The sequence below is a fragment of the Felis catus genome, chromosome E2, assembly GCF_018350175.1.
Source record: "Felis catus isolate Fca126 chromosome E2, F.catus_Fca126_mat1.0, whole genome shotgun sequence".
Taxonomy (NCBI): Eukaryota; Metazoa; Chordata; class Mammalia; order Carnivora; family Felidae; genus Felis; species Felis catus.
This window is the reverse complement of record NC_058382.1, coordinates 13,716,265-13,858,694: the sequence shown is the minus strand read 5'-3', so window position 1 is coordinate 13,858,694 and position 142,430 is coordinate 13,716,265. Positions and strand designations below refer to the sequence as shown.

Genomic DNA, 142,430 nt, shown 5'->3' with positions numbered 1-142,430 from the left:
TGATTCAAATTCATAGCTAATTAAAACTGAACATGACTTTATGTGAGTACGGTACCCTTGTTGAATCATTTTTTAGTGCTGCATAAATTAACCTAAGCTGACTGACACATTGTATTTATGGTTCTAGTTTTTAAAGAAGAGGAAACTCTTTCCCCAATGGCTCAAGCAAAAGTTTCAGAAAGAAATCTGAGTGGTCATGTGGCCATCTCTGATGAAATCATTGTGGTGGCAGGAAAGGTGTACTGTGATTGCTCATGCCTGCATCATGATCCCACTCCTACCTTCTCCATCCCAAACCACATGAATTTGAGCAAGTTTCCAATGGAATGGGGGAAGCACTGTTCTCAAAAGAAGAGATACTGCCTAAGGGATGAAGTGTGTCCAGTGCAGAGCTCTTCCCCAGTGCAGAGCTGGTCGCTGGGTTAGAGTGAGGTAAATTTGCCCAGGGATCAAGGTACCTGCAAGGACACTCTAACCTTCCCCCTTTTGAAGTTCCTTTTTCTTAGAACTCCTTTCATAGATTGGGATGCATCTGGCTCAAGTCTGATGCCATAAAAAGACTCCAAGAACCCCAGAGGGAATCTCACTTTGAGGGCAGAAGAGATCTGTAGTAGATAACCTTGCATGCATGTTGATGGAAAAGGACTGGTCCAGGCAGAGTGCAAGATGGAGGCTGGAAGAGCCTTCAACCCCAGTCATTATGATTTGGGAAAACATCTGAACATGTGACATGAAGTAGAAGAGCCATAATCCTAGAAGCCCAAACATGAAGGGCCATTATTGCTTGTCAAGAGAGGCAACATAGGGGCCCCGTGGCTGGATCAGTTGGTTAAACATCTGACTTCGGTTCAGGTCATGATCTCATGGTTTGTGAGTTCAAGCCCTATATTGGGTTCGCTGCTGTCAGAGCAGGCCCACTTCAGATCCTTTGTCCCCCTTTCCATCTGCCTCTCTCCCTGCTCACACTCTCTCTCCCCCAAATAAATAAATATTAAAAAAAAAAAAAGAAAGAGTCAGCATAACACCATAGTTAAGTGCACAACTCTGAGATCAAGCTGGCCTGGGTCAGAGCAAGGGTCTACCTCTTGCTCTCTGCTGTCTCCTTTTGTCTCTGCTCTCTCTTAGGGCAATGACTAGGCCTTGATGTGATGCAGTTTAATTATCTGTGAGATGGACATGATAATGGTATCTACCTCAAATGGTTACTTAAAGGATTAAGTGAGTCACCAAATGTGAAGCACTTCAAATAGAAACTAAAGACAATTAGAACACTGTGACTATTACTTGAGATTATGTCAACTGGTTTCTCTGGGGCTTGTGGCCCAATCATTCCTCTTTCCTTCATTTGGAAACAGACACACCCTCTGCTCAGGTTTGTGAAATTACTCTGTTTGAACAAGTAACACATTCACTTGATTCCAAATTCAAAAACTATAAATGGATATAAAGTGAAATCGGTTTTCTCCAACCTATCCTGCTAACTTTAATGTCCCTCAGCCAAAGGAAACTACCTTAAAAAAATAATTTCCTCCTTCCTTCCTTCCTCCCTTCCTTCCTTCCTTCTTCCCTCCCTCCTCCCTCCTTCCCTTCCTTCCTTCCTTCCTTCCTTCATTCCTTCCTTCCTTCCTTCTTCCCTCCCTCCTCCCTCCTTCCCTTCTTTCCTTCCTTCTTCCTTCCTTCATTCTTCCCTTCCTTCCTTCCTTCCTTCCTTCCTTCCTTCCTTCCTTCTTCCCTTCCTCCCTCCCTCCCTCCTCCCTTCCTTCCTTCCTTCCTTCCTTCCTTCCTTCCTTCCTTCCTTCCTTCCTTCTTCCCTCCCTCTTCCTTCCTTCCTTCCTTCCTTCCTTCCTTCCTTCCTTCCTTCCTTCCTTCCTCCCCTCCTTCCCTCCATGAGAGAAGGGGTGGGAAGGGGTAGAGGGAGACAGAGAATTGCAAGCAGTCTCCATGCTTGGAGGCTGACATGGGGCGTTATCCCACGATCGTGACCTGAGCCAAAATCAAGAGTCAGACTGATTCAACTGACTGAGCCACCCAGGTACCCCAGCAGCTTGTTCTTTTTTAAACTACTATGCAGAATATCATTGTGTGAATAGGCTATTACTTATTTACCTACTCTACAGTTGATGGACAGTTGAGTTATTTCCACTGTTTGGCTATTTTGACTAACTCTCTGTAAACATCCTAGTAGTTACATGTGCCCTCATCACATTTGGGTATGTACCAAGGTTTTGCTTCCTCACTGGTTAGGCATATGTTTAATTTCAGTAAACGGCCAGTTTCCTAAAGAGACAGTGCTACTGTACAACTCCAAGAACAAGGTGTGAAACTTCTTATTGTTCCACATCAATGGCAATCCTTGGATGTGCCTGGTCTTTCTATTTTAGCTTTTCTGTGGCTGTGAAGTGGCATATTTTCCTGCAGTAAACCCATCTGGCTTTGAACATTATTCCATCTATGTATTTCAGTACTTGATTTAATATATTGTTATAGATTTTCTTGGCACCTATTCTCATGACAAATATTCAGTTGAAATTTCCTTTTCTTGTAAGCTTTTGCAAGTTTTTGTCAATAAGTTGAGAAGCCTTGGTTCTTTTTGTATTTTCTGTAAGCGTATTCTGCCCCCCTCAATTGTTCTTATATATTTCTTAAATGTTTGGACAAATTATTATTCTTATTTATTTTTAAATTCCAGTATCATGAACATACAGTGTTATATTAGCTTCAGGTGTACAATATAGTGATTCAGCAATTCTATACATTCCTCAGTGCTCATCATGGTAAGTGTACTCTCGATCCCCTTCACCTGTTTCATCCATCCCCCCACCCACCTCCCTTCTGGTGACCATCAATTTGTTCTCTATAGTTAGGAGTCTGTTTTTGGGTTTGCTCTTTTTTCTTTGTTCATTTGTTTTGTTTCTCAAATTCCACATTTGAGTGAAATTATGGCATTTGTCTTTCTTTGACTGACTTATTTCACTTAGCGTAATACTCCCTAGCTCCATCCACATTGTTGCAAATGGAAAGATTTCATTCTTTTTTTATGGATGAGTAAAATTCCATTGTACATATACATACCACATCTTCTTTATCCATTCATCAGTCAATGGACACTTGGGATGCTTCCAAATCTTGGCTATTGTAAATAACACTGCAATAAACATAGGGGTGTATATATCTTTTCTTCCTTTCTTTTTTTCCTTCTTTCTTTCTTTAAAACAATTTTTTTGGGGGGTGCCTGGGTGGCTCAGTTGGTTGAGTGTCTGACTTTGGCTCAGGTCATGATCTCACGGTTCATGGGTTCAAGCCCCACATCGGGCTCTGTGCTGATAGCTCGGAGCCTGGAGCCTGCTTCGGATTCTGTGTCTCTACCTCTTTCTTCCCCTCCTCCTTTCTCACTCTGTCTCTCTCTCAAAAATAAATAAGCTTTAAAAAAGTGTTTTTAAGTGGCAATAAGACTGCTTTGCTTTCTTATCATTCATATGTTCACTGGGGTAGCACTTTTAATTTCCTTCAAAACTTTTCCTTTGCCTTAACAACTTGGCTAACTGTTTGGCACAAGAGGCTGAGCTTTTGGACTATGCTGGCTTTTGACGTGCCTTCCTCACTGAGCTTAATTATTTCTAGCTTTTGATTTGAAGTGAGAGATGTGTGACTTTTTCCTTCACTTGAGCACTTAGAAGCCATTGTAATTTATTAGCCTAATTAAAAAAATTTTTTTATGTTGACTTATTTTTGAGAGAGAGAGAGAGAGAGAGAGAGAGAGAGACCAAGAGTGAATGGGGGAGGGGCAGAGAGAGAGGGAGACACAGAATCTGAGGCAGGCTCCAGGCTCTGAGCTGACAATACAGAGCCTGATGTGGATCTCGAACCCATGAACTGCTAGATCATGACCTGAGCCGAAGTTGGATACTTAACCGACTGAGCCACCCAGGTGCCCCTTAATTGGCCTAATTTCAATATTTTGTCTCAGCGAATAGGGAGGCCCAGGGGTGGGAGACAGACAGGGAAACAACCTGTCAGTGGAGCACTCAGGACACACACATAACATGTATCAATTAAGTTTGCTGTCTTATATGGGCACAGTTTGTGGCCCCCTGAAACAGTTAAAATAGTATCAGCAAAGGTCACTAATCTCAGGTCAACGGAGCAAATATAACAATAATAAACGGTCTTGAAATATTGTGAGAGTTATCAAAATGTGACACAGAGATACAAAATAAGCTCATGCTATTGGAAAAATGGCACAATAGACTTATTCAGACAGGATTGCCATGAACCTTCAGTTTGGAAAATATGCTGTATCTGGGAAGTGCAACAAAACATGGTATGCATGTATATAGAATGTGGGGGTCCCCCCCCCCGACTCTAGATCTTTCCTTTCTGAGATCCTATCACTGCTACCACCAGGCTCTATAATCATCCTGCGTTCTGTCCTCTGGTCCTTCAACTCAGAAAACTTAATAAAGCTTCTGCCTGGGTTTCAGCCATCCTCAAGGCATGGTCCCCACCTGCCTTCAGACCAAAAGCTTTAATAATAGGACATTCCCTTCTTATGACCCCATTCAGTATCTGCCTGCTTTGATTCCCTCTCCAGTGATGTCAGGGAATCGTATTTATTTATTTATTTATTTATTTATTTATTTATTTATTTTTAAAATTTACATCCAAATTAGTTAGCATATAGAGCAACAATGATTTCAGGAGTAGATTCCTTAGTGCCCCTTACCCATTTAGCCCATCCCCCCCTCCCACAACCCCTCCAGGAACCCTCTGTTCTCCATATTTAAGAGTCTCTTATGTTTTGTCCCCCTCCCTGTTTTTATATTTTTTTGGTTCCCTTCCCTTATGTTCATCTTTTTTGTCTCTTAAAGTCCTCATATGAGTGAAGTCATATGATATTTGTCTTTCTCTGACTAAGTTTGCTTAGTATAATACCCTCCAGGTCCACCCAAGTAGTTGCAAATGGCAAGATTTCATTCTCTCTGATTGCCGAGTAATACTCAATTGTATATATATACCACATCTTCTTTTTTTTTTATGGACTAGTTTGATATTTATTTTTCACTGTTATAAGCATTCCTGATATTGATTAGTTTATTTTCATTGATTCTCAGTGTTCTTTTTTTTTCTTTTCTTTTCTTTTTTTTTTTTAATTTATTTTTGGGACAGAGAGAGACAGAGCATGAACGGGGGAGGGGCAGAGAGAGAGGGAGACACAGAATCGGAAGCAGGCTCCAGGCTCTGAGCCATCAGCCCAGAGCCTGACGCGGGGCTCGAACTCAGGGACCGCGAGATCGTGACCTGGCTGAAGTCGGACGCTTAACCGACTGTGCCACCCAGGCGCTCCTCTTTTTTTTTCAATATATGAAATTTATTGTCAAATTGGTTTCCATACAACACCCAGTGCTCATCCCAAAAGGTGTCCTCCTCAATACCCATCACCCATCCTCCCCTCCCTCCCACCCCCCATCAACCTTCAGTTTGTTCTCAGTTTTTAAGAGTCTCTTATGCTTTGGCTCTCTCCCACTCTAACCTCTTTTTTTTTTTCCTTCCCCTCCTCCATGGGTTTCTGTTAAGTTTCTCAGGATCCACATAAGAGTGAAAACATATGGTATCTTTCTCTGTATGGCTTATTTCACTTAACATAGCACTCTCCAGTTCCATCCACGTTGCTACAAAGGGCCATATTTCATTCTTTCTCATTGCCACGTAGTACTCCATTGTGTATATAAACCACAATTTCTTTATCCATTCATCAGTTGATGGACATTTAGGCTCTTTCCATAATTTGGCTATTGTTGAGAGTGCTGCTATAAACATTGGAGTACAAGTGCATCAGTACTATGCATCAGTACTCCTGTATCCCTTGGATAAATTCCTAGCAGTGCTCCCTCTGGGTCATAGGGTAGGTCTATTTTTAATTTTTTGAGGAACCTCCACACTGTTTTCCAGAGTGGCTGCACCAATTTGCATTCCTACCAACAGTGCAAGAGGGTTTCCGTTTCTCCACATCCTCTCCAGCATCTATAGTCTCCCGATTTGTTCATTTTGGCCACTGTGACTGGCATGAGGTGATATCTGAGTGTGGTTTTGATTTGTATTTCCCTGATGAGGAGCGACATTGAGCATCTTTTCATGTGCCTGTTGGCCATCCGGATGTCTTCTTTAGAGAAGTGTCTATTCATGTTTTCTGCCCATTTCTTCACTGGATTATTTTTTTTCGGGTGTGGAGTTTGGTGAGCTCTTTATAGATTTTGGATACTAGCCCTTTGTCCAATATGTCATTTGCAAATATCTTTTCCCATTCCGTTAGTTGCCTTTTAGTTTTGTTGATTGTTTCCTTTGCTGTGTAGAAGCTTTTTATCTTCATGAGGTCCCAGTAGTTCATTTTTGCTTTTAATTCCCTTGCCTTTGGGGATGTGTCAGGTAAGAAATTGCTATGGCTGAGGTCAGAGAGGTCTTTTCCTGCTTTCTCCTCTAGGGTTTTGATGGTTTCCTGTCTCACAATCAGGTCCTTTATCCATTTTGAGTTTATTTTTGTGAATGGTTATACCACATCTTCTTTATCCATTTATCCATCGATGGACATTTGGTTTCTTTCCATACTTTAGCTATTGTTGATAGTGCTGCTATAAACACTGGGGTGCATGTGTCCCTTCGAAACAGCACACCTGTATCCCTTGGATAAATGCCTAGTCGTGCAATTGCTGGGTCGTAGGGTAGTTCTATTTTTAGTTTTTTGAGGAACCTCCATACTGTTTCCAGAGTGGCTGCACAGGGAGTTGTTGTTGTTGTTTCTTTTCATTTGTTTTTAAACATTTTATTCTGAGTTGGTGGCTGTTATTTTCAGGATGCTTGATCCAGTAGGTGCTACTCAACCATGACCAGAGTCAGAAACTCCCCACAGCACCTCTAGAGTATAGCCCTCCACCCTCTTAGGAAAACCCTTCCCTTTTTTTGAATCTGTCTCCTTTGGCCCTGTCTTCTCTCAAACTTTCTCCCTCTCTCTCCTCCAAGAGCAGCCCTGCTCCTGCAAGAAGGCATGAGAGTGGCCTTTGGCAAGAGCTGAGTCAGCAACCAGACAGAAAGCACCTTGACTTTCTCCTTCTCCTTGGCCTTCCCTTGATGCCATTTCAGCCACACTCCCGCAGCCCACCCTGATCCTGGCCGCCATCTGAAACCTGAACACAAACACTTCAGTCTCTGATCAAACACCTTGTTCTACTCATTCTCCCCTTCACTGTGTGACACTGGTTACCCAGTCTTTGGTTAATGTCCCAAAGAATGCAAACACAACTGAAGGTCAAGCCTCCCTCCTATTGAAAGACCGGTTTTACTTTTATTAGCTTAACATTTGGATTCTTTGGTTTTAGGCCTACAGGGAAGTTTTTCAAGAACCACAGGATTATCAGCAAGAGTTTGCTGATGTCTCATAAAGAAAAAAGGCGGGGCTTGGCAGCCCAGAGTGGTGGTTAAGAGCATGAAATCTAGAGTCAACACAAGGCCAGGCCCAGGCTCTACCATGATCAGCCGTGGAGCCCAAAACAACTCATTTCCACTTCTTTGGGCCTTACTTAACTCATCTGCAAACTGGGCATGATAAACCCAACCTCACAGGCTTGCAGTGAGGACTTGAATAAGATGCCCATAGAGAGCTTCACAGGGTCAGATCATAGGCTCACGGAATGCTATCATTGTCAGCAGTACTAGCATTTAGATTTAAACCTAGAAGGGGCACCTGGGTGTCTCAGTCGGTTAAGCATCCAGCTTCAGCTCAGGTCATGATCTCTTGGTTCATGAGTTCAAGCCCCGCGTCAGGCTCTGGGCTAACAGTTCGGGGCCTGGAGTTTGCTTCGGATTCTGTGTCTCCCTCTCTCTCTGCACCACCCCCCCATGCTCTGTCTCTCTCTCTCTCCCTCAAAAAATAAACATTAAAAAAAGAACATTAAAAAATAAATTTAAACCAAGAAGGCTTACCTAAGATTTTCACTTGGAAATGTTTTGGAAGTAGTGAGAGGTGGTTCATTTCTCACCTCTGTGAATGTAGTAAATTGTAGTAAATGCTATGAACTGTTTTCATTAAAAGGGTTAATTTTTTAGATAAGTATTTTCTTGATTTATTTACTTACATATATGCATATACATATATACATGTACATATATACACATACATATAAATGTATATACGCATGTATGTATATGTATCAATGTATATATACATATAAACTTTACACCCAGTGTGGGGCTTGAAATCACAACCCCAAGATCAAGAGCCATACGCTCTACTGACTGAAAGAGCCAAGGTGCCCCTTTACTTCAATTAAACAAAAAATCTCATTTGGGAGAGGGTCATAGATTTCAGGCACACTTGTGACCATGAGCCAGCTTTTTCTGGAGTTTGGGTCAGGCTGGGGGTAGAGGACAGAAAGTTGATTGATGAGGATGGCAGAGGGAGCAGGGGGTGTAGCGGTCACAGATGTCTGCTCTGTCCCACCATCTCACATGGCCAAGCCTGGCTTGTGAGGCTCTCTCTGCCCTGCCCTCCTCTCCTCCCCCACCTGTGAGCTCATCCTGCAAGACCCAGTTCAAACGACACCGCCTCTAGGAAGCACTCCCAATCCTCAACCCCAAGTAGTAAATGATCACAAATAATTCTTAATGAATACTAATGGGATCATTGAAGATTTTGGTTTATCCGGATCTGCTCTCTCACCAGTCTAAGAAATCCCTAGAAGCAGGGATTGTGCCCGGTTCCCCAACATGTCTCCTGCCTCAAACCGGCTCCTGATCTGTGTCCCCAAACCCATACATGGCACTCCCACCTACCCCCACACTGGGCTCTACCCCACCTTACCCCACACAACCACCGCATAACCAAGGAAGAATTCGTTTGTCCTTCCATATCTTTCTCCAGCCCATGCCTCCTCCCCATGCCCATGGCCCTGTCCTCTGTCACCTGGAGCCTATAGAAGCTACTTCTATGTCTCTCCATCTGTAGTCTCAGCTTCTCCAACAATCTGAACAATCCCTCTGAAACACAAATGTAACCATCTTCTTCCCCTGCCTACACCCCTTCTGGGGCTCCCCATCATCTTAGGACACGGTCCAGCTCCCCACCAAGTCACATAAGGTCCAGCAGGTCTGACCCCTGCTGATGGCTACAGCCTCATCAGTGCGCAGGGCCCCAGATCCTTCCACCCTAACAGCACCCGACCATGCTCCACTGCCTTGGCACTTGGATTCCTCTGCCCAGAATTCTCCCTCCCTACTCTCCCTATCCTGCCCTGAAAACCCCCTACTTTGCCCTCAGGTGACTCAGCCTGAGTTGACAAGGTTGAAACAGGTACCACTTCTGGGCCCCTACAGACACCTGTGCCACCCAATCCTGCCCTGACCCCTCTGTCTGTCTCCCCCAACCTTGCCCTGACTCCTCTGTCTCCCCCATCACCACCATGACTCCTCTGTCTGTGACTTCTCACCCCAGCCCTGTGTGTTCTGAGCTTCACTGACTTGTAGCTGCTCTGTCTCCCTTGTGGCATGACAGCTTCATGAGGGTGGGGCACAGTCTGTCTTGGTCACCTTAGTGTCCTCAGCATCCCTCAGCACAGGCGTCATGGAGTGGTGGGTTGACTGAGCACTGGTTGGATGACTGTCTGGAAATATTTTAATATGTTTTTAAAATGTTTATTCAATTTTGAGAGAGAGAGAGAGAGAGAGAGAACGAGTGGGGGAGGAGCAGAGAGAGGGGGAGACACAGAATGGGAAGCAGGCTCCAGGCTCTGAGCTGTCAGCAGAGTCCGACATGAGGCTGGAACCCACGAACAGCGAGAACATGAACTGAGACCAAGTCGGACACTTAACCGACTGAGCCACGCAAGCACCCCTGGATGACTGTCTTAAAAGTGTTGAATGGCTCAGGAGCCTGGGGGAGACTATGGGAGAGAATTTTCTGAGTGGATATTTGAGTTCATGCAATAGGAGTTGACCCACCTCAGAATGCTCTCAGGACACATGCGTCCGATGCAGGCTTTTTCTGCTGAGTGTAACCCTTGAAAACTGAGCGAGGCAACACCCTGAAAAATAAGGGAATCAGCTGATGTTTAGAGAAGGGAGACAGAGCCGGGTCAGCGTTGTTTGAATGCAAACACAGATAGGCACAAGCAGATCTCAGACATGTGTACACAACGTGACCCACGTGCCTACACACTGTGCCTGAACACACACACACGTGTCCATCCACGTGCCCATACCCAGTCATCAGTAGTATGTGCACATACACCATTAACACACAGTCAGACATGAGGGTGCACACACAGATATATGTGTAGACATCCCTTAACAGGCATACCCCAAAGCATGTACTCGGTTACCCATAGACAGACAAGGGCTGGTGTGCATTCAGGCACACTGGTCTGCACACACACCCAAGGTCAATGTCATATTATCAGCCCCAGGGGGGAAGGCTCAGCTGTGCCAAGGAAGGAAAGGCAGGCAGGTTCCCACAAGGCTTTCTCTCCCTTCCTCTTTTCCCAAAGAAGAAGTATTCAGAACTTTAGACCAGAAAAGATCAAATCCAGAAGGGGATTTAGAGAACCCCTTACTCATGTCCTTCCTCCTGTGGAGTAATAGGAACAGCTACCATTCGTTGGCACTTACTGCCATGTACTTCACACGCATGAACCCATGACTCCTCTGAAAATAGGCTAAGAGGTGGGTCCTGTCATTGGCCCCATGAGACTCAGAGAGGTGAGGTGACCTGTTCAAGGTCCCACAACAAAGAAGGGACAAGGGATTCCAATCCATGCCTTAACCATGCTCTTAACTGCTGTGCTATTGCCTAGAAAGGGAAACTGAGTCTCAGCAAGGGAAAGGGATTTTCCTGGGCACACCACTACCTCACTGTGGAAGCTGATACCGGGACCCCTGCTCACTGGTGTGGCACACTCCTGCCTCTAGGGGAGAAGGCATGTGATGACAGATGCTGGCCTTGCTCCGAGTTCCAGTGTGACCAACAAGGTCAATCTCACTTGACCTCTCTCTCCTGATGTACTTCTGCCTGTCATGCACCTGATTCTCTGCCCTGCTCATGACAGGCCGTCTGAACACTCAGTGCCCTAACTGGTGCCAACCTCACTGTGAAACAAACTCTCAAAATTCTACCTCCCTCCTTGCCAAGAAAAAGTGGGAAAGTGGCAGGGGTGGGGGGGGCAGGCTTGCAGTCTGGCCAGGTGGAGACTGGTGGTTGGGATTGGGGGATTCACACTTGCCAAGCTTCTGCTAATCCTCTTTCCCTCCTGTGCTCCCTTTAGAGCCAACAAACAACATTCCTCTTTCTGCTTTGTTCTCTGCCCCTTGTTCCCTCCCCCATAGGACTCTGGCTCAGGGACCTAGAGCAACAAACCAGTACTGAGAGTGCCAACCTCATGCACCTGCACTCCTCTAAGGTTAGGGCTGGCATCTGAGCAGGGGGTCCAGCTATCAGATGCTGCCTGTGCCCATCGGGGTCCCTCTCAGGCCCACTGAAGACCAGTCCAGCACCCACATGGTGCTCATGTCAGAGTCTGCTGGGACCAACCCCAGAGCTGCGTGATGCCACCCTGAAGCCACCCCGATGGCCACCTGGGCCTGCTCTCAGACCCTCCTGGCACCAGACATGGCTCTGTTAACGATCTCCTGATATCAAGTTCAGGGCCAACCTGTTTCCAATCCTAGACACTAGGATTGAAAACAGAGCCTGCCACTGTATCTCTGCGTCCAACACTGATGCTAGTCTCCACACCACCCATTGCTAAACTTGGTCTCCACTTGGCCTTCAGGGTGGGCTAGGTCAGTCAATGGAGGAAGGAATGGACAGGGTTCAAATCCCAGATCCCTACCTGCCACCTGTGTGACTTCCAGCAGGTGGCTGTAGGGAGGCTTGTTCTTCTGAACAGCAAAATGAAGATGCTATGACGGAACCCCACTGCCAGAAGGATTCCATGAGATCACAGTTTGCACCCTGCCTCTTCATAGTTAGTGCTCACCAAAGGGGAGCACCCTCTTGTTAAGGAAGAAGGTCACCGGGGAGAGGACAGCAGGACCACCATCTGTCCTCACACCCACTTTCAGCATCCAGGGCCCCGCTATCTCCTAAACAAACATGGAAATGATGAACCTAGCAAGCTCCCCCAGGGACCTGGGTAGGGCCAGTGTGGCTTTCTGTAAATCACACCCTTTGAGACAGCTGGGCTTTTTGGCACCATATTGGTGGATGTCATTACTATTTTCAAGTTCTGCCCAGTCTCTCTGCCACTGAGGCCATGAGTTAGTCTTTTTTTTTTGTTAAGAAAAAATTTTAAACGTGTATTTATTTTTGAGAGAGAGAGAGAGAGAGAAGGAGACAGATGCAGGGGCAAGACCATGAGTTTCTCTTCTTTTCTAAGGAAAGTTCCACTTGAATGTGGCTCTGGACTTCTACCCGTTTCCCAACCACAGATGGGCCGTGATACTGATCCTGACCTTTCTCTGAGGCCTCAGTGAGGATTCTGGGTACCAGAGGTGACACTGTGTCCAAAGCAAAGGCAGGTCAAAGTTTGGGTCAAGTGCTCATTCCCTGATCGTGCTGGATTCCCATATACTTCTCCCAGGAACCCTCATCACAGCCAGGGGTCCTCCCTTGCCCCAACACCCTCGAATTGACTCCCTGGAATCTCATCCTCAAACCCAGATATTGGTTTCTTCACTCTGGAGACCTCAAAACCTACATGTTGGGGTCTGTTCTCACTCTGAGATCCCAAATCCAAAGCTCAGGGGGCTCCCCATGCAAACATTATAAACTCTTCAGTTCTGGAATCTGTCTCACCAAGTCTGCAGCCCTGGGGTGGACTCCCTTGAGGGGTGACACATTCTGTCTTGGGGCCCTCCCCCTGTTAATCTCCTTGGGGTTCCCTCCTCCTGCCTTGCTGGCTGTGTCTCAAGTTCTGTGGTGAGCCCAGGAGGATGTAGCTGGAGGTGAAATGACACAATTACATAATTAGAATCAAAGTCCGCCCTTCTTGCTCAAGTGGTATAAAGGCAAACCATCCCAGCAATCTAACTGTCACTCCCACTGCCATCATGCTGGCAGCAGGGCTCCTTCTGGTGGCTTTGCTCACCTGCCTGACAATAATGGTCTTGATGTCTGCCTGGAGGCAGAGGAAGCTCTGGGGGAAGCTCCCTCCAGGACCCACCCCATTGCCCTTCATCGGGAATTACCTGCAGCTGAACACACAGCAAATGTACAACTCTCTCATGAAGGTACCTTGAGGCAGGGGAAGGTGGAAGGGGGTGGGGCTGGGGGCCTGCCTAATTGAGCTGGGGCATTGTGGCAGGGGGCAGGCAAGGTTGGATGGGAGTCTTAGGAAAGTGGAATTATGGGGCGCCTGGGTGGCGCAGTCGGTTAAGCGTCCGACTTCAGCCAGGTCACGATCTCGCGGTCTGTGAGTTCGAGCCCCGCGTCAGGCTCTGGGCTGATGGCTCAGAGCCTGGAGCCTGCTTCCGATTCTGTGTCTCCCTCTCTCTCTGCCCCTCCCCCGTTCATGCTGTGTCTCTCTCTGTCCCAAAAATAAACGTTGAAAAAAAAATTAAAAAAAAAAAAAAAAGGAAAGTGGAATTGTGCAGTTGGGGCAGCAGGGTCCTAGGCAGGGAAGAGCAGATCCTGGGATACCAGCCCCTTGAGTGCCAGACCCTGGGGGGAATGCATGCAATGGATGAGGTCTGGGCACAGGGCCAGTTCCCAGTGGGGCCGCTCCCTCTAAGCACTCTCACTTTGGTCAGATCAGCGAGCGCTATGGCCCCGTGTTCACGGTCCACCTGGGGCCACGGCGCATTGTGGTGCTGTGTGGACACGAGGCCGTGAAGGAGGCGCTGGTGGACCAGGCTGAGGAATTCAGTGGGCGAGGAGAGCAGGCCACCTTCGACTGGCTCTTCAAAGGCTATGGTGAGGGGCTCGGGATGGGGGCATGTGGTCAGGAACACTCGATGGCCTCAGTTTCCCCACTGTTCTCTTGACTCACCCTCCCACCCAAGGCTGAGGCCGAGTTCTCCCCCTGCTCCCCTCTGTCCCTGTCCCTGCTAATTGTCCCTTCTCCCTGGTCTTCTCTAACTTGACCCTGAATGCCTGCGTCTCTATTTCCCCTGCTTCTTGGCCCCATGTCCCTGTTCTCTCTCAGATATGCCTCTTCTTTCTGTGTGTCTTTGAGGAGCTCTTGGGATTTCTGACTCAGAACCGTGGTCAGTCCACCTCCACGTCCTTGTCTTTTTCTCCCTCTAAGCTTCTGTGCTTCCCCTCCCTTCATCCTCCCTCTACTCTTTTCCTCTTCTGTGTGAGAATCTCACCCTGTTTCTGCTTCACACCCCATGCCTCTGTCTCTGGAAACAGTCTTTCCTCTCTCCCGACCTTCTTTGTTCTCTCTCCCTATTTTCTTCTTTCCCCAGCTCAGTGTTAGGATCCTTCAGGATTTTTATTGCCACCTCTCAGATATCCACAGATGTCACCTCCCTCTGGCCCTCCCTTACTTCTTTCTCTGTCTTTATGTGTCTCCAAATCTCTGTTTCTCTGGGCATCTGACTTGCCTCTCTCCTTCCGATTCTTTTCTTCCAACTAGGTCGCCATCTCTTTCAGTATGTCTCTGACCTTGAGTTGAATCTCTTTCTGTCTCCCACAGTTGCCCCCCTCTCCCCCCCTCCTCCCCAGGTGTGGCGTTCAGCAATGGCGAGCGAGCCAAGCAGCTCCGGCGCTTCTCCATCACCACGCTGCGGGACTTTGGTGTGGGCAAGCGCAGCATCGAGGAGCGCATCCAGGAGGAAGTGGGCTTCCTCATCGAGGCCCTCCGGGGCACGCATGGTGAGCCAGGAGGGAATGAGGGAGAAGGAGCAGGAGCATTCACGTGGATATGTATGCTTTCTGGTCCTGGAAGGGGACTGACTGGACTGGGGGAAGGAGTCCAGGCTCCTGGCTCTAAGGCCTTGTGCTGGGAGCTTGTCTCATCACCCTGGTGCTTTTCTCCAATTCTTGACCTGGTGTCAGACTGCCTAGTGGATGCTCCCCCAGATCCCTGTTTCTCCTCAACCCCATCCCATTCCCTAGGTGCCTTCATCGATCCCACCTTCTTCCTGAGCCGGACAGTGTCCAATGTCATCAGCTCCATTGTCTTTGGGGACCGCTTTGACTATGAGAACAAAGAGTTCCTGTCACTGCTGCGTATGATGCTGGGAAGCTTCCAGTTCACAGCTACATCTATGGGTCAGGTAACCCGTCCCAGTCTGTCTCTACAACACCCTACTACAACCCTCCAGTTGCTTCCTCACATAAGACAGGTGCCCCAAACTCCCTTCCTCTCCCATAGGGTTCCATCAAAACCACTCTTGGACAATGGAACAGCTACACCAGAATACCCCATTTCCAAGGACACCTGAATATCTCAACAGATGTTTCTCCCACCAAAAAACCCAAAACCCAAACCAAACATACAAAAAGCAGCCTGCAGGCACGACAGCTGTTATAAGCCCAGCCTTCCTCCTTGGCATGTGCCCCCACCCTACCTATCTTAATATCTAGAACTGGCTCCCTGTCAAGACATTCCATCTTTTCATCTTAATATCTTAACAGCTGAACAAGTGACCACCTCCATCCATGTCCTGAATACATGAACACCTGGTGCTATAAAATACAGTCTGCCAAAATCATTTGAGATTTATACAGGTGTCCCAAACTAGCCTACTGGGCTACCTAGATAAGTACTTCTTCATAGCCCACTGAAATATCTGAACATCTGGACAGATATGCCAACCAAGAAGGCCTCTAAACATGTAAACATCTGGATAGATGGTTCCCCAAACACCCAAATTATGTTCCTCAATGCAGCTCACTCAAACACTTACAGCAGTGCTCCCCTCCAGCCCAGTGTGAATATTTGAAACACATGAACAGGTATTTCCCCCACCTCAACACTTGCATACCTGCCACACTTTAATACCTCAATACCTGCATAGAAATCACTATTCCATAGCCTCTAAATATCTGGATAGTTGTCTCCAACTGAGCCTACTTGATATCTAGAGACCGAAACAGGTACCTACCTCCCCCTCATATCAGTCAGAAATAAATAGGTAAACATCTGGACAGGAGTTTCCCAATGCAACCTCACCTGAATATCTGGATGTGTCCCAAACCATCTCACCAACATGCTGGGATAGGGGTTCTCACACTTAACTCATGTGAAAACTTAGATATCTCCTCCCATCAGTCCCATATAAATCCTTAACATCTGGATGGGGGCCTTTAATTCAGTGCTTTCCTTGCCATGAGAAAGGTTCCACTCCTATCAAGACCTGCCTGTTGACAGCTGTCCTTCCCGTCCTTTCTTCTCTCCCCATCCTCAGCTCTATGAGATGTTTTATCCCGTGATGAAATACCTGCCAGGACCACAGCAACAGGCATTTAAAGATCTGAAAGGTCTGGAGGACTTCATAACCAAGAAGGTGGAGCAGAACCAACGCACGCTAGATCCCAACTCCCCGCGGGACTTCATCGACTCCTTCCTCATCCGCATGCAGGAGGTACACCCCAACAGCCAGTGCAGAGAGCTGCAGAGCCAGGCAGAGGGAAACCAGGCTGGCATGGGGAGAACAGAGGCTCGTTCAAACCATTCCCCTCATAACATCCTCACAATCCCAAGTATAATAACTATGGCTGCTCCCTCTACTGAGCCCCTGCCCATGGGCAGGACCTGTGTGTGCCAACCATAATAGCAAGCAATTCCGTACCATGCACTCACTGACTCTATTCCTCTCCTTCTCAATATCCCCACCATAAAAAAGTGTTCTTGAAGAGTAAAGGACAGATAGGCAGGTGGGTAAGGAGTGTGGGAAGGGCATTTTGGGCAGAGCCAGCAGCCTGAACAAAGAGCTAGTAGAACCAAGTCCCTCCTCCCACCTCTGGTCTGGATCTAAGAGAGAGGGGTCCAAAGAGAAAGACCCCAGAAGGGCCCTGAGAGCCCTGAGGGGAGTGGGCTTGGCCTGAAGCCCTCTCTCCCTCTAGGAGCAGAACAACCCCAACACAGAGTTCTACTTGAAGAACCTGGTGCTGACCACACTGAACCTCTTCTTTGCGGGCACTGAGACAGTCAGCACGACCCTGCGGTATGGCTTCCTGCTGCTCATGAAGCACCCAGATGTGGAGGGTAAGGCTGCAGGGTGGGGGGCAACGAAGTGGCAGCCACAGGCCCTCAAACTTCCTCTGAGCCCACTGCAACATCCCCACCTTCCCCAGATCCCTGAAGCCTCAGACATACCCTGTTATCCGGAGACTAGGTGATATTCTGCTGGTGAGCACCAGCCAAGTTTCACTAGGTGTTTAAGTATTGAAAATATCTGAGCGGATTGGTAAATAGCTTCCATGCTGGGTCAAATGTACATCCACTGCCTGCTCTCCAAACCATTCCCCAAACTCCTCCCTTATGCCTACTCATCATTCTGGCACGACCGGTGAACAGGATGCTGCACCAACAATGCGTATGGCCAACATCTGTTTTGAATGGTCTAAGTCCATGGCACACATGGGTGTACGTATTTGGACTATCATCACTGCCCCGAGACCCCAGATACCTAAATACCTTCCCCCTCCTCCCACAGCCAAAATCCACGAGGAGATTGACCAGGTGATTGGCAAGAACCGGCAGCCCAAGTTTGAGGACAGGGCCAAGATGCCCTACACAGAGGCGGTGATCCATGAGATCCAAAGATTTGGAGACATGATCCCCATGGGATTGGCCCGCAGAGTCACCAAGGACACCAAGTTTCGGGAGTTCTTCCTCCCCAAGGTATCTTCCTGTCCCACCTTGGGGGACCTCCAACCTGCTCCCTGTGACCCAGCAATCCATTCCCTTAGAAGCTTCCCAGCCCCTGTCCCATTGCTTCAATCAAACATCATGTCCCTTCAATCCCCTCAGAGATTCCTGAATCCCGTGTCTCCCCCAGAGCTCTTTCCACAAGGAATATGAACCCCATACCCCCAAACTTCCTCTCTCAAGAGACATGAACTTCATGTCTAGACCTCCTCCCTCAAGGACATGGATCTCATGTCCCCCAAACATCCTGCCTAGAGAAACACAAACCTGATGTCTCTCAATCCCAGTCCCAGAGAGCATGAACTCCCATGTCCTCTCAACCTCCTGCCTTGAGAGACATGAACTGTGGGTCCCCCACACTTTCTGTCCTAAGAGACACAGAACCTGTGCTCCTCAAACTTCCCTTCTCAGGAAACATGAACCCCCATGTCTGCCAAGATTCCTGGCTCAGAGACCTGAGTCTCATGTCCCCAGGGGACGCACACTCCCCCGCCTCCCATTTCTTATCACTCAGGGCACCCGCATTGTCCCACGTGCTTTCAGCACACCCTGTCCCCACTCCACCTTATCAAATGCCCCTCTCCTCCTCACCAGGGCACTGAAGTGTTCCCTATGCTGGGCTCTGTGCTGAGAGACCCCAAGTTCTTTTCCCACCCCCGAGACTTCCACCCCCAGCACTTCCTGGATGAGAAGGGCCAGTTTAAGAAGAGTGATGCTTTTGTGCCCTTCTCCATCGGTAAGAGACCCCAGTCTGCTTGCTGCTAAGCCACTGCTCCCACCAACGGGGCCTCCTTCATCCCACATCCCGTCTCTAAGCTGTAGCCTGGGGTCTGTGTCCAGCTTGAAAGTCCCTCTACGATCTACTCTAGAGCCAACCAGCTGCAAACCCCATGACTACAAGTACCTGTGTCCAGGCAACTGGAAAGGGATGATTGTATCCATTTCACAGATGGGGAAAATCAAAGCCTTTAGTGAGTCAGGTATTTGTCCAAAGTCATTTAGATTCTTGAGATTCCTTGGGAGGAGATGAGAGCCCGGCAGCCATATCTGAGTGTGTGCTTGGAAGGAAGGGGCACCTAAATTTCCCATTGCTACAGCTTGGGATAGCTCACCCCTATCCCATGTACAAGAGAAACTGATGCTCAGAGAGGGTTAGAGATGTCTCTGAAAGTTTCTCAGTCCCTGCTCTCTGGGAGAATGCAGTTGGGGGTGGGTAGTGGGGAAGGGAGCAGTGAGAGCAGGCCTCACCTCCAGCCCTCCCATTCTGTCTCTTCAGGAAAGCGGTACTGTTTCGGAGAAGGTCTGGCTAGAATGGAGCTCTTTCTCTTCCTCACCACCATCTTGCAGAACTTCTGCCTCAAGTCCCCTCAGCTGCCCCAAGACATTGACGTGTCCCCCAAAGTTGTGGGCTTTGCCACTATCCCACGAAATTACACCATGAGCTTCCAGCCCCGCTGAGCAAAGGCTGTGCTGGGGGGCGCGGGGAGGGCTGCGGGAGGAGTGGGCGGGGCAGAGGCGGGGCTATCAGGAAGGCGGGTTAGTGGAGGGCGGAGCTAGCAAGAGGGAGGTGACTTAGGGAAATCTGAGGGGCAAGGTGACAGGAGAGGAAGAGGAAAGGAATGGACTCTGTTCACCTTGCTAGAGATAGATGCTTCAGAGGTGGGATAAGAGGAAGGGAAACCTTACACTATACTGTTAATAATAATAATAACACCTATTATTTGTTGAATCTTTGTATCAGTTCTGGGCTAAAAACATTATGCACTTACTGCACTTAATTCTCACAAATCTATGTGACAGGGCACAGTGCACATGCCCGTTTTAGAAAACTTAACTGATTCCCAAGGGAGCTACAAGGACAAATCCTTTTAATAAGTTTAGAAATGGCACTAAACATACAAAAGTCTTTTCCTGTTTTTTTTTTCTATATACTTTAGGAAATCAAAATTAAAAGCACAATAACTCTTGTAGTCACTGAAATAAATGAAATACTTAAGTAGAATCTGAAATACATGCACAGAGCCTGTATGGTGAAAGCTGCAAAATACCAATAAAAGTAATAATATATATATATATATATACACACACACACACACACACACACACACATATATATGTTTATTTATTTATTTTGAGAGAGAGAGAGAGCATGTGCAAGTGGGGGAGGAGCAGAGAGGCAGGGAGGGGGAGAGAGAATCCCAAGCAGAATCCCACACACCGTGAGACCATGGCCTGAGCTGAAGTCTGTCTCTTCAGGTGTCGGCCACTCAGGTGTCCCAGAAATCAGATATTTTTTTAAATAAGGAGAGACATACCATGTTCATGGATTGGAAGATCAGTACAGTAAAGCCAACTCTCCCCAAATTGATGTATAGGCTTAACACATTACTATAGAAATGACAGCAAGATTTTTTTGAATGGATTTAGATATTTATTTGAAAATTTATATGGAAAGGCAAAGGAAGAGCTAAAACAATTTTAAAGAAGGAAAAAGAGTGAAAAATCACATTTTCCTATTTATTCCCTTGGGATTCAGCAAAAACTCTGCTTAGAGATAAGTTTGTAGCCTTACATTTTCATATTGGAGAGGAAGGAAGTCTACAAAATTAATGTGCTAAGTGTCCATTTTTAAAAGTTAGAAAAAGGGGTGCCTGGGTAGCTCAGTCAGTTAGGCATCTCACTTTGGCTCAGGTCATGATCTCGTGGTTATGTGAGTTTGAGCCCCACATCAGGCTTTCTGCTGTCAGCTCAGAGCCTGCTTTGGATCCTCCATACCCCCCTCTCGCTGTCCCCCTGTGCTTGTGCTTTCTCTCTCTTTCAAAAATGAATAACATTAAAAAAAATAAAATAAAAGTTAGAAAAAAACAGCCCAGAACATTTAAAGATAGTGTAAAGGAGGAGACAATAAACATTAATTCAGAAATTAATGGAAAAAACTTTTAAGTTGCTATGAAGATTGTAGATTCAATATCTTTGTCAACTTGGCTACACTCTGGATTCTCTTCTTTTTATTTTGAGATAGTTATAGTTTCACAAGAAGTTAAAAAAAAAGTAGAGAAGTTCTGTGTATTCTTTATCCAGTTTCCTCCAGTGGTAACATTTTAATTTTTTTTTTTAACGTTTTATTTTTATTTTTGGGACAAAGAGAGACAGAGCATGAATGGGGGAGGGGCAGAGAGAGAGGGAGACACAGAATCAGAAGCAGGCTCCAGGCTCTGAGTCATCAGCCCAGAGCCCGATGCGAGGATCGAACTCACGGACCGCGAGATCGTGACCTGAGCCGAAGTCGGAGGCTTAACTGACTGAGCCACCCAGGCACCCCTCCAGTGGTAACATTTTATTTTTTATTTATTTTTATTTTTTTTGATTTTTTTTTTCAACGTTTATTTATTTTTTAGGACAGAGAGAGACAGAGCATGAACGGGGGAGGGGCAGAGAGAGAGGGAGACACAGAATCAGAAACAGGCTCCAGGCTCTGAGCCATCAGCCCAGAGCCCGACGCGGGGCTCAAACTCACAGACCGCGAGATCGTGACCTGGCTGAAGTTGGACGCTTAACCGACTGCGCCACCCAGGCGCCCCATCCAGTGGTAACCTTTTAGATGACTATAGCACAATATCAAAAGCCAGGAAATTCATGTTGGTACAAACTACAGAACTTGTTCAGATTTCACAAGTTTTACAGGCACGTGTGTGTGTGTGTGTGTGTGTGTGTGTGTTTCAATGCAATTTTATCACACCTGTAGATTCAGGTAACCAGCACCCATATATCAAACAAAGGACTTATATACAGAGTATGTAAATAACCCTCAAACCTCAACATAAGAAAACAAACAACCCAATTAAAAAATGGGCTAAATTTTTGGGCATGCACTTAACTAAAAAAGATATGTGAATGACAAACAAGCTCATGAATCAATGCTCAACACCATAGTCATTAGGGAAATGCAAATTAAAACCCAATGAGATACCCCATACACTATTAGAATGACAAAATAAAAAAATATTAACAACACTTAGTGCTGGCAAAGATGTGGAGCAACAGGAATTCTTATATTTTGCTGATGGAAATACAAAATACTACATAACAATTTGGTGGTTTCTGTAAAAGCTAAATGTACATTCAACTAGAGGACCCAGAATCCCATTTCCAGGTATTTATTCTCAGAAATTAAAATTTATACTTGGACAAAACCTGTGCATGAATACTTAGAGCAACTTTATTGATCATCCTCATAAACTGGAAACAACCCAAATGTTCTTCAGAGTTGAATGGATGAACAAATTGTGTCACATCCATGCAACGAAACTACTCAGCAATAAAACCAACAACTGTTAATACACACAACTTGGATGAATTGCAAATGTATTGTGCTAAGTGAAAGAATCCAGTGTCAAAAGGTTATATGCTGCATTATTCCATTTATATGAAATCCTGGAAAAGGCAAAAATATTGATACATAGGACACACCCATGGTTGCCAGGAAGTAGAGGTGGGGTAAGGATATGAATACAAAATATAACACCCGATAACTCTTTGGGGTGTTGGAATTATTCAGTAACCTGTCTGTGGTGGTGATGATAAGAGTTTACGCATTTTTTTAAAATTTTTTTTTCCCAACGTTTTTATTTATTTTTGGGACAGAGAGAGACAGAGCATGAATGGGGGAGGGGCAGAGAGAGAGGGAGACACAGAATCGGAAACAGGCTCCAGGCTCTGAGCCATCAGCCCAGAGCCTGACGCGGGGCTCGAACTCCCGGACCGCGAGATCGTGACCTGGCTGAAGTCGGAAGCTTAACCTACTGCGCCACCCAGGCGCCCCAAGAGTTTACGCATTTGTAGAGGTGCCTGGGTGGCTCAGTTAAGTGTCCAACTTCGGCGCAGGTCATGATCACTCAGTTCGTGAGTTCGAGCTCTGTGTTGGGCTTTGTGCTGACAGCTCGGAGCCTGGAGCCTGCTTCAGAGTCTGTGTCTCCCTGTCTCTATTCCTCCCCGGCTTGCACTCTGTCTCTCTCTCTCTCAAAAATAAAGATTTTTTAAAAATTAAAAAAAAGAGTTTATGCATTTGTAAAACCTCATTGTAAAATATAAGTTTTACTGTATGTAAAAACAGTGTTTTGTAAAGAGTAACTAGGAATTTTTTAAGTGAGCCAAATCTGTAGGCAGATTATGAGGGAAAAAAATCTTAGCTGCAGATGATCTAAAATTTCCCGTTAGTTTGAGGTCACTGTGAACAGTCATGTGGCATTTAATAATCCTATCTATAAAGGCCTTGACCACAGAACCTCATGAAACTGTAATACAACAGACACTGGAAATTGAAAGGGCTTTCTCCAAAGCTCACTTCTGTAGAGCTTATGGAAGCCAAAGTTTAGGCTTTGGTGACATGCCTTGTTTGGTGTCTATTGAAAAAGGTTTTGCCTTCCAAAGGGTTAAAAATTGTATTGGAAAAATGCATAAAAAAACATGAAACAAATCCAAACTGATGTCTGGACAATTTCCAAAACAATTATTGTATGCTATTCAAAATATCAAGGTTAAGAAAGACAAAAGTTGAGAATCTATTCTAGATTAAAGAAGACCAAAGACATTACAACTAAATATAATGTATGGTCACAGATTGGATCCTGAAGTGGGGAAATATTTTGGATATTAACTCCTTATCAGGTATATGGTTTGCACATATTTTCTCCCATTCTGGAGGTTGCTTTCTCATTTTGTTGATTATTTGTTTGCTGTGCAGAAACTTTTTAGTGATGTACTTCCACTTGTTTATTTTTCCTTTACAAATCAGTGAACAGATGAAGAAAATGTGATATACACACACACACACACACACACACACACATATATACACACCATGCATTGTCATTCAGCCTCTCTCACAACTTGATAGCCAAACAAAATAAAACAAAAACAACAAACAACAACAACAACAACAAAAACATCCCAAAACAAAAGATACCCACCAGATTAAAAATTGGACAAAGGACATGAATAGACATTATTCCAGAAAAGACATACAAATGGCCAACAGATATGTGAAAAGGTGTTCAATATCACTAATCATAAAAGAAAGGCAAATCCAAACCACAATGAGATATTTCATACTTGTTAGGATGGCTATCACAGAGATAAGCAATAACAAATACTGGCGATGATGTGGATTAGAACCCTTGTGCACCATCCATGTGAGTGTAAATTGATGCCGCCATGATGGAAACAGAATGGCAGTTCCTCAAAATATCAAAAACAGAAGTACCGTACAATCCAGAAATCCCACTTCTGGGTATGTATAAAAAGGAAATGAAACCATTATCTCCAAGAGATATCTGCATTCTTAGGTTCATTGCCGTGTAAATCACATTAGTCAAGATATGAACACAGTCTAGATGTCCATTGACAGATGAATGGATAGAGAACCATGGCAGTGATTACTTAATAATGCTTAAGTCAGGTTTGAATTAACCTCTTCACTGTGCTGAGCATGGCACTGGATGTTTTCCCCTACAACCCTGAGGATTAGAAACTCTTGCTGTAACAGAGGCATAGGCAGCAGCAGCATGGGAACTTAAGGGTTCTGGTGAGCAGTCCATGTTTAGGAGTGTGGACCTCAGCATGTCACCTACAGTTGCTTATTTCCTCTTCTCTCCTTTTTTTTTGTGGGGTGGGGGAGAGAAAGAGCATAACATGTGAGCTAGGGAGAGAGAGAGAGAGAGAGAGAGAGAGAGAGAGAGAGAGAGAGAGAATCTTAAGCAGGCTCCATGCTTAGTGAGGAGCCTGATGTGGGACTTGATCCCACAACGTTGGGATCATGACCTGAGCCGAAATCAAGATTTGGATGCTCAACCGAGCCACCCAGGAGCCCCTCTCCCTCTCTTTTTTTTTAGCTCCCTAGAGATGGCTCTTTCATGAGCCAATGGATCCATTTATCACAGGATATAGTCCTTCCTTTGAGTGCTCTATATCTGGGGCCAAAGCCTGGTTGGGACACACACAGCTAATCAGTTATGGGTATAGTCTTTTCCCTGAGCCTAGCATGAGTCACAGCTTCATTCTAAGGCATACAAATAAACCAGGCCAAGATGCTCAGTCCATGGCCACATTAAGGAGGACCCTGTTACTCACAGTCCTGTCCCAGAATGCCAATTAGTTAGGCTCCAACAACCACAGTCCCTGAGGTGAACCGAGAAACAACTACTAGAACTGAGACAATGGGTTTCTGACATTTATGCCACTCAGATGTGGTACTTAGTACCCACAGCCCTAGCAAGCCAATACACCCAGCATGATGCCAGGTACACTGACTCAGTAGGAGGCACCCAGGACCTCCTGCCCCCATCATCAAAGGCCTTGATAAGACCTGGGAGCAGATGATGGTGGTGATTCAAGAAAATAAAGGACCTGGTAACTGCTGTGTGGCTCTCAGTCTTTCTCCTCCTCACCTTCTAACCATTTCCTCGTCAGCCCTGCAGCCAAGCACTTTGTAAGAACTATCATGGGTATGCATGTAGAGAACCTGTTGAAATACCCAAAGAAGGTGGTAGGGAAGCCAGGGACAAGGAGGAGAATGTGGGCACCTGCTTTTCTCCCTCTTTCTCCAAGCTGTCAGGATAGCACGGAAAAAGTAGATGAGGGACTTAGCAGTGGGAGTTCTGGTCTTAAACAGGAGATGACAGTGCAAAGGTACAAAGGGTATGTCATAGAGACGTGGACCTTAGCCCACCTCTGCCACTGATGTTTTGTGTGGAAATTCACAGTCCAAAAAAATGGACAAAATTCTTGTCTTCATGGAGCTTACATTCTAGAAGATTGAGGAGACTACAAACCTAAAGTCTCACAATTCTAAAATTGATTGGATCTAAAGGTAAATGTTTCCAGGATTTTGTCTGTTACCCAAAAAATAGTCATGATGTACTATACTGAGTTACCAACATTCTCACTCACCATGTCTACCACACAGGAGGCCAGGGGCCATGAAGAGGAAAGGGACAACCCCTGGGTCTCCTAATTCCGCATCTCCCAACTCAGCCATTAGGGGAGCCAAAAACTCCCTGTTGCCCAGGAGATGGTCAGAACAGCTCTGGGACTTTCTCCCACTGCCCTACCCCATTCCATGCACAAAAACCGTGAGGCACCCGTTGAACAACTTAGAGGCACCAACCAGTGTCAGATGGGAAGCATGAAAAAGATGTAGAAATGTGGAAAAATGGGGACAGACACAGGGAAAAGGAGACAGAGAGAGGGAGGGAAAAAGAAGGGGAGAAAGGGAAAGAAGGAGAGAGGTGACCTCTCTCTTTCTCTCTCTCCGATGTCTCTCGGGGTCTGATCTGAGGTCTGTCTCTTTCTTGCACTGCCTCTGTCTCTGCCTCTCTATCCCGTGTAAGTCATTCCCTGTCAAGCTCTTTCTATCCTTTTCCCTGTTTCTGTCTTTCTTTTTATTTATTTATTTATTTATTTATTTATTAAAAAAATTTTTTTTAACGTTTTTAATTTATTTTTGAGACAGAGAGAGACAGAGCATGAACGGGGGAGGGGCAGAGAGAGAGGGAGACACAGAATCGGAAGCAGGCTCCAGGCTCCGAGCCATCAGCCCAGAGCCCGACGCAGGGCTCGAACTCACGGACCTCGAGATCGTGACCTGAGCCGAAGTCGGACGCTTAATCGACTGAGCCACCCAGGCGCCCCTCTTTTTTTTTATTATTATCATTTCTTTTAATGTTTATTTCTGAGACAGAGCATGAGTGGGGGAGGGGCAGAGAGAGAGGGAGACACAGAATCGGAACCAGGCTCCAGGCTCTGAGCTATCAGCACAGAGCCCGACGCGGGGCTCGAACTTACAGTCTGCGAGATCATGACCTGAGCCGAAGCCGGACGCTCAACCGACTGAGCCACCCAGGCGCCCCTTCTCTGTCTTTCTTGAGGTCTGTCTGGTTTCCTTTTTGTCTCTCTGCCTACCTCTTTCTTAATGTTTCTCCTTCTGTCACTGCCTCTTTATGCCTCTGCTACTCTTTCTCTCCCTCCCGTTCACCTTCCAGCCCTTTTTCTCTCCAGACTGATTGCCTGTCTTTATTCCTCTCTATTTCTTTTCCTCTCCTTATCTTCCCCTGTATCTGGGGCCTGGGGAAGGCATGTTCCAGATGGAGATGAGAGATGCAGGGATCCCCTGCCCAGTCACAACCTCTCCCACTTTTCCTTTCAGTGACTGTCTGCAACATGCCTTCACCATAGACATTTTGAGTATAGCCATCTTACTTCTGCCCCTGGCTCTTATCTGTCTATTCCTGACCCTCAGCTTAGGGTGCAAGGACTAACTTCCCCCAGGGCCCAGACCCCTCCCACTCCTGGAAAAACCGCTTCCAAAACATGCTGATGTCTCTGATGTCGCTCAGAGAGTTGCAGGGCCCCTCAACTTAGGAAGGAAGAATAAAAGAGCCAATGTAAGCTCGGTCTTGCTGCCTGTAGCTGAGTAAGGAGTATGGCCCCATAAACACCTTGTATCCAGGATCCAAGTCACTGGTGGTCCTTAGGGGGTACCAAGCTGTGAAGGAGGCCCTTGTGGACCATGATAAGGAATTCATTGACCCGAATGACTTCCTCTTGTTTTCCAACTTCAACAGGGAAAATGGTAGGCCTGTTCCCCCTCTCCTCCATCCCAGAAAACACTTTCCTCATTATTGAAACATGAAAGAGGGAGATGGTTCTCCCATGTTGGTGTCCCCCAGGGTCATTGATCTTGCTAGTGACATCAGACGACACGGAAGCTGCAAAGTCAATGACTTGGCATAAAGTTGTCCAAACTTCACCTCCCCCAAATACAGCAACTATCTTAAATTGTACTTTGTTCCAATTCCCCTTTCCATTTTTAAGCTCAAATCATTCTCATCCCAACCTTTATTTTAACATCATCCTCATTACCAACTTTCATCTCAACTGACAGGTCAGATTAGCCAGAGCCAGTTCTGACGATATACCTAAACCTCAACTCAACTCCCTTTACACATTTCTGTAATCAGGGGGACCTGGGTGGCTCATTCAGTTAAGCTGCCAACTCTTGATTTCAGCTCAGGTCATGCTCTCACGGTTCGTCAGTTAGACCCCTGCCCTGGGCTCTGCACTACAGTGCAGAGCCTGCTTGTATTTTCTCTCCCTCTCTCTCTCTGCACCTCCTTGCTTCTCTCTTTCTCTCTCAAAATAAATAAATAAAGTAAAAAAAAAATTCTGGGGGTGCCTGGGTGCTTCACTTGGTTAAGTGTCTAAATTTGGCTCAGGTCATGATCTCATAGTTCGTGAGTTCAAGTCCCGCGTAGGGCTCTGTGCTGACAGCTCAGAGCCTGGAGACTGCTTTGGATTTTGTCTCCCTCTCAGCCCCTCCCCCACTCATGCTCTGTCTCTTTCTCACAAAAATAAACATTTAAAACAAATAAATTTCTGTAAACAATCCCATCCCAATTCTATTGGTCAAAATGAATGCATGATTTTCTCCCAACTTCCAGCTCCATCTTTTATCCCAAATACTGCCAAATTTGGCCATTCTCCAATACTTATTCTGCATCTAAATTCTATAAATCCAATCACCAAATCCAACACATCATGTAACAACCCAACCTGAGACCAAACCAAAATTCAGCTTCAATGCCGATATACCAAACCCATCCCCATATCCCAATCTCATTTGAAAAAGTGAAAACCTAACAGGGAAGATGAAATCAGCTTGGCCTCAATAAGAAATCCAGCCTGGTCATTAATCAGGCTGGAGTGATAGACACAGAGAAAGCTGGTTGCAAATTTAGCAGAAAGCACCATTCCTCTCAACATCATGCAGGAGTTGTAAAATACCATACCCCCGTCTTTTGAGTGACTACTGATTTTTTTTAAACTAATGATCCCCCTGTACTATTCTAATCTCAAAAGTGACAACCCAGATCTTTTGACTATTCTATAGATCAACCTGGATACAATACAGGGAGGAACAACCACACAAGGTCATAAATACCAGAAAGTGGGGGCCACTGGGAATCATTCTGAAGACTGCTACTGATGACTCCTTCCCTTGTATGGCTGAGTAATATTCCATTGTATGTATTTACCATATTTTCTTTATCCATTCATCTGTCTATGGAGATTTAATTGTCTGTCTATTTAAAAGTGATTTGATTTCTTTCTTCAGTAGTTTGCAGCTTCCAGCATATAAGTTCTGCGCATCTGTTGTTAGATTCGTACGTAAGTATTTCATTTTTTTGAGTGACTGTAAGTGGTATAGTGTTTTTAATTTTGGTTTCCTAGGATTCATTGCTAGAAAACAACAGGGGCGCCTGGGTGGCTCAGTTGGTTAAGTATCCGACCTCCACTCAGGTCATGATCTTGTGGTTTGTGAGTTTGAGCCCCAAGTCTGGCTCTTTGCTGACAGCTCGGAGCCTGGAGCCTGCTTCAGATTCTGTCTCTCTCTCTGTGCCCCTCTGCTGCTTGCGCTCTGTCTCTCTCAAATATAAATAAACATTAAAAAATTTTTTTAAAAAGAAAAGAACAACAATAACAAAAGATTTTAGTATGTTTAGTGACAGTAAAAAATTCATTTACTGGGAAGGTTTTTGTCGTTGTTATAGATTACTTGGGAATCAATTAAGAATTTGTCACTTGTAAAATGGGCATGAACACTGTTCTCTGTTGCATAGAACTGTGGGCATTAGGTGAGGTGGACGTGCTAAGGTTTTTACCATGGAGCTGACGCAGAATATTTACTCAATAAATATGTTCCCTTCCTTCATCCCACTTCTGAAGGAGTTATTTCTACCAGGGGAACAGACAGGGCCCATTCCTTTCGTCTTCTATCCATCTTGTCCCCTCAGATTTCCCTAAGTCACCTCCCTCCTGATAGCCCCGCCCCTGCCCCGCCCACTGCTTTGCTCCACCCCCATCCTTCCCCTCCCCCACCAAGCACGGCCCTTGCTCAGCGGGGCTGGAAGCTCATGGTGTAATTTCGTGGGATAGTGGCTAAGCCCACAAGTTTGGGGGACACGTCAATATCTTGGGGCAGCTGAGGGGACTTGAGGCAGAAGTTCTGCAAGATGGTGGTGAGGAAGAGAAAGAGCTCCATTCTAGCCAGACCTTCTCCGAAACAGTACCGCTTTCCTGAAGAGACAGAATGGGAGGGCTGGAGGTGAGGCCTGCTCTCACTGCTCCCTTCCCCACTACCCACCCCCAACTGCATTCTCCCAGAGAGCAGGGACTGAGAAACTTTCAGAGACATCTCTAACCCTCTCTGAGCATCAGTTTCTCTTGTACATGGGATAGGGGTGAGCTATCCCAAGCTGTAGCAATGGGAAATTTAGGTGCCCCTTCCTTCCAAGCACACACTCAGATATGGCTGCCGGGCTCTCATCTCCTCCCAAGGAATCTCAAGAATCTAAATGACTTTGGACAAATACCTGACTCACTAAGGGCTTTGATTTTCCCCATCTGTGAAATGGATACAATCGTCCCTTTCCAGTTGCCTGGACACAGGTACTTGTAGTCATGGGGTTTGCAGCTGGTTGGCTCTAGAGTAGATCGTAGAGGGACTTTCAAGCTGGACACAGACCCCAGGCTACAGCTTAGAGACAGGATGTGGGATGAAGGAGGCCCCGTTGGTGGGAACAGTGGCTTAGCAGCAAGCAGACTGGGGTCTCTTACCGATGGAGAAGGGCACAAAAGCATCACTCTTCTTAAACTGGCCCTTCTCATCCAGGAAGTGCTGGGGGTGGAAGTCTCGGGGGTGGGAAAAGAACTTGGGGTCTCTCAGCACAGAGCCCAGCATAGGGAACACTTCAGTGCCCTGGTGAGGAGGAGAGGGGCATTTGATAAGGTGGAGTGGGGACAGGGTGTGCTGAAAGCACGTGGAGGTTGATGGGACAATGCGGGTGCCCTGAGTGATAAGAAATGGGAGGCGGGGGAGTGTGGGTCCCCTGGGGACATGAGACTCAGGTCTCTGAGCCAGGAATCTTGGCAGACATGGGGGTTCATGTCTCCTGAGAAGGGAAGTTTGAGGAGCACAGGTTCTGTGTCTCTTAGGACAGAAGGTGTGGGGGACCCACAGTTCATGTCTCTCAAGGCAGGAGGTTGAGAGGACATGGGGGTTCATGCTCTCTGGGACTGGGATTGAGAGACATCAGGTTTGTGTTTCTCTAGGCAGGATGTTTGGGGGACATGAGATCCGTGTCCTTGAGGGAGGAGGTCTAGACATGAAGTTCATGTCTCTTGAGAGAGGAAGTTTGGGGGTATGGGGTTCATATTCCTTGTGGAAAGAGCTCTGGGGGAGACACGGGATTCAGGAATCTCTGAGGGGATTGAAGGGACATGATGTTTGATTGAAGCAATGGGACAGGGGCTGGGAAGCTTCTAAGGGAATGGATTGCTGGGTTACAGGGAGCAGGTTGGAGGTCCCCCAAGGTGGGACAGGAAGATACCTTGGGGAGGAAGAACTCCCGAAACTTGGTGTCCTTGGTGACTCTGCGGGCCAGGCTCAGGGGGATTATGTCTCCAAATCTTTGGATCTCATGGATCACCGCCTCTGTGTAGGGCATCTTGGCCCTGTCCTCAAACTTGGGCTGCCGGTTCTTGCCAATCACCTGGTCAATCTCCTCGTGGATTTTGGCTGTGGGAGGAGGGGGAAGGTATTTAGGTATCTGGGGTCTCGGGGCAGTGATGATAGTCCAAATACGTACACCCATGTGTGCCATGGACTTAGACCATTCAAAACAGATGTTGGCCATACGCATTGTTGGTGCAGCATCCTGTTCACCCGGTCGTGCCAGAATCATGAGTAGGCATAAGGGAGGAGTTTGGGGAATGGTTTGGAGAGCAGGCAGTGGATGTACATTTGACCCAGCATGGAAGCTATTTACCAATCCGCTCAGATATTTTCAATACTTAAACACCTAGTGAAACTTGGCTGGTGCTCACCAGCAGAATATCACCTAGTCTCCGGATAACAGGGTATGTCTGAGGCTTCAGGGATCTGGGGAAGGTGGGGATGTTGCAGTGGGCTCAGAGGAAGTTTGAGGGCCTGTGGCTGCCACTTCGTTGCCCCCCACCCTGCAGCCTTACCCTCCACATCTGGGTGCTTCATGAGCAGCAGGAAGCCATACCGCAGGGTCGTGCTGACTGTCTCAGTGCCCGCAAAGAAGAGGTTCAGTGTGGTCAGCACCAGGTTCTTCAAGTAGAACTCTGTGTTGGGGTTGTTCTGCTCCTATAGGGAGAGAGGGCTTCAGGCCAAGCCCACTCCCCTCAGGGCTCTCAGGGCCCTTCTGGGGTCTTTCTCTTTGAACCCCTCTCTCTTAGATCCAGACCAGAGGTGGGAGGAGGGACTTGGTTCTACTAGCTCTTTGTTCAGGCTGCTGGCTCTGCCCAAAATGCCCTTCCCACACTCCTTACCCACCTGCCTATCTGTCCTTTACTCTTCAAGAACACTTTTTTATGGTGGGGATATTGAGAAGGAGAGGAATAGAGTCAGTGAGTGCATGGTACGGAATTGCTTGCTATTATGGTTGGCACACACAGGTCCTGCCCATGGGCAGGGGCTCAGTAGAGGGAGCAGCCATAGTTATTATACTTGGGATTGTGAGGATGTTATGAGGGGAATGGTTTGAACGAGCCTCTGTTCTCCCCATGCCAGCCTGGTTTCCCTCTGCCTGGCTCTGCAGCTCTCTGCACTGGCTGTTGGGGTGTACCTCCTGCATGCGGATGAGGAAGGAGTCGATGAAGTCCCGCGGGGAGTTGGGATCTAGCGTGCGTTGGTTCTGCTCCACCTTCTTGGTTATGAAGTCCTCCAGACCTTTCAGATACTTAAATGCCTGTTGCTGTGGTCCTGGCAGGTGTTTCATGACTGATGGGAACATTTCACAGAGCTGGGGTTGGGGAAAGAAGAAGGGATGGGAAAGATGGCTGTCAGCAGGCAGGTCTTGATGGGAGTGGGACCTTTCTTGGGGCAAGGTAGGCACTGGGTTAAAGGCACCTCTCAGGTATTTAAGATTTACATGGAGCTGATGGGAGGAGATATCTAAGTTTTTACATGACTTAAGTGTGAGGGCTCCTTTCCCAGCATATCGTTGAGATGGATTGGGACCCATAACCAGGTTTCAGGTGTTCAAGTGAGGCTGGATTAGCGAACACATGTAGGTGTTCAGATAGTCAGGTTGGGTTTTGTTGGGAGACACATGTCTAGGTGTTTAGGCATTCATGTGGTCTCACAATTTTGAGGTAATTGTCCATATATTTAAGGGATTTGAATTGGGGGCTTTTTTCTAGGTATTCCAGTTAATTTGGGCTGGTGTGCAGGTGTTAAAGTGGGGGACACACCTGTTCATGTGTTTCAGTTATTCACATGGGCTGATAGGGGCACATCTGTATGTGTTTGAGTGAGCTGGGTTGGGGGACACTTATTTCATGGTTTGGGGAATGAAATGGTTTGGTCTTCAGGTATTCAAGAGGTGGGCTGAGGTGACTTCTTGTACAGATGTTAGGATATTCATGGAAAGATGGAATATTTTAATAGGGAGCAACTGTTAGATATTAAGGTAAGTAGGGATGGGAGTACCTGCCTGAGGAAGAGACAGCTGGTTTGAGGGTGTGTTTCTTATCTATAGGCTCTGGCTTTTTCCTTCTCCTTCTCCCCTCCTTCTTCTGCTCTCCCATCCCCTTCCTCCTCTTCTTTCTCCTCTTTCCTCTCCTCTTTCTTTTTCTATTCCTCTTCCTCTCCCACCTACTTCTCTTCCTTCCCCTCTTCCTGGCCCTCTTCTTTCTTCTTTCTTCTTCTCCTCCTCCTCCTCCTCCTCCTCCTCCTCCTCCTTCTCCTTCTCCTTCCTTTTTGTTGAGGAGCTACTGTCGATATGCAGGTGTCTCTGGAAACTGGGTATTGGGTACCTGTCCTGAGTTCTGGTGCAGCTGCTAGTTGTCCAAAGATGGAGGTTGATTTTGAAGGTACCCTACCAGAAGAAGATGGTATTTGGGGCACCTGTCTCCATGTGGGAAAGAAATTGGAGGGTTGTAGTAGGGGTGTTTTAGAGACAGACTGGGATGGGTTACCTGACCCATAGATGTAGCTGTGAACTGGAAGCTTCCCAGCATCATACGCAGCAGTGACAGGAACTCTTTGTCCTCATAGTCAAAGCGGTCCCCAAAGACAATGGAGCTGATGACATTGGACACTGTCCGGCTCAGGAAGAAGGTGGGATCGATGAAGGTGCCTGGGGAATGGGATGGGGTTGAGGAGAGACAGGGATCTGGGGGAGCATCCACTGGGCAGTCTGACACCAGCCTGAGAAGTGGAGGAGGGCACCGGAATGATGAGCCAAGCTCTCAGCACAAGAACTCAGAGCCGGGAGCCTAGATGCCTTCCCCCAGACCAGCCCCCTTCCAGGACCAGAAAGCTCTTGCATCCTCGTGGGTACTCTCCTCCTTCTTGCCCACGCCCATCTGGCTCACCTTGCGTGCCCTGGAAAGCCTCGATGAGGAAGCCTGCCTCCTCCTGGATCCGCTCCTCGATGCCACGCTTGCCCACACCAAAGTCCCGCAGCGTGGTGATGGAGAAGCGCCGGAGCTGCTTGGCTCGCTCGCCATTGCTGAACGTCACCCCTGGGGAGGGAGGATACAGTTGGGGGAGGATGGGAGGGGTGGGGGCAGAGGTGGAGGGAGGTGAGCAGAGAGCAGGAGTGGGGGAAGGAAGGGTTCAGAGGAGACGGAGATACAACTCAAGAGTCAGAGAAATATTGATAGAGATAGAAACCGAGTTGGAAGAAAAGAATCAGGAGAGAGACAAGGACGTGGAGATGAACTGACCACGGTTCTGAGTCAGAAATCCCAAGAGCTCCTCAAAGACACACAGAAAGAAGAGGCATATCTGAGAGAGAACAGGGACATGGGGCCAAGAAGCAGGGGAAATAGAGATGCAGGCACTCAGGGTCAAGTTAGAGAAGACCAGGGAGAAGGGACAATAATCAGGGACAGGGACAGAGGGGAGCAAGGGGAGAACTCGGCCTCAGCCTTGGGTGGGAGGGTGAGTCAAGAGAACAGTGGGGAAACTGAGGCCATCGAGTGTTCCTGACCACATGCCCCCATCCCGAGCCCCTCACCATAGCCTTTGAAGAGTAAGTCGAAGGTGGCCTGCCCGCCTCGCCCACTGAATTCCTCAGCCTGGTCCACCAGCGCCTCCTTCACGGCCTCGTGTCCACACAGCACCACAATGCGCCGTGGCCCCAGGTGGACCGTGAACACGGGGCCATAGCGCTCACTGATCTAACCAAAGTGAGAGTGCTTAGAGGGAGCGGCCCCACTGGGAACTGGCCCTGTGCCCAGACCTCATCCATTGCATGCATTTCCCCCAGGGTCTGGCACTCAAGGGGCTGGTATCCCAGGATCTGCTCTTCCCTGCCTAGGACCCTGCTGCCCCAACTGCACAATTCCACTTTCCTAAGACTCCCATCCAACCTTGCCTGCCCCCTGCCACAATGCCCCAGCTCAATTAGGCAGGCCCCCAGCCCCACCCCCTTCCACCATCCCCTGCCTCATGGCACCTTCATGAAGGAATCCGACAGCTGCTTTGTGTTCAGCTGCAGGTAGTTCCCAATGAGGGGCAATGGGGTGGGTCCTGGAGGGAGCTTCCCCCAGAGCTTCCTCTGCCTCCAGGCAGACATCAAGACCATCATTGTCAGGCAGGTGAGCAAAGCCACCAGAAGGAGCTCTGAGGCCAGCATGGTGGCAGTGGGAGTGACAGATGGCTGGGGTGGTTTGCCTTTATACCACCTAGGAGAGAAGGGTGGACTTTGGTTCTGTTTGTTAATTGTGCCATTTCACTTACCAGCTATAATGCCTTCCCCCACCCCCTCCTGCCCCGGGCTCACCGCTGAGCTTGGGACAAGCCAGCAAGGCAGGAAGAAGTGACCCCAGGGAGATCAAAAGGGAGGGGCCCCTAAGGCAGAATGTTGTTGCCCCTCAGGAGGGGCCACCCCAGAGCTGTAGACTTGGGTAGAGCAGTAGAAAAATTAGGAACCTCCGGATTTTGGAATATTTGGTTTCAGATTCTGAAGCTTTGGATTTGAGGTCAGAGTGAGAAGTGACCCAAAAGTTATGGGTTAGGGCATCTTGGGAGAAAATAATCCAAGATCTGGGTTTAAGGGTGTTGCAGTGAGACAGAATGTGTGGCTGAAGATTTGGGGTTTCTTGCTGAGGAGGGATGTATGATGAAAAGTCTTTCTCAGGAGGGGAAATTCCAGGGAGTGAATTTGGGGGTCTTGGAGTGACCCCTGGCTGTGATGGAGGTTCCTGGGAGAAGTATACAGGAATCCAGAGGGATCAAGAGCAAGCACCTGCCCCAGGCTTTGACCTGCTTTTGCTTTGGACACAGTGTCACCTCTGGTGCCCAGAATCCTCACTGGGACCTCAGAGCAAGGTCAGAATCAGTGTCATGGCCTGTCTGTGGTTGGGAAAGGGGTAGAAGTCCAGAGCCACATTCAAGTAGAACTTTCCTTAGGAAAGAAGAGTAACTCATGGTCTCAGTGGCAGATGGACTGGGCAGGACTTGGAAATAAGTAATGACATCCACCAGTATGTTGTCAAAAAAGTCCCAACTGTCTCAAGGGGTGTAATTTACAGAGAGCCACACCTGTCCTACCCAGTCCCTAGGGGAGCTCGCTAGGTTCATCATTTCCATGGTTGTTGGTACTAGTAGCAGTACTGATGTTTCCCATTTCGTAAGTGAGAAGACTGAGGACAGACAACAGAGGGTGGGCAAGGGCTCCTGTGTCTCTGAACTGTACGCTTACGCCCCCTTTCTGGAGCTGGGATTCCCTGTCAGTAGAAGGGGAGCACTTGAGAAGAGAAGGTGGGGGATGAGAGAGTGTGTGAGGTACCCTAGGGGTGATTGGGGATTGGGCAGGGTGGTCGGCAGCAGGCAAAGGGAATGACAGCAGGAGAACTTTGGGAAAACTCCTGAGTCAGGAGATAGCGGGGCCCTGGATGCTGAAAGTGGGTGTGAGGACAGATGGTGGCCCTGCTGTCCTCTCCTTGGTGACCTTCTTCCTTAACAAGAGGGTGCTCCCCTTTGGTGAGCACTAACTATGAAGAGGCAGGGTGCAAACTGTGATCTCATGGAATCCTTCTGGCAGTGGGGTTCCGTCATAGCATCTTCATTTTGCTGTTCAGAAGAACAAGCCTCCCTACAGCCACCTGCTGGAAGTCACACAGGTGGCAGGTAGGGATCTGGGATTTGAACCCTGTCCATTCCTTCCTCCATTGACTGACCTAGCCCACCCTGAAGGCCAAGTGGAGACCAAGTTTAGCAATGGGTGGTGTGGAGACTAGCATCAGTGTTGGACGCAGAGATACAGTGGCAGGCTCTGTTTTCAATCCTAGTGTCTAGGATTGGAAACAGGTTGGCCCTGAACTTGATATCAGGAGATCGTTAACAGAGCCATGTCTGGTGCCAGGAAGGTCTGAGAGCAGGCCCAGGTGGCCATCGGGGTGGCTTCAGGGTGGCATCACGCAGCTCTGGGGTTGGTCCCAGCAGACTCTGACATGAGCACCATGTGGGTGCTGGACTGGTCTTCAGTGGGCCTGAGAGGGGCCCCGATGGGCACAAGGCAGCATCTGATAGCTGGACCCCCTGCTCAGATGCCAGCCCTAACCTTAGAGGAGTGCAGGTGCATGAGGTTGGCACTCTAAGTACTGGTTTGTTGCTCTAGGTCCCTGAGCCAGAGTCCTATGGGGGAGGGAACAAGGGGCAGAGAACAAAGCAGAAAGAGGAATGTTGTTTGTTGAGTTGTGCTTTTTTTGTTGGTTTGTTTTATTGTATGTGTGTGTGTGCCTTGGCAGGGAATGTTTTTGGTTTTAATGAAGGGAGGGGTATTAGTACAGGCTTGGCAGGTATCAGTTTCCCTAAAGCCAACCAAGCCTATATTAACAATTAAGAGTATGATTAAGCTCTGGATTGGAATCCCTTGTCCCTTCTTTGTTGTGGGACCTTGAACAGGTCACCTCACCTCTCTGAGTCTCATGGGGCCAATGACAGGACCCACCTCTTAGCCTATTTTCAGAGGAGTCATGGGTTCATGCGTGTGAAGTACATGGCAGTAAGTGCCAACGAATGGTAGCTGTTCCTATTACTCCACAGGAGGAAGGACATGAGTAAGGGGTTCTCTAAATCCCCTTCTGGATTTGATCTTTTCTGGTCTAAAGTTCTGAATACTTCTTCTTTGGGAAAAGAGGAAGGGAGAGAAAGCCTTGTGGGAACCTGCCTGCCTTTCCTTCCTTGGCACAGCTGAGCCTTCCCCCCTGGGGCTGATAATATGACATTGACCTTGGGTGTGTGTGCAGACCAGTGTGCCTGAATGCACACCAGCCCTTGTCTGTCTATGGGTAACCGAGTACATGCTTTGGGGTATGCCTGTTAAGGGATGTCTACACATATATCTGTGTGTGCACCCTCATGTCTGACTGTGTGTTAATGGTGTATGTGCACATACTACTGATGACTGGGTATGGGCACGTGGATGGACACGTGTGTGTGTGTTCAGGCACAGTGTGTAGGCACGTGGGTCACGTTGTGTACACATGTCTGAGATCTGCTTGTGCCTATCTGTGTTTGCATTCAAACAATGCTGACCCGGCTCTGTCTCCCTTCTCTAAACATCAGCTGATTCCCTTATTTTTCAGGGTGTTGCCTCGCTCAGTTTTCAAGGGTTACACTCAGCAGAAAAAGCCTGCATCGGACGCATGTGTCCTGAGAGCATTCTGAGGTGGGTCAACTCCTATTGCATGAACTCAAATATCCACTCAGAAAATTCTCTCCCATAGTCTCCCCCAGGCTCCTGAGCCATTCAACACTTTTAAGACAGTCATCCAGGGGTGCTTGCGTGGCTCAGTCGGTTAAGTGTCCGACTTGGTCTCAGTTCATGTTCTCGCTGTTCGTGGGTTCCAGCCTCATGTCGGACTCTGCTGACAGCTCAGAGCCTGGAGCCTGCTTCCCATTCTGTGTCTCCCCCTCTCTCTGCTCCTCCCCCACTCGTTCTCTCTCTCTCTCTCTCTCTCTCTCAAAATTGAATAAACATTTTAAAAACATATTAAAATATTTCCAGACAGTCATCCAACCAGTGCTCAGTCAACCCACCACTCCATGACGCCTGTGCTGAGGGATGCTGAGGACACTAAGGTGACCAAGACAGACTGTGCCCCACCCTCATGAAGCTGTCATGCCACAAGGGAGACAGAGCAGCTACAAGTCAGTGAAGCTCAGAACACACAGGGCTGGGGTGAGAAGTCACAGACAGAGGAGTCATGGTGGTGATGGGGGAGACAGAGGAGTCAGGGCAAGGTTGGGGGAGACAGACAGAGGGGTCAGGGCAGGATTGGGTGGCACAGGTGTCTGTAGGGGCCCAGAAGTGGTACCTGTTTCAACCTTGTCAACTCAGGCTGAGTCACCTGAGGGCAAAGTAGGGGGTTTTCAGGGCAGGATAGGGAGAGTAGGGAGGGAGAATTCTGGGCAGAGGAATCCAAGTGCCAAGGCAGTGGAGCATGGTCGGGTGCTGTTAGGGTGGAAGGATCTGGGGCCCTGCGCACTGATGAGGCTGTAGCCATCAGCAGGGGTCAGACCTGCTGGACCTTATGTGACTTGGTGGGGAGCTGGACCGTGTCCTAAGATGATGGGGAGCCCCAGAAGGGGTGTAGGCAGGGGAAGAAGATGGTTACATTTGTGTTTCAGAGGGATTGTTCAGATTGTTGGAGAAGCTGAGACTACAGATGGAGAGACATAGAAGTAGCTTCTATAGGCTCCAGGTGACAGAGGACAGGGCCATGGGCATGGGGAGGAGGCATGGGCTGGAGAAAGATATGGAAGGACAAACGAATTCTTCCTTGGTTATGCGGTGGTTGTGTGGGGTAAGGTGGGGTAGAGCCCAGTGTGGGGGTAGGTGGGAGTGCCATGTATGGGTTTGGGGACACAGATCAGGAGCCGGTTTGAGGCAGGAGACATGTTGGGGAACCGGGCACAATCCCTGCTTCTAGGGATTTCTTAGACTGGTGAGAGAGCAGATCCGGATAAACCAAAATCTTCAATGATCCCATTAGTATTCATTAAGAATTATTTGTGATCATTTACTACTTGGGGTTGAGGATTGGGAGTGCTTCCTAGAGGCGGTGTCGTTTGAACTGGGTCTTGCAGGATGAGCTCACAGGTGGGGGAGGAGAGGAGGGCAGGGCAGAGAGAGCCTCACAAGCCAGGCTTGGCCATGTGAGATGGTGGGACAGAGCAGACATCTGTGACCGCTACACCCCCTGCTCCCTCTGCCATCCTCATCAATCAACTTTCTGTCCTCTACCCCCAGCCTGACCCAAACTCCAGAAAAAGCTGGCTCATGGTCACAAGTGTGCCTGAAATCTATGACCCTCTCCCAAATGAGATTTTTTGTTTAATTGAAGTAAAGGGGCACCTTGGCTCTTTCAGTCAGTAGAGCGTATGGCTCTTGATCTTGGAGTTGTGATTTCAAGCCCCACACTGGGTGTAAAGTTTATATGTATATATACATTGATACATATACATACATGCGTATATACATTTATATGTATGTGTATATATGTACATGTATATATGTATATGCATATATGTAAGTAAATAAATCAAGAAAATACTTATCTAAAAAATTAACCCTTTTAATGAAAACAGTTCATAGCATTTACTACAATTTACTACATTCACAGAGGTGAGAAATGAACCACCTCTCACTAGTTTCAAAGCATTTCCAAATGAGAATTTTAGGTAAGCCTTCTTGGTTTAAATTTATCTTTTTAATGTTTGTTTTTGAGAGACAGAGAGAAAGACAGAGCATGAGGTATGTGTCTGGGGGTTGGGGGGCGGCAAACAGAGAGGGAGACACAGAATCCGAAGCAGGCTCTAGGGTTGAGCTGTCAGCACAGAGCCCAACATGGAATTCAAATTCATGAACTGAGAGATCATGTCCTGAGCCAAAGTCAGACACTTAACAGATTGAGCCACCAGGTGCCCCTTCTAGGTTTAAATCTAAATGCTAGTACTGCTGACAATGATAGCATTCCGTGAGCCTATGATCTGACCCTGTGAAGCTCTCTATGGGCATCTTATTCAAGTCCTCACTGCAAGCCTGTGAGGTTGGGTTTATCATGCCCAGTTTGCAGATGAGTTAAGTAAGGCCCAAAGAAGTGGAAATGAGTTGTTTTGGGCTCCACGGCTGATCATGGTAGAGCCTGGGCCTGGCCTTGTGTTGACTCTAGATTTCATGCTCTTAACCACCACTCTGGGCTGCCAAGCCCCGCCTTTTTTCTTTATGAGACATCAGCAAACTCTTGCTGATAATCCTGTGGTTCTTGAAAAACTTCCCTGTAGGCCTAAAACCAAAGAATCCAAATGTTAAGCTAATAAAAGTAAAACCGGTCTTTCAATAGGAGGGAGGCTTGACCTCCAGTTGTGTTTGCATTCTTTGGGACATTAACCAAAGACTGGGTAACCAGTGTCACACAGTGAAGGGGAGAATGAGTAGAACAAGGTGTTTGATCAGAGACTGAAGTGTTTGTGTTCAGGTTTCAGATGGCGGCCAGGATCAGGGTGGGCTGCGGGAGTGTGGCTGAAATGGCATCAAGGGAAGGCCAAGGAGAAGGAGAAAGTCAAGGTGCTTTCTGTCTGGTTGCTGACTCAGCTCTTGCCAAAGGCCACTCTCATGCCTTCTTGCAGGAGCAGGGCTGCTCTTGGAGGAGAGAGAGGGAGAAAGTTTGAGAGAAGACAGGGCCAAAGGAGACAGATTCAAAAAAAAGGAAGGGTTTTCCTAAGAGGGTGGAGGGCTATACTCCAGAGGTGCTGTGGGGAGTTTCTGACTCTGGTCATGGTTGAGTAGCACCTACTGGATCAAGCATCCTGAAAATAACAGCCACCAACTCAGAATAAAATGTTAAGAACAGCAGCAGCAGCAGCAGCAGCAACAGCAACAACAACAACAACAACAAATGATTCCCTGACATCACTGGAGAGTGGATCAAAGCAGGCAGATAATGAATGGGGTCAAAAGAAAGGAATTTCCAGTGATTAAAGCTTTTGGCCTGAGGCAGGTGGGGACAGTGCCGTGAGGATGGCTGGAACCCAGGCAGAAGCTTTGTTAAGTTTTCTGAGTTGAAGGATTAGAGGACAGCATGCAGAGTGACTACAGAGCCTGGTGGCAGCGGTGATAGGGTCTCCAAAAGGTGACAGCTGGAGTTGGGGAGCCCCAAATCTGTAAAAACTCTGCCCACATGTCTGACTGTTTGTTGAAGTGCTTAGGTGCTCGGAAACTCCCCGAGGTGGCAGGTGAGGTTAAAAGAACTTAAAAGAGATTTCAGAGCTGTGCATTTGAGTTCAGTCAAGTTAACTGCTCCCTAAAACAAAACGAAAGAGATTAATATTCTTCCGTAGAACGTTAGAGAATCCAGAGTCTTTATAGTATATTACTTGCCATATCCAGGATAAAATCCAAAATATATGGGCATAGGAAGATACAGGAATATATGACCATACTCGAGAGAAAAGGCAATTGATGGAGATTCAGCCTGGCATGTTCATAATGTTGGAATTTATCTGAGGAGATTTAGAAGCACCTATTATGTCCATGTTCAAAGATGTCTGTGGTTTTGAGAAGCAAGAGGTATTGACCTACCTTCTGACCGTGAGACTCATCAGAGGTGGTCAAATGTGTCACCTTCATTGGAGAGAGTGTTAGGGAAAGCTGTGCTCTTGAGAGGAGAGCCTGTTTTGAATAAGATTGGGAAATGGACAGAAAATTTGGACAAGCAGTTTATGTATGAAGCAAACATTAATAGGACACCGACTATGTGCCAGGCGCTGTTTCAGTGGTTGAGGATATAGCAGTCAAGCAAACGGTCCAGCCTCTGACCCTGTGTGGTTACATTCTAAATGTGTCCAGGAATTTAGGTCAAAGACATTCTGCTCAGAAACCCACTTGGGGAAAGGGTCATGGAAGCAGGAAGGAAATAAATGGTGTTATAACAAGCCAGCAGATAATAATAATGGCCGTATTTATTACTATAGCTAATGATTATCAAATGCCATGCGAGAACTATGCTAAGTGAGATTTTAGCAACAGCTCTGTGAGATAGGGTATGTTACTCTTTTTTAAATTTTTTAATGTTTATTTATTTTTGAGACACACACACACAGAGCATGAGCAGGGGAGGGGCAGAGAGAGAGGGAGACAGGATCCAAAGCAGGCTCCAGGCTCTGAGTTGTTAGCATAGAGCCCAACGTAGGGCTTGAACTCACAAGCCGTGAGATCATGACCTGAGCTGAAGTCAGATGCTTAACTGAGCCACCCGGGTGCCCCTGGTTATGTTATTCTTTACAGCTTTCAAGTGAAGAAGCTGAGATCACCAACTCAGAAGTTGCAGAGCTAAGGAATCAAGTCTGCCTGTTCAAAGGGCTCCATCTTTTAATCACTAGACCATATGGTATCTACCAGGCAGGCGTTGGAAATAGTAAGAGGAACAACAACAGACTGGTTTGAGTGAAATCAGTTCACATACAGCTTCAATAGCTAGTGATACATACACTTTAACCCTTACATGAAGTTCGCACTCGGTTTTGAGAGCATGGCATTGGGCTCTTTTAAGGAGTTTGGTCTTTTGGGACACCTTTCGGAGTTGGCCTGCATTTGAGAATTTCCACAATTTCTGACCAGATTTCAACTCTGAGTCAGCCTTGCTGTTAAGGTAAGTCAGAGAGAGGAGATTTTAAAATCTTGGGGAAATGCACACAAAGTAGTTTGCACTTCCTGTAATTTCAGAATTAGCAAGGTCAACATTTTTTAAAGTTTATTTATTTACATTGAAAGAGAGAGAGAAAGAGAGAGAGCATGTGCAAGTGGGGGAGGGGCAGAGAGTGAGGGAGAGAGAGAATCCCAAGCAGGCTCCATGCTGTCAGCACAGAGCTTAACTCAGGGCTCAATCTCATGAATCGTGAGATCATGACCTGAGCTGAAATCAAGAGTGAGACACTTAATTGACTGAGTTACCCAGGTGCCCCATAAGGTCAACATTTTATCCCTCTCTGCATTATGGCTTTTTCTGCTAATCCCAAGGAGATGGGCAGAAAGATGTCAAGGGCCAGAGAGAAACACTGGAAGTTTAAAATGAAAAAAAAAATTTTTTTTTAATGTTTATTTATTTTTGAGAGACAGAGAGATACAGAGTGCAAGCAGGGGAGGGGCAGAGAGAGGGAGACACAGAATCCGAAGCAGGCTCCAGGCTGTGAGCTGTCAGCACAGAGCCTGACGTGGGGCTCAAACTTACGAACTACAAGATCATGACCTGAGCCGAAGTCGGACGTTTAACTGACTGAGCCACCCTATCTTTCCATGTTTAAGCTCAGTGAGTACCCCTTTGTTCTGCTTAAGCATGTGTATCATATAGCACCTGACCAATGCCAGTGCTATGTCTGTTCCCATGGGATGGGGACAAGGTCCTTCCATGTGGCAAAAGAGAGGTGCACTAGAGCTGAATTGCCCTGTATCACTGCTAGAAAAGACTATGGGGGATGAATAGGCACTATTAAAGCTGATCTTGCCATCTCTTCTCAATGTCAATTCATCATTGTTCCATCCAGTACTTGACTATGCTGTATATTCCTTGGCAACTCTGATACCAAGATGCGGTGGGCAAAAGTGTTTGGATTTCTATTTCTGGTGGTTGTCATGGTGATGATTTTTCCTACCCTCCACGTAGTTGGTGTCCTCTCCTGGGATTGGTAACCAGTGCATGGTGGTTCTGCTCTCTTGGGATTGATAACCAATGCATGCTGCTCTGCTAGACAATGCACATGTGGATTATTTATCTTATTTTTGTCTTTCTAAACACAGTTGAAATAAACATCCCTGTGTTTCCATCTCTGCATGCTTTCCTGAAGTATAATTGTTGGGTCGAAAGGTATGTACAGAGAAGACGTTTCTTTTTTTGAAAAATTTTTATTAGTTTATTTATTTTTTGAGAGAGAGAGAGAGAGAGAGAGCAGAGGAAGGGCAGAGAATGAGAGGGATAGAGAGAATCCCAAGCAGGTTCCACGATCAGTGCACAGAGCCTGATGTTGCGAGATCATGACCTGAGCTGAAATCAAGAGTCAGGCACTTAACTGACTGAGTCACCCAGGTGCTCCAATGAGAAGATGTTTCTAAAACTAGAGATAATTAGACAAATCACAAAAAATAGAAAGAATTTGACTTCATAAGTAATAAATTATTTAAGAAATCTGAATTCAAGGGAAAACGCATCATGAAAATCTCTTTACCCAAAACTCAAATTCTGAATATAAAGTAGGTACATGGGTCAGAGATAGAAACTGATAACTCAGAAAAGTAGAAATGCAAGGATGAACACACAAAAGTCCTGTCTCATTACTAATCAAAGAAACAAAAACCTAAACTCATAGCATGTTGCCTTTACTTGATCATTAAATTGGCAAATTTTGAAAAGAATGACAATATATGTGTCTCATGAGGGAGCAGTGTGGGAAATTTTGGTAAAGAAATGATAAAAACCAAACATGAAGGTGTTAAGGACAATGATGGATATGGATAGAGAGGGCTTTTCACACACTACAGAGTTAACGTCTCAAGAGCTTCTGGACAATCCATAAAGAATTCATTTGCTTTTATTGATGACCCATCTAACTGCTCAAGGGCAGAACTAGCCTCTGATAGTGGCCAGCTCATCAGCAGCCCATTCAAGAAAAGGAAAATGAAGTCCACATTCCCCTAATGCCTAGCTTTTCCTTCTGTGTCTATCATCTTTCTGTTATATAACTCTGGTTCTGGTCTTTGTTAGATGAAACCCATATATTACTGGTCTTCCTTGATACCAGTAATTAATGTGCTGGACTATGAGCCATGTGGTCTGTGACTGACTCTATCCTGGTCACCTTAGTGTCAGCAGATTCCAACCGTGTGCAGGACTGAGGACAGGAATGTGTCTGGTTTTTTTTTTTTTTTTTTTAGTTTACTTATTTATTTTTGAGAGAGACAGAGACAGAGACAGAGAGAGGAGATAGAGAATCCCAAGCAGCCTCTACACTGTAGTGCTTAACTGATTGAGCCACCCAAGTGCCCCTCGATGTACTTTTTTTGATGGAATGAGACTCTGTCAGTTTTGTGTGGCAATCTGGGTCTCTTCCTGCCCAATTTTTTTCATACATTCTTTTTCATTCGCAGGTGTCACATCAACACCTGGATTTGAAGACCTTCCTGACCCATTCTGTTTCTTCTCTCTCTAATCATTCACAGGCATTACCCCTCTGTGAAATGCTTACCCATCCTCTGCTTCCCAGAACACCCAATGGACATATTGTGTACATAAGAATGACGTTTGTTGTTTCTGGCTCACCCCCATCTCAAAATCCCTTCCAGTTTTTGGAAAATTCCCTATTCTGAAATTCTTGGTGAGGAGCAAGGTTTTGCCATCCATCACAGCAGATGGAAGAGCCATTTATTCTTCCTCACCAAACCCTGAGCTCCAAAGCTTTAACATGTGACTTACTGGATAGTCCTTCCTGGAACTCTGAATCGTGAGGAAGTAACACAAAATCACAAATACCATCAGGAAGTTGTCCACAGTGGTGCCAATGGGTCAAGAGTCCCATGGCAGTGGTGCAGTGCCAGGGTTGCAGGTGTCATTGGGGGGACAATGGAGGCAGCAGCCCCTGGCTGTTAACTCTTTTTTTTTTTCCTACTCACAGTTTGAGCCTGTGTCTCCAGAATTCAGAAAATAATATGCACTTATTGATAAACTTACAGCAGCCAGCAGCCCTATATACTTAAGTAGCCAAAATCTGTTCATGTTCCCTAAAATTACAAAGCCAACTATTATGGGGACTCATGTGCCTGGGACACATGAGGTTAAGAGAGAGATTCCAAAGAATGAGGTCTCATCCCTGACCCTCTATGTCTCCCACCCTGCATCCAATTAATCAGCAAACCCTGCCAGTTCTATCTTCATAGCAGATTCCAAATCCACCTACTTTTCCCCGCTTGCACAACTGGTATTTCTGCTATCCCTCCCTCAATCTATTCTTCATGCATCAGCTAGAGTTTGCTTTTAAAATAAGTCAGTGTATGGGGGCGCCTGGGTAGCTCAGTCGGTTGAGCATTTGACTTCAGCTCAGGTCATGATCTTGCGGTTTGGGTTTGAGCCCTGCGTCGGGCTCTGTGCTGACAGCTTGGAGCCTGGAGCCCGCTTTGGATTCTGTGTCTCCCTCTCTCTCTGCCCCTCTCTTGCTCGCACTCTCTCTCTTTCTCTCAAAAATAAATAAACATTTTTAAAAATTACCAAAAAAAAGTCAGTGTATGCCACCCTATGCTCACCAGGAACCATTATCTCACTCAGACTAAAAGCCCAGGTCCTTATTGAGGTCCATGAGGCTCCACACAATCTGGCCTTTTCATGCCCTGCCCTCTTCCCATTTACCCCTACTCCCTCCCTCCCTCCTCCACTCCAACTACAATCTCTTTGCGGATTCTAGAACACACATGCACAGCCTCCCACCTTACCACTCTGCTGTTTTTAATCTCCTTACCAGAAACACTTATTCCCAGATACCTGCATAACTTGCTCCTCCAACACCTTGTGAGACCTACCCTGGCCTGATTATAATCCAAAACTTGGAATCTGTGCTGTTCTAACATGCTGTATCATTTACTCATTGGTTATGTTTATTCTTCATTGTCTACCTCTCCCACTAGAATGAAACTCCACCAGGACAGGAGTTTGGGTGTGTTTTGTTCACTGATGGATCCCAAGTACCTGAAGAAGGTACTGGCACATGTTGGGTATTCCATAAACATTGGTTGAGTAAAATGAAATATGAGGGAAAGCTTTCATCCAGCAAGCATGTTGATGGAGTTTGGAAATAGAATAATAGAAGTCAGGGTGTCTGAACTATTCATCAAAATGGAATGAGGAGAATTTGGAACTGGGACTTGTGAAAGAAGTTCCTTCTAGACCAGGAAGGCAGGTTTAGAGGGAGAGAAGATTGATGGAGGTGGGGGTCAAGGAGCCAGCAAGACGGTTGAATATGGAGTATTAAGGGGATGGACCATCAAGTGGGAAATCCCTGGTGGTTGACTGCTAGGAAGGATAATTAGTAACAGGGATGTCTTGAGGGCCCCTGGGTGGCTCAATCAGTTAAGCCTCCAACTCTTGATTTCAGCTCAGGTCATGATCTCACTGTTGGATCAAGCCCCGGGTCCGGCTCTGCAATGGCAGTGCGGATCTTGCTTGGGATCCTCTCTCTCCCTCTCTCTTTGCCTCCTCTCCCTCTCTCTACCTCGCCTGCCTCTCAAAAATAAAGAAATAAATATTAAAAGAATAATAGGGATGTATAAAATGTCATTTTAAGTTGTTTTCGAAGTCCTACAGTGATAGCACACACAACACACAAGAAGCCTGCTACACACAACAGTCTTGATACTCTGGCTGCATTTATTTTAATTTAATTTAATTTAATTTAATTTAATTTAATTTTATTTTATTTTATTTTATTTTATTTTATTTTATTTTATTTTATGTGGGAGATGATAATCAGGGAGAAGATTGGTGAACTACATTTGGGTCACTATCAGTGCACACCTACACATGAAGACATAGAATCTACAGCAAGAATTTGGTGGAGATGGGAAATGCGGGTGGAGGGGAACGTGAGAACGCAAATACTTCAGGTTGTTGCTGAAATCTGGGACAGCGCATTGCTTTTCTACTGGATGCAGCCGATACACAGCTCAATATTTGCAGGTGGCCCTCACTGACCCGCAGAGCCATGACAGTAGGAATAGTACCTTCTCTTAGAGCTGTTGGGAGAATTTAGAGATGAGGTGGTGCACCTGTACCGGTGGAAAGAGCTGTGTTCTCCCACGGTTCCTTTCTTGCCCAATAGGGGGCGCTCAGCGGGCTTTGAGGCAGAGCTCATAGGTCGGAGGGATGTTGCCAAAGCCTGAGACCCTGGGTGTGATATCTATGTCATCGGGCGGCACCAGCGGGTGTAAAGAGAAGTTCTGAAGGATGGAGGTGAAGTAGAGAAAGAGTTCCATGCGGGCCATGGCCTCGCCCAGGCAGATGCGCTTTCCTGTGGGCACAGGGGAGGGCGAGAAGTCGGCTCATATCTGCACTGGGATGATAAGGGTGTGGGGAGCTTTCTGGCCCCATCACCCTTCTGACCCTGCTCAGCATCCCTGGGGTCATGATAATACCTACTTTCTGGGGTTATTATAAAGACTCTTACAGAGAGTGCTCAGCTTGGATTTGCCATTTATAGGGGGCCCAACATGTGGCAGCTACTTCTCTGATGGTTTGATTCCACCAGATCCCAAGGTGGAATGGTTCTAAAAAATCCTTGAATTTGAAGATTCTGTGCATTTCAATTTCTCAAAGCTTTATCAAATGCCTACTAGGTGCCAGATACTAGTGAGGAAAAAAAATTTTGAAAAGAAAGCTCACACTTAAAGAGTGCTTACTACTTGTTGGTCACTCTTCCAATAGTTTGGAGAAATGAATCTCCATTTTAAAGATTTTTCTTTTTAATTTTTGAGAGAGAAAGAGAGCACGTGCAAGTGAGCGGGGGAGGGGGAGAGAGAGAGGGAGGCACAGAATCCCAAGCAGGCTCCAGGCTCTGAGCTGTCAGCACAGAGCCCAGTGTGGGGCTTGAACTCACGAACTATGAGATTATGAGAACTATGAGATTATTTTTTTTTTTAGGGAGAGAACACAACCATAAGCTGGGGAAAGGTAGAGGGGAGAGCGGGGTGGGGGGGGGGCTCTTAAGCAGGCTCTACCTTCAGTGCAGAGCCAGTGGCTGGGCTATATCCCAAGACCCTGGGATCATGACCTGAGCCAAAATCCAGAGTCGGAAGCTCAACCAACTGAACCACCCAGGTGCCCTATGATTCTACCATTTGTAAATGATGGGGTGGGGTCCTCTTTCCTAACCACAGCACTGACTCCAGGTTCAATGTGGTTTATACTTAAAATACTATTCTAAGCTAGTATGTCATGGGTCACAAGCTACTGTTCATTAGGCAAAACCACCTGCTGCCTATTTTTGTACTGCCTGTAAACTATTAAAAAGAAAACCACAGGCCCAAAATGGAATCACTTATGTTAGGCCAAGTCATCAAACCAGGCTCAATATCTAACCTAATGGCAGTTTCAACCTCCCCTCCCGAAATGGAGTCTTAACCAGTTAGGAATTGTTTGATCAACTCCAATGAGGTGAGCTGTCACATGTACCCTCTCCATCCCCCAAAGGAAAATGAGGTAATTCATCTAATAAGGCCTCCTGCTTTTCCCCTAGGGGAAGGTGACCTTGCCTGAAACAATCCTTTCTTTTCCTTTGCTAATAACTTCTTGGCCACCCTCCTTCCTATAAAGACCTTCCATTTCTACAAATCACTTAATAAATCCAATTATATATTCAAATTAACTCAACTGAATATTTGTTCTTTAAGAAAACTAAGAATGCAGGGGCACCTGGGTGGCTCAGTCGGTTAAGCGTCTGACTTTGGCTCAGGTCATGATCTTGCAGCTCGTGAGTTCGAGCCCTGCATCAGGCTCTGTGCTGACAGCTCAGAGTCTGGAGCCTGCTTTGGATTCTGTGTGTCCCTCTCTCCCTGCCCCACCCATGCTCATGCTCTGTCACTCTCTGTCTCTCAAAAATAAATAAACATTAAAAAATTTAAAAATTATACTTTAAGAAAATTAAGAATGATTTTCACATTTTAAATGGTTGAAAACAATCAAAAGAAAGGTAACATTCTGTGGCATGTGAATTCAATGAAATTTAAATTTCTATGCCTATTCAAATTTCATAAATAAAGGTTTTTGGCATCACAGACTTTCTCATGCATTTTTGTACTGTCTGTGATCACTTCTGCAGGACAGTGGGGCAGTTGAGTAGTTCAGACTGTATAGTTCAGACAGATACAATATGGCTGGTAAAAACTAAAATATTTTCTATTCCATCCTTAACAAAAAGAGTTTGCTGACCTCTGTTTAGTGCTACTCCTTTTCTAATTATCAGAGTCAATGCTTCTAATATCCTATGATTCCAAGATTCTGGGATTCTGGGAAATAGCATTCAACTTCCATTCAGACTTGAATGTCAAATACAGACCAATGGTTGGGGGGGCACATCTAGCATGTTCCTGGGGGTGAACTCAGGCCATAGAAACCTACCAGAGGAAAAAGGTACAAAGGCTTCATTCTTCTTGAAGCGGCCCTGCTCATCCAGGAAGTGTTGGGGATAGAAGGCATCTGGGTTGCGGAAGTATTTGGGGTCTTTGAGGACAGAGCCAAGTAGAGGGAACACATCGGTGCCCTGGGATGAAAATGGGAAGTTATGAGAAATCAGTGTTGGAGGATGGGAGCAGGGTACCAGGGGGAGAGACGGGTGGGGTAGAGGAAGAAAGGGTAACAATGAACCCAACTCCACCTTGGGCAGAAGGTAGCCTCGGAAATGAGTGTCCCGGATGACATTATGGGGGACACCCATGGGTACGATATCTGTCAGTCTCTGTATCTCATGGATCACAGCGTCTGTGTAGGGCATCTTGGCTCGGTCATCTACACTTGGGATTCGGTGTGGTCCAATCACCTGGTCAATCTCTTCATGGATCTTGGCTAGAAGGGGCCAGAAAACAAAGCAGACAAGGACACAGGGCGTGTTTCTAAAAGCCAAGGCTAGGCTATGGGTTTGTATCTTTAATACCTGTGGACCCTGAGGGAGCCAACCATGCGTGTTTGCATTGCCCCTTTATTCTTAACACCTGACACATTGGTGGGGTTAATAAATACTCGTCAGACCATTGGGAGGCACACAGCCTGGAGACTTGAGTGCCCACTGGGATGTTTGGTATTTATCTTGAAAGCACGAATGAGCAGGGCAGTGTCCCCATCCCAGATAGGCTTTCATACACAGACTTTTGACAGACTGGGAAAAAAGTACAATACATAACGAGGATAAGATGGAAGCAAGTGACAGCAATTATGTAACAGGAATTAAGAACACTATTGGTGCAGTTACCCCTCCCTGCACCTCCTGGATGAGTGACCTTGAGGCAAATGGCTTTACCTTCTGAGCCTGTTTCTTCATCTTCCAAATGGGTGTGATGGTCCAAGTTCACAGAGTTGTAAAATTTACATAAAATCCAGTATGCAAGTAACTAGAACAGCACCTAGCACATAGCAGGTGTCCATTAAATATGTGATTATTTAGATTAGCAAAACATGACTAGGACAATGGAGGAGAGACTAGAAAAGTTTGGGTGGAATCAAGTTAATCTCTCCCATCATCTATAATGAGGAAAAAAATTTTTTGGCTTGTTTTGAACTGCATTAGAAGGGAGACAGGCCAAAATTAGGGGTTTTCCTTAAGCAAGGAATAAGGTCCTCATCGCTAGAGTTACCCAACCAGACCAGATTGCAATTTGTTGGAGATGGAGTCTGTCTGATTCTGGCACTATAGTCAGCTAAATAATGTCCATCAAATATATCTACCTCCTAATCCCTGGAACCCATGCATGTTACCACATAGGACAAAAAAGACTTTGAAGACATCATTAAGTTAAGGATCTTGAGATGTGGTGATTATCCTGGATTATTCAGGTTGGCCCTAAATATAATCACAAGTGTCCGTATAAGAGGGAAGCAGAAGGGTCAGAGTCAGAGAAGAAGATAGGACAACTGAGGCAGAGAGATCTGAAGATGCTATGCTACTGACTTTGAAGATGGAGGAAGGGTCATGAGCCCAGGAATGCAAGAAATACAGCTCTCAGAGCTGAAAAAAGCAAGGAATCTGATTCTACCTTGGTTTGGCCCAGTGAAAACCTGTGTGAACTTCTGAACTCCAGCACTGTAAGATAATAGGTTTTGTTAATTTATTATGACAGCCATAGGAAACTAACATAGGCACCAAGTAGAAGATTCAATTAAATGGCCTTCCAAGCCAGAGATTGTGAGATTCCATATCCTGAGATTCTGAAGTGTGAAGAGTGTAAAGCTATGGGGTTATAAAGTATTGAGTGTACGTCTTCTTCTCTGTTGGGAGTGGGAGTCACCAGGTAGGCAGTTCAAGTGGACCCTCACCTTCCACCTCAGGATGCTTCATCATTAGCAGCAATCCATAACGTAGTGTAGAGCTCACAGTCTCTGTGCCCGCAAAGAAGAGGTTGAGAGTGGTGAGGACCAAGTTCTTAAGATTGAACTCCGTGTGGGGATTATTTTTATCCTGAAAACGAGAGGGATAGGAAATCGAATTACCTTCTGTCTTTATCTTCTTCTTTTCTCCCTTTGTGAAAACACAACTGATGGGTAAACTAAGTGGGTATCTGGGAGAGGAAATAGCCAAAGCAAAGTTCCTGGGGCAAGAGGGCGCCTGGTGTGTTAGAGAAATAACAAGGAGGAGGCCAGTGCAGTTGGAGTGGACAGTGAGGGGAACAGGAGGAGAAAAAAGTAGAGATTTGAAAGTTCTAGGACATTAAGCTATATAATTGTAAACTTCCAAGTGCTGAGGTTTGTATAATAAAAAATATATATGTTTCTAAAATTCTAAGACTCTGTGATACTGAAGTTAAATTTCTACATATTGAAGACTTTTAAGTTTAAACTCATGCTTAAAGACTTAAAAGTCTAAGCTTCTCAAATTCTAAGACTGTAAAGACTGGTTTTCTATATTTGTAAGTCTCTGGTAGTTGTAATCATAAATGATTTAAAAGGGATCAGGTTTTAAGTTTCATTGCTCCTAAAATTTTTAGATTCAAAGTTTATTTTAAAGGTGTAAGAGTTTATGTATGCTTTTACAGTTTCTATATCTCATCCATAAATAAAAGTCAACCATGTGAAACAATACTTTCTCTTTTGTCTATAACACGTTTATAGGTTAAAGTTGCAGTTTATAGGCTAAAGATAATGAGAGGAAATGATTGGGGAAAAGAGAAGAAGTACCTGGTGCATCTTGATGAGGAAGCAGTCAATGAAGTCCCGAGGGTTTTGTGGGTCAAGAGATACTTCGTTGATCTTGACCCTTGAGGCAATGAAGTCCTTGAGCTCCTCTATCAAGTAGTAGATGCGATTGTGTCTTCCTGGCAAATATTGCATGACTCCAGAATACATGTCATATAGCTGTGGGGAATAGGCAAAGAGGGTTTGTCAACAATGGGCACCTGGGGTCAGCATAGGCTGATTCTGGAGCCAGATAGTCAGGCTGAACATCCAGCACTGGGTCTGAGGATTGGGTGAGTCCATTTGCTTCTTGGAGACTCAGGGCATATTGATACTTGCCTCCCTGGGCTGTGGGGAGGATTAAGCGAGGTATAGGCAGATGCTTAGTTAACTGAGATTGGGGGTGGGCAGGGAGGTGGCTGGTGGGCACCTGGGCCCAGGGTGTGCTCATCTCAATGAAACTCTCATTGATCATCTGCAGCAGCTTCAGGAACTGCTTGTCTTCATAGTCAAAGCGGCTTCCAAAGACGACAGAACTGATGACATTTGAGACAGTGCGGCTCAGGAAGAAGGTGGGTTCGATGGGGGAACCTGGGTGATAGAAATTGTCTATGTTAGAGGCAATGATTAGGAGCATGGGATGGGGAATCATTCAGTCACAGATATGAGTCCTGACTCCACTGGTTCATAGCACGTGTTAGTTACTTCATTTGTTTTGTTTTGTTTTGTTTTTTTGTATTTTGAGTCTAGATTTCCCAGTCTGCAAATTGGTTTAGTAACCACTAAACCTGAGGCTTCAATATAATTATCGATGTGAAATGCTTAGCACAGTCCCTGCATGTAGTAAGTACTCAGAAAATGCTAGTGGAGTTTAATCATCACCTTTTGGCATTAGTATTTAATTAATTGTGTTTGTGCTGTAGAGTCACAGATTTGGGAAAGAAGGTGTGGTATGGGACACATTAGGGGAAAAAAGGATGGCTGAATTCCGTGTATCTCTATCAATGACTCCATTTGAGCTATTAAGAAAAATTTTCCCTTGGCCTCAGCTGCACCATTTAAAATAGGATTCTGGGGGTGCCTGGGTGGCTCAGTCAAACATCAGACTTCAGCTCAGGTCACGATCTCACTGCTCGTGGGTTTGAGTTCCACATCGGGCTCTGTGCTGACAGCTCAAAGCCTGGAGCCTGCTTCTGATTCTGTGTCTCCCTCTCTGTCTGCCCCTCCCCTGTTCATACTCTCTCTCTTTCTCTCAAAAATAAATAAACATTAAAAAATAATTTAAAAAAATTAAAAAATAAAACAGGATGCTGGATTGGGGGACAATTTCTCCAACACAACGCTTCATAGTCACAAATACACAATTTTGCAAATAATTTCTGGGGGTACATGAATGTTCAAAGCCTTTATGTAGACTGTTTAGCATCCACGAGACCCAGAAGAAAAATCTCTGATTTTGAGAAATTTATCTATCTCTTATCTATTCATCTCTGTAGTTCTTAGCTTCCATGTCTTTTCTTCTCCAAATCCCATTGGTTTCAGACCTTATTTTGGGGCAGTGATCAGACTCCTTAAAAAATATAATCAAATGGGCTTAAGAGTTTCAGATCTGCAAGATGAAAAAATTCTAAAGATCTGTTTCACAACAATGTAAATATACTCAACACTGAAAAGTACACTTAGGAATGGTTAGGATGGTAAAAATTTATGTTATGTTTTTATAATAATTGTATGTATGTGTTATATGTATACAGATATATGTAATTAAATTTGATCCTGTCACCAGAAAAAGGTACTAATTTACACATTGTAAAAGTCTACATATGATTTCAGGAGCTCATAAAATTCTTGAGATCCACTGATTAAAGCTTCTGCACAAGTGGTCTTGAAGGGTCTTTCATGTTAACTTTTAACATGGAACCTGGCTGGAAATCTTAGTGAACCCTTAGTCTTTTTCATCATTTCCCATTCTAGAGCTTTCTCCCACCAAGGCCCATCTTCTCACGACTGAGCTCTCTATAACCATTCAGTCATCTTGTAGCCCTGCCCCTTGTGACCTCCATACCCTTGGTCTTCCGTAATTCTTCTAGTAAGAAGCCAGCCTCCTCCTGGATCCGCTCCTCAATGCTCCGTTTTCCCATCCCGAAGTCCCGAAGAATGGTCAGGGAGAAGCGTCGGAGAATCCTCCATCGTTCTCCATTAGCCAGAGCTACACCTGCCAGAATCTCAATGTCAGCCTCCTGCCTCCCCTCCCCTTCCTGTGTCCAACTCTGTGATACACGAGGATTGGGATAAATTATGAAAGCTCTAGACTCTGCTCTCAAGGAAGCCCCTCCCAACTTCCTAGGCTTGATGGAGAGACTGTGGTTCCCTCCCTACAGGACCTCAAAAACAGTCTAGGATTGAGATGGAGGGAAAGGAAATTAGGCTGGCAATGATTGGGGGAGATGAAGGAGAGTTTCTTACAGGATAAAAACCCAGAACAGGATAAATAACTGGATGGATGCATAGGAATGTGGAGGGAGGTACAGATAGAATGCCATACACAATATCCTGGAATAGGGGACTACTTCTATTTTCTCATACCATTTGGATTCTCTAGACATAAGCATGCACATACACAGAAGCTTACACCTGTACATCAATATACCTACACAAAAGGAATTCCCTTCTAGTAAGAAACATTTAGAAATTACTAGATGTGCATGGATTGATGAATTAATGTTTGGAAACTTAATGAATTATTTCAGTGGATTAATGAATGGAAGGAAGAGCTTTTGACTGGAATGACTGATGAACGGAGAAAGACTCAATGGATGAATAAAGAGTTAATAATAGATAGTTTGAGATAAGAGTATAATTGGTTGGAAAGATATAAGGATGGAAAGATTAATAGATGAGTGAATGATGGAAAGATTAATGAATGAATGGATGAATGATGGATAGAGGGGTAAATGGAAAGTTAATTCATAGATGTCTAGATAAATTGGATAGAAAGATATTTGTATAGATGCTTGGGTGGCTTAGTTGGTTGAGCATCTGACTCTTGATTTCAGCTCAGGTTATGATCCCAGGGTCTTGGGATGAAGCCCCCCGTCGGGCTCCACACTGAGTATGGAGGCTGCTTAAGACTCTCTCTCCCCCTCTGCCCCTCTCTCTTGCTCATGAACTCTCTTCTCTAAAAGAAAGAAAGAAAGAAAGAAAGAAAGAAAGAAAGAAAGAAAGAAAGAAAGAATAAGAAAGTTTAATTAATAAATGGATTTTTTGGTGGATGTATGGGTCAATGGAAAAGTGGGTAAATGGAAGGAGATGTATGTGGATGGATGGACAGAAGGAAGTATGGAAAGAAGAGCATGACAGAGCTTGGAATTGAAAGGTGTGGGCAGTTAGAGATGGGTGTATAGATAACACTAAAAAGATATCTACTTAAATGGAGGCGGCAGAGACCTATGGGTTGAGTGTGTGTATATGTATAGAGAAATAAGAAGTTTGGCTATAAGGGCTTCAGTGGATACACATTAAAAACAAAAGCAATGGGGCTGATACTCAAGAATCAGAGGGCTTGGGTTCAAAACAAAATGGTTCTACCACTTACTATATTATATTACCTAACCTTTCTCACCCTCAGTTTCCTCATTTGCAAAATTAGTAAGACATTAATATTCTCTCAAAGGAGTCAACGTAATAATTCATATAGAGCACTTATCAAAGAATTGGGGACATAGGGAGTGTATAATTATTTTGTTGTTGTTGTTACTTACCATAACCTTGGAAGTTTCGCTCTATTGAAGCCAGTTCTCCACGGCCACTGAACTCATCAGCTCGGTCTACCAGGGCCTCCTTCACTGCCTCATGTCCACACAAAACAACTACAGGCCGTGGACCCATGTACACAGTGAAGACTGGGCCATACTTCTCCCTGAGCTAGGAGTGAAGGAAGACATAAGAGGAAGGAGCTATCTGGAGCACCAAGTATAGACCAATCAAGGACTTTAGGGGTGGAAATTTCAAGGGAACATAAATGTGGGAATAACAGATAAAAGTGAGTCTTGGGCTTGGAAGGACTATTGAGAAAAAGGCACAGATGCCTTGGATCCTGTGATCCTGGGTAAGACACCCCCCCCCCAACACCTCCATAAGCCTTAGTTTCCTCATCTGTAAAATGGTGGACCTGGGTGAGCTAAGCTCCAAGATCTATGCTTCTCTATCTGCAATGCTTAATTTCTAGGACCTTAAGATTTCATGATACTGAGTGTCAACGTTCTAAGATCATCAGAGAGCATGAGTTCTTGTGTTTAAGGGTGTAAGGTGCTGTGATTCCAAAGTCCTGAGATTGTGAGAGTCTTAAGTTGCAGTGTGCCAGGAGTCTGTGTTTCCAAGAGTTTAAGATTCTGCAATTTCAGTATTCTAAGGTTTATGAAGTCTATGTTTCCAAGAGTCTGTGTTTTGGACATTAGAAGGTTATACATGTTTCTATGGAATTCATTGCTTTTGGCTCTGTGAGAGGAGTAGTCAGACTTACCTTCATGAAAGACTGAAAAGTGGCATCAGTGCGGACTTGCAACAGGTTCCCCAGGAAAGGTATTGGTGTGGGACCAGGGGGCAGCTTCCCCCCCTTGTGTCTCCTTTTCCAGGCAATGAGGATAAGTAGGCAAGACAAGGAGAGTGCCAGAAAGATGGTGAAGGCCCCTCCCAGCTCCATGGTGCCAGGTTGAAGGGTTGTGTCCAGGGCACCAGATCCTTCTTAAATATGTTCTGGAAAATCAGCTGTGCAGAAATCTGAACACCCTGAGATTCAAGGTTTCCGGGTAGGGATGCCATTAGAGAGGATATTGCTTTATCTGGAGGGTGGTTATATAACCTGTAATCACCCACCTGAATAAAGGTGGATTGAATTCACCCAGGGAAAGCCAATGGGGCCATCCCTCTTTCTTTATATTTCCAGTCCCCCAGCTCAACCTACTTCAACATGTCCTGGTAGGATATGGGAGGCAGTTGAACATCATTTTTAGGCTGTCGTGTTTAGGAATCAGATAATCTGGGTTCAAATTTCAGCTCCACCTTTTCTTCACTGGGTAGGGCGCCTAACCTTCTTGGCCTCAGTTTCCCTATCTGTCAAAAATAGGGTAACCACGCTGTCTTAGAAAGTCTTGGTAGAGAACAAAGATGACTCCTTTCTCTTTGCCAGACCCTCATTCATCAATTTAAAAAAAAAAATACAGTAAGATGAAGATTTGGAATAGCAAAAGAAATAACTCCGTTGAAAGGGTTTTATTCAACAAGTTCTCTTGTTTCTACTCAAAGTGCTACCATTGCTAAATGGTAATAATCAAAGATTACTTGGGTTGATTTAGCAGGACTTTGCTGGTGTGTGTGTGTGTGTGCACATTTATTTTCAAAGTCTAAGATATACAGGCCACCTCTGAGCCCCACCTCTAGAAACATGGCCTACTGATTGCTGTCTGTTTATCTAAATAAACGGTTTTCAGCACTTTTTGTACCAAATACCTGCCAATCTTCTTTACTGTTGTGAAACAAAATTCCTGGGTATTATGTCCTACCTATACATGTTATTAAACAAAATCAAATGCCCTTCTCATGTGTCCAGATTCTCAGACTTGGAAAATAAATCCCTTAGCGAACCTGCAGGCTTTGGAATAAGACCTGGCTGGCTGGGCTGAGGTATGCTGTGTCCAAGAGAAGTGGTGGGGATTCTGTGAAAACTGAGTGACTCCCAGTGCACCACCTTTTGGATCTTCTATGGGCCATCAGGATGTCTTTTGTGGGGTAAGAGTTAGCTGTAGGCTGCCTCCTATGACCCTCACAGTTTTGGCTTCTCCCTTCCATTCTGACCTCCTCCCCCCCACACACATACACTTACACCCATTCGGGAATAGTCCCTTAATTAATTGTCTGTGATGGTGGTGGTTGAGTCTGGTCTTTCTGTTCAGACAGGAAAAGAGAAAGTGTCCTTAGAACAGCCCCCTTCACTATCCCACTCTAGGCAAGAAGCCAGGAGGAGAGACACTTGAACTAAACGGTGCAAGCAAGTTAAAGAGGAAAATTAACCGCAAAGAAATGCATGGACAGGCAGATTGTGCCAAGATAGAGACCAAGACTGCAGAGAAACAAAGGAGAAAAGAAAGGTGCAGAGAAACAGAACCAGAGTGAGATCAAAATAGAGCGGAGAGAGACAGAGAATGAGTCAACTATAGGTATCAAGGAAGACACGGAGACCAAAGGAAATTCAAAGAAACAGAGAGAAGGAGAGACAATCAGAAAAAAAACAAGGAAGCTTCAGGAGACAGACCTAGAGACTGAGAAAGAGAAACATGGCCAAGAAAGAAGAAACAAGAGGAACCTAGAGAGCTAGCGCCCCCTCCCTCTCTCTCCTCCTCTCTCAATCATTACCAAAAAACCATTGACTCAGAGGCAGAGATGGTCAGGGAGACAAGTCAAAGGAACAAAGAGATACGGAGACAGGGAAACACCCAGAGCAAAGTGAAATGGAGAAACAATGATTTGAGCTTCACAGGGTGTGTGTATGAAATGGAGCCTGGATCCTTTTATGCCTAGCCATCTGCCCCTCCTTCTGGGACCAAGACATGCTATGATGCTACCAGGGATGCCATTATTTATTTATTGTCATCTTTGTGCCAGGCACTGAGTTGTGTGCCTAACAAGCAGGATACCTTCTAACCCAAATGAGCAGCTTACAAGGCAGGGCACGTGGATAATGGCATACAGGAGGCAACACTCTAGGGGTCTGGAGACTGACATGAAACCCTTAGGAAAGTGAGGCTCTCCCTCCTGGAGCCTTCCTCCTCTGTATTTGGGATATGATAACATGAGTACCTCCTTCATAGGATTTTTGAAGCTTGCCACAGAATAAAGAGCTCAGCCGATGTGAGGTTTTTAGCATGAGTAGATGGTTGTAAAATAGCATGATCCTAAGATTGTCTGAATACACCTTGGACAGTATCTGTGCCTCAGTTTTCTCATCTGGAAAATGGTACAAATGATTGTATTGATCTTTTGGGGTTTGGGACTATTCAGTGAGTTATGGCACACAGCAAGTACTTAACAAATTAGTTAAAATGAAAATTACAGCACCACTGGTCCAGGACCAGGAAAAGCTGAGTGGAGAAAGGACATGGAAATCTGGAGAAATCGCTTTTGGCTGTGGTAGAAGGGAGAATGCCTAGAACTGATTTTTTTTTTTTTTTAAGGAGGCAAGATAAGTGTCTGGGAGATCATCATGCATCATCTAAGAAGACCCATTATGGGAGGTGTTTTATGGGATGGTTCCAAGACTGAGATAAACAACTTCTCCAAGTTGGCAATTTTTTTTAATTTTTATTTTTTAATGTTTATGTATTTTTGAGAGAGAGAGAGAGAGAGAGAGAGAGAGAGAGAGAGAGAGAGAGAATGAGCAGGAGAGCGGCAGAGAAAGAGGGAGACACAGAATTGGAAACAGGCTCCAGGCTCTGAGCTGTCAGCAGGGAGCCCGACGCGGGGCTGGAACTCACGAACCGCGAGATCATGACCTGAGCTGAAGTCAGATGTTTAACCAACCGAGCCACCCAGGCGCCCCAAGCTGGCAATTTTCTAAGATTCTGTGGTTCTCAGAATCTGTTCTAATTTTTGAGATTCTGGAATTCTATGATTTTCAGCTTTCGGTGATCTGTGGGTTCTTCCAGTTGGAAGTGGAGATGAGCTTTAGAGAAGGGAGGAACTGTGGGGAGAGGGGCAGAATGACTTCTCACCTCCTCCTGGATGTTTTCAGCAGCAGCAGCAGCAGGAAGGTACAGCTGGTGCATACCTGTCGCTCTCCTTCACATCCAAAATAAACTTGTAAAGTCTTAGGACCACATTCTAGATGGTGACTGTGGTGTAGGGATCATTTTTCTATTGGAGAATGGGAAGGATAGTAAATGGGGCTTCTGAATTTCTTTTCTTCTGCTAAGAAAAGTTATTCAGAAATTATTCAAAAACAATCTAATAAAGAAAAAAATGATTATAGGACTTTTTCATGTCAAGCTAGGCATACTTTCTAACGGGTCCATTTAAAGATAATCTCATTCCAAAATTGGAATGTTACTTTGTTTACACAATTAACCAGGGTCCAAGGTTTTTACAATTCTGCCAAACAGCTAAGTCATGATGACTATCTTTTCTGTTTGGTAGAGATGGTGACCCTCCACCAAAATTTAAAAAAATAATAATGCCATAAAATCAGACAGTAGTAATTTTGTGTTTAACTTAGAACTTCTTTTTTTCCTATAAAAAATCCTAGTGTTTCATTTGTCTTTTTTTTTTTACAGTAATAGTAAGGAACTTTATTTTTTTATATGAAATTTATTGACAAATTGGTTTCCATACAACACCCAGTGCTCATCCCTAAAGGTGCCCTCCTCAATACCCATCACCCACCCTCTCCTCCCTCCCACCCCCCATCAACCCTCAGTTTGTTCTCAGTTTTTAACAGTCTCTTATGCTTTGGCTCGCTTTGTTTACATCTGGTTCCCTCATTAATGGATTAAATAATCTTTGTCACGTGTACATCTACTTTGAGAATTATGTTCTTATCATTTTGAGAATTATCCTTCCTTTATTTTCCTCATTTTCTTCTTCTCTTCCTTCCTGTCTCCCTTCACTTTTCCCCTCCCTCCATTCCCCCCCCTTCTTCTCATTTCTTTCTCTCTCTATCCTCCTTCTCCCTTCTCTTCCCTCTTTTGAAGACTCTCCTCCCTATCTTCCTTCTTTCTTCCTTGATTCTCTCTCATCTCGCTGCTTCCCTCATTTTGTCTTTTCTCTCTTCTTTCTTTCTTCCCCCATCTTCCAACCCTTCCTCTACCAAATGGTGTAACATGTGCATATCTGTAATGCCAGAAGAAGACGAAGAAGAGAGACATAACGGGACAGTGAAAATATTACAAAAAAGAATGGCCAAGTTTTTTTTCCCCAAAAGTAGCGACAGACACCAAATCACAGATTCAAGAAGTTCAAAGAACACCAACTGAGTAAATACCAAAAAACCCACATGTAAGTGTATTGTATTCAAACTTCAGGAAACCAAAGACAAAGAAAATACTTTGCAGGAAGCCAGAGGAAAAAATACACCTTACCTATGAGGAACAAGGATAAGTACAACAAACTTTTTTCAGAAATCATGCAAGCAAGAGGGGTGCCTGGGTGGTTCAGTCAGTTAAGCGTCTGACTCTAGGTTTTGGCTCAGGTCATGATCTCATGGTTCATGAATTTGAGTCCCACATTGGGCTCCTCACTGACAGCGTAGAGCCTGCTTGGTATTTTCTTTCTCCCTCTCCCTCTGCCCCTCCTGTCTCTCTCTCAAAATAAATACATAAACTTAAAAAAAAAAAAAAAGAAATCATGTGAGCAAGAAAAAAATGGAGTGACATCTTTTAAGTGTTGACAGAAAAAACTGTCAATCAAGAATTCTATATACAGTATTCTGTATACTGTTGAGTGAAAACATCATTCAAAAGTAAAGGAGAAATTGTAATAGTGATGTATGTGTGGCAGATGGTAGCTATATGTGTGGTGAGCATAGCATAATATATAAACATATTGAGTCACTATATTGTACACCTGAAACTAACGTCATGTTGTGTGTCGACTAAACTCACATTAAAATCATTTGTTAAGTAAAGGATAAATGAGCACGGTTTCAGTTTGGGATGATGAAAAAACTGGAAATGGATAGTGGTGATGGTTGCACAACATTGTGACTGTACTTAATGTCATTATACTGTACACTTAAAAGTGATGAAAATGGTTTATTTTATGTTACATATATTTTACCAAAATGTAAAAATGAAGGGCAAATAAAGACTCTCATAGACAAAAACAAAACAAAACAAAACAAAACAAAACAAAACAAAACAAACTAGGGCTGGGGGAAAGGGGTTATATTGCCCCCATACTTATCCTTATAAGAAATATTAAAGGAAGGGGCTCCTGGGTGGCTTAGTTAGTTAAGCGTCGGACTTCGGCTCAGGTCATGATCTCACGGTTTGTGAGTTCGAGCCCCATGACGGGCTCTGGGCTGACAGTTCAGACCCTGGAGCCTGCTTCAGATTCTGTGTCCCCTTCTCTCTCTGCCCCTCCTCTTCTCATGCTCTGTCTCTTTCTCAAAAATAAATAAACATTTAAAAAAATTTTTAAAAAGGAATATTAAAGGAGGGTCACCTGGGTGGCTCAGTGGTTGAGCGTCCTTCTTCACCTTGGGTCATGATCTCTTGGCTCATGAGTTTGAGCCCATATCAGGCTCACTGCTGTCAGCCTGTCAGTGCAGAGTCTGCTTTGAATCTTCTGTCCCCCTCTCTCTGACTCTCCCTGACTTGTGTTTTCCCCAAAATGAATAAATATTAAAAAAAAAAAAAAGAAATGTTAGAGGAATTTCTTCAGTCAGAAAAACATGATTAAGGTCAAACTTGTATCTACAAAATACATGAAGAGAGTTAGAAATTTAATAAATAAAGTTTCAATATATAGTATTTTTTATTTTTGCTTTTTGCTTTTAATTGCCACCCAAATAACTATTTAAAACAAAAGCAGTAATAATGTATTGGGTCCTTATAGCATGTGTGGAAGTGAAATATATGACAACGATGGCATAAGAGATAGGAAGGAGGAATTAGTAATATACCATCTAAGGTCCTTTCACTGCACACAAAATGGTATAGTTTTATTTGAAAATAAAGACCTACAATTTAACATTATATATTGTCTGGAGCAACCACTAAACTTTTTTTTTTTTAAAAAGGTATAAATAATATGTCACAAGCATAAAGAAAATGGTATCATAAAATATACTCAGTTAAAATCAGAGCAGAAAGAAAAAAAACAATATAACCAATATAAAACACCTAGCAGATGGTAAATTTTAATCCAAATACATCAATAACCAGCTTAAATGTCAATGGTCTAAATATACTAATGAAAGAGGCACCTGAGTGGTTCAGTTGGTTAAGCATCTGACTCTTGATTTCAGCTCAGGTCATGATCTCACAGTTGTGGAATCAAGCTGTGTGTTGCGCTCCGCACTAAGTGTGTAGCCTGCTTAAGATTCTCTCGCCTCCTCTCCCTCTACCCCTCCCCACTTGTGTGTGTGTGTGTGTGTGTGTGTGTGTGTGTGTGTGTATGCACATGAGTGCTCTCTCTCAAAAATAATAAAATGAAATAAAATTTAAATATACTAATGAAAAAACACAGATTGCTCGATTGGGTAAAAAAGCAAGACTCAACTATATGTTGTCTATAAGAAATCCGTATCCAATATAAAGACCTAGATTAAAAAATCAAAATAATGAAGAAAGATATACTATGAAAGCCTAATTCAAAGAAAGCTAGAATAGCTATATTAATTTTGATTTAAACTGTAGATTTCATAACAAAAAAAATTATCAGAAAGAGGGATGTTACATAATAAAAAAGAAATCAATTCTTCATGAAGACAAAACAATCCTAATTAATATAATAACATTATATAATAACAGAGCTTCAAAATATACAAGACAAAAACTGATCTGAAAGGAGAAAGAGAAAAATCCCCAAATATAGTTGGTGACATCAACATTCCTCTCCCAATAATTGATAGAACAAGAAGGAAGAAAATAAGTAAGGTTATAGATGACCTAAATGGTACCATGAACCAATTTGACCTACTTGGCATCCATAAGACTCCATCCAACAATAGCAGAACACACTTTCTTCTCAAACATGAAACACTAAGATAGGCTATAATTCTTGGCTATAAAGCAAGTCTTAACAGATTAAAAAGAATAGAAATAATATATTGTGAATTATTGGACCATAAAGGAATTAACTAGAAATTAATAAGAGGAAATATGTTTTTAAAATGGAAATTAGGGACACCTGGGTGGCTTAGTCGGTTAAGTGTCCAACTTTGGCTCAGGTCATGATCTCGCGGTTCTTGAGTTTGGGCCCTGATTCCGGCTCTGTGCTGACAGCTTAGAGCCTGAAGCCTGCTTCAGAGTCTGTGTCTCCCTCTCTCTCTGACCCTCCCCCACTCGCACTCTCTCTCTCTCTCTCTCACTCAAAAATAAAGATTTTTAAAAAATTAATGGAGGGACGCCTGGGTGGCTCAGTCGGTTGAGCGTCCGACTTCGGCTCAGGCCACGATCTCGTGGTCCGTGAGTTCGAGCCCTTCGTCGGGCTCTAGGCTGATGGCTCAGAGCCTGGAGCCTGCTTCCAGTTCTGTGTCTCCCTCTCTCTCTGCCCCTCCCCCGTTCATGCTCTGTCTCTCTCTGTCTCAAAAATAAATAAACGTTAAAAAATTTTTTTAAAAAATAAAAAATTAATGGAAATTAATACTCTTCCAAATAATCCATCTGTCAAGCAGACAGTCGCAAATGTAACTTACAAATATTTGAACTAAATGAAAGTCAAAATTTGTGGGATATAGTTGAAATAATGCTTACAGGGACTCTGTAACACTGAAAGCATATATCAGAAAAGAAGAAAGATCTAATATCGGTAACCTAAGTTTTCATCTTAGGAAACTAGAGAAAGAAAAAATTAAATCTAAAGTAAGGAGAAGGAAGGAAGTAATAAAAATTAGAGCAGGAACCAATGAAATTGACAGTAGGAAAAAAAATGGAATCAATAAAGTCAAAAGCTGATTCTTTAGAAAAGACCAATAAAATTGATATAGCCAGTTTAATGGAGATAAAAAGGAAAAAGACACAAATTACCAATATCAGGAATGAAAGAGGAACATCAGTACTGATCCACAGACATAAAAAAGATAGTAGGGGGTGCACCTGGGAGGCTCAGTCGGCTGAGTGTTCCACTCCTGATTTCAGCTCAGGTCATGATCTCAGTTTGTGGGATCTCAGTGGGAGCTGTCAGTGCAAATCTTGCTTGGGATTTTCCCTCTCCTCTCTCTTTGCCCCTCCTCTCTCCCTCCCTCTCTAAATAAATAAATAAATGAATAAATAAACAGACATCTTTTATAAAGATAGTAGAGGACTTTTGCAACAACTCTATGTCTATAAATTTGAAAGTTTAGGTGAAACATACCAATTGTTTGAAAGATGTAAACTACCAAAACTCACAAAAGAAGAAACAGATGGGGCGCCTGGGTGGCGCAGTCGGTTAAGCGTCCGACTTCAGCCAGGTCACGATCTCGCGGTCCGTGGGTTCGAGCCCCGCGTCGGGCTCTGGGCTGATGGCTCAGAGCCTGGAGCCTGTTTCCGATTCTGTGTCTCCCTCTCTCTCTGCCCCTCCCCCGTTCATGCTCTGTCTCTCTCTGTCCCAAAAATAAATAAAACGTTGAAAAAAAAAATATAAAAAAAAAAAAAAGAAGAAACAGATAACCTGAAAGACCCTATGCCGATTAAAGAAATTGAAGTTGTAGTTGAAAACCTGAAGAAGACGGGGGAAGAGGAGGAGGAGGAGGAAGAGGAGGAGGAAGAAGATGAGGGGGAGGAGAAGGAGAAATGGTAGTAGTAGTATGTGGTACTGTATAATGAATTTGGTAGCATTTTTTCCTTACTTAATAATATGGTTACTACATTGACTTTTTGTGGTGTCGATCTAAAGAAAGGGAGAAAGTTACCATGTCCATGGATTAAAGACTTGATATTGTTAATTGTTTTTAATATTTATTTGTTTTTGAGCGAGAGAGACAGAGCACGAGCAGGGGAGGGGCAGAGAGAGAGGGAGACACAGAATCTAAAACAGGCTCCAGGCTGTGAGCTGTCAGCACAGAGCCCAACGTGGGGTTCAAATGGCAGGATCATGACCTGAGCCGAAGTCGGATGCTTAACCGACTGAGCCACCCAGGCATCCCTGGTTTGGTTTTGTTTTTTAATTCTTTTTTGAGAGAGTGTGAGTAGGTGAGTAGGGGAGTGGCAGAGAGAGAGGGAGACAGAGGATGTGAAGTAGTCTCAGCACTGTCAGCACAGAGTCGCTTGCAGAGCTGAAATCAAGAGTTGGCTCAACCCACTGAGCCACCCAAGCACCCCTAATATTAGATTCTTAAAACATTCCTGAGTTTCTTTAAGAATAATATATTTAAAAAAAATTTTTTTTTCAATGTTTATTTATTTTTGGGACAGAGAGAGACAGAACTTGAACGGGGGAGGGGCAGAGAGAGAGGGAGACACAGAATCGGAAACAGGCTCCAGGCTCCGAGCCATCAGCCCAGAGCCTGACGCAGGGCTCGAACTCCCGGACCGCGAGATCGTGACCTGGCTGAAGTCGGACGCTTAACCGACTGCGCCACCCAGGCGCCCCAATTTTTATTAGTAGTATTTAACTGTTGGAATTTCTGTCCCTTTCTGATAGCTGGGATGTGGAATTGATGGCTGGAGCTCTAGCAGTCATTTGCATCATGACATGATCTTGGGAATGGAAAACACACATCATAGAACAAGAGAGAAGAGCCAGACCCTGTGGAGCACCCTACACTGACAACCTCTGAAAGTGTCCAATATGTAAGAGAATTACATTATCTTACTTAAACCCCTGTTATTTTTTTCTTTTCTGGTTATTTTCAGGTGAACCCACCCTCCACCACACTCAAATGTGCATAAGTAATGAAAACAAAAGAAATGGTTGACCACAGCCAATTCCACTTAAAAAACTGAGGAAAGAGGTAGACTGTAAGAGACAATGGTAATAGGGGTGGATTTGTGAATGCTTCGATCAGAAAAACAGTGAGACCATGAGATAATTTATAATTCTGAAGGGGCTACTCTGGTGGAAACACCAGTCCCAGGGGAACGTATAAGGTATGCATGGAGGCCAGATGAGGGGAGTGGCCGATGAAGGACAGAGTGATGAGGGAAGAGATGGTGGTGAGGGAATGGCATGAGGGGAGGCAGTGTCTTCAGAGAATTGCAAAGAGCTGATCAATTGAGGAAGAGAAGAAAGGAGATTTAAAAAATATATTTATTTACTTTTGGGCGAGTGCAAGCGGGGGAAGGGCAGAGCGAGGGAGACAGAGGATCCCAAAGTGGACTCCGTGCTGACAGGATGACAGTGCAGAGTCCCACTCGGGGCTTGAAACCATGAACTATGAGATCATGACCTGAGCGGAAGTCGGACACTCAACTGACCTAGCCACCCAGGTGCCTCAGAAAGGAGATTTTAATAACATCCCAAGGGCTACGTGCTTGATTCCACAAGTTATTCAGCTAGTTGCTCTAACAAGCCCAAAATCTCATTATCTTAACACAAAAAGGTTTATTTCTCACTTATACGAGGCTCATGCTGATGTTCCTGCTCCTAACCCAGCTGCAAGGGATACTGGGAAATGTAATCTTGTGTGCCCAGGAGAAAGAAACAGCGTTGGCGAACGCTTAACCAGTCTCTGCCACAATGACATTTGTCATTTCCGTTCCATCATGAGCTCTTCTTACTGTCCTGATAGAAAGACAAATACACGTTTTAACAGATTTTGAATTAATTTTGAAGCAGGACCATGTTTTACTGAATATGACCCTATATCCAAACTGGATTGCAGGGATATTTCTGCTAAGGGGGTCTTGCACATTATTTTAAGGATTTCACAGAAACTCTCTAATCCTAGTTATGGACCCTGGATTAAGATTGCCCTGGCAAGAAGAACTTTAATGACCTTTCCTATAAAGAGTCAGCCAGGGGCCCCAGCTTGTATCCAGGAACACCAAGCCCAGACCTTCCCAAGGAGACCAATTCACTCCAGACTTGATAAGACCCCGACCACGTGGTTTAAGCTTCTCAGGGCTGACCCCATAATTCCCATATTAGTTTCTTAGGGTTGCTGTAACAAAGCACTACAAACTAGGTGGCTTAAACAACAGAAGTGTATTCTCTCACAGTTCTGGAGGCTAGAAATCCAAAATCGAGGTGTCAGCCATGCTCTCTCTGAAGCCTTTAGGGGATGATTATTCCTTAAGTCTGCCTGGCTTCTGGTGATTGCTGGCAATCCTTGGTGTTCCTTGGCTTCTAGATGCATTCTTCCAGTCTCCACCTCCATCATCACATGGCATTCTCCTTGTGTGTCTATGTGTGACTTCACATTGTGTTCTCTCCATGTCTGTGTCTCTATTTTCTCTTCTTATGACATTAGCCATTGAATTAGGGCCCACCCTGGTCTAGTATACCTCATCTTAAGTAATTATACCTGCAAAGACCCTGTTTCCAAATAATGTTCCATTTTGAGGTTCTGGTTGGACATGAATGGGGGCGTTACATACTATTCAACCCAGTACAATACCATATCCCTTTCCTCATCTTTTCTGCACCCCATACCATAGTCTCTCCTAGGACACCTCTAACAGAAGGCCAGCCTCCTTTTGGATCTGCTCTTTTTCCCCAACCTCAAATCCTGCAGAAACCTCAAGAAGTAGCAAAAGATCTTCCCATGTTCCCTGTTGACCAGTCGCACCTGCTAGCACCTTAATGTCTGTTTTTGCTTCCTCCTACTCATAGACCAGGGCTGGAGACATGATAGGATCTGTCTGGGTCCTTCTTTTAAGGATCTCGCTCCTTCCTTCATGTGCCCAGATTCATGGCAAGCCATGCTGTAGGGAGAGTGGGGTGGGGACAACACCAGTCCCTGTGTCACATCCTTGTGAGGCCCCTTCTTCTTCATCCCTCCTTCTGTCTCTCACAGCCTGGGAGGCTGAAACCCAGGATAAGAGGACTTCGAGTAGAGAACATAGGGTGGTGGTTCAGGCGGTGATGGGGAGTGAGCTTATGTGGTGGGATGAGACTGGTGTATGATTGATGATGAAGAGCCCAGCCTGGATCATCTGGAACCTCCTGGAAGCCCATTTCTGATTCTTCCTGCTGTGCCTTCTCCCCAGAAGGGCCCATCTCATTGTTCCTTCCAATCCCTTCCTCTTTTCTTCTAAAATTGGACAAGGAGATCAGACCCCAACTTTTTCACTCCTAAAAAAAAGTCAAAAAAGAGCTCAGGACTCAAGAAGAGGGTCACACTGGAAAAGAGGGAAAGCGAATCAGTCAGTGTGGAATTTCCTGATGAGGGCGACATGGAGAGGGGGAAGGATCAAAGCTGGTAGAAATGAATACAAGCAAGGACTGGGTGGAAGCATGTATGACTGAATGAGGGAAAGGAGGATGAATGGTTGGGAGGATGGACAACAGCATGGGTGGACAAATGGAGGAGAATCACTGGAGGTGGGTGGATTGATGGATTAGCGAGTAGGAGGGTGGCAAATGTGCGGAAGGTTGTGTGGACTGGTGAAGGGGAGGATGAACAAATGCACTGATAGATGGATAAGAGGACGTAATGACAAAAGAGTGGATAGATGGCTAAAAAATGGATGCCCAGTAGGAGACAAGAATGGATGATACTGGAAAGGTTTGCCTGGTTGGATGTGAATGGAGGGAAGAATGCCTGTTGATGGGCAGAATGAAGGGAAGGTTGAATGAACCACTGTGGGGGGTAAATTCTTTTTGAAAATGGTGTGGGGTAGTTAGGGATGAATGTATGGATCTGAGAGTACTACATCTCTCTGAGGCTGGAGGTGTATGGTTCCTACAGATTTGGGGCCGAGGGGTGTTCAGTTGTAGTCATAAGCGGAATAAATGTTGTATCTGTTAGTATCAGAGACCCAAACATAACAGTGGCTTATGCAAGATAACATATCTCTGACACACCCGTTTGAGTGTCAGCAGTCAGAGGCTGATATGGGAGCTCCGTTGCTAAGAACCCAGATTTCATCCGTCTTTCACTCCACAATTTCCCAAGGCATTGCCTTGATTTTCCCAGCTCACCATCTCATGCACTGGGACTGCATTCCAACCAGCAGGGCAATGGGGCACGGGAGTGGAGGTGGTCACACATCACCCCTTCAACCCCAGATCTCATTTGGGCACAGTCTCAATGTCATGCCTAGTGCAAGAGAGGCTGGGGAATGCAGTCTTACTTTGGATGGTCTTGGGCTAGAAGGAGTAAATGGACATAGAGGAACAATGAACAGTGTCTGCCTTGGGGATCAACTCGGAGCTGATAGGGAAACAAAAGAAAAACAATCTGCAAACAACACCATTGATATTCAGCTGATGGACTCATTGTTATGAAGGTCTGGAATAGTGAGTGGGGTCCCAGACAGGTTCCTGGACGTGGCAGAGATGAACACTTTGGGCAACTTGCTGTTTTTATTCACATGCTTTCAGATGGCAAAGATCACCAGGACAGACATGTGGCAGACTGGAAGAGGTAAAGACCTCTCAGATGTCCATGTTACCAGGAAGAAGGAACCGTCCTTGGCCATGGGCCCTGGAATCAGAGATCCTGGGGTTCAGCCTCTTCAGTAACCTGAATACCTTTGGATTAAAATCCTGGGGGTTGGATCCCACGTGGGAGTTGCCACAGGTGTGGAGTTTATGTAACTTCTAGTCTCCTCTGAGCTCACTGTTGAGTGCTGTGTCTTCATCCCCCCCCCACCCCCTCCTCACTCATGTCTGCACCCTCCAATTTTGAGAACAGGCCCAAGGTCACGGAATATTCTAGGGTCAGGGAGAACCAGGTTTGAGCTCTGCCTCTGCTTCTTTATTGGTGAGTGTGACTTTGAGCAAGACGCCTAATTTCTTTGAGCCTCAGTTTCCATTCCCATAAAATGAGATACCCATAACAGTACCTTCCTTGCCAAACCTGGATGTTTGTGCAGATTGGATGTATTTAAAGCTGTCAGCACTGTGGCATTACTATCACTCAACAACCAATTCTCTCTAATCCGGGGTCCTCAGCCCTTTGAAATCTCTTCTCAGGGAGGAATTTACTGTAACTGGGGACACTGGAGAGGGCAGAGAGACTGAGCAGGGCTGAGTGCAGACTATAGTCAGTGGCAGGTCATAGACAGACCACAGCACAGACCGCCAGTGGGTGCTAGACCAGCAGGGAGAAGAGGTGGGGGCTGCCCATTCCTGAGCATCTTGTATGCGCCAGCTCTGTGCTAGATTCCCGACTGTCACACTCATATGGATCTTCACGTCTTTGTGCATCATTTCCATTTTACACATGGACAGGCTGAGGCTTGCCCAGGTTACAGGGTTCTCAGGGGGCAGAGTTAGGATTATTAGCACCTCAGTTTGCCCCTCCAGGAACTATCTCCCACCAGTGACTGGCTTGGGGCTCCTGGGAAGATTTGGGGTGGGACCAGCTGGTATGTATCAGAGAGGGGGTAAGAACTAGGGAGACTATGAGTGGGGTGTGGAGGTCCTTGCTGCTGAAATGGGGGTGTTGGGAGGGTAGCTGCTTACTATTTTTCTCTGGTGGGTGGGGAAGTGACCTATAGAATTTTCAGGAGCACCATGGTGACCAAGAGTCCCCAGAAAGAAGGGAGAAAATAAAGCATTGTCTCCTTTGCTGAAGCTCAAAGTCAGTGGGCTGGGCTGGAAGCCAGGCGTCCTTCCTTCTGTCCTCAGAGACCCAAGCTCAGCTGAATTGGATGATTCTCCAGTTTCCATTGACACTTCATTTGCATTGTTTTGCAATTTTTCTAGGGGCTGAGGGACAGCCCAAGTGCTTGTCTATCTCCTCCTGGAAGCTCCCCATGACTGCAGGCTTTTGTCCTTCAAAAGCTTTGTCCTCAGCCCTCTGGTCTGAACTGTTTTATTCTGTCTACAGATGAGGGGGGCATTTACTCGATCTCTGCAGGAAGAATGAGCTGGGAGAGCATCTATGAGGCCAGGTTGGTGGACTGAAAAAAAAAAAAAAGAGAGAGAGAGCTAAGAAGGGTGAGAAGAAAGAAAATGTTCCTTCCTGGTCTCCTCCTCATCCCCCACTGCCCATATGCCTAACAAACAATTACATAATCAGCCCCGTCTTACTTGGCAGGAGTCAGAAGGGGAGGGATCTGGGCAAAGAACATATGTAAGTAAGAAGGGAGCAAAGAAAGCAAGCTCAGGGTGACAGAAAGCAAGAGAAAGGGTGGCAGGGGACAGAGAGAGAGTGTCAGAGAGAGATGAGGAGAGAGAGAGGTGGAGAGGACAGGAGGGAGGGGTCAACTGGGACCCAGAGTGGCAAGGACAAGGAATCAGAGGAAGGCACAGACAGACAGAGCCCAGGAGGGAAAGACACAGACAGAGGAGGGAAGAGGTAGAGTTAGGGGACACTCACTCAGAGATAACGCAGACAAAGAGAGAGACCTGGGTACATGGAGAGATCTAGAGAAGGAAGAAATAGAGCCTGAGATAGAAGGTGAGGGAGAGGGACACAGAGACACAAAGAAGAGCCACAAGAGTCCAGGGAAGGAGACAAAGACCTGCCTGAAACAGAGTGACAGTGGGGACCAGACAGATGATCTCCTCAGAGGGCTGGCGACCTGGCCCAGCCTTGCGAACAGCCAGCAGACATTATATTTTTCTAGTACCTTTTATGTGTCGGGCCCTGACAGACCTGATCCCTTGTAATCCCAACTACCTGCTTCAGTGACAAGGACAACAGGTAACACTTACAGAGCCCTGACTGTGTCTGGGAATGGTCTGAGCACTCTGCACACACCCAGCTGGTCCCACAGCAACCCCACACAGTAAGGGCAACTGTGACCTCCATTTCACAGAGGGGGAGACTGAGGCATGCAGAAGGTTAAGTCAAGGTCTCTAGCGAGGAGGCAACACCCAGGCTGTCTGGCTCCAATCTGCCATTTTAAGGCCTCCACTCCCGAGAGAGAGAGAGAACTGGGGACCCTAAAATTGTGCCCCCTAAATTTGCAGAAGTGAGAGTTCTTAATCCAGAGTCCAAAAATTGTTGGAAGGAGCCTCTGAGTGCCCTCAAAATGATTGTGAATCATGGGGTTCCATAATGCCCACCTGGAGAAACTGAGCTCAAGTATTCTGGATCCCTGGAAGGTACAGCTCTAATTTGTTCCACACATGGTTATTATTATTTTTTTATTTTTATTTTTTATTGTTCTTTTTTTTCCAATATATGAAATTTATTGTCAAATTGGTTTCCATACAACACCCAGTGCTCATCCCAAAAGGTGCCCTCCTCAATACCCATCACCCACCCTTCCCTCCCTCCCACCCCCATCAACCCTCAGTTTGTTCTCAGTTTTTAAGAGTCTCTTATGCTTTGGCTCTCTCCCACTCTAACCTCTTTTTTTTTTTTTCCTTCCCCTCCTCCATGGGTTTCTGTTAAGTTTCTCAGGATCCACATAAGAGTGAAAACATATGGTATCTGTCTTTCTCTGTATGGCTTATTTCACTTAGCATCACATTCTCCAGTTCCATCCACGTTGCTACAAAGGGCCATATTTTGTTCTTTCTCATTGCCATGTAGTACTCCATCCACACATGGTTATTATTAACCTTACTACATGTTGGGTGCTGTTCTGAAGGATGGGGGTCCACAGGGACCAAAGCAAACAGTTGCAACAACAATAAATAAATCAATGAGAATCCCTGTCCTCATAGCTGTCATTTGGACAGGAAGAGTCATTGATGGCTCCCAAAGTTCTTCAGGCTGGCACTTGCCTCAAGGCTTTTGCCCTCACCAAGGCATTTCCTCTGCCAGGAATGCTTCTCCCCACAGCTTCCCATGGCTGAGTCTCAGAAATCACCTCCTCAAAGAAGCCCTTCCTGACCACCCAATCTCCAGCAGCCCCCATCATTCAGTATCTTTTATGTTTCCTTGCTTAATTTTCGTCATGGTGTTTATCACTGGCTGAAGTCATTGTATTTATTTGGTATGCTGCTTGCTTTTAGTTGGCTGCACCTGCTAGAATTTACAGCCTTCATGAGGGGAGGGACTTTGATTTTCATGTTCTTTGCTATACAGCCCCTGTGCCTACATTAGCATGTAGTACGTGCTCACTAAACCTTTGTTGATTGGTAAAGACAATAAACTCATGTATAAGGCTCCCCCTGGACCACTAGTGGCTCTATCTGCCTTTCTCACAAGTATTAACTCAGTTAATCTCCACATGCCTTGGAGGAGGGGATTATGGATGGGGAAAGTGAGACAAAAAGCTTAAGAAACTTGCTCCAAGTCACAGCACTGGATAATTCAAAGTCACACACAAATATGGAATCTAAGAAAACAAAAGTTAAGAACCAGATCCCAAATTATGGTGAATTAACAGAGTAAAGAATATCCACCTCGGGGGCGCCCGGGTGGCTCAGCGGTTAAGTGTCTGACTTCGGTTCAGGTCATGATCTCACGGTTTGTGACTTCGAGCCCTGTGTCGGGCTCTGTGCTCACGGCTCAGAACCTAGAACATGCTTCATATACTGTGCTCCCTCTCTCTCTGCCCTTTCCCCACTTGTGTTCTGTCTGTCTGTCTGTCTCTCTCTCTCTCAAAAAAAAAAAAAAAAAAGGGAATATCAAGCTGGAAATACTTTTAGGAGGGAAACTTCCTTCGTTAGATTTCACCAGAATATTACAGTGCGAGGTGCTGGGGACACAGCAGTGACCCCGGCGGCCCAGTGCCTCCCTCACCATGTCCCCAGTCGGGGAGACAGCTGTGTCCAGGCAGGCAGCCATCTCCCAGGGCCTGGCTCCTGTTGATACATGCTCAGGGACACACACCCCAGCTCTCCCAGCCTCACATTTCCTGAGAGAGCCCTGCTTGGGGAGGTTGGGAGTGAACCTCCCACTCAGTTGAGCAGATACCTGTGAGAAATCTGGGGGAGTAAAGAGATGAAGAAGGACAGGCAGGGAGAAGCAGGAGGCAGGAGGGCAGGGAGGAACAGAGAGAGGCTGGTTGTCCAAACTCCCCGAGAGCTTACCATCTGGGTGGTGACCCCCTGCCTGTGTCTCCCAGCCCAGCCCTGACCCCTCTGGACTGTCGCTCTTGGGGGGGGGGGGCAGGTTTGTCTCTCCCACCATGTGCTCTGTGAGGGCAGGACACCTACTGTCTCAATCCCTGCTGTGTTGCTGCTCCTTGAGAGGCTACTCCACAGGAAATAATAAGGGATAACTTAATAGTAGACAGCAACATTCCAGGTGAGAGGTGCAGCTGAGGCCTGAGTTGGGGCTCTAGAGCAGGGCAGGGGTGAAGGTGGCTGGCCCTCTCTTTTTCTTTTTCTTCTCCCCCTCCTCCTCTTGCTTCTCCTCCCTGCTTCCTCTCACCCTCCCCACCCCCCAACTGCCCCATCCCTCTCGCCCATTCCCGACAAGGCCTGACTTCTGATTTCATAATCTAAATTCTGGCTCCTGCTGGTTGAAACTGTTTCCTTTGGAAACAAAACAAGCACCAACCTTGGCCGAGGCTGGCCCCTCCCCCACCCACCCACAGATCTGGCCTGGGAGGCGGCGGGGTGGGTGTGACTGCAGCTCTGGCCAGAGGACCTCGGTGGGGCCCGCCTGTCAAGCGGGTCACCGTGGGGCTCGTGCGCCCCCTGCGGGAGGAGGGGCTGCGACCGTAGGGCGGTTGGGCTGGGGCTGCAGGGATTTCCCTGAGGAACAACCACCGTCTGCTGTGCGGTGAGGTTTTAGAAGGAAGGCCGATACCCGACTTTTTCCTCTGGGGTCTGCTTCCCCCAAGTGAAAGGGGCTTTGGGTACCAGGGCGGAAGCCGTTCGGTGCCAGGAGGGTAATGGGGAAGAAGCACCAGGTGATGTGACTGACTACTACAGGACCAATCAGTTTGTTTTTTAATGTTTATTTTTGAGAGAGAGGCAGAGACAGAGAGTGAGCAGGAGAGGGACACACACACACACACACACAGAGAGAGAGAGAGAGAGAGAGAGAGAGAGACAGATAGAGACATAGAATCCAAAACAGGCTCTAGGTTCTGAGCTGTCAGCGCAGAGCCCGATGTGGGGCTCAAACCCATGAACCATGAGATCATGACCTGAACGAAGTTGGTCGCTCAACCCACTGAGCCACCCAAGTGCTCCAGGACCCAATAAGTATTTTTTTTTTAATTTTTAATGTTTATTTATTTTTGAGAGAGAGAGAGACAGACAGAGCATGAGCGGGGGGAGGGGCAGAGAGAGAGATAGAAGGAGACACAGAATCCAAAGCAGGCTCCAGGCTCTGAGCTGTCAGCGCACAGCCCGATGTGGGGCCCGAACTCAAGAGCTGTGAGATCATGACCTGTGCTGAAGTCGAACACTTAACCAACTGAGCCACCCAGGCGCCCCTTTAAAAAAAAATATTTATTTATCCTAATAAGTTTTTAATATTTTATTTTTTTATTTTGGCAAAATACACATAACATAAAGCTTGCCACTTCAACTACTTGGAAGTGTGCAACTCAGTGACATTAACTACAGTCACAATACTGTGCGGCCGTTACCACCACCTAGTTCCAGAACTTCTTCACCACCCCAAGTGGAAATCCCATATCTATTAGGCAGCCACCACCCACTCCCCCTCCTTCCTCCCCAGCCCCTGGCAACCGCTGGTCTACACTCTGTCTCTATGGATTATCTACTCTGGACATTTGGTGTAGATGAAAGCATATACAGGTGACCCTTCCACGGTGGGTTTGAACTGTGCGGGCCTGCTTATATGTGGATTTTTCCCCCAATAAACATGTGTGGATTGCTTTGGATGTGCTAAGAAGTACATTGAGGACATGCCTACCACCTGCTGGCTGTCTGTTCTGTGTCTGCCATATTGATATGTGCTACAACCACTTCATACACCACAGAGGGAGGAAACTGGAGAGAGATTCTGAGACCTGGTACCGTTTCAGGAACTTCTAAGATCTGGGGGACTCTTCAGGTGCTGCCAAGTTTCTTTGGCCTGGACTGTGATGTCCCAAGTGGATTCAGGTGAACCCAGGTGAGATTCCAAGGATATCCCTGTAAATGTATTTTTTCTTCCTTATGATTTTCTTTTCTCTTAAGTTTATTTATTTATTTTCAAGAGAGAGAGAGAGAGCAAAGGAGAGGCAGAGAGAGAGAGAGAGAGAGAGAGAGAGAGAGAGAGAATCCTAAGCAGGTTCCACACTGTCGGCATGGAGCCCAACATGAGGCTTGAACCTATGAACTGCAAGATCATGATCTGAAAGGAAATCAAGAGTTGGATGCTTAACTGACTGAGTCACCCAGTCACCCCTTCCTTATGACTTTCTTAATAACATTTTCTTTTCTCTAGCTTCCTTTATTATAAGAATATAATATATATTGCATATAACACACCAAATATGTGTTAATCAACTGGTTATATTATTGGTTAAGACTTCTGGTCAATAGTAAATATTAGTAGTTACGTTTGGGGGGAGTCAAAGTTAATTATGGATTTTCAACTACAAAAGAGATCAGTGCCACCTACCCCCTAAGCTGTTCAAGAGTCAACTATGATATGTGGTCTTCTGTGACTTTCTTCTTCTTCTTCTTCTTCTTCTTCTTCTTCTTCTTCTTCTTCTTCTTCATGTTTATTTATGTTGAGAGAGAGACAGACAGACAGACAGAGCACAAGCAGGGGAGGGACAGAGAGAGAGGAAGACACAGAATCTGAAGCAGGCTCCAGGCTCCAAGCTGTCAGCACAGAGCCCAACGTGGGGCTCGAAGTCATGAATCGTGAGATCATAACCCGAGCTAAAGTCAGACGCTTAACCAACTGAGCCACCCAGGCTCCCCTCGATTGACTTCTTCTACTTAACATGTTTTCAAGGCTTTCAAAATGTTTCAGTGTTGGAGCATGAATCAGAATTTTGTTCCTTTTTATGGCTGAATAATATTTTATTGTATGGATAGAACACATTTTGGTGCTGATGGCCAATTGGGTTGTGTCCACCTCTTGACTGTTGTGAATAGTGTTGCTACAAACATCCATGTTAAAGTTTTTGTTTGGACATCTATTTTCAAGGACCTGACAATTTTTAAATCCAAAAGGCTAGAAAAGAGGACCAAACTGCTATTTTGAGGAAGCCCAAAGTTTTCTGACTGTAATTAGCATTAAGACATGTTTTAGTCCTTTTTCTTTAGGGAAAGATGCTTCAGTGAGCCCTTCAGTTGTGCAAAAGGAAAGCCAAAGGCTCATTAAGGATCAAAAACATTTAAGCCAATGAAGAGGAAACATGTTCCATAATATTTACCCCCTAGGGGAGCCTGGGTGGCTCGGTTGGTTAAGCAATCTACTTCCACCAGGTCATGATCCCATGGTTTGTGAGTTTGAGCCCCATGTCTGGGTCTTTGCTGACAGCTTGGAGCCTGGAGCCTGCATCAGATTCTGTGTCTCCCTCTCTCTCTCTGCCTCTCCCCCACTCGTGCTCTCTCTGTCTCTCAAAAATAAACATTAAAAAGAATTTTTAAAAAATAAAAAATAAAATGAACATTAAAAAATTTTTAAAATATTAAAAAATCCCCTTAGATGTGGGGATTCCTGTGACCCATGGTGGTGGATTAGCTTTGTCGTCCCCACCCTCCTTCAAGGCAGAATTGCAAGCCCAGTGGCTGAGAGTGTCACCAGCCCCCAGCTGTCAGAGCTGTCAGGGTCCACCTCTGCTCAACAAAGAAGGAGACCCTCTGAGCAAAAGGGCATGCTCACCAGGATAGCAAAGATGTTGGCTTTGCATTAAAACTTAAAAACAAAACAAAAAAAAATAAATAAAAGAGAAGAAAGAAAAACTGGAAAAAATGAAATTGTATATTTAACTAATGGATGTGTAGAGTAACACTTGTTGGCAGTGACCTTCTGTTGGGTGAGTCAGTGAGTAAATTTCACTGATATTGACATTAGCCTGTATGTTGTTATTTCAGTGTCAGCTTTGTTTTCTTCTACTTTGGAGCTAATGGCAACTGCCCGTCTAGTTTTGAGTGCAGGAAAATAGCACCAATAAATCCCACCTTTTTTTCTTTCTTTTCCAGCATCGTGTTTGTTTCTGTAGCAGTTGTGTACAGCACCCCTTCCTGTACGTTGCCTTTTTGCTGGAAAATATTGCACGTTGAATCAAACTTTCTATACAAGTTAGAGGTGGAGGGGTGCACCTCACCCAAGGTCATGCCTTTTCTGGGGCAGCCCACTTCAGCGATTGATGGAGATGCAGGACAATTCTGATGAGCCATATTGCTCCAGAGCACCCATGGAGTTAGCTGAGGCTGGTATGGAATCAGCCACAGAGCTAACTTCTTCCTCCACCCACTCCTGCTTCCTGGTCTCCCTTCTATGGGTGTTGGTTGATGCCAACAACACTCCCTAATAACTATCCTACAGACCAAACTCCATGTCAGAGTCTGCTTCCCAAAGAACCCAACCAGCAACAGCCACGTACTGGATGAAGACAGTCATCTAAGTGTATAGAAGTTAACCATGTGGTGAGCACCCATTGTTGTAGGTGTGCTAAGAAGTGCATTCAGGACATGCCTACCACCTTCTGGCTATCTGTTCTGTATCTTTCATGCTGTTATGTGCCACATCCACTTCATACAGAGGAAGAAACTGGAGAGAGATTCTGAGGCCTGGTACCATTTCAGGAGCTTTTAAGACCTCTGAGACTCTTCAGATGCTGCCAAGTTTCTTTGGTCTGGACTGAGATGTCCCAAGTGGATTCAGGTGCATCCAGATGAGTTGCCAAAGATATCCCTTCTGTGCCGTTCTGTTCTCATATCCTGAGCCATGCAAACTGTAAAGCCATAGTAAATATGAAACAACAGAGACTAGGTAAACTGGGTAGAAATGATACTGGTGGAAACTTTATTTTGGGTCTCTTGTGAGGTTGCTGCCTGGGGCTAAATTGATCCGAAGGCTTGGCTGAGGCTGCAAGATTCATTCCTGAGTCCACTCAAGTGACTATAATACTACAGAATAAGGAATTTATTATAGAAATTAGACCTTACAAAATGGTGGGACTAGCTAGAAAGATAAAGATCTGAACAGGGAATCAAGAACCAGAGAAAGCTCATTAAACAGCCCTGAGACAGATGAGTGAGTCAGAAATCTGGATGTTAGGCACATCCATTGTTAGAGAAAGACCACGAAGGGGGAGGGACTTCTCTAGAAGCTTATTGGCTTTTTGGGCTACCACTTCTGTGAGTTCAAAGTGAGATGGCTGATGGTGGGTTTGGGGCCACTTTTGATCAGCAGGACCAGCAATTGGGAAGGAGAGTTGTATGTAGAAAAATAAGATCGAGGGCAAATCAGAACCCTTCACCAATTCTAAATCTGTCTCCCAATGTGTCTGACTTACGGCAGTCTTCAAAGAAAAATGGCTGCTCCTTGGTTTCCACCTCAAAAATCCCATACATCCTTGCTTCTTGCTAATTCTAACATGGAACCAGGCAAGAATGTGAAACCAGGCAGATAAAAAAAGCACTACATAGGAACTAAAAGCACTCGCTGAAAGTGGCCGGGCATGAAGAAGGCACCTAAGTCCTTGATTTCTTGGTGCCCTAGACACATGGAGCTGTCATCCTAGCCTTGGACTGTTTAAGCTGTGCATTTTTCTTATTTTTAATTTTTTTAATGTCTCTTTGATCTATTTGGAACCCTCTTGCTGCAATCCCAACAAAAAAGGAAAGGACCTAGAGAAACATAACAGACTGATTATGTGACTTTGGAAAAGTCCCTTCTAGATATCTGAGCCTCAGTTCTCCTAAGTCTAAAAAACAGAAGATGTTTCAGTATTAGGAAATGTATTAACGTAAGCCATTACATTAATAGGTCAAGGGGAGAAAAGACCATATGATCTTAGTGTGGGCCAGGCAGTGTTCCAGGCACTACAGATACTGCAGAGAGTGACATCATAGTGTAGAGAAAGTAGACTATAATAAACAAGTTAATACATACATAATGTGTTGGCTAGTGAGTGGGACCAAGAAAATAAAACAGAGTGGGGCACCTGGGTGGCTCAGTCAGTTAAGCTGCCGACTCTTGATTTTGGCTCAGGTCATGATCTCACAGTTTGTGAGTTCGAGCCCTCCACTGGGCTCTGCGCTCACAGTGCAGAGCCTGCTTCAGATCCTGTGTCTCCCTCTCTCTGCCCCTCCACTGCTTGTGCCTGTGCGTGCGCGCTCTCTCTCTCAAAAATAAATAAAAATTGTAAAAAGGAAAAGAAAACAGAGTAAGAAAATGAAAAGTAATTTAATTAGAGGGCTACTTTATTTATTTATTTTTAATGTTTTTAATGTTTATTTTTAGACAGAGAGACAGAGACAGAGTGTGAGTAGAGTAGGGGCAGAGAGAGAGGGAGACACGGAATCTGAAGCAGGCTGCAGGCTCTGAGCTGTCAGCACAGAGCCCAACATGGGGCTCAGACTCACGGAGTGTGAGATCATGACCGGAACTGAAGTCAGCTGCTTAACAGACTGAGCTACCCTGGCTCCCCTAGAGGGCTACTTTAAATAAGTTGATTCAATCTTCTAAAGAGAGCATTTATGCAGAGGTCTGGAGGATGAAAGTGAAGCCAGTTGAGAAATAAAGATGAAAGAGAATCGCAGGTAAAGGGAGCAGCAAGTGTAGCAGTCCTCAGCCTGAAAGGACTCCTGAGGTTCAGGAAAGAGAGAGGCCAGTGGGACAGGGGTGTGTTGATTGACAGCTAGGTCTGGAAGCCACAGTAGGGTGTCTGGGTCCTCATTATTTGCGGCACTCAACCACTCAAAATTCAAAATCCAGAGAGGACTAAGTACCTGGTGGACCTGACTTGGGTCATGTGGCCAGGGAAACTTGCATGGGGCAACTTGCATGGGCCAAGTAGATTTCATCCAGTGGGGATGTTGAGATACCCAGAGCTAAGTACCGGTGCTGCTATCTGAAGAAGGAGGAGTGGAAGCTGGGAGGGCACAACAAAAGCTATCAATTGTACTATTTCAATGGCACAAGAGCTCCACCCCCAGTGAGAACAAAATACATACTTCTTAAGAGGTGCAATTATTGGGAAATGATGTCAATACAAATCACTGCTTCCTCCTAGCTGTCTGTGATGCTGCCACCTCGGCAGATTTTGTACGTTTGTTTCTCCCTCTGTCCAGGTGCCCTTCCTTTTCTTTCCATATCATTCCTTCCTCTGCTGCATCAGATGCTTGGAGGGGTTTGTGCGAGTCCCCATTGTTTCAGGGCTGGGAAAAGCAGCCACAGGCCCGAAAGGCAACCACTCATCAGCACCACGAACAGCGGCCCACAAACCTCCTATTCCTATTCTCGCCCAAACCTTTTCAAGGATGTCGTGATGGGTTTTAGACACGCCTATAAATGCTTTCACACTCCTCCAGTCAGGGAGGGAGTCTGATGCCCCTTCTCCTGAAAGTCTGACTTCCCCACTTGCTTCTATTTGAGCTGGTGGATGAAGGGTCTGACTGGGCTGGTGATTAAGCCAAGCCCACCCAGGATAATCTCCCTGTTGAGAATGAGTTAAGGAAATGCAAGTAAAAATACAGAAAGTACTTTTGTGGAACACATTATGGGAATTAAGGCTGTATCTCTCAGCATCTCCCTGGGGACTCATAGCTTCCTGTTTTGCTTCCCTCAACATGCCTACTTGAAGGCTTTTGTGAACCCACAACATTTGGCTTGAATGTGTTTCTGGCTTTCCCTGGCATGGTGACTTACTCAAGCAAAGTGACTTTGGGTTCATAGTGTTGGAAAAGTGAATTGGATTGATCTAACCCATGGATTGACTCCTTGTCCTCTCAACAGATGAGAAGATTGTCTTTTTGAAGATTGTCTTTAAGCCAAACAACTGTGGACAAGACAGTGAGGTAATCTAGTAAAAATGATATGACTGCCCAAAACATCCCTTTGGAAGGCACCAGGGGTGGGGAATAATTTCAAAATGTCCCTTTGGCCAGATTTTTGTCAATCTCATTGACCACCCATCCAGCCTCTAGAAAGCTGCCTTCTTTTGGTGCAGATGTGGAATCTCTGGACAAGAGAACAGGGTCACATGATGTGAATCACAGAAACTAATGTAGAAGGAATCAACCAGCTCTTTTCTCAAAAGCAGATTCTGAGGCTCTGATGGCTTCCTTTCCAGAACACTTTTCCAAGTATCTTCTGGACTCTCTCCTAAGTACTGAATCCTTCAGGGCTCCTAAAACTGTTGTAACAAGAAAGACCTGGGGGCAAGACGTCTACAAGGATGGACTCTGGCAGAACTCATGTTGCTGAAGGCTTACATGAATGTTTGAATGTGTGGATTAAAAAAATATTAACAACTTGGGGCGCCTGGGTGGCTCAGTCACTTGAGCATCTGACTTCGGCTCAGGTCATGATCTCATGGTCCGTGAGTTCAAGTCCTGCGTCAGGCTCTGTGCTGACAGTTCAGAGCCTGGAGCCTCCTTCAGATTCTGTGTCTCCCTCTCTCTGCCTCTCTCCTGCTCACTGTCTCTCTTTCTCTATCTCAAAAATAAATGAACATTAAAAAATTTTAAAAAATATTAACAACTGGATGGCTTAGGAAGAATAGATACTCTAAGTAATGTACAGGGCAGAACTGGTAGAAAGTGTGAGCCCTTGAAGAAGAGTCACTCTAGAGATAAGAAGTAGTAGAAGTGTTTGGTACAGGGGATAGGCATGACTCTGATTCTTAAACAGAGAAAAATGTTTTGGAAAGACATAAATGAGTCATAGATTCCATGGCTACTGTCTCTCCTTCCTTGCCAGTGACTCAAGGCTCAAACTCCAAGGAATGACCGCTTGATGAATATAGATTGGATCACATGCCTGACCTCTGGCTATATGGTGACTGGGTAAGGGAAGAACCTTACTCCCTGAGAGAGACTGATTTGTTCCCGAATTTTCACTCCTCTGTTATAGGAATATACACACCCACATTCTTTGCCATGTAACTTTGCAACACCTCCCATTGTGAGCAGAATATATAGACCCCTCCATGTTGGAGTTGACCATGTGACTTGCTTTAACCAATGGGATGCAAACAGATGCTTTAACTCTGCTGCCCAGGTTTGATAGCTTCTTATGCTGCTGTCATCTGCAGGAGAGGAGCAAGAGAGGAGCAGGAGAGGTAGCTGCTTCCCCATTAGCTTGGGCCCCAGAATGAAGGACTCCAGACTTTCAGTTGGATTCAGGTCTTAACAAACAGATTTTCTGGCATATACATATAAAATCTATTATACACATGCATAATACATATATATACATAATAAATATGCATTATACATTATTTACATTATATATTATTTACATAATATGCATTACCAAACCATACGAACATACCTGCTACATTGCCTGGCACATAAAAGGTCATTTCATTCATTCATTCATTTATTCACTCACTCATTCATTCACCATCTTCCTGAGTGTCTTTGTCACTCTATTACCCACTATTCCCCCTCCTTCTGGTCTTGCCCTTCTTTTCCTTGGCCCCTCCTCCTCTCCTTCTTCTTTCCCGGATTCTTTCCCTCACATACTTCCTTTGCTCCTGTGTCTGTCTCGTCATTCATTCGCTGACACCAGTGAGGTGGCCTGTGATTCAATTCCATTCTGACACTGATTGCCTGGCATTCGCATTGGATTCCACAGGTTTAAGGGCTCCATCCCACAGGACTGTCCCCACTTCAGCTTCTACCTACAAATTTCAGGTATCCCCAAGCCATCCACACTTCTGCCTAGCTGGCTACAAATTCAGGGCTTCCTACAGCCCTCTCAGTAGTTCACTAATTCATTAGAACAACTCACAGAACTTAGCAAAACACTATACTTAGGACTATAGTTTTAATATCATTATTCTAAAGTTTTTTAATGTTTAGTTTTGAGGGGGAGGGAAGGGGAAAAGAGAGAGACAGAGACACAGAATCCGAAGGAGGCTCCAGGCTCCAAGCTGTCAGCACAGAGCCTGATGCAGGGCTCAAACTCATAGACCGCAAGATCATGACCTGAGCTGAAGTCGGACACTTAACTGACTGAGACACCCAGGCATCCTCATCTCATTTTCTTATATTTAAAATTTGTCTATTTGTTTCCCATAGGGAGACTGAATAAATAGGGTCCACTGCTGTTCCCTGGTCCAGTAGGAAAAGTCAGTCCCCATCCCAAGACCCTAAATGTGGAGAGTAGATGTGGTCTGCTTACCTTGAGAGAAGGGGATAAAGATGGGATCCTCCTTGAATGTCTCTTCCTCATCGAAGCTAAGAGAGATGATGTCTCACTTCTCAAAGCAGTGAAGTCATAAAGGATTAAGCTAGGGGTAGAGTATATCCTGGGATTGAGTGATCCTAGGAGAGTTACACAAGTCTCCTTCCCAAAGACAGCCTGGCAGAAGACCCTCAGAACACTTTGGTGAACAAAAGTGTTCTCTCTCATTAGAATAAAGACCCTCATTCCAAATTTTCCTGGCCCTAGCTAGTCTTGTCTTGGGGGTGAGTTATTGCTGAAACAAAGACTTCTGGGGAGGGCAAAGCACTTGAACAAGGAGAGAGATTACAGGGTCTCTGGATCTCACAAGGAGCAGCTTTAGTTCAGAGATTTTTTTCTTGGTGGCCAAGTGCGTGTGGGTGAGCTGGCCAATCACCTTGTAAACCTCTTCCTGTGTTTCCTCTGGATGAAGTAAGTGTCAGGGAACCTCACTGACAAGGAGCAGCTTTCCAAGAAAGCCTTGGAGGGACTGGTGAATCTGGGAAAATTGGTACTAAACAGGGGAGTCATTTCCATTCCATACTCTAACCAATAGGACCAAAAGCCAGGTCTCAGACATCCACTATTTAGTGGGATCATCAAGTGTCATATGGGTAAAAAGTCCTATATGGACATGACTTTAATTTTTAATTCCAGCTCGTTTTTGTAAACATGCATTGTGATAGAGTGGGGAAGTTGTGAGGAGTCCGGAATCCTGGATTCCAATTTTTGCCCACCCCATTGATCTCCTTTGAGATATTGGATAACCACCTCCCTTCTTAGATCCTAATGTCTGAGATGTTGGGTTGGTCTAGATAATATCTTCCAGAATCAAGACTAGTTTATGATATTTATTCATCTGCCAAAGTTATTTTAAGAGTCAAGTGTGGGGGCACTTGGTGGCTCAGTCAGTTGAGTATCCGATTCTTGGTTTCAGCTCAGTCTGTGATGTCACTATTCCTGGGTTTGAACCCCGCATCAGGCGCTGCACTGACAGCACAGAGCCTGCTTCAGATTCTCTCTCTCCACATCTCTCTCTCTGCCCCTTCCCTGCTTTCTCTCTGTCTCTGTCTCTCTCTCAAAATAAATAAATAAACTTAAAAAAAAGTGTCAAGGGGCGCCTGGGAGGTTCAGGAGGTTAAGCATTCAACTTTGGCCCAGGTCATGATCTTCCAGTTCCTGAGCTTGAGCCCCACATCTGGCTGTGTGCTGACAGCTCAGAGCCTGGAGCCTGCTTGGGATTCTGTGTCTTCCTCTCTCTCTGCCCCTCCCTTGCTCGTGCTTTGTCTCTCTCTCTCTCTCTCAAAAATAAATAAACATTAAAATTTTTTTTAAAAGTCAAGTGTTACGATGACTTCAAAAGTGCTTTGTAAACAGGAAAGCACTTTGTAGACACCCAGTTTGTTGGGGGAAGTATTTTGCAGTGCTCTGTGACTGAAAACCTTTGCTCTAACTAAGCTCCCTGCCTCTTCCTATTTATTTCCTAAGTTTGTCAATTCTGCTCTCTCTTCATAGCGCTTATCACTGTCTGCCATGATTTTGTTTTTTTATTTTCTCCCGCACTTGATGGCAGTTCCACTAGGGCAAGGACGTCTCCCTGGTTTGTTGCTTAACCTTCACCTTAGCACACTGTCTGCTCCAGGTAGGCACCAAATGAACATTTATCAGATGAAAGCTGGAAGGCTTATAAACTACTCCCCAAGTGCTTTGGAAACATTTAAGCCTTCATCAAGTGCTGTTCTATTTTGACCTGTTCTATAGGTAGAAGGAAAGCCCTTCGTGAATGGCAGCTTTTTTGTGAATGTTACAAAGGAATTAATAAATATGAACTCTGTAAAATGGAAAATCACTTCATAACAATGCACCCTGCCATTCTGTTGAGGTCTTTTGTAAAGAGAAAAATCTTTTTATGTTACAAAATGCTGTGCAAACCACATACAGTGTTTACAAATACTCTTATCACTTGGGCCATTTGGAATCTTTGTAAATGTTAAAGTGCTTTGTAAATGTCAAACTATTTTAAAAAACTACAAAATGCCCTGTAAACAACAAGGCATTCTGTATACTACAGAATACTCCGCAAATCTCAAACAGTTTTGCTGAAAGCAAAGAATATTTTTAAACGCAAAATGATCTGTCCACGTCAAATTGTTTGGTAATTAATTACAAAGTGCTCTTATACTGCAAAACACTTAATAATTTGGAGAGATAAATACATTGCTATATGCTTCATAATAAATTATTGACAAGAGGCAAAGTCTCTTACGCAGTGTAAAGTGAGGTGGAAAACAAAGGCAAAAGAAAAAAAAATTAAGTATCCTTACAACTTACAGCCAATTGACAAGTCCTTGAGACAGGCAGTGACCTTCATCTGGGATCTCAGCTGCCTGGATGTTGACCCTTTGCTAAGGGTAAGCGGCAATCTTAGCTTAACATTTTCCAGACCCCTGCCTCAGGGTCCTGTGTCTACTTTAAACACAGTAGAAATACCTTTGAAAACATCCTTTATCTCTACCTTCTCTAACAATCATTCTCCAAGCATATGGCCCACTGATACACATCTGAAGGGTCTCATGACTGAGATTTTACTAAACATTCATAAATGACCTTTTCCTAACTATAGCTAGCCCCCTCAGAGTCCTGGAAACCTTGTTTTGCAAGTACCTTCGAGGCTTGTGATGTCCCTAACCCTCTCCCAACTTGAAGGCACATAATTGCCCTCACAAACCCCAGTGCAGCTCTTTTTGCCCATAGGTCCTGTCCCCGTGCTTTAATAAAACCACCTTTTGCACCGAAGATGTCTCAGGAATTCTTTCTTTTTTTTTTTTTATTTTTTGTTAATGTTTATTTTTGAGACAGAGACAGAGCATGAACGGGGGAGGGTCAGAGAGAGAGGGAGACACGGAATCCGAAACAGGCTCCAGGCTCTGAGCGGTCAGCACAGAGCCCGACGCGGGGCTCGAACTCACGGACCGTGAGATCGTGACCTGAGCCGAAGTCGGACGCTTAACCGACTGAGCCACCCAGGTGCCCCAGGAATTCTTTCTTGACTGTTTGCTCCAAACCCCGACATTTCCACATCATAAAGTACTGAGCACACTAGATAACAAAGTAATTTGTAAATATCTGCATGTTTGTTGATGGTAACCTGCTTTGTTATGTGTGTGATTTGTTGGCTATCCAATGTCCTCTCCTTCCCTTCCTCTTGAACCTGGGTGGAATTCGTAGCTGCACTGGCCAGTAGAATGCAGGGGAAGTGACACTGCCAGACTTCCAAAGCAAAGTCCTAAAAGGCAAGAGTTTCCCACCTGGCTCTCTCTGTGCTCCACCCTCCATTCTCTGATTCCCCATAAGACTGGTGCCAGGAGCCCCGATCTTGCCCCTGCTGGAGAATCCCTGAACTGTTCCCTCAGCCCCTCCCAAGAAACCTCAATCCCACACAGCACAGCCGTGGGCCAGAGCCCTTGGAGGAAAGATCAATGCCCTGTTTTCCTCCTAACGTTAGAGTATAGCTTCCCCAGCTTTCCTTCTGGCCACCTGCTCCGGTTGAGCCTGAGTCTTGCTGTCTGGCGCCCCAATAAGGAAGGGAAGGAACATTGGTGAGCTCCATGTGTGACCTCAACCGCGACCTATCCCTCAGCTGTGAAGTTGTAGCTCAGACTGTCTAAGGACCGTAATCTGAGATGTAGTAAGTCTCTCACCCACCTCAGACCCCCAGCCTCCCTTGTCCTGAGCACTGGGACCAAGCAACTGCCTGGGGTTGAGGCAGAGAGGATGGAATGGGAAAGGGGGGTTACTTTTCCTGACTGGAACCCCCCTACCCCCACATCTATTGTCTCAAACAGAGGAACTAGCTACCTACAGGCCATCTCTCTCTATGGCACCCTTGGGAGTCGTCAGGCTCCTATGTGTCCAGCTCTGCCCTCAGGCCAGTGACTTTGCCTCCTGGAGCCTCAACTCGAAGGTGAGGATTTATTTACATGGCAGTCACTTCAATAACACTCATTAGGTGCCAAGCTCCTCTGTCAGTATGGCCTCATTCAATCTTCAGTACTGCCTGGGTCTTCACAGACACCCAAAGGCAGAGACTGAAAAACATCTGCTTTCCATTCCCGATGAAGAGTAAAACAAATGCAGGGCCACCCTGTATTCAGTGTCCACAGTGGCACCGTTCACATGAGCCAAGAGGAGAAAACAATCCATGTGCCCATCACTTGATGAGGGGATAAATGTTGTGTGATCATGAAATTAACTTGTTGGCCTTAAGCCAAGATGTTCAGGTTGGTCATCACAGCCTCACACGCCCTAACATAGGCCACAACTTTCTGCGGGGCCTCGGTCAAGTCCCCTGCCCTCCTGGGCCTCTTTTATTCCAGCTCTAGGGGACAGCATGACTCAACACTAAGACACCTACTATTTTTTAGACAGATCAAAGGAGAAAAACAATTTGACCATCATGACAGGAGCCGAAAAGATATTTAAGAATACTCAAACCAAGGGCACCTGGGTGGCTCAGTCAATTAAGCATCCGACTCTTGATTTCCACTCAGGTCATGATCTCATGGTTTGTAAGTTCAAGCCCTGCATTGGGCTCCGTGCTGATGGTGCAGAGCCTACTTTGGATTCTCTCTCTCCATCTCTTTCTGCCCCTTACCCACTTGCGCTCTCTCTCAAAATATTAAAAAACAAAAGAATACCCAAATCAAATCCTGATCAAAATGTTTAAAAATGAAGAATCTGATGTAAAACAGAGAGGGGAAAAGGTCTTTCCTTAATTTGATTTAAAATTGAGAAAAATAATTTGGCTATTGTTGGAAGTGCTGCTGTAAACATTGGGGTACAAGTGCCCCTATGCATCAGCACTCCTGTATCCCTTGGGTAAATTCCTAGCAGTGCTATTGCTGGGTCATAGGAGAGGGCACCTGTTGGAATGAGCACTGGGTGTTGTATGGAAACCAATTTGACAATAAATTTCATATTAAAAAAATAAAATAATAAAATTGAGAAGAATATATAATAGAATAACCATAAAATATATGGAAAGGGTCATAGACAGCATTAAGCTTAACAGAGAAAAAGGAAATATTCTTTTTTTTTTTTTAAGCTCATATATTTATTTATGAGAGAGAGTGTGCACATGAGCAGGGGAGAGGCAGACAGAGAGACTCCCAAGCAGGCTCTGTGCTGCCAGCACAGAACCTGACCTGGGGCTTGAACATACAAACTGTGAGATCAGGACCTGAGCTGAGATCAAGAGTCAGATGCTTAACCGACTGAACCACCCAGGTTCCCTGAGAAATTATTCCTTCTTAAGGTTCAGAATAGTCAAGATTTCTCACTATCACTACTATTATTTAACATGATTCTGTAAGTGCTAGCCCATGACATTAGGGAAAATCTTATGTTATGATTTAACATAAGAAAAAATTAAGTCAAAATATTATTTTCAGATGTTAACACCAAGAGAATAAATTAAAAAAAAACTATTATAGATAAAAGTAATACAAGGAAATTGCCCAGTTTTGACAAAAATATCCGACCCCCAAAAAGCCCACTGAACTTCTGATATACTAATTAAAACAATTTAAAATACTATGTTAAGGGGCACCTGAGTGGCTCAGTCAATTACACATCCCATTTCGGCTCAGGTCATGATCTCACAGTTGGTGGTTTGAGCTCCGCATCAGGCTCTGTGCTGATGGCTCAGAGCCTGGAGCTACTTCAGATTCTGTCTTCCTCTCTCTCTGCCTCTCCCCCATTCATGCTCTGTCTCTCTCTCTGTCTCTGTCTCTCTCTCTCAAAAAATAAATAAACATTTAAAAATTTTAAATACTATGTTAAAAGAGTGCTACAGCCTGAATTGTGTCCCCCCCGTCGCACCCCCAAATTCATATGTTGAAGCCTTACCTCCCAGTGTGATGGTATTTGGAGAAGAGGCTTTCTTCTTCAATGAGGTCACAGGGGTGGGGCCTGTATGATGGGATTGGTGTCCGTGTAAAGAGAGGTAGAGACACCAGAGCCCAGAACTCTCTCTCTCTCTCCCTGCCTTGTGAGGACACAGCAAGGAGGCAGCTGTCTGCAAGCCAGGAGAAGAGGCTTCATGAGAACCCACCCATAGTGACACCCTGATCTTAGACTTTCAACCTCCACAACTGTGGGAAAATAAATGTCTGCTGGGTAAGCCCCCCACCCTGAGTTATGTCTATGTCATCCTGAGCTCGGTGAGACAAAGAGGCACTTTGAACTATAGCCCCAATCTCCTCCTGTGTTTCTTAGAAAAAAACTTAGCAAGAAATATGTAAAACCTAATTAAGAAAACGAAAGTCCCACTTACCAGCAAATGGTATGACCGTGACTTCAATGGACACATTACCTTTTTGTTGGGGATATCTCAAATTTTTTTTTTTAATTTTTTTTTTCAACGTTTATTTATTTTTGGGACAGAGAGAGACAGAGCATGAACGGGGGAGGGGCAGAGAGAGAGGGAGACACAGAATCGGAAACAGGCTCCAGGCTCTGAGCCGTCAGCCCAGAGCCCGATGTGGGGCTCGAACTCACGGACCGCGAGATCGTGACCTGGCTGAAGTCGGACGCTTAACCGACTGCGCCACCCAGGCGCCCCGATATCTCAAATTTTAAAGTTGTCAAAGCTATCTAAATTAATCTGCAAATTTAAATTCATCCTGGTAAAACCCTAGTGGGATTTTTTGAGACCTTGACAAAATCATTTAAAAGTATACTTGGAAGAACAATGGGGTGCCTGGATGGCTCAGTTGGTTAAGAGTCCAACTTCAGCTCAGGTCATGATCTCGCAGTTTGTGGGTTCGAGCCCCACATCAGGCTCTGTGCTGACAGCTCAGAGCCTGGAGCCTGCTTTGGATTTTGTGTCTCCCTCTCTCTCTGCCCCTTCCCAGCTTGTACTGTGTGTGTCTCTCTCTCAAAAATAAATAACCGTTAAGATTTTTTTAAAAAAATTAAGCTTGGAAGAACAAAATGTGTTACAGGAACCATATAACTATCTGAGAAAGAAGAGGAATGGAGGGGGACTAGCCCTTGTAAAATATTAGAATATATTATATGGGTATAATAATTCAACTAGTATTGTAGCGCTAGAAAAGACAGATCAGTGAATCAGTGTCAATATGGGTCTGTATAAATAAGTGCAGAATAGACGTAAGGAGATTTAAAATTTTAGCATATGATCAATTCCAAGTCAGTGGCTAAAAGTTGAGCTGTTTGATAAGTGAATCAAAGCACTTGTACAACCACAAGAGTTAATATCCCTTATATTTTTATGCCCTAAGTCCTTCCTGGGCCTCATTCTAGTCTGGGGCTTGGATTTTAACTGGCTCATAAGAAGTAAATCAACTAATTTTCCTCTTTTCCCTTCCCTACTGTTCTCTTTTTCATCTTACCTTTCTTTTATCTATCTATCTATCTATCTATCTATCTATCTATCCATCCATCCATCACCTACCATTGTGTGTGTGCATGTATTTCATAAAAAATTGGATTATCTATCTATCTATCTATCATCTATATATCTATCTATCCATCCATCCATCCATCACCTACCTTTGTGTGTGTGCATGTATTTCATAAAAAATTTGGAAAGACATCCTCTGTAATATTAACACATCCGGTTTTTTAGAGCTCCTCTTCCCAACTCATAAATCAGTTAATAAAGCCACTTAGACTTTTTTTAAGCCTGATTTTGGTAGTGAATTACAGATGATTTTCACTTTCAATTTTATTGCTTCCTTGTTGGATACAAATTAGAAAAAACAATAAAGTTATTTTTATTTTGAAAGAAAAGCTCAAATGCCTTTCTCAGTTCTTGGCACATAACAGGTCCTCAATAATGGATCATTCATGTGTCTGCTCTTTGCCTGTACGTGTGTGAGCATGTGTGTGTGTTTGTCTTTCACCTAATCTCCATCATTAGTTTAGTCTCTATCTTCCCCATTGTGATCCCTCCTTTTCCTTCCCTCTCACACTGTCTCTGTCCTTGGATATTTCTTGCTTTCTCTTTCCTTCAGAATCCTCATAGTTTTCAAAAATGTTCACTCGGTGTTTGGAGCTGGACAAAGGTAGAAAGTCACACAAGGGAGAGGTGGAGAGCAGGTGGGGATGGGCCCAACTTACCTAGGGAGAATGGAACAAAGGCTTCTTGCTTCTTGAAGTTGTCCTCCGCATCCAGGAGGTGGCCAGGGTGGAAGGCTTCTGGCTTCTCAAAGTGGAATGGATGATGGAGGACAGAGTTCAAGATGGGATACAGGGTTGTGGCCTAAGAGGGTATCAAAGTCAAGAGGACCCAAGTGGGTATCAACAAGGAGTGGCTGACTCACTTATGGTACATCCGCAGTTGATAATAAGCCTCATCCACTCATGGCTCTACAGTTAGTGGTTGATCTATCGAAATAACCTTGCCCTATTTGGTTAATAGTTGTGTCCTGATCCCTCTAGCTATCCTCGCAGACTACCCTCTTCCCCAAATCTCTTTGGACTTCTCTATAACGCATCAACTAAAAGATTCACATCTGGATCACTGGAAGCCTCCAAAGACCCAACTCAAATACAAGAGGCAGGATCTACAGACATACCTTGGAAATATTGCAGGTGTTATTCCAGGCCACTGCAATGAAATGGGTAGCCCGATAAAGTGAGTCAAATGAATTTTTTTGTTTCCCAGTGTATATAGAAGTTATGTTTACACTATGCTGTAGTCTATTAGGTGTGCAATAGCATTATGTCTGAAACAAAGTTTAATGGTTAAAATTAGTTAATTTAAAAATACTTTGCTAAGAAATGCCAACCATTTTTGGGGATTTCAGCAAGTCCTAATCTTGCTGATGAAGGGTCTTGCCCAATGTTGATGGCTGCTGATGGATCAGGGTGGTGGTTGCTGAAGATTGGGGTGGCTATGGCAATTTCTTTCTTTCTTTCTTTCTTTCTTTCTTTCTTTCTTTCTTTCTTTCTTTCTTCTCCCTCCCTCCCACTCTGCCTTCCTTCCTTCCTTCCTTCCTTCCTTCCTTCTTTCCTGAAGTAAGCTCCATGCCCAGCGCAGGACTTGAACTCACAATGCTGAGACCAAGAGTCACATACTCTACCAACTGAGCCATCCAGGCACCCCTGGTTGTGGCAACTTCCTAAAATAAGACAACAATGAAATTTGCTTCATAGATTGACTCTTCCTTTCACAAATGATTTCTCTATAGCATGCGATGCTGTTTGACAGCGTTTTACCCACAGTAGAACTTCTTTCACAATTGGAATCAGTCCTCTCAAACCCTGCCACCGCTTTATCATGTAAGTTTATGTGATATTCTAAGTCCTTTGTTGTCATATCAACAGTCTCCCCAGCATGCCCGCCAGGAGTAGATTCCATCTCAGAAAGCCACTCATTACAGATCACCATAACAAATATGATAATAATGACAAAGTTTGACATATTGCAAGAATTACCAAACTATGACACACAGACACAAAGTAAGCAAATGCTGGTGGGAAAATGGCACCGAGAGACTTGCTCGATGCAGAGGTGCCGCAACTTTCAACCTATAAAAACGCGGTTCCTGCAAATCGCAAAAGAGCGACATGCAATAAAATGAGGTATGCCTGTGTTCTCATGGGTTAGTGCCATTAGGTGATTAGATAATATGAATACTAACCCTAGGTATATCTATGCTTGGGAACATGTGCGACCACAGAGAAAATTAATTAGAACCATACCTATTGACCTGACAATATATCAACAGCATACTGTTGTTATATTATAAAAAGAAAGACACACACACACACACACACGCACACACAAGACAAGTGACACGTTGCAATGAGATAGACATAAAGACAGGTGGAAAGGAGACAGGCACACTGGACACACAAGCCGCAAAGTGATAGATACAATATGAACCGGTCTTTGTGTGTGTATATATGCAGTATGTTTTCATATAAACTTAAAGAAATTGTGGAAAGAGAAACATCAAATTTTGAATGTCTTCTCATGAAGGAGGAAAGTAGGAGAGATGACAAAATAGCTTGTAAAAAAAGCTCTATTGTACAACATATTTCAAGAGGTATTTTTTCAGTCTTCCTGACATCTAATACAGTAAAACACACACACACACACACACACACACACAGAAGAGAGAGGACATTTCTACATTTCTAAAATCTCCCTTCTTCCCACAGAAATCTGGAAATAAAAATTCTCATTATAGTCTAACAACCAGAGACATGAATCATAAGACTGCATCAGGATTCTGTGATCCTGCCTGTCTCAGATGGTATCTCCAGAAGTGAGTGTCCTTGATGACAGAGCGGGGGATGCCAAGGGGCATGACGTCACTGAATCTCTGAATTTTGCAGATGACAGCATCTGTATAAGGTATTTTTGCCAAATCTTCCAGGGCTAGAAGACGGTGTGAGCCATTCACTCTGTCAATCTCCACCGGACTTTCTCTAAAAATGATGAGAGTGGCAGGGTGGGTAACATCAATGAATGACCATTATAGTGGGTTCAACCAAGTCACCCAAAACATGACCTACAGACTGTGGGGGGAGGGTCTTGTGAACTTTTCTTAAGATGTTATGTTATTGTTCCTTCTCAATGAAAGCATGGAGAAAGAAAGTCAATGGCCTTGTTGTAGGGAAGTCTTGTCTGATGTTTCCACTCTAGTTATGAGTGGAGATCACTTGGGTAATGATGGGTGTGTGGAAATTCATTCAAACTTTGGCCACTTTTTTTTTTAACTAAAGATGGATTATGGCTGAAACTGGTGTCATATCCTTTTGTCCCAGTGATTTGCTATGTGATTTTTAGATAAGCCACTTCCCCACTCTGACCTTGAAATTGATTACCTGTGAAATAGGGGAATTTGATTAGATGAGAATTTCTCCAAGTCTGATCTGCAGACCACCAACATGAGAAACAATTGAGGGGCTTTTTAATTAGTAAATCAGCAAGCTGCTCCAAAGAGTCAAGTTCTTTGTCAAGTTCAAAGTGTCAATCTCAAAGCGTTGTGTCAAGAGCCATGTGCTTTAAGGGGGCGCCTGGGTGGTTCAGTCGATTGGGTGGCCGACTACAGCTCAAGTCACAATCTCTCAGTCTGTGGGTTCAAGCCCTTCTGTGCCTCCCTCTCTCTCTGCCCCTTCCCTGCTTGCCCTCTGTCTCTCTCAAAAATAACAAATAAAAAAAAATTTTTTAAGAGGTTAAAAAAAAAAGAGCCATGTGCTGTTTTAGACTGCAAATGCTTTGTCAATAGTACTCTTTGTGACTGGGGCAAGCTTCATTAACCAGAAAGCATTTTACAACCACCTTACGTACTTCATAAGTACGAAAGTACCTTTCAAACTATGGGTTGCTTAATTGAATGAAAAATATTTTGTAAACTAAATTATTCTGTCAACTTCAAAGTGCCTTGTTAGCAACAAAGCTTTATCATAAGTTACCAATCTTCACAGGGGTGAATCTTTTATTTTTTGGACTGACCAGGCTAGAAGTTGTATGTCCTTACCCATCACGTGACCACCTTCCAGCATGGCTGCAAGACCCTCCACCCTTTCTGGCCCTCAACCACCCTAAGCCCAGCTCACCTAAAATACCAGGGTTCTTAAGAAGGAGTAGAATCCCAAACTAGAGAGTGGTGCTGGAGCTCTCTGTGCCAGCAAACAACAGTAAGACCGCTGTGTAGACGAGATTCTTACAGTGGAACTCACTCTCAGGATTCAGGAACTCCTGGGGAATAGCAAAGGACATTACCTTACTTAACATCTCCCCTTGCAAAGATACCCAGCTTCTGGGTCTTCTTTTCTTCTCGCCCACTCCCCTGTTACTCTGTGCCAGTTTTTCTTTTTTTCTTATTTCCTTTTCTCTCTATCCAAGGTCAGCAATGTAGCAAAAAGTGTGGGCTCTGGAACCAAACTGCCTAGGTTCAAACTCAAGCCCTACCATTCCCTGGTTGGGTGTCTTTGGATAAGGAACTTAACCTCTCTATCGTGTAGTTCATCATCTGGGGTTATGTTGATACTAGGTATGTAAGTACTCAATATATGTTAGGGATTGATATTTTTTGGTTTTCATCTTTTCTGTCTTTGGGTGTCTTTGCTTTCCTTGCAGCTGCGCATCCAGGAGTGATATTGAAGATGTTTAACAACCAGTATGACACTTGCCAAACCAATCAGAATAGACGTGGGCCCCTGACCAATCAGAACAGACATGGACCTCCGACCAATCAGAACAGACAGGGGCTTCCGACCAATCAGAAAAAAACATGGACCTCTGACCAATCAGAATAGATATGGGTGTCTGGCCAATGGAGCAGACACGGACCTCCAACCAATTAGAACAGACAGGGGGTTCTGGCCAATCAGAACAGACATGAACCTCTGACCAATCAGAACAGACAGGGGCTTCCGACCAATCAGAATGGGAGAAGGTGGAGAAGGGTCTTGAAGACCCCCTGCAGGGGCAGTTGCTATCTCATAACAGGAATTCCAGGAGAGCTTAGGGAAGCTGAGGAGGGAATAGGGGGTGCGAAGGGGGATGGACTAGTGGCTTTCTTACCAACACATAGGGAAGTAGTTCAGCATTTAAACAATGCATACATCATATCCAAACATATTAGCTCAATGTCAGTAATGTGCCCATCACTCTCTTTCCCACCTGCCCCCCATCCAGCTCGCCCTTGCCTTGTCCATGTGGACCAGGAAGGAATTAATGAAGTCCTGCGGGGCCCTGGGGTCCAGCCTCTTGATGTTCTCAGGGACAAAATCTTCCATTTCTTGAATTTTGTTGTACACTCGAGTGTGGGTACCAGGAAAGTGTTTCAGGATGCCGGAAAGGAGTTCAAACATCTCCAGGGAAGAAGCAAGGAGTTCCCAGAATCTGTTCTCTCTGGGCTGGTGCTACAAGGGTTGAGGCTGTATAGCACAGCACCTGCATAGCACAGCAATATCTGACAGGCTTAATTCATCCCGTAGCCTTTGGGAATGTGCCTCCCAGTTGAGCACTCATACAAATACTCTCAGTGGCATGTGAACAAGTGCGTTGTTACCTCTGCTGGGATTTCTCTCACAGGCTACCCTCTCCTGAGGCCTGATTCCTACCTCCAGTTGGACTCATTGCCTCACTTAGAAGGGTGTAGAGGGTAAGTGTGTGCACAGAAAACCGATCTTGATGCCTTCTTGCCTCAGTGTTAGGAGAAAAAACATCTGATCCCTTCCCAAGTTCCACCCATCCCAATTCCTGGCCCACCATGGAAACTTTGGCCTCACCTGGTTGTAGAAAGAGCTGGCAAAAGTGGAGAGATCATTCATTCAATGTAGCAGCCTTAAGATTCTGGGGTCCTGGTACTGAAAGTACTGGCCAAAGATGATGGTACAGATGATGTTGGCCATGGTGGAGTGAAAGAGGAAAGTGGGATCCAGATAGGTCACAGGGTGATGGGGGTGGGCGGTGGGTGGAGGACTGCATTGTCCTTCTGGAAGGCTCTGACCTGGCTGGTGCCTTCTTAGCTTGGTTGGTTTCTTTCTCTTTCTCTTGGCCAGCCTGGCTTTCACTATGTCTCTTATCACACCTCTTTCTGGGCATTTTGCACTTTGTGTCTCATGGTTTTCTTGGGCTCTGTCTTGGTGTGACCTTCTTGGTGCACCTGTGTCTTTGTCTGGTCTTGTGTTTGAGTCTTTGTTTGAGAATCAGCCCCTTCCACTCTGTTCTCTCTCTTTCTGTGTCCCGTCTGTCTTTGTGGCCCTGTCCTTGGCCTCACTGTCAGTCTTTGTTTCCCCTGACTCTATTTCTCTCCTTACCTTTTTCTTTCTAAGTCTTTTCCTTATAGTTTCTACTTCTGGATTGATCTTTGTCGGTATCCTGGGTTTTTCCTCTGTCTTGCTTTCTCTGTCTGCTTTCTCCACCTCTCTGTCTCCTTCCCTGTTTTCCTCATTATTTTTCTCTTTTTCTGTCTCCTTCTCCCTTTTCCTGAACTTGTCTCTGCATCTCTCTGTCTCTGGATCTCTCTGTCCCACCCTCTGCCTGCCCCTCCAACTCCTGAGAAGTCCCCAGGGCTCACCCTGGGATTTCCTCAGTTCCTCCACCAGACACTGAGCCTCATCCTGGTTTCGTTTCTCAGTGCTCCGCTTCCCCATCCCAAAGTCCCTCATGGTGACCTGAGAGGTTTGTTGAAGGGCCTTCTAAGACTTTCCATTAGCGAAGATCATACCTGATTGGTGGGTCATGGATGGAAGATTGGGAGGACACATGGGATGTCCCCACCTCTTTTCCCCAAACCCACCCCTATGCCCCACTCACCTCTTCCCCTGAGGATGGGATCAATGATGGCGATGTGCCCTCAGCCAGGGAAAGCCTCAGCCTGACCCACCAGGGCCTCCCTTACTGCCTTGTACCCACACAGGTTGATGACTGGCCATGGTCCCAGGTAGATGGTGAGGGCATCCAGTACTTCACCCGCAGCTGTGGGGGCAGGGTGCAGATCTCACTCTCTCACTCCAGAGAAGAGTGAGGAAAGAGTCTCCACCCTCACACGTGGATCACATGTGCCAGCCTAACCTAACCATCACTACTCCCTCCCCACTGCATCCTTATCAGGGAAGCATGGACACTTGAACGCTGTGGCCTCCTCCAAGCCCTTGCCCCAAATGTCATGTGCCCTTGCCCCAAGTGCCCTCCTCTTTCAGCTTTTACAAGAACTCTCCTAGGTTTGAATTTTAAAAATTACAGAGAATCCTTCCCCTCTGTATGGCTTATTTCACTTAGCATCACACTCTCCAGTTCCATCCACGTTGCTACAAAAGGCCATATTTCATTTTTTCTCATTGCCACCTAATATTCCATTGTGTATATAAACCACAATTTCTTTATCCATTCATCAGTTGATGGACATTTAGGCTCTTTCCATAATTTGGCTATTGTTGAGAGTGCTGCTATGAACATTGGGGTACAAGTGCCCCTATGCATCAGTACTCCTGTATCCCTTGGATAAATTCCTAGCAGTGCTATTGCTGGGTCATAGGGTAGGTCTATTTTTAATTTTCTGAGGAACCTCCACACTGCTTTCCAGAGTGGCTGCACCAATTTGCATTCCCACCAACAGTGCAAGAGGGTTCCCGTTTCTCCACATCCTCTCCAGCATCTATAGTCTCCTGATTTGTTCATTTTGGCCACTCTGACTGGCGTGAGGTGATACCTGAGTGTGGTTTTGATTTGTATTTCCCTGATAAGGAGCGACGCTGAACCAAAGCATAAGAGACTGTTAAAAACTGAGAACAAACTGAGGGTTGATGGGGGGTGGGAGGGAGGAGAGGGTGGGTGATGGGTGTTGAGGAAGGCACCTTTTGGGATGAGCACTGGGTGTTGTATGGAAACCAATTTGTCAATAAATTTCATATATAAAAAAAAATTACAGAGAATCCTCACACATAAGCTCTAGTACCTCTCCCTTCCCACCCCAGCAGAACCAGAGCTCAAAGCCCCATGTCTATCAGAATTTTCTCTCTCTGGTTTACCTTCCCTGCATTTCTTCTTATAAGAATTCCAGAAACTTCTCTCATGGGCCCGATCCCAGCAAAAAGTTCCCCAGGAAGGGCAGAGGCCACAGTCCAGGAGGGAGTTGACTCCAAGAAGCCAGGTGACCCCAGAGCAGCAAGGGGCTGTGACTGCCATGGTCCCACCTATGTCTTCCTACCATCCTGCTATCCCTCTTAAAAGGTAGGCTGCTCTGTTGTGTGTCACCTTCTCTTTTCTGTGATCATTGGGGCGGATGTGCCAAAAATCTACTTTAGCACAGCTCTTGGTAACTCCCCAGTGGCATCAGGGAACCCAAAGATAGCAGGTGCTGCAGAGGCCAGGAAGTTTAGCCTCTCTATTGGATCCCCAAACTGGCTTCCCATTGGCCCCTGGCTGGCCGGACGAATCTTAGCAGGCAATGCCCTTGAACCTGGGGTACCTTCTTGAGGGAAGGGCGGTGGTGCCAGCTGGCAGAGCCTGGTGTAGGATGGTCTACTGCAAGGGTGGCTCTTGGCTGATTTTCTTAGAGGGTGGCATTGCATCATGAGGGATTGGAAATCGCTAGAAGACCGAACTGAGGCATCCTGAGATCGCTGGAAAGAAGGATTTGCTATGGGCCTCAGAAGAGAATGAGAAATGAAGAAAAAGATAAGGTCTGATGGGGAAAGCCTAGCTCCATGTTGGGTGGGTTTGAGGCTGCCTGATTTAACCATTCATTCATTCATTCATTCCTTAGCAAATATTTGCCTTCTTGGGCCTGGTTTTGCAGTGAAGAAGTTCTCATCTTCTAGAAGGATCCTTAGTGACCTGACAATAAGTGGGTTCACGTAAGATGGCATGGATCACCATCTTCCCAGGGGATGTCAGGATTTGGATGTTTGTTTCAGTCTCAGGGGAATGAAGGGGAATACCAGGGAATCCAAGGTACCAGGGGAGAATCATGCAGCTGAAGGGGCCGAGGAGGCCCTTGCATAGAGGGATGGAAGTAGGGAAATTCAGTAAGAATGGGGATGGCAGTGTACAAGCAATGGTCTACAATGTGGATGAACCCCAAAATATTATGCCAAGTGAAAGAAGCCGGACACAAAAGAGCACGTATTGTATGATTCCATTTGCATGAAACACACGGAATAGGCAAATACATAAAGACCAAAAGCAGACTGGTGGTTGCCAGGAGCTGAGGGGAAGGGGGAATGGGGAGTGACTGCTAGAGGATTCCAGGGAGGTCACGTATGCACAGATCATGGAGCGCAAACAGTTGCTAAATGGAGACTGTGGTTGTTCTGAGGAAGGGAGAAGCCCCTGGGGGAAGCCGTGGCCTGGGAGGCACAAATGCAAAGAGCATCCGAGTCAAGTCTCCCATCTTAGCCCCCAGCTTCTATATATACACCACACTGGGAACTCTGTTAACAAAGGAAAGGAAAACACTTCCATGAGTCTATGCAAGAGCTGCAGAGTGATGGTCTGAGATGAGGCTGCAGAAAGGACTCTCCCACAGAGGCAGAAACAGAGGAGGGGGGAGACACTGGCTTGTGGTGGGTCTCTCAGCAGCAGGAAGACCCAGGGCCAGTCAAGGAACTGGCTTCTGCAGAGGTGGGAATACTTCCTGATCCTGGGATCCTTTGAGGCCCTTCTCTCAGTCCCCTCTGCGGGACCGAAAGCTGATCTGGTATACTGGGGGCACTCTTCCTATGCCACTCTCCTGGGGTGTGAGGTCGATGTCCTCGGGGGCCACAGGGCTGGCCACAGAGAAGTTCTGGAGGATGGTGGTGAAGAAGAGGAATAATTCCATGTGGGCGATGCCTTCACCAAGACAAATGCGCTTCCCTGTGAACACAGAAGATCACCAATGTGGGCACAGAGCCGATGCACATCTCTTGCCTGGTCACATCCCAAAGCCCAGACTTCTGTGTCCATCAACAACAGATTTGTATGGGACTGGCCTTCAACCTGCAATCCAGGGTGGTGTTTTAGGGGGGTCCCGAGCCCTCTGAAACCAGGGGCTAACGTTTGGGTGGAGGTGCCTTGCACGTTTTTCCAGGAGAGTTTGTAGCTTCTGTGAGATTTCCAGAGGCTTCAGTGGCCACTTGGAGAATAAACACCCACTTCAGGTTAGATGTGTGTGCGTGTGTGTGTGTGTCTGCCTCCACATGTGCAGGTGTGTGCACATTTCTGACAACATTTTTAATGTCCTTCATCTCTAATATGAGGAGGATGGTACTTATTTCAAAGGACTATTATGAAGTTAAAGAAATTAACATTTGTAAAAATTCTCAGACTAGGACCTGGCTTGTACTAAGGATACTATAGGTGTAGTTATTGTTTGTGTATGTTTCTGGGTGTGTGCAGTGAGGAGTGTGTGTGGGAGTGGGTGGGGGGTGGGGAGTGTATGCTTGTGGTAGGGTGTGTATCTGGTGGGGGTGTGTGTGTGTCTGGTGGGGAATGTATATGTGGTGGGCAGTTTGTGTGGGAGGGGTGTGGGGTGTGTGTAGGGGGTGTGTGGGAGGAGCGTGTGGAGGGAATGTAGACAGGAGTTGTGTGGGGAACATGTGGGGAGAGTATGGAGGGGAGTGTGGAGGGGAGTTGTGTTGGGAGTGTATGAGGGGGGAGTGTGAGGAGGATTGGGGGGCAGGGAGCGCATGGGGGGAGTGTGTGCGGTTGGGAGCATGAGGGTGTATCTGACACTGTGTGTGTTTGTCTACATCTGGGTTGTCATTTTATCTCAGTCCAAGAGCCATGGGCTTCAAAAGTTTGGGGGAAAAACCAAACTACACTCAAAATTGTGAATGGGACGGGGCACCTGGGTGGCTCAGTTGGTTAAGTGTCTGACTCTTGATTTTGGCTCCCAGGTCTTGATCTCTGCGTGAATAGTACAGAGCCTGCTTTGGATTTTCTCTCTCCCTCTCTCTCGGCCCCTACCCTGCTCAGGAGCCCATGCTCACGTGCTATTAAAATATATAAATAAATAAAAAGAATTGTGAATGGGTCTGCTTCCTTGGATTCCCAGAGGTGTGAGAGCCTCCAGTAGGTTATGAAGCATGGGCTTGAAGAGAAATAACACAAAGGGAGTAGGAACCCCAGGAAGAGGCACTGAAAGCCTCCTTTACCTCAGTAGCTCTTTCTTTTTTAATGTTTACTTATTTTTGAGAGAGCTCTCTCAAATACACAGAGTGGGAGCAGGGGGGTGGGGCAGAGAGAGAGGGAGACAGAATCTGAAGCAGGCTCTCAGCTCTGAGCACAGAGCCTGACACAGGGCTCGACCTCACCAAGGGTGGATCATGACCTGAGCTAAAGCCCCACATTTAACTGAGCCACCCAGGCACCCCACCTCAATGGCTCTTGATCTGCAAGCTGGCCACCATGGCAAGGCCATTCAGAGATTTCCGAGACCAGTCAAGGTGTCAGACATTATGCCTATGTGGACATCTCTGGGGGAAATGTCTGTATCTTTTTGGCACATCAGAAGTTAGGTAACAGGGACTTAGAGATACTCAGAGCAGGGCTCTAGACTAGTTCTCCTGTGACTGGTTCTGTGACCCAGTTCTTTCCAGAACAGCCTGACTCCTGTCTCCCTCCCATCCTCTCTTCCAATCCCAATCCCTGGGACTGTCCACTGGGACACCCTTCACTATCCCGTTGGCTCTAACATCTTTTTGGCTTGATTTTTCGTTCTTTCCACTCATGGCAATCTTGCATCAGTCTTTTGCTCTGATTGACCTCCCATCAGACATTGCTCCTCTGTCTCCTTCCTCTTTTGCCGACTTTCTTCAATCTTAAGCTCCCTGTCTCTGTCCATTTGGATCTGATTCCATCTGAAACTCTCTCCCTCCCTCCCCCCCTCTCTCTCTCTGTCTCCTATTCCCTCTCTGTTTCCCCTTCCTCACTGTATTGTCTCATTGTGCACTCAGTCTCTGTCACTTGTCCCCTGTCATTATCTCTCTCTGTGTCTGTCTTTGTCCTTCTCTCCATTTTTCTCCCTCATTCTTTCTTTGTCTCTCTCTCTCCTTCCCTCTCTACATCTCTGCCTCTCTCTCTAACCTTAGAGCAGGACTAGTGAATGGGATCATGGGCCCCACCCCACCATCCCACAAGTCCCCCAACTCTCACTTAGGATGAAATGAGGGAAGCCATAGTACTGGGCAGAGCCAGGGGATCTGGGTCACTGGGGTCACTGATGGAACTCAAGACTAGGGCGTTAGTTCGGGGGTCCTCCTTTCTCCCAAAGGATGAGGATTCTGGGCATTGGGGTTTTCTCAAGACGGGGCCACATAGTGGAGAATGGGGAAAGAGACAGGTCAGAGCATGTCAAGACCCACTCCTGGCTCCCAGTACCAGCAAGATAAACCCAAACTCCCCCCAGCTTCCAAGGCCCTCCAGCTGAGATCTTCACCCTTCTCCCCTTTTAGAATCCACACTCCAGGCTCCCTGGGTTTGTCTCCTTTCTCAAATATGCCATGCTGTCTCCACCTTCAGGCTTTGACTTGCTGTTCCCTCTGCCTGGAACACTCTTCCTAGTGGCTGATTGATACTCACCCCTGAGGTCTTAGCTTAGAACCAGTGCTTCGATGAAAGCTTTTCCTCACCGAACCACCAAGAGTAGAAAGTATTTCCTCTTTGTGTTCCCAAAGTCCCTTTCAGAGCATTTATCACAGTTATGATTAATGATAATAATCATCATCCCATCCATGAGCACCGACTTTGTGCCAAGCAATTCTAACCACATTGCAAGCATTGCAAGCTCAGAGTAGTGCTCACCAGCTATTTTATACCAACGTGTATCTCTATACCAAGGTGTAGAGAGGTTAAAATACTTTCCCAAGGCCCAGCTTACCGAGATGTGCCTTTGGGATGTGGTCTTCTTAAGCCCTGTCTAGGGCTGCAGGGAAGATGAAGTGGGTTAAAGGTAAAGCAACTGGCATATAGTAGCTGCTCAATGAACCAAGATCTCTCCTGGACTGTCTCAAAGAGAGAGTAGCCTTTCACTCTGGTGTCTGGGAAAGAGAGTGCAGGCCTGGCTTACCCATGGAGAAGGGGATAAAGGCTTCATTCTTCTTCAGTGCCCCATTGGCATCCAGAAAGTGGTCAGGGTTGAAGGCATCTGGTTTTTCAAAGTAATGTGGGTCATTGAGAGCAGAGTGCAGGAGGGGATGTACTTCAGTGCCCTGAGGGAGAGTCACAAGGTCAACAGATACTGCCATTCCTTTCCTCAGCCCACCCTTAAAAACAAAACAAAACAAAACCAAACAAACAGACAAACAAAAAACCAAGAGGGCCCTAGTGATAAAACCAAAAACATGTCAAGTGCAGAGATTAAGAGAACCCAGGATGCCCACACAGGAAAAATGTGGGAGCCCAGCTGGCCTCACCTTGGGCATGAAGTACCCTCTGAAGTAAGTGTCTTTGGTGACCATGTGTGGCGCGCCAATAGGGAAGAGGTCACTGAATCTCTGAATCTCATGGATGACTGCGTCAGTGTATGGCATTTTGACTCGATCATCAAGGGATGGAAGGCGGTGTGGGCCAATCACCTGGTCAATCTCCTTGTGGACTCTCTCTGCACAGAAGAGTGGGACCAGGGAACCTCATTTTATTTTATTTTTTCCAATATATGAAATTTATTGTCAAATTGGTTTCCATACAACACCCAGTGCTCATCCCAAAAGGTGCCCTCCTCAGTAACCATCACCCACCCTCCCTGCCCTCCCACCCCCCCATCAACCCTCAGTTTGAGGGAACCTCATTTAAAGGAGACATTTCAGCAGGGCCACTGCTTTGTGTGGGCTAATGAGCCAGGAAAAACCTGTAATAAAGGGTTAGGTCATCGACACCCCTCAGAGCAACAAGCCTGGAAGAGGGGGGAGGCCGGGGGGCAGGTGGGAAGCAAGAATTCTCACCCTTTCAAATCTATTGAATCTTATGAATTATCTTCCCACAGGCACAGGTAAACACACACACACACACACACACACACACACACTCACGTGCGTGTGTGCATGCACACATGCACACACCACAATTTTGCACAGAATTTCACATAAGAACTCAAGGCTATAAACCTGTCAAAATTCTCCCTCTAAAAAGACTGGAGAGGAGCCTGGGTGGCTCAGTCAATTAAGCGGTTAAATGTCTGACCTCAGCTCAGGTCCTGATCTCAAGGTTCATGACTTTGAGCCCCACATCGGTCATTACAGAACCTGCTTTGGATTTTCTGTCCCCTCGGTCTCAGCTCCTCCCCCATTCACCCTCTCCCCTCTCTCCCTCTCTCAAAAATAAATAAACATTTAAACTTTTAAAAACAAAAAGAGTAGAAAATGACCTAATATTTATTGTGTGTGTATTATAGATGAGACACTGTGCTAGGTGTCAGGAATATAACCATGAAATAGATCAATAGATTAACCCACAAACACCTGGATAAATGAGTACATAAGCCAGTCGACTTATGAATGGAAAGAGTGATGAATGGAAGAACATTAGTGAATGGATGTATGTATTTGTTTATCAATCAATATATGAATTATTGGGTCATTAATTAATAAATGGCCCATAGACAAATATTGAACCTGATTAACCAGTAAATCAATTGCATAAATGAATGGATGGCTAGATCTATAGAGCAATAAATAAATAAATAAATTAGTGAAATAACAGGTATCAAAAAGTGATGAAACAGGTATAAAAATAGGTAAAATAAAATAGGTATAAGAAAGGAACAAATAGATGGAGGGACTGAATGACAGATAAATAATCAGTGATGAATTAATTGAACTAAATGCATAATAAATGGATGAAGGGTGGATTGAAAGACCGATGGAAGAATTAAGGAATGAAATCTAGTTCATAGGGCAGATGGATGCATGCATGGACAAACGAGCCAATGAATCAATGACCAGTACTTCATTCATTAATCCCTGTTTCAAAAGATCAACAATTGAATCAATTAATCCAAATAAAGAATGGAAGCCTAGGTCCTTGAATCAATCATAGGCGAAAGAATCTGAGTATAAGGTAATCAATACAGGTACCAAATAAAAGGATAGACAAATGGATGGATGGGTGGGCAGAGAGAGGAGTCTGCCTTTACATGATGGGAGAACACACCGACGGATTGTTCATCCATCCACCGGCGGGGCTGCCTTAGTCAGGGGCTCATTCAAAACCTGCAGCGCTCCTGGTATATATAGGAGGTGAACACTTCCTCCCTCATTCAGGAAGGATCCCAGCTGCACTTTTGCAGCTCCCAAAGGGGTGAGAAGCCCCCGCCCCCTGCCTCGATCGGTTGTCCCCGCCCACCCACCTGTGACGTGAGGGTACTTGAGCATGAGCTGGAAACCATAGCGGAGCGTGCTGCTGGTGGTCTCCGTGCCGGCGAAGAAGAGGGAGAGCACCGTGCAGATGAGGTTCCGATGGTGGAATTCGCTGTTGGGGTCGGACTTCTCCTGAATCCGAGCGGTAGGGGGCGTGTCAGGGGAGCGGGGGCTTTGCTGCACGCTCTTGCCTGGGGGCGCCCTCCCCTGCTGCTGGGTCCCACACCACCTGTCTCTCTCTCCCTCTCTCCTCCCAACTTTCCCCTTTTTTCCTCTTCCCCTCAGTTGGTTCCTGAGTCTCTCCTCCCTTTCCCAATCTCCCTCCCCTCTTCCCCACTCCCTTCCCCCTTTCCCCACCCTTCTTCTCTTCGCTGCCATCTTTTCCTCCCTCCCTGCCCCCTCCTGTTCCCCTCCCCCAACCCCCACTTTGTCCATGCGGATCAGGTAGGCATCGATGAAGTCCCGGGGGGTGCTGGGGTCCAGGGTTTCACGGTGCTTCTCCACAGCGTCCTCTATGAAGGCTATGATTTCCTGCATGTTTTTGTAGATTTGCCTGTGTGTACCTGGAAAGTACTTCAAGAAGTTGTAGAAAAGCTCGAACACCTGCAGCAGAGAAGGGGCTGTGAGGTCCTCCTGGGGTGGAGTCAGTGAGTCACAGGGAGGAGAGCCCTCCTGGGGCCTGGCTGGGGCAGAATCTCACCTTGCTCTGCCTCTCTGTTTCTGTCTCTGCCTCTCCCTCACTGATTCTAAGTCTCCTTTGATCTGTTGTTCTCCCAGTTTTCTCCTTCTGTCTCTTCCTCCCTCATCCTCCCGTCCCGGTTTGGTTGCTGCCACACCTCTCTCCTTGGCGCCTCTCCTTACTCGTGTGTGTCTCTTCTCACTTGTCTCTCTGCAGCTGCTTTTTTCTTTTAAATCATCTCTACACCCAGTGTGGAGCTCGAACTCACGGCCCTGAGATCAGGAGTCGCCTGGTCTACTCACTGAGTCAGCCAGGTGGTTGGCTCTCTGTGCCTCTATTGCCTACTTCGCCCAGTAGATCTGTTTGGCTCGGACCTCTCTGACTCTTTCCACCCCTCACATCTCCTTTGCTGCACCAAACATTGATAACGTGATGCAAGCACAAGATGAGCCTACTGCCGGCTTAAGACTATTTATTTTGGAACATATTTCTACTGGAATGTCTAGGAGTAATGTAATACCTAACTGTTGCAAGTAATTGCAAAAAAAAAAAAAGGTGGAAACAGAGAGTGCAATGTAAAATTCTTTGTTAATTAAAAAAAATTTTTTTGTTTCTTTATTTCTGAGAGACACAGAGAGAGAGAGAGCATGCCAGCATGAGTGGGGGAGGAGTAGAGAGAGGGAGACACAGAATCCAAGGCAGGCTCCAGACTCCGAGCTGTCAGCACAGAGCCCGATGCAGGGCTCGAACACTTGAACTGTGAGATCATGACCTGAGCCAAAGTTGGACACTTAACCAATGGAGCCACCGAGGCACCCCAATCTTTCTTAATTTTTAGCGATAACCATTGATAACTCTCTAGTCAATCTCGTTCTAGATTTTTCTCTGTGGTTCTCTGTGGGAAGAGAAAAGTGAAATCACCTGCTGCACCTGTTGCAAATATTCACTCTGGGCCCCATCCTACCTTTTTGGATCAGACTGTCTAGCAGGAGGTCATGGGAGTTTGTGACTAACCATTTGGAACAGTCCTACACACAAATCTGACATACACTCCTGGGTACGAACCATAATGAGGCATACTGTTCTGCAGTTTAATTTTACACTTAATGTATAATCGTGGTATTTCCAGATTCATTGAGAAAGAGAAACCACAATATTTTGTTTTAAAAGAGGAGCATATTACTTTATAATCTGGGAGATATTTTTAAAAAGACCAAAAGTGGGCGGGGAAATGGGGAAAATGAAGAAATGTGGTCCCTTATTTTCACGTACCCTTGAATTTCTTCAATTGAGGAGATTTGCCAAAGACAGAGGTGAAGATTTGCAGGAATCAGGAACAGAAGAATAGAGAGCCTGACAGTCTGAGTCCTATTCTCTCCCTCTGTCTCCGCCACTCTGCCTCTCAGAGTCTCTGATCTCTGCTCTTCCTTGTCACTTTCGCCCTGTCCTTCTCTCTCCTCTTCCAAACCCTCATGTCTTGGTCTCTCTTGCTGACTCTCTGACTTTCCATCTCTGTCTCCTCATCCTAGGCTCCCCATCCCTGTCTCCCGTCCCTCCTGCCCTCTACTGCTCAGTGTCCCTGTCCCTCCCTGCTGTCTGTGCCCCCCTTCCAGCCCAAAGCTGCATTTCTGGGACACCAAAGCAGATCACCCCTTTCCCTGTGCCCTGGACATCCACCTCCCACACCAGCCTCCCACACCAGCTCCCTGACCTGGCTGGAGAAGGAGCTGAGGAGCGTGAAGGTCTGGTAGAACAAGTCCAGCAACCGCAGGAACTTGGGATCTTTGTAGCTAAAGCGTGTTCCAAAGACAATGGAGCAGATGATGTTGGCAGTCATGGAGTGGAAAAGGAAGGTGGGGTTCTGGAAGGCTCCTAGGAGGAGGAGGCACAGGTCATGGGACACGGACTCAAACAAAGGCCTTGGGAGCACTTGACCACTGCCCCATCTCCGTGTGACTGCCCTCCCTCGCTCAGTGATGACAAAGAAGCAGGAACAGGAACCGCTAACATTCACCAGCCCAGATGATGGGCCAGCCAGGTCCTGTTCTCAGCACTTCATGTATTAGTTTACCAAATTCCCACCACAACCCTGGGGGGAAAGTGCCGTTCTGTCATTGTCTCCAGGGTAGTCGGGCTATGGAGGCTGTGTGGTGGGTCCCTCTCAGGCCTCAGCTCTGACCCTGGGGGCAGGTAGTTAAGTCCCAGGGGCAGATGGGTGCAGGGCAGGTGTTCAGTCAATCACATGTGCAAGTTTAAAAGCTCTGCTCTCCCTGTCCCTTGTCTGTCATCCCCTCCCTTCATCTCTTCTCTCCACCTCCAGGGCTCTTTGGTCTCCAGGGAATCGTTCTGCACTTGACGGTTGATGTCTGTATACATCCTGACCTCCCTGGATGGGAGGGGAGCAGGGACTGTGCACCCACCCGGAAGTGTCATGGCATCAGCCTCTCTCTGCGGGTCTCACCTGTCCGTCTTCTCTTGCTCCCCTGCACACCCTTTCCTGAGCTTGTCTGTCAGTCTCATTTTCTCTACCTTGGTTTCTCTCTGCCTTGGTTTCTTTTTGCTTCTCCCGGTCTCTTCCAGTCTCTCTTTGTCTTCATCTCTCCATCTGTGTCTCTTTTCCCTTCCCTCTCTCCATCTGAGTCGCTCTTTTTCCATCTGAGTCTGTCTTCATGGTCTGCTGCCCCTAGTCCTCTATTGCTCCCTATGTCTCTGCCTCTGCCTCTCCCTCCCAGCCTGTACATTTACCTCTCGAAATCTCTTATGAAAGGACCCTGTCATCTTTATGTCTCATAAACACCCTTATATGGAGAATCCAAAAGTAAGTAGAAGTGCGTTTCTCTTTTTTTTTTTTAAGTCTATTTATTTTGAGAGAGAAAGAGAGAGAATGAGTGGGGGAGAGGCAAAGAGAGAGGGGGAAAGAGAGAGAATCTGTGCTGTCAGTGCAGAGACGGACGCAGGACTCGAACTCGCAAACCATAAGATCATGACCTGAGCCGAAAGCAAGAGTCAGATGGTTCACCGGCTGAGCCACCCAGGCCCCCCTCAGAAGTGCTTCTTTGATAGCCCATCCCAGCTGCCTGAGGGCAGGATGCCCCAGCTGCCTGAGGGCAGGACGCCCCAGCTGCCCATCTTGCTCGCTGACAGCTTGTCAATAGTCCACTCAAGAAGAATAAAAACCCACTTTGGCATTTGCAAAGTGTCTATCATTTTCCCCTTTCTCTCTTTGCCTGCTTTTATGTAAGTCTTATTTTTGCCCTTGCAGATACACGTTATCCATGGGTTGGTTTCCCTGAACCCAAGTAAATAGCATGCTAATACATAACCAAGTTTATGTCCTTGAGTTACTCTCGACACTATACACCCCATATCTCTTCTGGCTCCCTGTGTTCCATTCCTACCCATCTCTGTCTGTCCCTCTGCTGGATGGTCTCTCAGGGTCGTTCTCTATCTCTGCCTCTCTTTCTCTGCCCACAGATACACCTCAGTCTTACTGTTGCCACGCACCCTGCATACCCATTCTCCGGGGACTCACCCTGGGTTTTCTGCAGTTCCTCTACCACACACTGACACTCCTCCTGAATCCGCTCCTCTATACTCCGCTTCCCCATCCCGAAGTTCTTCATGGTGGCCAGAGAGAATCGCCGAAGGAGCTTCCAGCGTTCCCCGTTGGCAAAGATCACACCTGCGGGTGTAGGGAAGGCATGGATTGCCAAGAGGGTTGGAAGGACACTCTGGGCCCCTCTGCGCCTCTTATCCCCCCTTCCCAGACTCACCCTCCCCAATTTCCATCTTCCATCATTCCCCTCCAGGTGCCTTTGAGGTCCTTACCATAGCCTTGAAAGATTCGTTCTACAGTAGACACTCTCCCGCGGCCAGAGAAGGCCTCAGCTTGGTCCACCAGGGCCTCCCGTATGGCTTCTATCCCACACAGCATGACCACAGGCCTTGGCCCCAGGTACACCGTAAAGACATCCCCGTATTTCTCTCGGAGCTGTGAAGCATATCCACGCCCAAGGTTACTGTTAGCCAATGTGCACCCATGTGGCCATCCCAGTTGTTAAACCATAAAAACACTCATGTATAGATTGGCAATTAGCTACTGAGTACCCCAAGACCCCCCACCCCAGGGTGCCCTCCCCTTCCCAGGACCCAGCAACTAAAGGATAAACCCATGACCCAGCCAGAGTCTGCATGGTTGGTGCCCTAAGCAGTACAGATGGTTAAATATCTCTTACTTCTGCCTATACCCTTGAGTCGAACCAGATCTCCCCAGCATTGAAACTGAAGGGTCATCCTTCCTGTGACCCAACGTCAACCTGCTGTCTTTCTCCTGACAATTTCCCCAGAGAACTACCCTAAACCGCTTGGTAGATATGAAGAGAAAATGATGGCTTCGGGGATGATCGTGACATAACATCAGCACAGGCATTTGAAAAACTGCTCCGTGGTATTTACTGAACCTAAACACATGCACATTCAATGACTCATTAACTTCACTCCCAGATGCACGCCCAACCAAAATGTGTACATCAACCTGATTCGCTGAAGATTTTTTTAAAACTTTTGTTTATGTATTTTTGAGAGACAGACAGAGTGTGAAGAGGGGAGAAAGAAGGAGACACAGAATCCAAAGCAGGCTCCAGGCTCTGAGCGGTCAGCACAGAGCCCGATCCGGGTTTGAACCCACAAACTGCGAGATCATAACCTGAGCCAAAGTCGGAAGCTTAACAGACTGAGCCACCCAGGCGCCCATTGAAGTTTTTCAAATAAAATTCTCAGCAACACTGATAGAGAATAAATATATGGCGATATAGTCATGCCATGGAATAACTATGCAGCAATGAAAAAGAACCCACGCTACAGCCAAGACTCGAATGAAACTCACAGGCGTAGTGTTGAGCCAAATCAACCAGACACAAAAGTGTCCATATGTCTAACTCTATTTATATGAAGTCAAGATAGTGAGAGGGTGGTGACTGGAAGGGGACTGGAGGGTGGTTTCTGGGGACAGGACGTGTTGTTACTTACCTATATGTCAATTACAGGAGTATGTCGCTTGAGAGAATTCACTGAGCTGAACGTTTACGACTTGTGCACTTTTAGGGGTCATGTTAAGCCTCACTAAAATTTGACTTAAAATCATGAAAAGATTAAGTTTACTGCAAAATCTCTCCCACTGATCTCTGCAGAGCCTCCTTATGGTCTCCCTACTGCCATTCCTCTCCCCTTATGATCAGTTGGCCACCCACCTCACCCCAGTCTGAAGCCAGAGTATTCCCTATGAAAATGTAAATTAATTAATACCCCTAACTGGCTCCAAACCCTCCAATGCCCCCCACTGCACTGAGGGCAAGATCTGAGGTCTCCACCTTGATCCACATCGCCCTGCATGAGGTGGCTGCGTCACCCCTCTGCTTGTCCTCCCCCTCGCCCCTTCCCTCCCTCAGATCCAGCCTCCATGTTCTCCCCCAAACATGCCGAGCTTGCTCTCGCTTCAGTGTTCTTGCACTGACATCTGCCTCTCTATGGTGCTTTCCTTGGGCATCTTGCAGGGTGTCTGCTCACAGACACAGCGAGACTGAGCCTCTCCCCCACTATCAATCTAAAGTAGCTCCACCACTTTCTAAAAGAGCACCTGGCTTTCTTTTAATCATAGCTCTTGTCTACCTAGTATTTCCTTATTTGCTTAACTTGTATGCCTTGTCCAAAGCCACGTCATCAATGCCTACAATATTCCCAGGACACAGAAGGTGCCCTGTAAATGACTGTTGAATGAATGGATCAAAAGAGCTACCATTTAATGAGCACTGACTATATACACCAGGCTCTATGCAGTATGCCACCCAGTCCTCATTAATGTTATAAGACACACATTCTTACCACCATCTCATTTTAACAGAGGAGGAAACTGAGACTCAATGAGTAAGAGTTGACTCTGGAACACAAAATCCACATCTGTCTGACTCTAGAAAGATCTGGGAGCATACTAGGGAATGGAGGAGGAGCGGGGCCACCCTCTCCAACCTGTCCCATAGTGACACCCCTTAGTCCATTCTCTCCCTTCCTGTCTCCAAAGATGCAATAATAATAGAGGATCATGGACCCCTAAAGAATCCTGGAAGTTCTGTGGAAGAACTTGAGGGGGTCTGGAACTCTCAAAATTTTATGTAAAAATCTTTGTGGACATTTGGAGGGGAGAGAGCCCACAGCTTAACCAAATTCTCAAAGGATTTGTGATCCCCAAATCATTAGGTAGCTTTGGCCCAGGAGGACATTGGAGATGAGGACACCTCTGTGCCAGACCCCAGCTTTCCCTCCATGAAGTCCCAGCTGTGTGACTGAGGACAAGTGTCTTCCCCAGGCTGAGCCTCACGGTCCATACCTGTGAGATAAGGATAGTACCTCTCCTCGCCTGCAGGCGTGTGGTAAGCCAGACCTGATGAATTCCCACGGCGATACAGATAAATCCTAGCCATGTAAATCTGAGCAAAGAAATCAAGCCCAGGAGTTTACAGAAAAACGTGGTGCCCTTGGGAGGCACTGAAGTAAAAAGTACTCGGGGCCTGTGCATACCCATCCCTCCACTTGTGGGAAGATTCTCTGTCTTAAAAGCGAAGGGATGACAAACCCAAGATTCAGGAGTGTGGTGGCCTTGGGGTATGTAAGCTGGCAGTTATGTCGGTGACCCAGTTCTTCTGTTGCCAAGAGGGTGCACTGATGTAGATTACGTTATTCATAAATAAATCGATAATCACATGTAAAATCATGCGTAGGAAGCAGTGATACAGAGCCTGGTAAACACTCCAGTGTCAGCCATTACTGCACATTTGTCTGTGGCCGTTATTGCTAAGAACCTTGTGCCTCCTCCCGTCTTCCTTCTCCTCCTGGCATCCACCTGGGCCAATCTCCGCTCTCTTTTCTTGCCAGAGGAGAAACTTACAGTTGGTGACTCTGCCCCTTCTTCTCTCTCTTCCAGGGCCGGGCAGACGCCCAGAGACTCCACAGGCGGTGGCAGAAGAGTATGAAATTCTATACCCACCGCTTGCGCCCAGAGACCTCCGCGTGCCCACCCACCCGCCCACTCTGGGGCCAGTGCCCACACACTTGAACGGAGCAGGGACGCCTCTGACCATCTGACCACCAGCTACCATGCTTCACCTCCATGCACCTTCCTCACCAACCTTCAGACACCCCACCCCCGGAGCCTGAAAGGATGCCTTCACTCCTTCTGGGGAGTGATCCCCAGGTCCACGGGCAGTAAGTCACCCTCAGACCCCATGCATCGGCACCTCACCCTCAGGAAGGATTTGAGTAAGCCTCTTCTGTCCATCTGCAGAATATTCCCCAAGAAGGCCAGAGGACGGGGGCCTGGCGGGAGGCGGCCATGGGCCTTCGGATGGCCTCTGGCCAGCAGAAGCAGGAGTCCCGTGAGGACAGCAAGAAGGAGAACGACACTGAGCTCCATGGCCCGGCCCAACTGTCTTTGTCCCAACTTCAGCCTTGATTGATCTGGGCTTTTTATCCTGAGCTGGCTGCCCCACCCAGTTATGTAACTGTATTCACTCCCTGCCTCCCTTCCCATCATGTCCAGGAGTGTGAACTTGAAAGAGTGATGTGCTTTTTCAAGTATGGGACGTCCCATTCTTCCGGCTCACACAACCCTGTACATGTTGGCAGAGACCCGGTGGTAGCGATTCCAAAGTCCACAAGAGTGCATGTGCCTGGTGCACACATTGGGCGTATTTGCTTGTGGCTATGGGTGAGCATGCGCGTTCGCCTTGACATGCTCGCGCTTGCATACGTTTCCCTACGCCTGCTTGCATCTGTGCGTGTGCTGGAAGGAGTTTATATGCAGACTGGTGTTTGTATTCACGTGAACGTGCTGGCGTGTTTCTGTGTATGCGTCTCCATGAGGTTGCATATATGTTTTTGCGTGTGTGGGGGCTTACATGTATTTGTGTGGATTCATTTGGGAAAGGCTGTGTGCATCTGGGTGCACGTCTCCGTGCGTGAGTCTGGGTGTGCCTGCGTTGTTTGTGCGTCTCCCGGTCCCTGTCTGTGTGGGACTTTTAGGTGCCCGGTGTCTACCTCCACCCCCCTATTCCCTCCCTCCCCCCCCAGTGACAGCCACTGATGAGAGTGATGATGACGACAGGAGGAGGGGAGAGGCACAGAACTGGGGAGACTCAGAGAGAGAGAGAGAGAGAGGGATAGAGACGGAGGCCTGGCGGGTGCAGCGTTCAGGTCCCTCCCCACCCCCACGCCTACCCCTGGCTCTCTGATTGCTCTGAGCAGTGCCTGGCACTTCTGTCCCCGCCTCTGGCTCTGCCGTTACAGTGCAGGACATTTCTCTGACCCTCTGGAACAGTCTTATGTGACTCTATCTCTTGCCATCTCTCACTTCTTGGTGTCTCTGTTTCTGCCTTTAGACTCTCAGCTCCCGTATTGCAGGGACTAGGTGCATTTTGATTGATGTCCCCCGGGCTCATGTGTGTCTCCATCATCACGCTGGGCCTCTGGGCCTCCGGCAGGCTCAGTCCAGATTTGCCCAGGATGTAAATGAATGTGGCCACATCCACCTGTCGTGCCCTGGGCCTGGCTTTCCACCTCATTCTGTCACTCTCTCCCTCAAAAGAGACCGGGGGGACACGAGGCGAGGTGTATCTTGCAGTGTCGGACAAACCCTTTGCAGGCTGCAGGACCCTGACCTCAGAGGTTGAATCATACCCTTCCGATCCAGGAGAAAGGACTGATAGTCCCGATATCTTGAATTCAGGGGTGGAGCCTTAACTTCACTGATCTGGGAGAGGTACCACCATGGACTTTCCTGACCCAGGTCCTGGCCCCTGCTGTGCTGTGTATCTGGCACTGAGCCATGGCCCCATTCGAGCCCCGGGTGTCACTGAAGGAGAGCCATAAAGTGCCTTACACAGACTAACTCACTGAATCCCCACCCTTTAAGGTAGGTATGGTTGTCATCCCCACTTTATAAATGGGGAGAGGGAGGCAAAGAGAGGTGGACAGTTTTACCGAGAGACACAACGGCAGGTTAGAGGTGCATCATTCAATATGGTAGCCACTTGCCACATGCAACTATTAAGCACTCGAAACATGGCTAGCAGAAAATGTGAAACTTAATTTAATTTAGTTAGAAATTGATACTCACTTCAGTGATTAGAAAACTTACATTTGGAGCAACTTGGGTATGTGAACCTAGTTTTTCAGTTACAAATTTCATGAAATCTAAACACAGATTAAGTATTTCTGAAGAAAAGTCGAGGTCCCAATCAAGGCGTTGTGTAAGTGCGAAATACACACCAGATTACAAAAAAGGATATGCTGAGAGTCAGAGGCAGGACAGGGAGAAGCCAAGAAATAGACAAGGAATATAGTGTAGGGATGGAGGCAGAGGAAGGGAAGGGACAAAAGAAACAGCAAGAGAACAGAAGAGCAAGAGAGAGGCAGAGATACAGAAACATGGGGACAGAGTCTGCAGGGGGCACAAGTGGGGCCGCCAGCTGTGGAAGAGTTGGGGGTTTTGGTTGTTTGTTTAATGTTGATTTATCTATTTTGAGAGAGAAAGAGCAGGAGTAGGGGAGGGGTAGAGAGAGAGAGAGAGAGAGAGAGAGAGAGAGAAGCCCAAGCAGGCTCCGTGGTGACACAGTGCAGAGCCCGACATGGGGCTCAAACCCACGAACTGTGAGATCATGACCTGAGCCAAGATCAAGAGTCCAGTGCTCACCTAACTGAGCCACCCAGGCACTCCTCTCCCTCCCCCATTTTTAATCCCCTTCCCCGGCAACCACTGATCTGCTGTTTGTCTCTAGAGATTAGCTTGCACTTTGTAAATTTTCTGTTAAGTAGAATCATATGGTATACACTCTTTCTTGCCTACCTTCTTTCCACTAGGTATTCATTATTTTGCAGCCTGGGTAAACTGAATAGTGGCCTCTCAAATGTGTCCTTGTCCTAATCCCCATAACCTGTGAGTGTTACCTAAAATGGTAGAAGAGATTTTGGAGATGGGATTAAATGAAGGATTGTCAAATGGAGAGATTATCCTGGACTATATAAATAGGCCAATGTTGCAATCACTTGGCCAATGATAAGGATGCCAAATACATGAAAATGTTCAACATCATTCATCATCAGGGAAATGCCAGTCAAAACCACAATGAGACATCACTTCACACCTGTTAGGATGGCTGTTATTAAAAAGACAAGAAACATAGGTGTTGGCGACGATGTGGAGAAAAGGGAACGCTCGTGCACTGTTGGTGGGATTGTAAGCTGGTGCAGCCACTGTGGAAAATAGTAGGTAGGTCCCTCCAAAAATTACAAATAGAAGTACCCGGCCACCTGGTTGGCTCAGTTGGTTGAGCATCTAACTCTTGATTTCGGCTCAAGTCATGATCCCAGGGTTATGGGGTCGAGCCCTGTGTTGGGCTCCACTCTGGTCAAGGAGCCTGCTTGGGACTCTCTCTCTCCCTCTGCCTCTCCCCGCCCCCCCCCCCCCCCGCCTCCACCTCACATAGATAGATACATAGATACATAGGTACATAGATACATAGGTAAACAGATGATAGATAGATACATAGATAGATGAACCATAGGGTCCAGCAATTGCAATTCTGGGCATTTATCTAAAGAAAACATTGACTCAAAAAGATATCTGCCTGGGCAAGCATGCGTGCACACACACACACACACACACACACAAACATATTGCCGATTGCAGCATCATTTACAAGAGCCAAGACATGGAAGCAATGTGTTCTGCCCTTGCAGGGTTCAGTGTGCAATAAATGTCACTCAGGTAAAGTGTTTGGTAGTGCTGTTCTCTGCTACTATATCCTTGCTGAATTTCCACCCCCTTTGTTCTATCAGTTATTAAAAGAGGGGTAATCCCATCTCTGAGTAAACTGAGATTTGCCTGTGTCCCCTTGCAGTTCTATTTGTTTTGGCTGAATGCATTTTAAAGCTCAGTTTTCAAGCGTATACACCTTTGGGACCGTCATGTCTTCTTGATGAATCGACTTTTATCATCATGAAATAGCTTTCTCTATCCCTGGTAAGATTCTTTTCTCAGAAATCTGATTCTTCTGATATTAATATTAGTCCTTTTGAGATTTCTTCTGATTAGCATTGCTACGGTGCCTTCCCCCCACCCCCATCCTTCCCTTTTAATTTACTTGTGTCTTTGCATCTCAAGTATGTTTCTTGTGGGCAGCATATTGTTAAGTCTTGCTTTTGTTTCCCTCCATTCCCAGACCTTTTCATTTGGGTGTTCCAACTGTCTGCACTGAATATGATCAGAGATGTTTCTCGGTGTTCAGTCTGGTATCTGTGTGTTCTTCATTCTCTTTCTTCTTTTTCAGACTTCTTTGGATCACATAGTTTCCATAATTCCATTTTGTCTACTAGCTTACTTTTGTGGTTGACAGCATACATCTTGAACTTGATGTTTTTTGGGTTTGTTTTTTTTGTGTGTGTTTGGTGTTTTTTGTTTTGTTTTTTTTTTTTTTAACAAATCCCCTTTAATCTCCTTCACTGGCTTACTGGCTTCAACTGTTTGATTTATCTTTGTGGTTGCTTTAGTGTTCACAGAATACATCCTTACCTTGTCGTAGTCTCTCTTCAGGTAGTATTATGTCACGTCACATATATCTCATAAGAACCTGTCCATAAAATATTCTGGAGCTCTGGTCTACTGTTTTCACATGGATTATTTTTACATATGCTGTAAGCCTCACACTACATTGTAACTATCTTATTTAAACATTCAAATATCTTTTTAAAAGATTTAGATAGTTGGGGGGAAAATCTTACCTATTGCCTATTACAATCACATGTCCAGGTTCTTCATTCTTTGGTGTAGATCCCTATATTTCCATTTGATATCATTTTCCCTCTGCCTGGGGGACTCCCTTTCACATTTCTGGGGGTACAGGGCTGCTGGTGAGGAATTCCTTAACGTTGGTGTATCTGAAAACACCTGTGTCTTGTCTTTGTTTATAGAAGATTTTTAGCTGGATGTAGAATTCTAGATTTAGAGGTTTGCCATGTCGGATTTTAAGATGTGACTCCAGTGTTTTCTTAGCTGTACTGTGTCTGATGAGAAATCTGATGCCCGCTTTATTGCTCTCTACATCATGTGTCTTTCTTCTGTGTCTGCCTTAACATTTTCTTTTTTCTTTTCTTTTTTTTTTAATTTTTTTTCAATGTTTATTTATTTTTGGGACAGAGAGAAACAGAGCATGAACGGGGGAGGGGCAGAGAGAGAGGGAGGCACAGAATCGGAAACAGGCTCCAGGCTCTGAGCCATCAGCCCAGAGCCTGACGTGGGGCTCGAACTCACGGACCGCGAGATCGTGACCTGGTTGAAGTCGGACGTTTAACCGACTGCGCCACCCAGGCGCCCCTCTTTTTTTTTTTTTTTTAAGAAGACTCCATGCCCAGCATGGAGCCTTACGCAGGGGCTTGAACTTATGACCCTGAGATCAAGGGTGAGACACTTAACTGATTGAGCCACCCAGGAGCCCCAAGATTTTCTTTTTAAGAGTAGTTCTGAGAAATTTGATTATGACATGTCTTGGGGTAGGTTTTTTTTTTTCCTGTAATAAGTTTGGTGTGTGTGTGTGTGTGTGTGTGTGTGTGCACGCGCGTGCACGCTTGAGTTTAGTTAAGATTCTTAGATCTGTGTTTTTTACATTTTTGCCAAATTTGGAACTTTTTTCGGCCATTATTTTTTCAAATTGTTTTCTATCCTCACCTCTCTCTGTGTCTCTGCCTGGCTATCAGCCCCTTTCTTTCTCTCTCCTTTAATTTTTTTTTTCATTTCTAATTTTAATTTGTTTTTAATTTACATTCAAACTAGTTAGCATATAGTGCAACAATGATTTCAAGAGTAGATTCCTTAATGCCCTTTACCCATTGCCATTTAGCCCATCCCCCCTCCCACAACCCCTCCAGGAACCCTCTGTTTGTTCTCTATATTTAAGAATCTCTTATGTTTTGTCCCCCTTCCTGTTTTTATATTATTTTTGCTTCCCTTCCCTTGTGTTCATCTGTTTTGTGTCTTAAAGTCCTCATATGAGTGAAGTCATATGATATTTGTCTTTCTCTGACTGACTAATTTCACTCAGCATAATACCCTCTAGTTCCATCCACATCGTTGCAAATGACAAGATTTCATTCTTTTTGATTGCAGAGTAATACTCCACTGTGTGTATATATACACGACATCTTCTTTATCCATTTATCGCTATTGTCGATAGTGCCGCTATGAACATTGGGATGTATGTGCCCCTTCGAAACAGCATACCTGTATCCCTTGGATAAATACCTAGTAGTGCAATTGCTGGGTCATAGGGTAGTTCTAATTTCAATTTTTTGAGGACGTTCCATACTGTTTTCCAGAGTGGCTACACCAGCTTGCATTCCCACCAGCAATGCAAAAGAGATCCTCTTTCTCTGCATCCTCGCCAATATCTGTTGCCTGAGTTGTTAATGTTAGCCATTCTGACAAATGTGAGCTGGTATCTCATTGTGGTTTTGATTTGTATTTCCCTGATGATGAGTGATGTTGAGCATATTTTCATGTGTCTGTTGGCCATCTGGATGTCTTCTCTGGAGAAGTGTCTATTCATGTCTTTTGCCCATTTCTTCACTGGATCATTTGTTTTTTGGGTGTTGAGTTTGATAAGTTCTTTATAGATTTGGATAATAACCTTTTATCTGATATGTTGTATGCAAATATCTTCTCCAATTCTGTCTGTTGCCTTTTAGTTTTGTTGATTGTTTCCTTCACTGTGCAGAAGCTTTTTATTTTGATGTGATCCCAATGGTTCATTTTTGCTTTTGTTTCTCTTGCCTCTGGAGACATGTTGAGTAACAGGTTGATGCGGCCAAGATCAAAGAGGTTTTCGCCTGCTTTCTCCTTGAGGATTTTGATGGCTTCCTGTCTTACATTTAGGTCTTTCATCCATTTGAGTTTATTTTTGTGTCTGGTGTAAGAAAGTGGTCCAGGTCCATTCTTCTGCATGTCGCTGTCCAGTTTTCCCAGCACCATTGCTGAAGATATTGTCTTTATTTCATTGGATATTCGTTCCTGCTTTGTCAAAGATTAGTCGGCCATATGTTTGTGGATCCATTTCTGGGCTCTGTATTCTGTTCCATTGATCTGAGTGTCTGTTTTTGTGCCATCCCTTTAATGTTTTTTTTAATATTTATTTATTATTTTGAGAGAAAGAGAGTGGGGAGAGAGGCGGAGAGAGAGACATACAGAATCCGAAGCAACCTCCAGGCTCTGAGCTGTCAGCACAGAGCCCAACATGGGGCTCAAAGCCACAAACCTGAGCCAAAGTTGGACGCTTAACCGACTGAGCCATCCAGACGCCCGTTTACTCTTTCCTTTAAAATGGGGAACCAGCAGTTTGTTTACAAAGCTAAACAAGCCACCTGCCAGCAACAAAAATCCTGATCTAGGAGGTGAGGTGGCTGAGTCACCCCACATGCATGAGGGGGAGGCAAGGTTATGCTTTACCTGAGTCTCAAAGTCAAAACTGCCAGGCCCAGCTTCTCCCCATACACCTCTAACCCAACAGGAGGGCACTGATAATCCTGATACTGTGAAATCAGGGGTGGAACCTGTACTTTCCTGACCTTGGAGAGGTGCCACTGTGGACTTCCCTGGCCCCAGCGAAGTCCTGGTTCCCTCTGTCCTGTGTGATCTAGCACTGAGCCTGGGGCCTCATTTCAGCCCCAGGAGTCACTGATAGGGAGCCATGAAGTGCTTTGCACACAGTAAGGTACTTAATCCTCACCCTCTGAGACAGGTATTGCTGTCATCCCCATAGACGGGGAGAGTGAAACCCAGAGAGCTTAAGACCTTGCCCAAGCTCACATAGCAGTCTAGAAGTAGAATCCGGTGTCAAATCTGGTCTCGTTGCAGAACTTGCTATTCAACCACTTCCCTCTGCTGCCTTTCTGAGAGAGATACAGAGACACAGAGACATGGAAAGAGATAGCAGACAGTGAGAAGCAGAGAGAAAAAGAGTCAGAGAGGACAAGAGACAGAAGAGAACTGTAAATTCTGGGGAAAGGGGATTCTTTGGAAAAATTAACTAGGGAGAGATTGGATTGAAAAAGGCAAGCAGGTTCCTTTCTTGCAGGACTTCTCAGGGCCTTTAGGATGCTAATTTGCACTGTCAATAACCCAGCAAGAGGGCAGGAGGGTCAATAGCAGCTCCCCAGCACATCAGAGAGTCTAGGGACTCTGAGGGAACACATTCTAGGAAGTGTTCATACGCGAAAATAAAGCACTAATTTTGAGTCAGGCAGACTCAGTCTCAAACCTCAGCCTTGTCATGTATTTATTGTGTCAGAGACACCTAGACAAGCGTCAGGTTTCTCCCTCTGGAAAGTGTGAGTACCTACCCTATGGGGTCACTGCGAGGATGGAGAAGAGACCCAATGTGCACGGCTTGGGACACACTAAGTGCTCGGTGAATGCGCAGTGGCCACAGGAGAGACCCAGAGACCCAGAGGCCAAGGCTAAAGGGAGTGGAAGATCAGACACACCCTGAAGGAGACTCGTCATGTGACAAGATGGTAAGAGAATGAGAAACCCGCTCTCCTAAGACAACAAGACACGTGGTAAACACTCATTCATTCATTCAACAAACATTTATTGGACAGCTGTGTGGAGGCGCTATTCTAGGCATGGGGGAGGCAGCAATGAACAGGACAGGTAAATAAATACCTGGCTCTTATGGAGCTAACATGCTAGTGGGAGGGACAGATGACAATAAGACAGGAATCAGTATAGAATGATTCAGAGTGACAGGGCAATATTCAGGCATCGTGCCCTCAGTTGTCCTGGTGGTTTCCCCTCCAGCACCCGGTGTGGTCCTCAGTGGCTGCGCGTGTTGAATGGAAGGTAGCGAGACTCTCACATTGGAGAGCAGCACGTGTCACTATCAGGGCAGAAGGTACAAAGATGGAACCATGACACCTGAGGCTGTGAGGGTAAAGATGGCGCAGAGGCAGGTGGAGAGATGAGGAGATGGCCAGAGAAATGCGGGAGCCCAGAGACTGAGGACAGACAGACACACAGACCTATGGAGATTGAAGCCTCACTGAGAGACAGAACAGGAAAGACAGGGGTGCTGAGGGACTAGTGAGGTGCAGGGGGACTTAGTGAGGGGCTGAGGGACTAATGAGGGGTAGGGGGAATTAGTGAGGAGCAGGGGGAGCTAGCGAAGGGTAGAAGCAGCTAATAAAAAGCTGAGGGACTAGTGAGGCGCAGGGAGAGCTAGGGAGGGGCTGAGGGACTAATGAGGGGCACGGGGAGCTAATGAGGGGCTGAGGGACTAGTGAGGGGCTGAGGGACTAGTAAGGTGTAGGGGGAGCTAGTGAGAGATTAGTGAGGGTCAGGGGGCATGAGTGGGGAGCTGGGGCAGTGAGAGTTCAGAGCCAGGCTGAGAGGCTAAGTGGGGAGCCAGTGCATCATGGCCCAGTGGTTAACCACTGGCTGCTAGAACCAGAGGACTTGGGTTCAAATCCCAGCCTCAGCCCTTTCCATAGGACAGCTAGAGGGTTATTTAAGCTCTCTGTGCCTCTTTCCTCATCTGTAAAATGCTCTCTCCTCATCCCCAGGGATGCTGTGAGATTTCAGTCAGTTATGTGTGTAAAGCACTTAGATAGACCCTGACACATAGTATGTGCTCACTGAACATGTTTTTCTGCTAAAACCCAATTCATGAGACAAGAGGTTTGCTACAAATCCTCTTTGGCCCATTTACACATTACAGTGCACGATGGTACCATGGGCCTCTTAGGATACTTTTTTTTTAAACTGCATAGAATTCAATTCATGAAATAAGCCAGACATAAAAGGGCACATATTGACTATGATTCTCTTGATATGAAATGTCCAGAGGAGGCAAATCCACAGACACAGAAAGCAGATCTGTCTTTGCCAGAGACCGGAGGAGTAAGGGGGGTGGGGGGGCAACTGCCTAAAACCACAGGGTTTTCCTTTTGGGGTGATGAAAAAGTTTGGGAACTAGCTCCGGGGGGCGGGGGGGATGTACAATATCGTGCATGGACTTAATGCCACTGAACTATACAGTTAAAATCATTAAAATGGTAAATTTTATGTGTATTTTACCACAACTAAAAACATTTAATTCATGGGGTACCTGCGTGGCTCAGTAGGTTAAGCATCCAACTTCGGCTCAGGTCGTGATCTCACAGCTTGGTTCATCAGTTCAAGCCTTGCGTCAGGCTCTGAACTGACAGTGCAAGACCTGCTTGGGATTCTCCCTCTCTGCCCCTCCCCTGCTTGTGCACGTGTGCTCTCTCTTTCTCTCTCAAAATAAATAAACTTAGAAAAAATTAATTCATTAGGGTGCATGTGCCTGCCCAATGTTTATAGCAGTGCTATCAACAATAGCCAAACTATGGAAACAGCCAAAACGTCCTTCGACGTCCATGAATGGATAAGGAAGGTGTAGTGTATATACACAATGGAATACTACTCAGCAATGAAAAGAGTGAAATCTTGCCGTTTGCAACAACATGGATGGAACTAGAGCGTATTATGCTAAGGGAAATAAGGCAGAGAAAGACAGATATCATATGATTTCCCTCACGTGTGGAATTTGAGAACCACAGCAGATGAACATAGGGGAAGGGAAGGAAAAATAAGATAAAAACAGAGAGGGAGGCAAACCATAGGAGATTCTTCAATGCAGAGAACAAACTGAAGGTTTTTGGAGGGGAGGTGGGTGGAGGGATGGTTTAAATGGGTGATGGGCATTAAAGGAGGGTACTTTTCGGGATAAGCATTGGGTGTCGCACATAAGAGATGAATCACTGGTTTCTACTTCTGAAGCCAAGACTACACTGTATGTGAACTAACTTGATTCTAAAAAAAACTTAATTAGGGGCGCCTGGGTGGGTCAGTCGGTTAAGCGTCCAACTGCAGCTCAGGTCATGATCTCGTGCACTGTGAGTTCAAGCCCTGTGTCAGGCTCTGTGCTGACAGCTCAGAGCCTGGAGCCTGCTTTGGATTCTGCTGTGTCTCCCTCTCTCTCTCTCTCTCTCTCTCTCTCTGACCCTCCCCCGTTCATGCTCTGTCTCACTCTCTCTCAAAAATAAATAAACATTAAAAGAATAAATAATAAATAAATAAATAAACATTAAAAAATTAAAAAAAAAAAGAACTATGAATGCCTATGGTCTCCACGGGTGATAAAGGCACCATTACGGCTTAACACCACGGTCACCGTCATCTGCCTTCATAACCGAAGGAAAGGCCACCTTTCAGATAGAGGTAAGTGAAAAACTGCAATTTTATTTTCCATCCAAGTTCAAGGGCCCCCAAATTCTAGGGGTGCCTGGACCCCAGTTCAAGAACTCTTGCTCTAGAGGCCTCAAACCTGCACCCTGGAGTCCTGTACGCCTGAATTTATTTATTTTTTATTTTTTTAAATGTTTATTTATTTTTGAGACAGAGAGAGACAGAGCGCGAGTGGGGGAGGGGCAGAGAGAGAGGGAGACACAGAATCTGACACAGGCTTCAGGCTCTGAGCTGTCAGCACAGAGCCCGACGCGGGGCTTGAACCCACGAACCATGAGATCATGACCTGAGCCGAAGTCGGACGCTTAACCGACTGAACCACCCTGGAGTCCTGTACACCTGAATTTAAAAGCAAGTTCTACCACGTGTAAGTCTTGGCAAGTGGCTGTCCTCCCTGATGGACCTCAGTTCCCTCATCTATAAAATGGGGAGTCGTAAATGTTTCCCAAATTGTTACAAGCATTAAACAAGAATATGGACCAAATGCACCACCGAATTAACAACAATAAACAGAGGTCTTCAGAAATGGAAGTGAAGAGTGAGGGGCAGGAGGCAGATTTTCAGATGTACAAATTCTGGTTCCTACAGGGCAAGGGCCTAATCTGTTTGGTGTTTTCAGTGGCCAGTTCAGCGTTTGGCTCATGGACAGTGTTGGGGGGTAGGGAGGCTAGGGGAGAGGGGTCAGAGTTGAAGCTCAAGCAGTGCCTGCCAGTCTGGAGGTCAGAGAAGGCTTTCTGGAGGAGACTCCATCTAATTGAGACCCAAGTGATAAATAGGCATGACCCAGGAGAAGTGAGAAGAATGGTGGGGAACAGTGTTCAAGGGAGAGGGAGCAACAGGTACCAAGATATTTTCTCTCCAGGGCCCCTTTCTCCCTGGATCTTCACTGACACCTTTCCCATCCACATGGGGAGCAGGGGAGCCTTGGAGTAAGATTCATTCCATTCTGGGATCTGTGGGGGCTGAGGGTCTTGGAGCATCCTTGGATGGGACTCAGGAGACCTGGGTCCCAAATCCCCCACTCTACCTTTTAGTTGCCTGTGTGACCGGGTAGTTTTCCCCACATCTCTGGATCTCGGGTTTTCCATCAGTAAAATTGATGTCCTGATAACAGAGGTTTTGGTCTAGATCTAGGACTATAAATGGGCTTCATCTCATGTGTCAACGTTCGTTTCATGAGAGTCTGAGAAAGATTCTGAGGTTTAGTGCACAAGAGTGCTGAGATTGAGGGGCACTTGGGTGGCTCAGTTGGTTAAGGGTCCGACTTCAGCTCAGGTCACGATCTCGCGGTCCGTGAGTTTGAGCCCCGCCTCGGGCTCTGGGCTGATGGCTCAGAGCCTGGAGCCTGTTTCCGATTCTGTGTCTCCCTCTCTCTCTGCGCCTTCCCCGTTCATGCTTGTCTCTCTCTGTCTCAAAAATAAATAAACATTAAAAAAAAAAAAAGAGTGCTGAGATTGATTGATAATGCCTGCTGTGGACAAAGACCAAGGAAGTGGAAGTGTACTAAGGAATGCCATTTGTCTGCCGTCCCTGGTCTAGATAGATGGCTTCTTTTGGCTTCTCTCTGATTCTGGCATTGTGTGGTTTTGTGTGTAGAAGCAAGGGGACCCACGCACACAATTCAGCCAAGAGAATTTGTTCAGTTCTGCTCGTGACATCTTTTTTTGCCAGGATGGAGACCACCAATACCGCCCTCACATATGGGCTCTTGATCCCTCTAAAGTATTCAGACTTTCAGCCTGAAGTCAGCAGGCTGGGTACAAGGACCTGGGACTCCCAGCACATTGCTGGGGGATGGGGAGAGTATCATTTGAGAGTATGCAGGGTGACTGCTGTTAACGCAATCACAATCGTGGGCTTGAAGACTGGGATGCTGAGGGTGGAGATAGATGCCCAAGGCAATAAGCCTTCCCTTGGTCAGAACTTTTTCCCACCCTTTTCTGAATGGAGCTCATAGAGTGAGAGACTGACTGAGTCATGAGGCCAGAGAGACTACCCTGCCTGGGGGACGGGGCCTGGATGCCAGACACAGATGTTGTCCTCCACGAGCTCCTTAGGTTCCTAGACATCCTGCCTCTGGGTGTGCCCCATGCTGTCAACCAGGACACCCAGTTCTGGGGATACCACATCCTCAAGGTATAGGCTGAGTATGGGTCCTCTGAGTTCAGCTGGTGTTTCAGATCTCCTAGGTAGGGCTGCCAGACTGGGGAGTGTTGGCTCCTGGGTCCTTCCAGAGCCTGATCCCCACCTGACTTCCTTCAACCCAAGCAGGGCTGAGATTGCCAGCTCCCTGATGGAGCACCAAAGTGCCACAGTTAAGATCTAGGGCTCTGAAGTCCCCTCGAATCCCTGCACCTCCAGTTCCCAGCTCTGTTACTCTGGACAAGTGACTCAACCTCTCTGAGACTTGCTGTCTTCTTCCATACAGTGGACACAATAGTACTGCCTCCATGATCCAGAGGCTTACTGGTACATAGTAAAGGCTCAGCATTTTTAGGTATTTGATTATTATTACAACCAGATGTCTGTTGTCAATGCCAGTGCCAGAGTGATCTAATACAACTTGTTGGGTCACATCCCTCCTCTGCTTAAAATTCCCCCGGCTCCCATCTCACTTTGAGTAAAAACCAAATGACCCTGCATGGCTTCCAGACCCCCCTCTGAGTTTATCTCCTACTCTCTCTTCCTAGCTCACTCCAGAACACTCAGCCTCCTCATTATCTTTGCATATTCCAGGGCTTTCTCACCTCAGGGCCTTTGCACTGCCTGTTCTCCTACCTAGATTGCCCTTCCCTCAGACACCCTCGCAGCTCACCCTCTCCTCTCCTTCAGAACTTGCTCAGAAATCACCTTCTCAGGGAGGGCTTCCCTGGCCCCCAAGTGAACAACTCTTTGTACACTTTATCCGGGACTGTATAATTTTTATACTCTGTCTGGTTTGGTCCAAGTGGGGCATTGTGTCTGTCAGGGGGAAGGAGTAGTGGAGATGTCACCATGAAAGAGAGATGAGGCTCCTGGCCTTAAGGGAATTGCCTAGAGAGAGAAGTCCCAGGTCCATCACTACAATCAGTGAGCACAGAATGTCTTGGATCAGATCCCTAGAAACAGACTCTGAGATGGAGGTGCACATAATGACACCTGCAGGGAAGTCAGGGCCACAGGTGGTGGCGGACTGTGACCCGGATGCACAGAGGACCCAGTCAGTCCCATGTGGAGCTGTCCCAAACTGAAGCAAGGGGCTGGCTTCATACTCCTGCATCAACCAGTGGCTGGATGTGGCTTCCTCTGGGGGAGACCACCGACTTGGTGAGGTAGCTCCCTTTGGCCAAAGGCCTTTCTTCGATTCTTATAAATCAATCAGCTCTGATCCATTAGCAGTGGACACTCGCAGGGGCTAGAAGTGAGCATCTCAGTCACAAAGCAGGCCTGGGTGGCCACCTTAGCTTCCTCTACATAGGGCAGAACACCAAGGAAGGTCCGCCTTCTCTGAGTATTTGGCAACATCACATCAACCAACAACCACCCAGTAAAGCTTGCCTTCTCCTTCCCTGACAAAGAACCCTTCCCAACAACCTGGAAAGCAAGCTTTGATCTGGATGTTCTCTGGAGTTCTGGATGATCTTGAGCTCCTCAAGGGGATGTGACCATTCAGAGAGAGTCACCCTGCCCCAGACCCACCTCTGTTTCCTTCCCACTTACAGCTCTGTCCTGTCCCCCAGCCCATATGTGCCAAGCTCTGTCCACACCCATATCCAGCTACCTCTTGACCATCCCTCAAGTCAAGGTGTGCACACGCCAAAGACGTAGACTGCCCTTGGAGGGTGGACCTAGAGAAGAGGCATCTGAGGCCATCAGACAGGGAATTCTACAGTCCCAAAGGGAAAGTCCACAGCAGAGTCATGGGTTCCAGGAAAGCAGGAACCCTCACCCCACAGGCTCCTCCCTCCTCCTGGGCATGGCTGGAGGAGGGTCAGAAGGTTTAGATCTATTTCTTCTTCCTCTTCTTCCTCTTCCTCCTCCCCATCCTCCTCCTCCTCCTTTCTTTACATTGTGCTAACATACAATTTACCATTTTAACCATTTTTAAGTGTACAATTAGGCGGCATTAAGTACCTTCACGTTTTGTGAAACCATCACCACCATCCATCTCCCACACTCATCACCTTGCAAAACTGAAACTCTTACCCATTACGTATCACCTCCCCTTTCTCCTTCCCTCCAGCCCCTGGTAAGGACCACTCTTTCTGTCTCTGTGAATCAGCTCATGTAAGAAAAACCAAGGGCACCTGGGTGGCTCAGTCAGTTGAGCATCCGACTTCAGCTCGGGTCATGATCTCACAGTTCATGAGTTCAAACCCCATATCAGGCTTGCTAGTCTCAGCACAGAACCTGTTGCAGATCCTCTGACCCCCTCTGTCTGTCCCTCGCCCACTTGCACTCTCTCAAAAATAAATAAAACATCAAAAATTAAAAAGAAAAAGAAAAACCATACAGTATTTGTCCTTTTGTGACTGGTATGTTTCACTTAACATAATGTTCTCAAGGTTCATCCATGTTCTAGCTCATCTCAGACTCTCTTGCTTTTTTTTTTTTTAATTTTTTTTCAACGTTTATTTAATTTTGGGACAGAGAGAGACAGAGCATGAACGGGGGAGGGGCAGAGAGGGAGGGAGACACGGAATCGGAAACAGGCTCGAGGCTCTGAGCCATCAGCCCAGAGCCTGACGCGGGGCTCGAACTCACGGACAGCGAGATCGTGACCTGGCTGAAGTCGGACGCTTAACCGACTGCGCCACCCAGATGCCCCTCTCTTGCTTTTTTAGGGCTGAGTAATATTCTGTTGTATGGATAGGCCATATTTTGTGTATCCATTCATCTGTTGATGGACACCTGAGTTGCTTCCACCTTTTGGCTATTGTGAATAACGCTGTTATGAACACGAACATACAACTATCTTTCCAAGTCTCTGTCTGCTTTCACATATCTTGGATATATACCCAGGCCTGGATCTGGGTTTTTTTTTTTCCTTTCCTTTTTTAAAAAAAATTTTTAACATTTATTTATTTTTCAAGAGACAGAGAGACAGAGCACAAGCAGGGGAGGGTCAGAAAGAAGGAGACACAGAATCTGAAACAGGTTCCAGGCTCTGAGCTGTCATGATAGAACCTGATGTGTGGCTCGAACCCACGGCCCACGAGATCATGACCTGAGCCGAAGTCACAAGCTTAACCAACGGAGCCACCCAGGCGCCCCAGGCCTGGATCTGTTTCTGAGAAGCCCCCTTCAGACGCCCTCTCCAGGCCTGAGTTACAGCAGAAAAACAGACCTTCCTTGGATGTATTGCAGGTGCAGTTCCAGACCACTGCAATAAAGCTACTAATGCAATAAAATGAGCCAAATTAATATTTTGGCTTCCCAGTGCATTTAAAAGTTCCGTTTATACTGTGCTATAGTCTGTTAAGTGTGCAATAGCACCATGTCTAAAAAACAGGGGCACCTGGTGGCTCAGTTGGCTAAGCATCCAACTCTTGATTTCCACCCAGTTCATGATCTCACAGTTCATGAGATCGAGCCCCACATTGGGCTCCATGTGCTGACAGCACGGATTCTCTCTTTCCCTTTCTCTCCGTGCCTCCCACACTCATGCTGCTGCTGCTGCTGCTGTGTGTGTGTGTGTGTGTGTGTGTCTCAAAATAAATAAACTTAAAAGTTTTGTTTTTTTTTTTTAATAAAAACATGTACAGGTGCCTGGGTAGCTCAGTCGGTTAAACATCCAACTTCGGTTCAGGTCATGAGCTCACAGTTTGTGAGTTTGAGCTCCCCATCGGGCTCTGTGCTGACAGCTCAGAGCTTGGATTCTGTCTCTCTCTCTCTCTCTCTCTCTCTCTCTCTCTCTGCCCCTTCCCCACTTGCAATCTGTCTCTCTCAAAAATAAACATTAAAAAAAATTTTTTTAACCATGTACATGCCTTAATTTAAAAATACTATAGGGGAGCCTGGGTGGCTCAGTCAGTTGGGCATCGGACTTTGGCTCAGGTCATGATCTCGGGGTTCATGAGTGGGAGCCCTGAATCAGGCTCTGTGCTGACAGCTTGGAGCCTGGAGCCTTCTTCGGATTCTGTGTCTCCCTCTCTCTGACCCTCCCCTACTCACGCTCTATTTCTCAACAATAAAAAATATTAAAATAATAATAAATAAACAATATATTGTATTTTTAAGCAATCTCTACACCCAGCATGGGATTGGAACTCACAACCCCAAGATCAAGAGTCTCAGGCCCCAACTACTGAGCCACCCAGGTGCCCCTGGCTTAATTATTAATAGCACCTCTTTTGCTCTGAAAACAATCCTAGTGAAGATAATAAATTATATTGTCTCTGGTTTAAATGCACTTTTTTTTGCAGCTTTATACAAATGCTTTTTATTTTTTATTTTTATTTTTTAATATGAAATTTATTGTCAAATTGGTTTCCATACAACACCCAGTGCTCATCCCAACAGGTGCTCTCCTCAATACCATGGGGGAGGGGAAGGAAAAAAAAAAAAAGGTTAGAGAGGGAGGGAGCCAAAACATAAGAGACTCTTAAATGCACTTTGATTTTAGGGCATGTGGGTAGCTCAGTCAGTAAAGCAACCAACTTCGGCTCAGGTCATGTTCTCAGTTCGTGGATTCGAGCCCTACGTTGGGCTCTGTGCTGACAGCTCAGAGTCTGGAGCCTGATTCAGATTCTGTATCTCGTTCTCTCTCTCTGCCCCTCCCCTGCTCGTGCTCTGTCTTTCTTTCTCAAAAATAAATTAGAAACATTAAAAAAAATTTTTTTAAAGTAAAAAAAAAATGCACTTTGACTTTACAGCCTAGCTATCTAGGAAAAAAAAAAGATTTAGAGGCTTTAAAACTGAATCATTAATAGCATAAATAGGTTGAATGTTAGAATTGTAGGTCTTTCAAACAACCAAAATAGCTGACCTTTATTTTTTTTAAGTTATCTATTTATTTTTATTTTTTTTTTTTTGAGAGAGAGACAGAGAGAGAGCACGAGTTGGGGAGGGGCAGAGAGAGAGGGAGAGGAGAGAGAATCCCAAGCAGGCTCCTGTCAGAACAGAGACCCTTGTAGGGCTCAAACCCACGAACCATGAGATCATGACCTGAACCAAAACCAAGAGCCAGACGCTTAACCGCCTGAGCCACCCAGGTGCCCCCAAAATAGCTGGCCTTTATCAACCACTGACTCTGTGCCAGGCAATGTTGTCAATATTTTACAGTTATTAGGTCATTCAATGCTCCCACAGCTTCAAGAGGTGATTACTGTTCTCTCCATATTACAGTTGAGGAAACTGAAGAGGTTAACCAGCTAGTAGGTGGGGAAGCTGGGACTTGAAATGTCCTGCTGTTGTGTGCAATCTCCATCTGTCAATCATCAGTGTTGTGGTTGGACCGACCTATGTGGTTCTTATGAGGGCAAGATGCCTTTCAGCAGTAGCTATCAGGAAATTTTGAAAAAAAAACTAAAGATGCATTACTTAAAGGACCTGGGAATTACACAGCACACCTGGGGCCATGCAGTGAAGTTGCAGGAAGAAAGAAAGGGAGCCCATGGCCTTGGGGTTCTGCATTTATTGGGATCTTAAGGGTGGTGGAATAGGGTTTTGCAGATTTACTCTTTATTGGTGAATTGAGAACAGAAATTAAAATTTTTTTTAGTGTTTATTTATTTGTGAGAGCGAGAGAGACAGAACACAAGCAGGGGAGGGGCAAAGAGGGAGAGAGAGACACAGAATCCAAAGCAGGCTCCAGTCTCTGAGCTGACAGCACACAGCTGTCAGCTGTCTCTGAGGCCCGACACAGGCCTCAAACCCACGGACTGCAAGGCCATGACCTGAGCCAAAGTCTGACGCTTAACCGACTAAGCCACCCAGGCGCCCCATGAGAGCAGAAATTTAAAGCATGGAAAGGGAAAAAAGAAGTGTTTCCAAATGACACAGTTATCAAAATCAACAAAGATTTCTAAAAGTAAGGGGCCTGAGTAGTGGGAGATGGCCTGCCTCTTAATCTAGATGTGTGGCTGGTAGTGTACGTCTTGGAGAAAGCCATCCAAGTGGATGCTTTGGGAATCAAATCTTAAGTCAGGCTCTTGCATTATAAAAAGGAAAAGAGAAAAAAAGTGTCAAGGTTTACACTACCATCCACCTTGTGATGCCAAGGCACCAGTCAATAGTGAGGACATTAACTGCCTAGGTAGCTGATGTGCTAAATCAGGAGGGCCCATGGTAACCAGGAAGTGGGATAGTAGCAAATCTTATAATTATTACACAGGCAGTATTTGAAATCCAGTCTGTAAACATTGCCCCAAACTTGACAAGGTCAAGCCATGAAAACAGGTTAGTGACCATGGGGAAATCTGTTCAAGGATTTGGGTAATATTGCAAGATATTTTAACACCTTGGGCCAGCTGGTACAGGTAGGTGTGAACCTGTCCTGAGTTGGTAGATTGCTTCATATCTCATCAGACCAGTTTTTTTATTCCTGAGAGTAGGCCAGTTCAGTTAAAGGGCTGTGTCTCATTTCAAGAGATGAGGAAGTGGGTGAGTTCCCCCAAGTTAGGCCTACATGGTGCATCAGGTATTTTTTTTTAAGTTTATCTATTTGTAAAAAAAATTTAAAATATTTATTTATTGTTGAGAGATACAGAGACAGAGCATGAGCAGGGGATGGGGCAGAGAGAGAGGGAGACACAGAATCCAAAGCAGGTCCAGCCTTGGAGCTGTCAGCACAGAGCCTGACGCGGGGCTCGTGCCTACAAGCTGTGAGATCAAGACCTGAGCCAAGGTTGAACATTTAACTGACTGAGCCACCCAAGCACCCCTAAGTTTATTTATTTTTTTAATGTTTATTTATTTTTGAGAGAGAGAGAGAGAGAGAGAGAGAGAGCGAGCAGGCGGGAGAGGGACAGAGAGAGAGGGAGACACAGAATCTGAATCAGGCTCCAGGCTCTGAGCTGTCAGCACAGAGCCCGACGTGGGGCTCGAACCCACAAGCTGTGTGTTTATGACCTGAGCTGAAGTCGAACCGCTTAAACAACTGAGCCAGCCAGGTGCCCCTCAGGTATTTAGTAAGAGTGATTTCTACAGAAACAAAAGAAAAAAACAAAGTTGAATGATTGGAGTAGGTTATAATCCCCACTTCTGAGTTCTGAAAGCAGCCAGTGGAGATTTCCAGATGTCAAGCTCAAAGCATCTTCAGATGGAGTGAGGGCAGGCAGTGATAGTCTGATGCTTTTCCTGGTTTGAAATTTGAATGTCTCTGGTCTTTCTGAGTGGCCCACACAGCAACAGGCACAAAGGTTGCCCATACGTGAGCTGCTGGGGTGACTTCTTTGAAGTTTCTATCAAATTGTCCCACCTCAGCTTACATGGCATTGGAAAAAGGCAGTGTTCGTTTTCAATGAGTCCAAGTCAGAAGGTGGGAGAAAACTTGGAATCATTAGTTTGAAGAATTGTAGCAAGATATGGGAGGAAGTAGGGAGAATTCGGTATCCAGTCCAATTTATAGCTAGAAAACAAAACCTCAAAGACAACAGCACTAGAATCTGATAGCCACAAAGGTGTGTCACTGAAACATATTTTTTCCCTCTACAATAACCCCCATTTCTACCAAAGATAATCAAAATATGACTAATCTCATTAAACTTGGCCTGGTCATCTACATAAGTGCAGCAAGAATAGTGATTGACCATATAGACACTTTTAAGTCTGCTTTGCTGGAACGTTTCATAAGCAATCTCAGATCGAATGTTTAAAAGCCTCTGGAGGCTAAGGAGCCAAGCCAAGCACTCATCATCACATTTTTCCTGCAAAACCTATAGATTTAAATGAATTCCTCTCTTCTCGAGGTCCCCCAAATATCCTGAGGCTCCTGGGCCTACCAGGAAGTGACCTTCCTTACTCACCTGCTAAGGCTGCCAAGATCCCTGCAAGCAAGGTATCAGGCCAATTTTTCCAAGGGGTTTCATTGGTTCCACAAAGTCAACCTTAGTTCTTTAAGCCTGTCTGATCATATCTGAGTCTAGACATTTGTCTCGCAAATATGCCATTTGGATATACTGAGGGACAGCATACCAAGCAGAAGAGCTATAACCAGTGCAAAGGCCTTGAGGCAGGGGGCCTGGTGTGCTCTCAAACAGCAAGGGAGCCAGTGCAGGTGGAATTTAGTAAGAAAGAGGGGGAGAGGCAGGTGAGAAAAGAAGGACTTTGTCAAGGTCACGCAGCTAGTAGGCAACAGACCTACGACTTAAACAGGACCTGCCTGACCTCAGAGGTCAAGCTTTTAACCATAACATCATGTTGTGTCACAATAACCCAGCAACCGTTCCATGTCGTGGTCATTGCTGCGTGTGAATCCTGTCCTCATACATGACAGGCATTATTATGTATGGCATGCTACACGATGCAGGAACTCTAAGAGACGGAGGAACTGGAAAGGGCAGAATTGAAAGCGAGCGTGTCTAAATTTTAACTCCACGCTCTTCCCGGGTATTGCTGCACTGACACAAGGAGCTATGGAGTCCTTAAATTATGGAACTACAGCATTTTAGGATCGTGGGGCCAAGGGCGACATGGTTGTAATGTCGGTAAAATATCTAAGTACTTCCCATGCTGGTTGGTAAAGAGTCACTACCCTGAGGGTCTCCCCATGTGGCTCCCATATGGCTCGGGCCCACCCCAGCACCTCCAGACCTCCCAGAATCCAGCACCGAAAGGGTTAACACGAGCCTCAGTCTCCCCACCTTGCTCCTACCATCCATCAGGTGTCTACTCTTATTGTTCAGGTGTCAGACACCGGTAATAGCACCCCTACTTGGACCTATCATGTGTCATTTCTGGAAGGAAGTGGGATCTTCAGCCCAAAAATTAACATCAAGTTCACCCAGAAGAAGTATAGGAACACGGGCCAAAGCCAGGGCGTCTTCTCAGTAGACATTCCTGAGCGCAGGCCTCATTTGAAACCACCTGTAAGGTCAAATAAATACTCTGGGCAACAAGCCCTTAATCTCCTGAGGAGTTTCTTTCAGAACTAGGTCTGAGGTCAGACCACGTACTCCACTCAGCATTACTGGGGCCTGCCAATATCTCCTCTGTGTCGTCCACCAAAATGCTTCAGCTATAGGTCCACTCCTTGCAATGAAGGGAAGGAGGCGGGCTCCTCTCCTGCTTCTTGGGGCCAACCTTGGCCAACACACCGCATACGCGCCCCTCCGAGGGTCGCCTTCTGCATGGTTGAGGCAGAGGCTGCTAACAAACACCAACACCCACCTTCCCTCCTCTTCCTGCCCGCGCACGCCAGGACATTTCCCAGTCTCCCTTGCGGGGAGGCCTCGTCATGTGATGCGTTCTGGCCAATGGGATGCAAGCGGAAGTAGTGTTCTCTGCAGGTTGCAACCTTGCTCTGCAAAAACCTCCCACGTGCAGGGCTCATTCTCTCTCCACCCCAATTGCTGGCTGAGCGGCAAGGATTCTGTGAACCCAGGAGAGAGAGGATGGAGCCTCAAGACGCATGGAGCCTGGGTCTCTGAATGATCACGTGAAAGTCCACCCACCAGCTACATACACCTAATTTACATAAGTGGAAAGTAAACTTGTATTGAGTTAAGTCAATGGTCTTTTGGAATCTGTTACGGAAACTGGTGTTACTTATCCTAATTCAGTATTGTCGGGAGCTTGGCAAAATCACCTCGCCTCTCAGCTTTGAAATGGTAATAATGACACCTATGGGTTGTTGAGAAGATTAAGCAAGGTGGTGGATGAGTATTTCTGAGACGTAGACATTTCGCTTCAATATGTACTCATACTTTCCCTTCTTTCCTCTTTTAATATGCCCACAGGAGAGGCTACTAAATGGAGGGAACTTCCATAAGTGAGGTATCACAGGAGTCTAAGGATGTGGTGCTCCCTGACTGTGGAGGCTGGGGCATGGCTAAAGTGACCTCTGGGGAGCTCCATATCTGATGCTTAAAAATTAAAATATTTCCCCTGGGTCTAAATAAACAGAGCCAGGACAATCTCAGAATAGCAGGTGACTGCCAAAAAGTAGAGAGATTGGAAAATTAGCAGTCTGGGATCTTATCCTGGCTCCAGAATGAGCCTCTACATTCCAGAAGATTCAGCAGGAGAAAAGCCAGCAGGCATGAAACTGGACAGTGTTTGGGGAGCCTGGTGAGAAGCATGGGCTACTTAGAAAAGAGACACATGTGGAGAAGATGGTGGGAGAAGGGGCTGAGGGTTGACAGTGCAAGTCTTCAATGTCAGGCTGAGAGGTGACTGTCACCCAAAGGATGATGGGGAGCCAGGAAAGGTTTTAAGCAGGGAATGGCACCATCTAGCTATGCTCTAGAAAACTCACCATGGATGGTATCAGTGGATGGCAATTTCCATGACTCCACTAGGAATTTGGGAAGGCAGAAGGGGACCGTAGAAGAGCATGAGCTCAGTAAACATCCATTTCCCTTTTCATATTAGACATTTGAGGGCCAAGGGGAGGATGATATGCTGAGGAGGAGGAAGAGGGTACAGATAAAGACACAGATTGAGCATCCCATGGTCATCACCTGAACAAAGACAATTAGTTGCTACTTCCGATAGGTGATTACCATTCCATTAGGAGCCTGTTGTAGCTCAGGGGGAGATGTATGGGGCTCCCAAATTCTGGGAAGAATATAGAATGTGGATGCATGCCATGTTGGGAAGGAGGAGTCCTTTGGATGACTGAGTAGTGGCTGGTTTCCTGGCTCACCTGTCTAACCTGGAGAGCTGGAGGGGTCAAGGGTGGAAAAGGAGCTCCTGCATAGCCACGTGCTGCTTTCATGTGAGAATCACTGTTTTAAAGGGTGCCTGGGTGGCTCAGTCGGTTGAGTGACCAACTCTTGATTTTGGCTCAGGTAATGATGCCAGGGTCGTGGGATTGAGCCGCCCTGTCAGGCTCCATGCTGAGTGTGGAGCCTGTTTGAGATTCTCTCTCTCTCTCCTTCTGCCCCTCTACCCCACTCATGCTCCCCCCTCCCTTTCTCTCTGTAAAATACAAAACAAAATAAGCCCTTTGGGCTAGAGCCCTGATTCCCACCCTTTTGAAACATAGTTCGGGGTCGGGGGAGTGGTGGAAGAGGAACTCTGATTCCTTCTAAGTAGGCAAAAGTTGATGAGGATGGGAAATCTGGCAGGAGAACACCATGAAAAGTATCTTTGATTTGCCTTCTGGATCCACTCTCTGCCCTTCTCCATCTGCCCTTGACCCCAGTTGAGTGGGCTAATGAGAAACCACAACAGAAAATTAGAGGGGGGCACCTGGGTGGCTCAGTCGGTTGAGCGTCCAACTTCGGCTCAGGTCATGATCTCATGGTTTGTGAGTTGAAGTCCTGCATCAGACTCTGTGCTGACAGTTCAGAGCCTGGAGCCTGCTTTGGGTTCTGTTTCTCCCTCTCTCTCTGTTCCTCCCCCCACTCACTCTCTGTCTCTCTCTCCTTCAAATATAAACATTAAAAATTTTAAGAAAAAGAAAATTAGGGAGAAGGCAGGGAGAGAGGAGGGATTGGTGCTATGGGCTGGACTCACATTTGGAAGCCATGTGGAAGCCCCCAATCTCTCAGAAAGACCATAAACAAAAATGAGGCCATGAGGTTGGGCCCTAAACCCACGTGTTCTTATAAGAAGAGG

The 142,430-nt window shown here is 45.9% G+C and overlaps 3 protein-coding genes and 5 long non-coding RNA genes across 11 annotated transcripts; 4 read left to right on the top strand and 4 right to left on the bottom strand.

The window, feature by feature from the left end:
- Positions 1-8,281: 8,281 nt before the first annotated feature.
- LOC111558139 lies at positions 8,282-12,056 on the bottom strand. Its single transcript, XR_006590617.1, has 3 exons — positions 11,874-12,056; positions 9,988-10,070; positions 8,282-9,650 (listed from the first exon to the last, which is right to left on the bottom strand). It is a non-coding gene; the product is annotated as an uncharacterized LOC111558139 (long non-coding RNA).
- Positions 12,057-13,067: 1,011 nt separating this feature from the next.
- Positions 13,068-19,593, top strand: CYP2A13 (cytochrome P450 family 2 subfamily A member 13). Its single transcript, XM_003997781.6, has 9 exons — positions 13,068-13,272; positions 13,792-13,954; positions 14,711-14,860; positions 15,104-15,264; positions 16,399-16,575; positions 17,057-17,198; positions 17,650-17,837; positions 18,459-18,600; positions 19,141-19,593. The coding sequence occupies exons 1-9, from the start codon at positions 13,093-13,095 to the stop codon at positions 19,320-19,322; spliced, it is 1,485 nt and encodes a 494-aa protein (XP_003997830.2). The 5' UTR covers positions 13,068-13,092; the 3' UTR covers positions 19,323-19,593.
- A 9,809-nt stretch (positions 19,594-29,402) lies between these two features.
- On the bottom strand, positions 29,403-35,617 carry CYP2A25 (cytochrome P450 family 2 subfamily A member 25). The gene is made up of 9 exons (XM_011289955.4): positions 35,414-35,617; positions 34,973-35,135; positions 34,326-34,475; positions 33,927-34,087; positions 32,573-32,749; positions 31,950-32,091; positions 31,310-31,497; positions 30,537-30,678; positions 29,403-29,996 (listed from the first exon to the last, which is right to left on the bottom strand). The coding sequence occupies exons 1-9, from the start codon at positions 35,591-35,593 to the stop codon at positions 29,815-29,817; spliced, it is 1,485 nt and encodes a 494-aa protein (XP_011288257.3). The 5' UTR covers positions 35,594-35,617; the 3' UTR covers positions 29,403-29,814.
- A 1,372-nt stretch (positions 35,618-36,989) lies between these two features.
- Positions 36,990-82,027, top strand: LOC102899950. 4 transcript variants are annotated; one of them, XR_006590441.1, is made up of 8 exons: positions 36,990-37,089; positions 38,550-38,632; positions 44,762-44,828; positions 54,361-54,451; positions 68,217-68,365; positions 72,060-72,258; positions 78,533-78,621; positions 80,652-82,027. It is a non-coding gene; the product is annotated as an uncharacterized LOC102899950 (long non-coding RNA). The 4 variants fall into 4 exon arrangements; XR_006590439.1 differs by lacking the exon at positions 44,762-44,828 and having other exon boundaries at positions 36,992-37,089; XR_006590440.1 differs by lacking the exons at positions 44,762-44,828; positions 72,060-72,258 and having other exon boundaries at positions 36,992-37,089; positions 78,488-78,621.
- On the bottom strand, positions 80,413-86,907 carry LOC123382289. The gene is made up of 2 exons (XR_006590442.1): positions 86,809-86,907; positions 80,413-81,406 (listed from the first exon to the last, which is right to left on the bottom strand). It is a non-coding gene; the product is annotated as an uncharacterized LOC123382289 (long non-coding RNA).
- Positions 86,908-92,748: 5,841 nt separating this feature from the next.
- LOC109494794 lies at positions 92,749-101,673 on the top strand. The gene is made up of 3 exons (XR_002149855.3): positions 92,749-93,027; positions 95,317-95,512; positions 98,972-101,673. It is a non-coding gene; the product is annotated as an uncharacterized LOC109494794 (long non-coding RNA).
- A 1,792-nt stretch (positions 101,674-103,465) lies between these two features.
- Positions 103,466-117,824, bottom strand: CYP2B6 (cytochrome P450 family 2 subfamily B member 6). Its single transcript, XM_023245329.2, has 9 exons — positions 117,654-117,824; positions 114,188-114,350; positions 113,892-114,041; positions 112,071-112,231; positions 110,107-110,283; positions 109,671-109,812; positions 107,740-107,927; positions 107,394-107,535; positions 103,466-104,200 (listed from the first exon to the last, which is right to left on the bottom strand). The coding sequence occupies exons 1-9, from the start codon at positions 117,822-117,824 to the stop codon at positions 104,010-104,012; spliced, it is 1,485 nt and encodes a 494-aa protein (XP_023101097.2). The 3' UTR covers positions 103,466-104,009.
- On the top strand, positions 109,689-117,837 carry LOC123382307. Its single transcript, XR_006590506.1, has 3 exons — positions 109,689-109,825; positions 117,336-117,616; positions 117,696-117,837. It is a non-coding gene; the product is annotated as an uncharacterized LOC123382307 (long non-coding RNA).
- The last annotated feature ends 24,593 nt before the right edge of the window (positions 117,838-142,430 follow it).

Bases quoted from the DNA above. Each gene is read 5' to 3' on its own strand.
- CYP2A13 (XM_003997781.6), top strand. From the start codon at position 13,093: ATGCTGGCAGCAGGGCTCCTTCTGGTGGCTTTGCTCACCTGCCTGACA. The intron at 13,273-13,791 runs GTACCTTGAGGC...CACTTTGGTCAG, and splicing joins TGTACAACTCTCTCATGAAG to ATCAGCGAGCGCTATGGCCC. The intron at 17,838-18,458 runs GTATCTTCCTGT...CCTCCTCACCAG, and splicing joins GGGAGTTCTTCCTCCCCAAG to GGCACTGAAGTGTTCCCTAT.
- CYP2A25 (XM_011289955.4), bottom strand. From the start codon at position 35,593: ATGCTGGCCTCAGAGCTCCTTCTGGTGGCTTTGCTCACCTGCCTGACA. The intron at 32,750-33,926 runs GTAACCCATCCC...CCCCAACCCCAG, and splicing joins CAGCTACATCTATGGGTCAG to CTCTGTGAAATGTTCCCATC. The intron at 32,092-32,572 runs GTACACCCCAAC...CTCTCCCTATAG, and splicing joins TCCTCATCCGCATGCAGGAG to GAGCAGAACAACCCCAACAC.
- CYP2B6 (XM_023245329.2), bottom strand. From the start codon at position 117,824: ATGGAGCTCAGTGTCGTTCTCCTTCTTGCTGTCCTCACGGGACTCCTG. The intron at 114,351-117,653 runs GTGAGGTGCCGA...TATGCTTCACAG, and splicing joins TACTCAAATCCTTCCTGAGG to CTCCGAGAGAAATACGGGGA. The intron at 104,201-107,393 runs GTAAGCCAGGCC...CTGTGTTCACAG, and splicing joins CTTTATCCCCTTCTCCATGG to GGAAGCGCATTTGTCTTGGT.